The sequence below is a fragment of the Garra rufa genome, chromosome 1 (assembly GCF_049309525.1).
Source record: "Garra rufa chromosome 1, GarRuf1.0, whole genome shotgun sequence".
Lineage (NCBI taxonomy): Eukaryota > Metazoa > Chordata > Actinopteri > Cypriniformes > Cyprinidae > Garra > Garra rufa.
Window position 1 is genome coordinate 23,568,349 of NC_133361.1, and position 138,467 is coordinate 23,706,815.

General features: G+C 35.8%; 7 protein-coding genes across 14 annotated transcripts; 6 read left to right on the plus strand and 1 right to left on the minus strand.

The window, feature by feature from the left end:
- The first annotated feature begins 604 nt into the window (after positions 1 to 604).
- Positions 605 to 12,088, plus strand: btr02 (bloodthirsty-related gene family, member 2). The gene is made up of 7 exons (XM_073837668.1): positions 605 to 639; positions 7,246 to 7,541; positions 7,706 to 7,789; positions 7,894 to 8,118; positions 10,473 to 10,614; positions 11,171 to 11,197; positions 11,544 to 12,088. Exons 2-7 carry the CDS (start codon positions 7,248 to 7,250, stop codon positions 12,086 to 12,088), a joined length of 1,317 nt encoding a protein of 438 aa, XP_073693769.1. The 5' UTR covers positions 605 to 639; positions 7,246 to 7,247.
- Positions 12,089 to 16,502: 4,414 nt separating this feature from the next.
- Positions 16,503 to 17,390, plus strand: cldnk (claudin k). The gene has a single exon (XM_073837671.1). It carries the CDS (start codon positions 16,504 to 16,506, stop codon positions 17,152 to 17,154), a length of 651 nt encoding a protein of 216 aa, XP_073693772.1. The 5' UTR covers position 16,503; the 3' UTR covers positions 17,155 to 17,390.
- Positions 17,391 to 19,828: 2,438 nt separating this feature from the next.
- Positions 19,829 to 42,504, plus strand: hgs (hepatocyte growth factor-regulated tyrosine kinase substrate). 8 transcript variants are annotated; one of them, XM_073837581.1, is made up of 21 exons: positions 19,829 to 19,962; positions 23,459 to 23,543; positions 23,660 to 23,735; positions 26,566 to 26,658; positions 28,023 to 28,146; positions 28,336 to 28,388; positions 28,468 to 28,536; positions 28,646 to 28,770; positions 31,881 to 32,010; positions 33,368 to 33,466; positions 33,553 to 33,648; positions 33,733 to 33,771; positions 35,408 to 35,569; positions 35,663 to 35,876; positions 36,715 to 36,887; positions 36,965 to 37,105; positions 37,197 to 37,383; positions 37,506 to 37,639; positions 38,363 to 38,458; positions 38,582 to 38,668; positions 38,797 to 42,504. In XM_073837581.1, the coding sequence occupies exons 1-21, from the start codon at positions 19,926 to 19,928 to the stop codon at positions 38,890 to 38,892; spliced, it is 2,316 nt and encodes a 771-aa protein (XP_073693682.1). In that variant the 5' UTR covers positions 19,829 to 19,925; the 3' UTR covers positions 38,893 to 42,504. The 8 variants fall into 8 exon arrangements, with proteins under 8 accessions (XP_073693682.1, XP_073693693.1, XP_073693700.1 ...); XM_073837592.1 differs by having other exon boundaries at positions 35,666 to 35,876; XM_073837599.1 differs by having other exon boundaries at positions 31,881 to 31,992.
- A 4-nt stretch (positions 42,505 to 42,508) lies between these two features.
- Positions 42,509 to 50,297, minus strand: LOC141332605 (methyltransferase-like 26 B). The gene is made up of 6 exons (XM_073837672.1): positions 49,979 to 50,297; positions 49,714 to 49,876; positions 49,296 to 49,355; positions 47,977 to 48,044; positions 47,753 to 47,831; positions 42,509 to 42,645 (listed from the first exon to the last, which is right to left on the minus strand). The coding sequence occupies exons 1-6, from the start codon at positions 50,176 to 50,178 to the stop codon at positions 42,598 to 42,600; spliced, it is 618 nt and encodes a 205-aa protein (XP_073693773.1). The 5' UTR covers positions 50,179 to 50,297; the 3' UTR covers positions 42,509 to 42,597.
- Positions 50,298 to 53,180: 2,883 nt separating this feature from the next.
- mrpl12 (mitochondrial ribosomal protein L12) lies at positions 53,181 to 62,342 on the plus strand. Its single transcript, XM_073837674.1, has 5 exons — positions 53,181 to 53,385; positions 55,215 to 55,407; positions 58,506 to 58,583; positions 61,048 to 61,185; positions 61,867 to 62,342. Exons 1-5 carry the CDS (start codon positions 53,327 to 53,329, stop codon positions 61,981 to 61,983), a joined length of 585 nt encoding a protein of 194 aa, XP_073693775.1. The 5' UTR covers positions 53,181 to 53,326; the 3' UTR covers positions 61,984 to 62,342.
- A 3,534-nt stretch (positions 62,343 to 65,876) lies between these two features.
- On the plus strand, positions 65,877 to 69,620 carry LOC141332520 (tripartite motif-containing protein 16-like). Its single transcript, XM_073837652.1, has 6 exons — positions 65,877 to 66,509; positions 66,902 to 66,997; positions 67,083 to 67,316; positions 67,711 to 67,870; positions 68,007 to 68,054; positions 68,294 to 69,620. Exons 1-6 carry the CDS (start codon positions 65,937 to 65,939, stop codon positions 68,812 to 68,814), a joined length of 1,632 nt encoding a protein of 543 aa, XP_073693753.1. The 5' UTR covers positions 65,877 to 65,936; the 3' UTR covers positions 68,815 to 69,620.
- Positions 69,621 to 71,166: 1,546 nt separating this feature from the next.
- slc25a10a (solute carrier family 25 member 10a) lies at positions 71,167 to 81,022 on the plus strand. Its single transcript, XM_073849174.1, has 11 exons — positions 71,167 to 71,545; positions 72,830 to 72,949; positions 73,068 to 73,182; positions 73,947 to 73,995; positions 77,651 to 77,692; positions 77,770 to 77,813; positions 78,160 to 78,230; positions 78,369 to 78,461; positions 78,697 to 78,774; positions 79,910 to 79,966; positions 80,056 to 81,022. Exons 1-11 carry the CDS (start codon positions 71,456 to 71,458, stop codon positions 80,161 to 80,163), a joined length of 867 nt encoding a protein of 288 aa, XP_073705275.1. The 5' UTR covers positions 71,167 to 71,455; the 3' UTR covers positions 80,164 to 81,022.
- Positions 81,023 to 138,467: the final 57,445 nt, after the last annotated feature.

The window sequence follows — 138,467 nt, forward strand, 5'->3', positions numbered from 1 at the left end:
ACTCAACTGTTTTAAATATTGATAATAATAATAACAATAATAAATGTCTCTTTAAGAGCAAATCAGCATATTACAATGATTTCTGAAGGATCATGTGACATGAAAGACTGGAGTTATGATGCTGAAAATTTAGCTTTGATCACAAGAATAAATTACATTTTTAAAAATATTAAAATAGAAAGCAGACATTTTAAATAGAGACTTCTTTAAAAAAAAAAAAACATTACAAATCTTACTACCCAAAAACTTCTGACTGGTAGTGTATAAATCATAGACCTATAAATCATGTTATGTAATCACCAATCAATCTGTAAAGCTATACGCATGTTCAAAAGATTATATATGAGATGCTGATTATTTGTGAAAAATATAAACTATTCAGTTTTATGAAATTTGTTGTATAAAGTTGTACATCTTATATTTTGTCTGAATTATAATAATAAAATCTTCTGCAACACTTTAAAGCTATTTAAGTCTGGTCTGGTAAGGTGTGTGTCACTCAGTGTAAAGTACAAAACAGGCATTGTCTAGCTCCTCCCCTTGCTGAAAACACACCTGTGTACTTTATGGTCTAGTTCACTTTCTGAAACTCACTGTAGTACGAGACGCGAACAACTATCTACATCTGCTGAAGTACAGGTAAGATCCAATAAGATTACCATTAACTATTGTCCTTTAACTTTGAATGTTAGCTCACAATGTAAAGGGCAACATGTACAATCCAGCTTTTTAAAAATATTATACAAACAGTTGGTTAATATCTTAATGATGTAACTTGTATAATACAACATTTCGAAATACACAGTTTATTTTGAAGCTTGACCAATTACTAAATGTTTACAGCTGCCGTTTCAAAAACATGTTTGAAACTCTGTCCCGAAAGCTGCTAAATAAATATTTAGACTTGTCGTGATGACAACATGAGTTCTGGTTTAACTTGTTCTTCTCCATACCACACGCTTAACAGAGGCCTCCAAAGATCCCCATTACACTCAATGGAATGCTACACAAACGCATTTGGAAATATTTACATAGACACAATAGCTTGTGCTTTCCTCTATAAATAACAGTTGTTGTAGAAAGTTAAGATAGCCTATAAAGAGCACAGCATAATGTGGGTTTTTTTTAACCCTGGAATGTTGTGTTAAATTACTGATAAGCAGGGCCGGAGTGGGACTCCTTTTCAGCCCTGGAGTTTCAAGCCTTAGACCGGCCCACTTTAGTTCACGACTGACTATATTAAAATGACGTCATTTCCAATTCAGTGGAAATACAGTAGCCTAAGTGTTGCTTCACAGTGAAGATTTATTTGAACAGTTAACACAATGTAATGTTTAACAGTATCAGTATCTTTTTTCTGTTAGAATTAGTGCTCATAAATATCCAAACCTTGAAATTAAAAAATATCAAATAAATACAAATATATATTAAGCTATATGTATAAAATAAAGATTAAAATAAAATGTATTAAACTTTCTAATTACACTATCATGTCTTTTTTTTAAGTAAACAGCTGCTTTATAAGTTCAAATATTTTTCATAAATGAGAACATTAAAGGGTAAATCTCCAACACTATTCTTTTAAACATCACAATGTCCTTTTCTGCAATATCTGAATATATATTCTGTGCAAAATTGTTCACAGATATCCAGCCCTTAAACACAAATAAAGAATAGAGCAAGTATTTGCAGACATCGTTGTTTTGCACTGCTCCTAACTAGCTTGACGTTAACCAGGGGCGGACTGGGACAAAATTTCAGGCCGGGAAATCTCACACTTATCCAGGCCATCCTACACCAAAATTGAAATGAAACCCTGGACAACAATATTTTTCATCATCACATAAAGAAAAGTTGAAATCAACTGGGTAAAATAATTAAATGCTATCTCTTGAACTTCCAATTTGCCTTTTAATCTCTTTTAATCTCTCTGTCTCTCATGTGTGTTTACTTTTTTAACTAATTTTCTTGTATCTGTCACTTTTTTCATAAACACATCTCCACCTTTACAACCAGCTATACAGTACAGATCTAAGGTTGGTCTTTTTTAAAGAAGACAATCAGCAGATTATTGCAGAAATACTGAGACCTTTTTAAAGACATGTTTTTGTCAAGATTGTAAAAAGTTGTGATTTTGTAAAATGACACTTGACATTGCTGCTAAGGGGGAGGAGACAGCTACCAGGATGGTTCTTGAGCTTCTAAGCTTTCAAAATTATATATAATTTATGATTAGTACTAAAACATTTGATTGAGAAAAGGGCAACAGAAAAAAGAGGGCCACTACATTAGGACCATGTGTTATTGTCGTAATGTTAAAATTAAAACAACAACAATTAGCTACATCTTGAATATATCTTTATTAAAAAATCTTAAAACTAAACATGTTTTGCATTATAATGGGTCATGTTTGGCCCTAAGGAAAATTTACCATGATATTATTGAGCCTATGGTAAACATAGTAACCATGTTTTTTTTTTGTTTTTTTTTTAGGATTGATTCCCATTAGTATAATCAGAATTTTATACCATGGTGAAACTATAGTGTAGCAAAACCATTGTATATTCTATAATTATTGTATAACTATAGTAAACATGTTTTGTAAAATCACAGTTAATTTTGTATAAGGGTAGCTCCCTAAACCTGTTTTAAAACGATATTTTTATAGATTAACATTTGTTAGCTGTTCAATACTTAAGTAAACAAAGACAAAACTACAATAGTCTGTTTACAGATGTAACTGACCTGCACTTTAGGTCCTAAACAGGACAGATTTGTCTCTCTGCTCCACCTGGGCACTTCTACTTCAGTCTCGCGTCGTTTTGGCGGACGGCGGACGCGCGGATGCGCGGAGCGCGCGCGAGACAAAACGCGTGCCAGTCAAGACTAACCGATTTATAATTTATTAGAGTTTTATTATTGAATGGCTAATTCCGAAATAACCACTTTAGTACATTAGGCCGGCAACAAAAACAATAACAACAACAATATTAAACTAGATAAAAAAGTTCGTCGAGACAAACTTTAAGTTGGCTTGAGAAAGCTTTGCCTTAAAGTTTAAAGAAGTTTTGAAAGCTTTAAGCAGTTTGATTAGTTTTTAAAGTTTAAAGATAGAAAAAGTTTGAAAAGATTTAAGTTTGAAGGTTTTCAGTCTGAAGTAGTTTTAAGTTTAAAGTAGTTTTAAAGCTTAAACGGATAGACAGATTTATAGATGGATAGATTTATAGACAGATAGATTTATAGACAGATTAATAGACAGATTTATAGATAGACAGATTTATAGATAGATTTATAGATAGATAGATTTATAGACAGATAGATTTATAGACAGATTAATAGACAGATTTATAGATAGATTAATAGATATATAGATTTATAGACAGATAGATTTATAGACAGATTTATAGATAGATAGATTAATAGATATAGATTTATAGATAGACAGATTTATAGATAGATAGATTAATAGATATAGATTTATAGATAGACAGATTAATAGATAGATATATTAATAGATATAGATTTATAGATAGACAGATTAAAAGATAGACAGATTTATAGATAGATAGATTAATAGATAGATTTATAGATAGACAGATTAATAGATGGATAGATTTATAGATAGACAAGCATGACTAACAAGTTACTAGCATGATCCTAGCACGACTAGCAAGTCACTAGCATGATTTTAGCATGACTAGCAAGTCGCTAGCATGATTTTAACATGATTAGCAAGTCGGTAGCATGATTTTAGCATGACAAGCAAATCGCTAGCATGATTTTAACATGATTAGCAAGTCGGTAGCATGATTTTAGCATGACAAGCAAGTCGCTAGCATGATTTTAACATGATTAGCAAGTCGCTAGCATGATTTTAGCATGACTAGCAAGTCACTAGCATGATTTTAACAAATCGCTAGCATGATTTTAGCATGACAAGCAAGTCGCTAGCATGATTTTAGCATGATTAGCAAGTCACTAGCATGATTTTAGCATTACTAGAAAGTCGCTAGCATGATTTTAGCATGTCGCTATCATGATTTTAGCATGAAAAGCAAGTCGCTAGCATGATTTTAGTATGATTAGCAAAGTCACTAGCATGATTTTAGCATGACTAGCAAGTCCCTAGCATGATTTTAGCCTGACTAGCAAAGTCGCTAGCATGATTTTATCATTACTAGCAAGTCACTAGCATGATTTTAGCATTACTAGCAAGTCGCTAACATGATTTTAGCAAGACTAGCAAGTCGCTAGCATGATTTTAACATGATTAGCAAGTCACTACCATGATTTTAGCATGACTAGCAAGTCACTAGCATGATTTTAGCATGACTAGCAAGACGCTAGCACGAATTAAGCATGATTAGCAAGTTGCTAGCATGATTTTAGCATGACTAGCAAGTCGCTAGCAAGGTTTTAGCAAGTCGCTAGCATGATTTTAGCATGACTAGCAAGTCGCTAACATGAATTTAGCATGACTAGCAAGTCGCTAACATGAATTTAGCATGACTAGCAAGTCACTAGCATGATTTTAGCATGATTAGCATATTGTTAGCATGATTAAGATGGAGAGATAGAAAGATAGATAGATTAATAGATGGATAGATTTATAGATAGACAGATTTATAGATAGATAGATTTATAGATAGATTTATAGATAGATTAATAGATAGATTTATAGATAGACAGATTTATAGATGGATAGATTTATAGATAGATAGATTAATAGATAGATTTATAGATAGATAGATTAATGGATAGACAGATTAATAGACAGATTTATAGATAGACAGATTTATAGATGGATAGATTTATAGATAGATAGATTTATAGATAGACAGATTGATAGACAGATTAATAGATAGATAGATTTATAGGTAGATTAATAGATAGATAGATAGATAGATAGATAGATAGATAGATAGATAGATAGATAGATAGATAGATAGATAGATAGATAGATAGATAGATAGATGAGTTTAAATGAGTTTGATCGGATTAGAAATAGTAGATAGAAGGGAAGCCTGATTTGAGTCTCAAAGGATTCTGGCAGTTTAAATTTGAATTTTGACAGTTGGAGTTTGAACATTCCGTCAATGTAAGTCAATGAGATTTTATTCCCAGTTTTAATCGGGATTTTTAGGAAAACCGTAAGTCCGATCAGTTAGAAAAGATATAGCAACTCGAGTTAGACCAGTATGAAGATCTGGGCTGAGTTTGGAGTTTGTAGAGTTAAAGCTCTAGGAGGAGTAGCAGTCAGAAAATTTTGGTCTCAGAAGAAGAAGAAGAGGAAGAAAAATAATAAGTTTAAATAGAATATCAGTAAGTTGGCTTTCTCAAGCCAACTTAATAATAATAATAAAAATTGGAGGGTAGCGGGCCAAAAAATTCTCCCGATGGACAGTCCGCCCATGGCGACTGCTGTGAGTGCAGGCAGCTAGGGACACCGGCCCTCGCGGCCAAAAAAACGGACCGGCCCACCGGGAATTCTCCCGGTCCTCCCGATTAGCCAATCCGGGCCTGCTGATAAGAGATTTCCGATCTCTTATCTTAGTTAATGTGCTTCCAATCTACACCAGACCATCCTTAGTCACTTATTCATGGTCAAATAACTATATAAATAACCACATTTGTGCACCGCACATTTATTCAATTACGTAAATTGTGAACTTTAACAGGGTTTATGCAGGTCTTAAAAAGGTCTTTGCCCTTCCACAGATTAAAGGAGTAGTTCACTTTCAGAACAAAAATGTACAGATAATGTACTCACCCCCTTGTCATCCAAGATGTTCATGTCTTTCTTTCTTCAGTCGTAAAGAAATTATGTTTTTTGAGGAAAACATTTCAGGATTTCTCTCCATCTAATGGAGTTCTATGGTTCCCCCTGAGTTTGAACTTTCAAAATGCAGTTTAAATGCAGCTTCAAAGGCCTCTAAATGATCCCAGCCGAAGAAGAAAGGGTCTTATAGGGAAACGATCGGTTATTTTCTGAAAACATTTACAATTTATATACTTTTTAATCTCTACACAGATTACACACAGAGCTAGACAAGATGAGTATTTGAGGTAAAAAAGTATATAAATTGTAATTTTTTTTTTAGAAAATAACCGATTGTTTTGCTAGATAAGACCCTTCTTTCCTCGGCTGCGTTCGTTTAGAGCCCTTTGAAGCTGCATTTTGGAAGTTGGAACTCGGGGGCACCATAGAAGTCTATTATATGGAGAGAAATCCTGAAATGTTTTCCTCAAAAACATAATTTCCTTATGACTGAAGAAAGCAAGACATGAACATCTTGGATAACAAAGGGGTGAGTACATTATCTGTAAATTTTTGTTCTGAAAGTGAACTACTCCTTTAAATCTGAGTCGTAAATTCATGTCGTGCCATTAAATATTCCATGCACTGTTAAAAATGAATGCCTTCCTCAGTGTTTTTGACTTGTTTTCTAGTATAAATATTTAAATGTCCTTAAATTAAGATGTTTACTTCAAAAGGAAATAATATAACGTCTTGTGTTCTCCGAAATTTAAGAAAATGAAGTGAGTTTATACTTAAAACGTCTTTCTCTCTGAATTTAGTTGGTTAATCTTAATTTACCAATCTTCAGACAGGTCCCACAAATTTTTGGGTTATTCAGCATTTTTCTGTATTAGAACCCTTTCCAACAATGACTGTATGATTTTGAGATCCATCTTTTCACACTGAGGATAACTGAGGGACTCAAATGCAACTATTACAGAAGGTTCAAACGCTCACTGATGCTTCAGAAGGAAATACGATGCATTAAGAGCAGAGGGGGCAAAAACTTTTGAACAGAATGAAGATGTGTACATTTTCTTATTTTGCCTATATATCATATTTTTAGTATTAAGAATTGAGTGTGTGTAAACTTTTGAACGGGGTAATTGTTATTAATTCAACTATTATTTTCTCTTGTGGACTATATGTAAACGTATTTTATGTGAAATATCTTATTCAGGTCAGTACTGAATAAAAAAAATAACATGCATTTTGTATGATCCCTCTTATTTTGGTAAAATAATTAACATTTTGTGTCTGCAAGGTGTATGTTTTCAAAGTGAAACTGTTGCTATTTAAAAGTATTTGACAAGAAAAATAGGTGGTTAAAGATTTCTGTTGCATCACAGTGTTTTAAAAAATATATTGTGATTAATTGTGATTTGCAACACAGAATAGTACTTTCATGTTTATTCGGACTGTTTCATGACATTGCGATCTGTCAGGGATGGAATCTACCATCAGTCTCCTGTCCGAGAAGCACTTCTTGTGCTCTCTGTGTGAGGAGATGTTCAGCAACCCAGTGACAACACCCTGCGGACATAGCTTTTGTAAAGCATGTCTCCGTGTTTACTGGAGCCGCAGCGGGTCAGACGAGTGTCCGCTCTGTAGGAGGGACTTTGGCTCCAGACCCCATATCAGCGTGAACCGCATACTGGCGGACGTCACTGAAAACTACAGGAAGACACGTTTGGCTGCTAAATCCAAATTCTTCAGTATGGATGAACTTCAAGATGAACCTGTGAGTACCTTCAATTAAAAATCGATCCTAAACTTTTGAACAGTAGTGTAGATTTCAATAACTGACTGTATGAATCAGTCAAACTCAACTACACAATATGAATTAAATAGTTGAACAATTGAACAGTTGTGTTGTTTTGTTCTTCACTCATGTGCTACAAACAGACAAATGCAGGAGAGGTGGAGCAAATGATTCAGGAAAGAATTCAGAAGATTGAGAAACTTCAGACTTCCTTAAAGCTCTTAAAGGTATGGGACTAATGCAGCACAGTGAATGAAACCATGATTGCAATTATTATTATTTTGAGGGGAATTATTTCTTTTAACTTGCTGGCCAATCTTATTTTTCACAGAGCACGTGTCTCCGAGAGGTTCAGGAAAGTCAAAGGGTGTTTTCGTCTTTGTTGAGCACCTTGGAGAAGAGTCATAAACTGGTAGTGGCTGCAGTTGAGCAGAAACAAAAAGAGGCAGAGAAAAGAGTTGAAAGACTCGTAAAAGACCTGGGGAAAGAAATACTTGAACTGGAAAATGGACACACCAACCCTGAGACCTTGAATGACAAAGAGCGTCTTAAAAAGGTAATCACATTTCATTTTTCCGGTGATAACATGGTGAAACACATTTGTATAAGTTTAGCTTTCTCTTTTTATGAAGTTTGACATGCTGAATATGAAAATCACTTTACTTTTTGTGTATCATTAACATTAACAGTGTTAAAAATTATGTTGACAACAAGCTAATTTATTATTACGCATGCATAAAAAAATGACATACATGCATAATACTGAGCTTACAACAGTTTAGCATAAACAGTTACCAAAAGAGAGTCATCCAAAACTTCAGAAGTTACATGGGATAATTATTGTGTTTTATGACTAATTCAGAACTAATAAGTGAAATGTTCCAGAAATCATTAGAATATAGAATATTCCAAAATGTTACAGAAACTTCTAGAATGTCCCCATCCTTGCAAAAGCAAAATATAAAAAAGTACAAAAACTTATCTGTACTAAAGCAATATTTCATAATTAATGCTAGGAGTTCTAAAAATGTACATTTTGTGGCTCATTAATATGTAGTGACAGATTGCTGTAAGTGGCACGTGAACAGATCATGTTTTCCTCTTTACTAATTATAACACAAAATAAACATGAATAAACATCAGAAGGTATCTTGTTTCAAATGCATGTAATATGTCAATACATACCATTTTTTAAGTTCAAGTCCACCAACATTATTCTACCCTCCAGTGTGATTTGTTTGTTGGACTAAAATGGCAGATTTGGCATTATGATCTATATATGCCTATCGCATTTGTATTCTGTTAGACTACACTCTAGTAGTAGTCTAACAGAAAGGTTCTATGAAGAACCTTGAACATCCATGGAACCTTTCAAATGCAGAAAAGTTCCTTTACAGTCGAAAAAGCTTCTTTAGATTTTTAAAATGTTCTTCAAAAATGTTCTTTTAGGAACTGTTCAATGAAAGGTTCTTTAGGGAACCAAAAATGGTTCTTCTATGGCATCAATGCAAAAACACCCTTTTGGAACCTTGATTTTTAAGAGTGTAAGAGGCCTCGGAATTTAATTTCAATTAATTTCAATCCATCTGAATGAGCAGTGACAGATTGCTGTAGCGCAAGTGGCATGTGAAACCGATGATCTCTTCTTCTTTACTAGTTATAGCACAAAATAAACATGAATAAACATCAGAAGATATCTTGTTTCAATTGCAGTAATTTGTCAATACATACCATTTTTTAAGTTCAAGTCCACCGACATTAATCTACCCTCCAGTGTGATTTGTTTGTTGGAAAAAAATCACAAAGATTTGGCATTATGATTGGTCAGATCGCCTGTCTCATTTGTACTCTGTCAGACTACACACTTAAAAGTAAAGGTTCTTTATTGGCATCAATGGTTCTATGAAGAACCTTGAACATCCATGAAACCTTTCAAATGCAGGAAAGTTCCTTTACAGTCAAAAAAGGTTCTTTAGATGTTCATCAAAATGGTTCTTTAAGGAACTGTTCACTAAAGGGTTCTTTGCGGAACCATAAATGGTTCTACTATGGCATCACAGCAAAACAACCCTTTTGGAACCTTGATTTTTAAGAGTGCAAGAGGTCTCAGAATTTAATTTCAATTAATTTCAATCCATTTGAATGAGCAGTGACAGATTTCTGTAGCGCAAGTGGCACGTGAACCAATCATCTCTTCCTCTTTACTAGTTATAGCACAAAATAAACATGAATGAACATCAGAAGGCATCTTATTTCAACTGCAAAGATGTCAATACATACCATTTTTTAAGTTCACCAACATTAATCTACGCACTGCTGTGATGTTTGTTGGACAAAAATGGCAGATTTGGCATTATGATTGATCAGATTGCCTGTCGCATTTGTATTCTCTCAGACTACACTCTTAAAAGTAAAGGTTCTTTATTGGCATCAATGGTTCTATGAAGAACCTTGAACATACATGGAACCTTTAGATTTTTAAAATGTTCTTCAAAATGGTTATTTTAGGAACTGTTCACTGAAAGGTTCTTTGGGGAACCAAAAATGGTTCTTCTATGACACCCTTTTGGAACCTTGATTTTAAGAGTGTAAGAGGTCTCGGAATTTACTTTCATTTCAACAATTCAAGTCAACACAATGCCTGAAGAATGTATCAAAATATTAGACTGATCTTCATTCAAACCTCTCACATGGCGTCAGAAGACTTTGAATATGTACATAAGTTAAACGGAGATATTTTTGTTGTTCTTCTTCTTGTTGGAGCTCAGTATTTTAGAGAAAAGAGCACTGCATTTTCCTTTGTGTTGCTTAGGAAAAAAACAGCACACAGATTAGGAATGACAGGGCAAGCGAAGTTTTCTATTTAGCAAGTATTGCATGGTAGAATAATTGATGTATTTTCTCTCACAGAGCTTCAGTGATATACCACAAGCGATGAGAGACTGGTCTAAAGTCACACTTGAGACTGATCCGTGTGTTGGGTTCACCAGGCAGGCTGTGGCGGACTTCATGGATACTGTCACGATTGAAGCTAAAAGACTTTCTAAAGCTGGTATGACTGCACGATTAAAATAACACTACAATGCTTCAGTATGCTCCAAGTTTGTCCTGTTTTAGCATTTAAACATGAACACTTTATCATATCCAGTGACCTTTACTAAATATTAATATTAGAAGCCTAGACAAAAATACTTTTGTTATGTTTCATGTTTATTCATGCTTGATCATGTAATGTAGGCATTCCAAAGGTTTTGACAGTTTTATGATTTCACTAATTATTAGCTTGGTACACAATGATCACATAATCACATTAATCTATGTGATAAACACGTCAGGTCAACAGTAATCAAAAAGTAGTCAAACTACATTGCCCAATATGTGTAATCCAGATTCAATATTTACTACAATTTCCGTCATGTAAATCAGTACAGACTACAATTTGTAATTTACCTACCCTGCCAATGGAGAAAAATGTGGTGTAGTAGTAAGTGATTAGGCTAATCAACTAAATCATGATCCTTTGAGAGCATCTTAAACAGCAAAGCGTAATTTAGCATAATTTTGTATGGCATTTATGTTTCATATGCAATTTGTTCTCTTTTTTTTAGAACTGAAGAGGCTGCAGAAGTACTCAGGTGTGTTTTCATTGTACTTTTGTAGATGATTTGTGACCACAAAACCTCAAAATTGAGATTTATACATCACATGAAAGCTGAATAAATAAGATTTCAATTGATGGACAATATTTGGCCGAGAAACAACTGTTTGAAAATCTGGAATCTGAGGGTGCAAAAAATCTAAATAATAAGAAAATTGCCTTTAAAGTTGTCCAGATGAAGTTCTTAGCAATGCATGTTATCAATCAAAAATTAAGTTTTGAGTTCAAAAACTTAACTTGAGTTGGGTTTTGTGGTCAAGGGTCACATTTTATAGAATTTGTTTTGCCATCTCTGCAAAGCTAATCGTCATCTTCCTTTTCAGTTGACGTAAATCTGAATCCTCGGACAGCTCACGCTTTCCTATATGTCTCTGAGGACAGGAAGGAAGTTAGACATGCAAACAAGCGACAAGAAGTTCCAGAAAACCCTAAAAGATTTGACCGGGTGGCTAACGTAATGTCCAAGGAAGCCTTTAGCTATGGAAGACACCTTTGGGAAGTGGAGGTCGGAGACAAGACTGACTGGGATCTGGGAGTAGCCAAACAATCTGTCAACAGAAAGGGGAAATTCACAATATGTCCAGCCAATGGATTCTGGATGCTTAGCTTAAGGAATGGCACTCAATATATTGCTAACACATTCCCTCCGACTTTCTTCAGCCTCATTCACAAACCTAAAAGAGTGTCTGTTTACCTGGACTTTGAGGAAGGACGTGTTTCTTTCTATTGTTTGGATACCGGGACTCATATTTACACTTTCAACGATGCTTTCACAGATAAACTCCACCCCATCTTCAGCCCGGGACGACCCCATGGGGAAAAGAACACTGCTCCCCTTATTATCAGCAGCAGCTGCTGCAGCATCTGAAACAATATGCTAGCTCTTACAGCTCTTTCGCTTTCTTGACCATTGCCATTATAGTGTGCAGTTAACTGAATTTTTATTATTATAAGAATGACTTATTATTTATCGCTTGTGCTTGCTAAACACTGCAAACTTGAATGATACCTCAAACTGTCCAATTATTTTTCAGGAGAGGTGGACTATTTTGTTTAAGTGATCAGACTTACAATCAAGCTTATAGGCAATAAAAATAATCCTTGAAAAGAAGTACACTTCAAATCTTAAAAGTATAAAACTAATATACATATTATAAAAGTATATATTTTTTACATATATTTTAAATGTAGTATATTGCAGCTTTGTCATTACAAATGTGCAATTCTAAATATATTTAAATACATGACTTTCAATAGAAATGACATTAGTTTACCTTAATTGATTGTCATTATGCTCGGCAATAATTTCAAAGAAGATAATTATGAAATTATATACAGTATAAAAATTTCCTACTTAAGTGAGTCAACTAAATGCATTTAATATAAATTCAAACTATAGTTAGCATTCTTTAATTGTAAGTTACAAAAATATAATTGTTTCTGAAAACAATGCACTTAAGTATATTCTTTTACGGTATATTACTTTCATAATAAGTGCTCTTTTTAAAAGTATGCTAAAGTGTACTTCTTTTTTTACAAGGGACCACATAGCAACATTCTAAGAAACACTCAGATCACTTTAGCAACCCACAGCATCAAGCTGGTAAAATTTTGTTATTATTACCCCGATTGCATCATCGAGACATCTATTTGATGTTTGCAAGAGGTATTTTTTAGTGTTTGTTCATCTGCGATACGTCTATAGGACATTTCCTATTAGATGTCAAATAGACGTCTATTAGATGTCTTTAAGACATTTATGATTTACAATGTATGTAAAACTGACATCTGAAAGATGTCTGTCAGACGTTTGTGCAGCAGATGCTTTCCAGATGAAGAGATCTTTAACAGACATCTTGCAGACGTACATGTGCTATCTGGGACAGTTTATAGCACATATCCAAAATGCTTCAATTTACCTTTTTTATTTATTTATTTATTTATTCCTTAAATGTTACTTGTAACTTTACACATATGCCATTGTCATGAGACATGAAAGTAAGACATAAAGTAAGACGAAAGTAAAATGCTCTGTGAACTTTTATGAAAGCAAAATGAAGAAAGGTAGTAAGAAACAACTGAGCTCACTTCAAGGAACAAGAAGGCGAAGGATGAAAAAGAGGACTAGATGGATGGGGTTGGGTTGGGGATGGAGGAGCGCGAGGGCGAGAGAACAGCGAGTCATTGTGCTGGTCCACCAGGCACTGGGAGACACACTCAAGACACATTAACGCATTCACACACTGACACGAACGCGCACATAAGCGCGTGCTTCTGCCCACCGCTACACAGACCCGAGCTGGCATCCCAGAGGGCAGCACATCACTCCTGTCCCTGCCACTGAAACTTACAACCCAAGTGACATTCACCCTAGCTGAGCCTAAAAGGTGCAGGTTTCACCTCCATCACAGGTTTATGGCATTTCGGGTCAAGCTCTGTATCCAGAACGAACGTACTCAACGCAAGAAGGAGGAGGATTAGCAGATGAGTGACTGTGGAAGGAGTTAAACTTCAGAGACTTTGTTGTCATCCATCAGGTAACAACAATTTCAATCATTTATCTTGGTAAATAACTATATGTTACTAAAAGAACTAACCATTTTGTCTATAGGCTGTGTGTTTTTGAGTTTCACGATTGAGACTAAATGCTTCTGCAGCACAGCATTCAGAATTGACATAAACAGACTCAAGTCTGCTTGGCCCACTCTGAATGTTTCAAAGAAAGCTTCTTGTGTCCAGAGGCTCCTCATGTTTTTCTGAGATAATCCACTCACCCCACCAGGCGTAGCTCTACACCCACCACAGTGTGAAAAGAACCCATTCTCTTGGATGTATAGTGAATCCAGTAATGTCCACTGTACATAACAGTGCCCAAATATTTATGTATAAAGCCACATGAATATTTAAAGGAATGTTCTGGATTAAGTTAAACTGCATAAACAGGATTACCCACAGAAATTTACTAAAAACACCATAGTATGATATAATAGAAGCACATAGTTTAGACAGTAGGTTTACACTACAAGATATAAGTTAATGGAGATTGGTTGCAAAAGCCAGAAATCGAAAGCAAATAGGTGCCTGTTCTCGTGACAATCTGAAAAATTTACATTGCAGATGGCTGAGAGATATTAAGCAGGTTTAGTATCTAGACCTGTCTCTGACTCCAAATGCTCACAAGTGAAATGTGTTTTTACTGGAAAAGACCTTGGTGATGACAGACAGCTGTGTCGTGTGAAAACAACTTAAGTCCAATGACTTTGAAAGTTGTATAGTTTTAGACACTTGCTAGCATGTGACTAGTGTGATAAATCACTTACTGGCCTTATCTTTTGAGCTTTCTCTAATCTAATCTTTTATCTTCAACGTCATTACCACGTAATGCTACTAAACCAGACAAACGACACACGCATTAATACCAGAAAGTGGCTTTTTACCTGGACTTAAAAGATATTCTAATCACAGGAATGATCTCCAGAATGGATAACCAGAAGTTCATCCGCCAAAAAAAGTAGTTACATCTCAAGGTCGACTGTAAGGCTTACATAATAAAAACGTTTACTGAGTAACACATAAGTATAAAAACAAGAGTTTCACATTTCTGACTTAAATCCTCTTGAAAAGTTTGTTGTAACCACAAGTTTTGCCCATTTTAAAACAAATCGAACTTATCTCAGAAAAAAAGGGGTACAATAGCTTGTCACTGGGATAGTCCTCTGAAAGGGACCTCTTTGTGCCTTATATATCTCTATACCAAAGTTTTACCCTGCAAAGTCTTAATTCAACCACACCTGAACAAGCTAATCAAGGTCTGAAGGATTACTAGGAAGCAGAGGACCAGAGTTCGCCACCCATGGCCTAAACAGTTCATAGTAGTACTTTACAGGTACTCTAAGGTACTTGAATGTACCTTTTAGAAGTAGATAAGGTACAAAGAGGGTACATCTGAGGGTGCTAGCCCAGTACTACCCTAGAAACAAGCAATTTATGCACATTTTCTTGTAGCATATGCCACAAATGCTGTTGACAGTGCTTACCTGTGAGTGCTCCAGTAGGCCAGCTTTCGACAAACCCTACTTCTAACTCTAATTAAAAACACCTTTACTAGCTAATCAAGATCTTATATTAAAAGAAACTTCTAGGTTGGTGTGTTTTGGTAGGTTGGAACTGAATTCTATAGGACTTGGCCCTCCAGGAACAGGTTTGGAAACACCTGGCTTAACTTGAGAACAGAACTTTTCTTTAAGACAGGTGTGTCCAAACCTGCTCCTGGAGGGCCATGTTCCTATAGAGTTTGGCTCCAGCACACCTACTTGGACGTTTACAATGAACCTGAAGACCTTGATTAGCAGGTTCAGGTGTGTTTATTAAGGGATAGAGCTAAACTGAACAGTGGACTTCCAGGATCAGGATTCTACCCCTGTTGAAAAAAACAGCATATCCCTATTTAGCTGGTCTCCCAGTCTGGCTAGGCTGGTTTTAGCTGGTTGTTCACACTGGTCTCCCAGCCTGACCAGCTAAGGAAGTGGCCAAAACCCCTCTAAAACAAGCCTGCTGACCAGCTAAGACCAGTCTGGATGACCAGCTAAAACCAGCCAGTGTTTTTTTTATTCAGCAGGGATGCTGGTTAGGTATGTTTTGAAGCATGGCTGCTGGTTTAAGATGGTTATAAGCTAGTTATTAGCTGGACCCGCACCTGACCAGCTTTAATTAGCTTATAACCAGCTCAGGGTCAGTTTAAACCAGCTCATGACCCACTAAGGACCAGCTAAAACCAGCTACCAGTCTCAGCTATCCTGAGCTGGTTATAAGCTAGTTAAAGCTGGTCAGGTGCTGGTCCAAGCAACTAGCTCCTGCTCAGGACCAGCTCATAACTAGCTTATAACCAGCTTAAACCAGCTCATGACCAACTAAACCAGTTCAAACCAGCAACCATGCTTCAAAACATACCTAACCAGCATATGCTTTTTTTCATGACTGACTGGTTTAAGGCCATTAATATTTTAGAAACATTTCGAAGAGTCAAGAATTTAAGTCCTGTTAGTATGTGTTCTCGGAGTTTGTATGCTTTAACAACATATGGTATTTTTTTTTTTTTTTTTTTTATGTACTCGAACTTTCTCTAACGCATTCATTTGTTCCAATCTTTAGGTCCATTTGTCAGTCTACACTCTTCCTATATTGGAACTCACTTTGAAAGGACTTCAATTTCGCAATTCTTACTGACGTTACTGTGGCATCCATCAGACTCTTCCAAGTGATCAATCTTGGAAAAGATTCATCATGGCAACTACCGGCATGCAGCTTCTCGGCCTGGTCCTGTCCATCATAGGCTGGGTGGGCGGGTTCCTGGTGTGCACCCTGCCCATGTGGAGGGTCACCGCCTTCATTGGAAACAACATTGTAACGGCGCAGATCACATGGGAGGGCCTGTGGATGAATTGCATCTGGCAGAGCACAGGGGAGATTCAGTGCAAGGTCTATGACAGCCTACTGGCTCTTCCTAGTGACATGAAGGCTGCCCGGGGTTTGACGGTTCTTGCTTTGCTCATCTGCACCCTGTCGCTCACGCTAGGTATTCTGGGTATCAAGTGCACCGAGTGCGTGGGCCTCCCAAGCCTCAAGGCGCGCTTGGCCCGTGTGTCCGGTGTGCTCTTTGTCATCGCGGGGTTCCTCATCCTTGTTCCTGTCTGCTGGACGGCCCATTCCATCATCAGGGATTTCTATGACCCCTATGTAGCAGCCCCTCACAAACGTGAGCTCGGCCCAGCGCTCTACCTGGGCTGGGGTGGTTCTGCTTTGCTATTGATTGGTGGATCGCTTCTCTACGCAGGGTCCAATCCACCTGGGATTCCTTCTTCTCCTACATTTAGCAGCGGTGAGAGCAGCCCACGTCGAGCGGGTGGACCAGCCCAGGTCAAGGGTTATGTTTAATGACCAGCAGCGACACGCCAGTCCCCGAAAGCCTTCTTTGCTAGAGTTTCCCATTGTGATAGATTCAAGTTAATTTTAATCTATTTTTTATCATTCAGAATATTTCTGTAGTCTGACGGAGGTAGTGAATAGAAATGTGAAATCAAGTTTCCTTGCCACCTCTAATGTCCACTTATAAGTCTGTCTTTCTCTGTATTTGTCTATTATGTTATTCAATAATAAAACCTTAAATCCTTTATAGTGTTACTGTTATCTCTGGATTATTTGAAGGTCTGTCTGTTTATGAAGATGACTGATTATGTCACTCCCCTGATAACACATGTACATCACGGAGACGTCTATTTGACGTCTGCATTTACATCTGTAAGAAGAATTTTTTTAGTGTTTGCTTATCTGCAATACATCTATTGGATGTTTCCTATCAGATGTCAAATAGATGTTTATGATTTAGAATGTATGAAAAACTGACATTTTATAGACCTCTGTCAGATGTTTGTACACAGTGTAACGGTCAGATGCTTTCCAGATCTAGAGATCTTTAACAGACATCTTGCAGATGTATGTGTGCTATCTGGGTCATGATTCTAGGGATAGTTTGCCAAAAAAATGAAAATTCTGTTCAAATTTTTCTCATCCTCATGTTGGTCTAAACCTGTTAATTTTGGATACGCAAATGAAGATATTTTAAACGAAACCTGAGACATTTCTATCTCTCCCTTGATAGCACGCGTACATTACGGAGACATCTATTTGACATTTGCAAGATGTATTTTTTGAGTGTTTGCTCATCTGCAATACATCTATAGGACATTACCTATCAGACGTCAAATAGACGCTTATATCTGTAAGATGTTTATGATAACATCTTAAAGATGTCTGTCAGATGGTTGTACACAGCAGATGCCTTTCAGATCAAGTGATCTTCAACAGACATCTTGCAGACATATGTTATCTGGGCCACTGAAGGGCACTGCACAAAAGCTTCAGTGTATTTGCATGACACAAGAACAAACTTAATTGGTTCTGGTGCAACAAAGAAGTATGGTGTACTGTTTTTGATGCTCTCTATATGTGCATTGATCAATGTTTATATCTGAATAAAAGACTAAAGTAAACCTGTTCACTGAGTGACCATGTTTCATCAGAAGTGTCAAAGTTTTGGTGGCAAGGACAGAAATCTCTCAGGTTTCATTTAAAATATCTTAATTTGTGTTTATAAGATACATGATAGACTTACAGCTTTGGAACTATGTGAGGTAGAGTAATTGGTAACATAATTTTATTTTTTAGTTGAACTATCCCTTTAAGATGCTAGCATTATTTAATGGAATGCGGAAAATAAATTGTTTATACTTTCTAAAAGGTATAACTTAAAACAAAAACTCATTCTACATCTGTACGTCTCACTTTCTTCACAAAAGAAATATTGTGAAAATTGGCCTCCACAAATTTTCTTTGCATGGACAAAAAACACTGACCTTTTTTTAAATATCTGCTTTTGTGTGCATACATATTCATATAGGTTTGCAACACCATAAATGTAAGTATACAACATTAAATGTGACCCTGGACCACAAAATCATAAGGGTCAAATTTTTGGAATAAATAAGCTTTCCATTGATGTATGGTTTGTTAGATACAACTATTTGAAAATCTGGAATATGAGGGTTTCAAAAAAAATCTAAATACTAAGAAAATCACCTTTAAAGTTGTTCAAATGAAGTTCTTAGCAATGCATATTACTAATCAAATATTAAGTTATTATGATATATTTGCGGTAGGAAATTTACATCTTCATTTACTTAATATCCTAATGATTTTTGGCATAAAAGGAAAACGAAAAAAGTAGCTAAAATATACAGTGCTACTTAAGACTGGTTTTGTGGTGCAGGGTCACAAAAAATAATGCAGTAAATAAATCATAGGTCATTAAGTTAAAGGTCATTCACAAAGTTTGGATTTACACCTGTTACACAAACAATTCCAGAAAAACCTCTACAATCCATCTCATGTAAACAGTTCAGTTCAGAAGAAGCCATTCTTGGCTCACATTTTCTTGACTCTCAGAGCATCTCTGGCTGTGGTTATTGAGGCCGCTTCTATAGACAACAGTACAATACCACTGTATGCTGCACCACCAGCACAGCATTTACAATAGCTGTATTGTTTACTGCGCCAGGTAGTGACTCATATATGACCTAATGCTACGAGTAAAATCCGGGGTTGAAAAATATAGAAAAGTGCTTATTGTTGTCTTGACTGCTGGAGAATAAAGGATAAAGGAACCTTAGGAGAGTGTGGTTGGCACCAGGGTCTTATTTTTCGATATGGGACAAGTGTTACATTAAGGTAGCTCATTCACAGTACTTACAAATGTACAGGCAGTTGAAGATACTGCATTGTTTGCAAGAAATAAATAATGCAATGACTGGTACAGTCGAACTGTCTGCTTATTCTTAATTCTTACCTCTATGATCAATACAGCATCCATTTTGTGAGTGTTGTTGTGATTGCACCATAGTGGCCAATAATGCAGATAATAATAAAATAAGCTACATATAAGCTTTCTACATTATATATATATATATATATATGAAAACAAATGAAAACGTGTCAAAAGATAAATAACGTTACTGTCACTCAGACTTTTATCTGACATTTGCGTCACGTCGTACGCGCATGCGCGTGTCACCCGGCAGTGAAACTCGCTTTTTCACACAGTTGAACAACAGCATAACAGACACAGAGCGTCCTGATATCAAAGACCAGAAATGGGCAAAGGCGGCGGAACGTTTGAGAGATTGTTGGGTATGTGTTATAGTTAACGTTTTCGGTGTTTATTTCGACTGACAGACTGATGTATCGCTGACACATTGATGAAGTGTCCGCTAAAGCTAACGTTAGCACAGCTTGAACATTCACGGTAACGTTAGCATTTAACGTCTATTGTCTGTATTATCCCCACCGGAGCTTTAACACACCAGTGAGGTGAACTTAAACATGACATTGCCTTCATCTTTTTCAGTTTAATCGTATGGTGTTGTAAGTGTAACGTTAGTTGACAAATCGATTATTTTGCGCTAGCTAAGTTAGTTAGTAGCACATATAAGCTAAAGCTATTTTCAGGCCTCTCTTTTCAAGCTAACGTTAGAAATGGCATAAACAGGGTTTAAAATAACACAATCATATATGGGGGTTTCATTTGATGTACTTTGTTTTGTTTGTCTGAAGTCGTTGACAGTACATTATGTTTGTCTTTACCAAATCACGCCGTTAAGTAACGCCAACGTTAGCCATTTAAACCGCACCTTTAATTAGACACAGGTTTTATAAACGGGACTTCATATGAATATTTATGTTTATTTACAGTCGCTAACACCTTATGGAAAAGTGTAATTGAGGATTTTGAAGGTATTCCCTTTAGTCACGGTTGGTTCTTCCTGTTTGCTCGTCTAATCGAGTGCTGCTGTTTAAAGAGAGAGAGGGAGAATGTTTTGGGCCATTTGCTTTAAGGTTCACCACATAGCAGTAACTTCCTGTTAAGCATACCAGCTCCAAGACGTCACAAGGTGGATGAAGCCATGTTTATACATGTAATATACTTATATGGGACATTCTACAGAAATCAGAGTTGGAAAGTCTTGAAATGTATGCAAATATATGTATGCAGATTGTATAAAATTCAAGGTACACATTTCTAGTAATTGTGTAGTTAAATCTCCTGTTGTATTTTCAGAAAGTTTTTGAATATATGTCCTCTCCCCAAAATTGTCACTACTGAAACAGTAATTATAATTTAATTAGAGGGGTTACATTCACCTACCGAGATTTAGCTTACATCTACATTCTATTTTTATTAAAATGTTTTCAGAGGCAAGTCAATAAATACATTTTTAACAATATTTAAAGTGTAATTTGTGAATTTTGTTGTATTTTGAATCCAGTTTTTCTTTGTAAAGGTCAAAAAGTTGATCATACCGATTTCAAACTTTCAGAACAAAACAGATAATGTACTCACCCTCTTGTCATCCAAGATGTTCATGTCTTGCTATCTTCAGTCATAAAGAAATTGTTTTTTGAGGAAAAAAACATTTCAGGATTTCTCTCCATCCAATGGACTTCTATGGTGCCCCTGAGTTTGAACTTCCAAAATGCAGCTCAAATGCAGCTTCAAAAGGCTCTAAATGATCCCAGCCGAGGAAAAATGGTCTTATCTAGCTAAACGATTGGTTATTTTCTAAAAACATTTGCAATTTATATACTTTTTAATCTTTACACAGATTACACACAGAGCTAGACAAGACGAGCATCTGAGGTTAAAAACTATATAAACTGTAATTTTTGTTTTATTATTATTATTTTTTTTAGAAAATAACTGATCGTTTTGCTAGATAAGACCCTTCTTTCCTTTGCTGTTATTATTTAGAGTCATTTGAAGCTGTATTTTGGGAGTTCAAACTTGGGGGCACCATAGAAGTCCATTATATGGAGAGAAATCCTGAAATGTTTTCCTCAAAAACATAATTTCTTTACGACTAAACAAAGAAAGACATGAACATCTTGGATGACAAGGGGGTGAGTAGTAGTACATTATCTGTAAATTATTGTTCTGAAAGTGAACTACTTCTTTAAGGATTCATTAGTTTGTATATACATTTGAACCAAAAACTATCACAACATCTTAATTGATCATTCGGTATACTTTAATTTTGACAAAATATCCCATGTTTTGGTAGTGATTGCACATTTTCAGTAGTGACAGTAATTTCCAGCTTGCATACATTTAGAACAATAAAACACTAATATCTGCATAGCTGTACTCAAATTTTGTTTATTTCCCTCAAATAAGGGATTATGTGTTCCCTTTTGTCACTACCCAAACAATGGTGACGTTTCAGTTGTGGGATAACACTCAAAAAAAAAAAACAGATGTCACTACCAAAACGTCACAAAATGTTTTGGTAGTGACATTTTTAGATGATTTTGAATCTAGGTCAAAGATGAAAATCGGTACATGATTACCTAGCACAGTTCTGAACAGTGGTACACACATATAAAAACTAAATAACTCCCCAAAAAAGTGTTTAATTGGAGAAAAACTGAAGTTTGATAGTGTCGTTCCTTGAAGTTGGAGACAGATTTTTCAGACTTTTGAACACATTTGCCTCAGAATGATGGGGCCTATCTACTCACACCTTGTAGCTTTGAGAGAGAGGGACACATGGATACTTCCTGATCATAATGTAGGGGTGTAGTTAAAATCAGTCTCAGCCAATGGATTAAAGCATACACTGTTTTAGTTGTGAAATTAAAAATGTGGGACACTTTTTTTTTTTTTTTTTTTTTTTTTTTTTAACAAAGTTTCATATTTTACAAAGAAAATATAAAATAAATATGTATTTTTTTTTAACTTCTCTTTTTAAAAAGCAAAAAGATATACAAATAATTATTTAATACTGTTTCATAAATTGAATTTTAGGAATTAGGGTTCGGGACAGCCACCTCCCAATTGAAAGTGTTCAATAAATAAGGATTTTATGAATATTAAGCTTACTGATATTTTAAATATGATTGTGGGTTTCAAGAGATAATAGAAGGATCTTAGTAAACATCTAAGGTTTGAATACTTGGATTGTGTGGTTTACTGGACGAAATGTAAAATATTCAGTATATGCAGTACATATTTAAGGTTATGTTAAATGATGTAATACTGAGCATATTGCAATTAATTTTAACGAGATATTTGACTATTTTAAAGAAAATTAATAAATAAATTGAAATTAATTAATAATTAGCTTTTCCACTTGTTTTGTTATTTTTTATGAATAAATACATTTATAAAATATGTATAAGTATTGCAATATAGATTGTTACGTGTTGTTTATTGATTTGTAATATGTTAATGCCTTGTATTTATAATTAAATATGATATTCATTTAGTGGAAAACATTGATTATTTTGTTTGATTGATTGATTTTTTTACACCATTTTGCTTTTTGAAGTAAAACATAAACATTAATACATGAGTTGCACAATATGAATGCGCCATGTATTTTGCTTTATTTCCTTAATTTTTAATCTAATCGAAATCAGATGTTACTAAATACTTAAATAATATGGACTACATTAGATAGTTTTGCATTTTGTTATCATGTATGCTTGTACCAGTGAAAAGATATATAGATCTAAGATATATTTTACTATGCTCCGTAACATAGTTTCTCATGTTTTCAGTAAACAGACCTTCAGCAAATTGATTCTGATAACACTCTGATAAAACGTGTGCTTCTTCAATCCTGCACAGATAAGGCTACCAGTCAGCTGCTGCTGGAGACAGACTGGGAGTCCATTTTGCAGATATGTGATCTCATTCGGCAGGGCGATACACAGTAAGATAACACATTTTCTAATGTGATTGCATGTCAGTGGAAGAGCAGAAATCGTGTGTTGTGCTGAATATGGCCTTGACTTCCTTATATACCGTTTTGTTATTTCCCACCACCAGGGCAAAATATGCGATTGGTTGCATCAAGAAAAAACTCAATGACAAAAATCCACATGTTGCACTCTATGCTCTTGAGGTAAGTGTAGTTCATTTACATATATAGAGCTCTGTAGACCAGGGTTTTTCCAAGAAGCAACAACAAAAAATAAAAATAAATAATAAAAAATACGATTAAGAAATGGCCAGAAAGGTAGTAAGGACATCAATAACAATTCAGCCGTAATGTTATGAAGCTTTTTGTGCTCAGTGAAAACAAAACAACAGCCTTATACAACAGTAATGTTAATGAGAGTGCCACACCTATGTCTTGTTAATGTTGAGTAATGTTAAGTTTATACATAGTTAATACAAAATTTTATAAAATATGTATAAAAAAAAGTAGGGGTGTAATGATATCAAATTCTCACGATACAATAATATCTAGATATGAAATCCATGCTACAATGTTTGTTGTGGTATTTTTAAAAAAGTCAAGGGAAGAAAAAATTTAAATTTAGTACATTTTGGAGTTGTTTTATTAAATTATTTTAATGCACTTTGAGAGTTCATGATTAAGAGCTCCAACCCATGTTCTTAACTAAGAAAACTTAAGTCAGTGAATTGATTTGTACCTGAACTAGGGCTGGGCAATATGGTTTAAAAATAAAATCCCTGATTTTTTTCACCAAAAATCCGATTTACGATTTAAATTGGTTTTTTTCCTCCCTACTACTTTTAGCATGTAAAGAAACCCCAGCATTTCCACAATATATATGGTCACATTGCAACTGCATCAGTGATCGCTTTCCACCAGGCCCCATTCTTATCATACCGGACACAGTAAATGTTTGTAAGACAAATAAATATGTGATGGGAGGAAAATATATATTTCCATGCTTTTCTCTTGCACTTATATCGTATACAAAAATATACAATTTTGAACACAGAAATATTAAATTATTTAAATAACTGAAACGATCTGCCAGCAGGTGGTGGTAAGACACTGATTTAATTACTGAATCATATTCATTTGATTCGTTTGAATGGATGGTTCATTCAGGAATAAAGCAAGTGACTCTTAATGAATGGGAAATTGAATCTTTTCACTAGATTAGTTTAAAAACGCACGTTCATTCATAAACGCAACACCGCTGTGTTTGAGTGGAGATGCGCAGCGGCTCAGTTGTGACTTGTTTCAGATTACTTTTTACAACGAAATAGAGCAAAATCAGGCAATAGTGTTATAGTCAGACAATGTAAGTCACTTAACAATAACTTCTTGTTTTTTTAGCTGTTATAATAAATCAATATCTCGTTTACAAACTTAAAAAATGATTAAAAGCTGTCACTCATCTTAGTTTGCAATATCACAAAGCTCTATTATAATAAACGAAGCTACTGCCCACTCTCTCTACACTTGAGATACATTAGTCAATGTGCAAAACACATGGAAACCTTTGAAGCTCCACTCAGCGCAAATACTAGTATGCTGGTCAGGTCAATCGCACATGGTGTTCCTAAATATTTTTTCATAGTCGTACGCAGTATTTTTTATTTTTTTTTTGCCCTTGAACTGCTGGTCGCACCGGTGCGACCTAAGATTCTTTTTAGTCGCACCATTGAGAAATTAGGTCGCACTCTAGAGCCCTGATATGCAAATAATTCGCCATTGTCTTCAATCATCTCTCTACTCTGTTTATGTGGTAAGTGAAATTGTATGTACTGTAATGTAACAGGCTAACTTGCTAGCAAGCAGCTAATCATGTCCCCTTAGTGACTCGCGTTATTTGTTTTCTGTTCTGAATACAGCGGTTAATTAGGCGCGCCATCATGTGGTCAGACAATATTGCCTCTTAATTATTCTGCCATTGGTGCAATTACAATGTATCTAATAATTTTATTAAAAAATCACTATACCTCGATTTTATAAAGAATTAAATCATCTTAAAACGTAAATTCAAATTAATCGAAAGAATCGCCCAGCCCTAACCTGAACTTTAAATGGGAAACAACCCTCTTTTTATTTGTGGTATACTGTCTCACACTGGTGTTTTAGGAAGCCAAACAAATTAGTAAATAAGAATAACAATTTTATGTTATTATTATTCCAATGACAGTAATAGCCATATATTATAAAACATTTGCACTGTGAAATAAATGAAAATGAGCATTTCATATGTATATTATTTTTGCTTTAAAGTATGGAAATTACAATACTACTTTACCTAATTTCTACACTTGAAAGAGATATTTTGAAATTGTTGACTGCAGTATCATTACCCATGTAAACCACTAGCTGTCAGCAATTAATACTGCACTTTTAAGCTTTTATTTTGACAGAAACAGCAGTAGAGCTTTTATTTTGATTGAAAACTCCAGCTTCATTTAAAACAGACTTATAAAAAAAAGTGTCTCGCTGCAAATCTAGTGAAATGCTGTAATCATCTGCCTCAAAAAAAAAAAAAAAAAAAAAAGCATAACTGGTGGCCGCTGCATTCCCAAACATGCGCTAAACTCACAGCACATGCAATAAATGAGTTCACTGTGAACTGAGCCTTTCTGAGGCACGGAAAACACCGAAGCATGAGCTGATCACCTGAATGAAGTGAGTGCTTCGCTTTGTAACGTGCAGTGAAAACTTGATGAAGAGATTAAGCCATATTGTGCTTTCTATTTAGTTCGTTTGAAAGATACAGTGCCAAAGCATAATGTCCCAGAACACAACTTTAAAGACCTTTTTATGTTAGAATAAACTTTAAAAATAAAAAACTTCTTGCCTGGAAGACCTATCAGTTCATAATCTCATATGACCAGAATGATATCGACCACGATATTGATAATACCGTTACATCCGTAACAAATAGTTTTAGCATTATGCCTCATCCAGTCAAGGTCATGTGTATAAGTTAGCATTTGCTTGTCAACAGGTCCTGGAGTCAGTGGTGAAGAACTGTGGCCAGACAATTCATGATGAAGTGGCCAGCAAGCAGACAATGGAGGAGCTAAAGGAGCTGTTCAAGGTGTTTCCTGCTAAAATCAGCCTATATACTGTGACTGTGCTTTAAAGGGATAGTTCACCCAAAAATGATAATTTGATGTTTATCTGCTTACCCCCAGGGCATCCAAGATGTAGGTGACTTTGTTTCCTCAGTAGAACACAAACGAAGATTTTTAACGAAAACCAGTACAGTCTATCAGCCAAATCATGGAACTAGATGGGCACCAGACCTTTAAAAGTAAACAAAAACATGCACAGACAAATCCAAATTACACCCTGCGGCTCGTGACGATACATTGATGTCCTAATACACGAAACGATTGGCTTTTGCGAAAAGCTGAACAGCATTTATATAAATTTTTACCTTTGATACACAGCCACGTCCATCTGTCATGACCACGAGTTTAGCTTTCGGCTCGTTACATGTGTACGCGCTCTGGCTTAGAATACACAAATGCCGGAAGCGATCTGTCGCATGTATACGACACTCATTGTTTACACAGTGCACAGAGATGGTGGGTATAGCGGCTATTCAAAATGGTAATTACTTGCGCTTATCCTGATTGTTCAAACTGATTTAAAGCTAAAAGATTACGTTTGCGCAAACTCATCTGGGACTATTCACCGATTTCCCCTTACGGCATTTGTGTATACTACGCCAGAGCGCGTACATGTGTAATGAGCCGGATGACAAGCTTGTGCTTATGACAGTTGGACAAGGCCGTGTATCAAAGGTAAAAAATTATATAAATACTGTTCAGTTTCTTGCAAAAACGGATCGTTTCGTGTCTTAGGACATCAATGTATCGTCACGAGCTGCAGGGTGTAATTTGGATTTGTCTGCATGTTTTTGTTTACTTTTAAAGGTCTGGTGTCCATCCACTCCGATTATTTGGCTGGCAGACTGCACCGGTTTTCGTTAAAAATGTTCTTTTGTTTTCTGCTGAGGAAACAAAGTCACCTACATCTTGGATGCCCTGGGGGTAAGCAGATAAACATCAAAATTTCATTTTTGGGTGAACTATCCCTTTAAGGTGTTGTCATTGGCCCTGCCTTTATGATCTTTCCAAGTGGGTCAGACCCAGTGACTCATGCTGCTCTGTACTTCCTGATTGTGTCATGCGTCACATGTTGATTTGACCGAGGGAAGTTCCAGCAGAAATCAGAAACAACACGCTGTTCTTGGAGTTCTTTTGCTTTCAGATCCATAAGAACTTAAAAGATTTTGAGTTACATAGAGGCCTGATATTTTTCTGTTCCTTTTTTTTTTTTTTTATAAACCAACCGGTTAGGTGACTTCAGAGTTCTGACTTCACAGCTTGGATTGTTTTTTTGTTTTTTGGTTTTTAAGCCACCACTGACTAAATGTAACTCTCTTGTGTTTAGAAGCAACCCGAACCGAACGTAAAGAACAAGATTCTTTATCTGATCCAGGCCTGGGCCCACGCCTTCCGCAACGAGCCCAAGTACAAAGTCGTCCAGGATACCTATCAAATCATGAAGGTGGAAGGTAAGGCTTTACATAGATTCATAAACATTATACATTTCTAAAGGTCGTTCGCAGATACAGTGACTTGCAGAACCGGAATGATATGACATATTATGCACTGCTGCAATTTGTATACAAATACTTTACAATGTACAATTTTCAAATATGTAAAACTTTTTAAAAGAAAAACAATCGGTTCTACTTGTTCAGGTCATGTCTTCCCAGAGTTCAAGGAGAGCGATGCCATGTTTGCCGCGGAAAGGGTGAGAATAACTGCTGAATCAAATATGTTTTGCGCACACCTAGATTTTTGGTTTGTCATGGGTTTGGTTTCTCTTCCAGGCCCCTGATTGGGTGGATGCTGAGGAGTGTCACAGATGTAGGGTTCAGTTTGGTGTTATGACCCGAAAGGTAAATACTGCTCTTTTGATAATCTATCGTCCTTAGTTATATAACATTTATGAAGTACCATATATAAGTTAGTTTTCTGATGCATAACTGCTGGTGGCTCTTCATTCAGCACCACTGCAGGGCATGTGGGCAGATTTTCTGTGGGAAGTGCTCTTCTAAGTACTCTACCATCCCCAAGTTTGGCATTGAGAAGGAGGTGCGTGTGTGTGAGCCCTGCTTCGAGCATCTCAACAAGTGAGTATATGAGAAAAAGACATATAGTTAATCATTTTTGTTTCTATTTTTGTTCTTTGATAAAGGGTATGGACCTTTTTTGTTTTTGTTTTAAGAATCTCCATACAGCTAGAACAGTAATAAATGACATTTATGTACAATACAAAAAAAAAAAAAGTTATTTTACATTGTAACAACATTTCACAATTTTACAGTTTTGCTCTATTTTTTAAAATAATTTATGTAATATATAAATAAAAATTTAATGTGTAAATATAACATATTGTTCTTGAATGTATACACTACCAATCAAAGGTAATTTTCTTTCTTCTTTAAAAATTTAAAGAAGTCTCTTCCGCTCACCAAGCCTGCATTTATTTGATCCAAAATATAGCAAAAGCTGTAATATTGTGATTTATTATTATTATTTTTTTACTGTTTAAAATATCTGCTTTCTATTTGAATATATTTGAAAATGTAATTTGTCACATGATCATTCTGTTATGCTGGTTTGCTGTTCAAAACATTTTTTTATTATTTTCAATATTTAAAATGGTTGAGTAACTATTTTCAGGATTCTTTGATGAATATAAATCTCTGAAGATCAGCATTTATCTAAAATAAAGTTTTGTAATATTATACCATCCAAAAGGTTAGAGTCAGTATGCTTTTATTAAGCAAGGATGCTTTAAATTGATGATAAAGACATTTATAATGTTACAAAAGATTTCTATTTCAGTTAAATGCTGTTCTTCTGATTCTGTTAGAAAAAACCTGAAAAAAATCTAGTCAGCTGTTTTCAACAAAATAATAATAAATGTTTTTTTGAGCAACAAATCAGAATATTAGAATGATTTCTGAAGGAACCTGACTGGAGTAATGATGCTTAAAATGTAGCTTTGAAATCACATGAATAAATTTTAATATATTGTATTCAAATAGAAAACAGTTATTTTAAATAGTAAAAATAGAAGAGATTCCTTTAAAAACATTCATGTGTGTCTATTTATATATAAATAGTTGATTGGCGGAACTATCGGTTATCTGCAAAAACACATGCCGATAGTTTTTCCGGATTGCCTTGCTGAAGCGGCTCATGCTCCGCTCCGCTGTCATAGAGCATGAGAGGTTAAGTCAGACACCAATGTTTAATGTCAGGATTGTTACCATATATTTGCGTTGGTTTATATCATATCTGGTCATATTCTTAGCCAGCAAAGTTAGAAAGCAAACCGTGTTCATTCAGCCGACAGAATCCTGCCACGCCGCCCCATTCATAGTTTTACATTATATATATGTCCCAAATTGTTGTTAATGTTTATAAAGGCTGGAAGATTGAGTATTGTGCATTTAAGTGATACGTTTGTATTTCTGTAGCTCTAATAAAGTCTGTATGGTTCATATAGAGCTATAATTTATGTTTTAACCTTTTCTTCAGGCCGCGGAAGCATGTTGTGTTTGCATGTTGTAACGCACTTTGTTTCACAATGCCATTTCCTCGTTCTTATTTGATTTTAATAACTGATCAACAAAAATATGTATTAAAAATTAAGATAAAAATTATACAAAAGGAAATAAGAAGGGATTTTCCACAAATAAAAACGTACGAAGTGGTCAAAAATTGTGTCTGACCTTCTCCAGTTCTCCCGGCGTATTGCTGTCTAATTCATACCACGTCCTTTATGACATTTACAAATTACACAAACTTCTTTCGTAATTAACAGATTAAACTGAAACAAAACACAAACAAATAATATTTAAATATAAATGTAAAACAGAAAATAAATTACAATATAGATTGCACTTTCTCTTTCCGTTTGATCTGCTGTTTAAACTAATCTTTGCCGCTTTTTTGATCATTATTGAAGTAAATATTTACCCGTTTGGTGATTAAATAAACTGTTTTAGATTTCTGCTTGAACTACGCGACGAGTCCTGTGTGTGTGTTTGTGTGTGTGATACCTGCGAGTTGTCCGAGCAGCGCAGGCTGCACTTTTGGCCGGTTTCGTTAAGGGTGGGTGAAAAATGGATTCTGCAATGTATCGCAATCCTCTCTTCAAGGAGCTTGTGTTTTTCCCCGCATATGGCACGCGTGCGCGCCGGAAACGCGGCTGGCTTCATTGCACAGAATTTGCGCTGTGAGATACATGCATTGTTGTGTGCTTCCATCCGCAGTTTTTTACTTTACATGTGCCTTCATTTCTGCCGTTTGTAATACAATACTATTAGATGCACTGACAGATTTTCACTTGCTCTTTGTGTTTGTTCGTCTTAAAAAGCTCGATTGCGGATGCGGTTAAATGCACTTGCGTTTTCTAATACTTTTATACGAAACTGATGTACACACAGTCAAGTATGTTTTCAGAGCAGGACATCTGATATATGGAAATAGATTTGTGCATTCGTTTGAATGCAGCCTGTTAAAGCAACCACTGTCTATCATCTCATCAGTAATAATCAAACGTAAAAGAAAAAAACAATACCTATTGTCTGTTAACATTCCGATACTTAAAGGAACACTCCACTTTTTTTGGAAATAGGCTCATTCTCCAACTCCCCCCGAGTTAATAAGTTGATTTTTTCCGTTTTGAAATCCATTCAGCCGTTCTCCTGTTCTGGCGATATCACTTTTAGCATAGCTTAGCATAGATCATTGAATCATATTAGACCAATAGCATCGTGTTCAAAAATGACCAACGAGTTTCCATATTTGTCCTATTTAAAACTTGACTCTTCTGTAGTTATATCTTGTACTAAGACCGGTGGAAATGCAAAGCTGCGAGTTTCTAGGCTGATAAGATTAGGAACTACACTTCCATTCTGGCGTAATAGTCAAGGAAGTTTGCTGGCGCAATATGGCCGAAGCAGGCGGAGTATTATCAGAAAAGAGTTCCCAGCTAGTATAGCATTTGCACATGTGCTTCGTGGTATTACTGCTCCTGCTTCGGCCATATTACTGCAGCAAACTTACTTGACATTTTTTTTCTTTCTCCACCTTTTATCAAAACAATTCTTTATATTTGTGTGTAATCTTTTTGGAGTTATCCCTTGGGTTTCTCATGTTCATCAGCTTGTTGACCCCCAAAAATTTACCAGGATGTGTGTCTCCCCTAACCCTTCCTCCTCACCAGCCACCCCTCCCTCTCTCCCCCACCTAGGAAAGCCGAAGGGAAGGCCGCCAGCACTGGGCAGTCCGAGCTTCCCCCTGAGTACCTGACCAGCCCTCTGTCCCAGCAGTCTCAGGTAGTGCCAACCGAATCAGTAAGTAGTTACATTTCATAGAGGGCTCACTCTCATGGGCGTCACAATTATGAAGCATACCACCAAATTTATTGAAACAGACAATAAACCCAATAGTTTATCGTTCATGCCCAAGTTTATTTGGACCTTGAATGCAAAGCAATTTTGAGGCTCATGAGTGAGAGCACATTATTACTGTCTAGTTTGTGTGCTTACTGTCAATCCCAATCCAATTGGTAATAAATGCAGTATTTAAAGGTGAAGTGTATCATTTCTGTGCCACTAGTATGACCAAATATAATTGCTGAAACACTGAAACAACACCTGCCTATTTTAGGACTAGTTAATTTTGTTATAATATGTGACCCTGTATGTTATTTGTAGCAATAGCCAGCAATATATCGTAGGTCAAAATTATAGTTTTATCTTATGCCAAAAATCATTAGGATATTAGGTAAAGATCATGTTCCATGAGGATATTTGTAAATTTCCTACCGTAAATATATCAAAACTTAATTTTTGATTAGCAATATGCATTGCTAATAACTTCATTTGGACAACTTTAAATGCGAATATTTGGATTTTTTTTGCACCCTCAGTTTACATCTCAGCTAAATATTGTCTTATTCTAAAAACCATACATCAATAGAAATCTTATTTATTCAGCCTTCAATAAAAAAATGACCCTTATGACTTATGTCTTGTTCATCAAGGCATCATTTAGTTGAAAATACCAAAAAAGTAATGTTTTTACAATTTGAAATAACTGTTTTCTATTGTAATTTTATTTAAATATAATTTATTGATGTGAAGCTGAATTTTTAGCATCATTAATCCAGAGTCATGTGATCCTTCATAAATAATTTTTATATGCTGATTTGCTGCTCAATGTTAAGAAAGTTAATGTTTGTCAGGATTTTTTATGACTAAAAATGTCAAAAGAGTATTTATTTGAAACGGTAATCTATTGTAATAATGTTTGATCAAATTAAAACATCATTGCTAAATACATTTCCTTTCCAAAAAAAAGTCAGATTCACATCAGTTTTATTTGTTAACAGTGTAGAAATTACACTCTTCACCTTTAATATAGATGCAAAATATATCAGTGATCATATCAGTCTCAGTGTTGGTGTTTTTATTTACTTAAGCCAGTGATTTAACCCTTTATTAATTACTAATTATTCCTAATTAATCTGTAAAATCCAGTATTGTTTTTAAATAAACATGGCTTTAAAATAATTGTCGGCTAAAATGTCTATAATTGTGCACTGGTAATATTTAAATTTAAGCAAAATCTAATCAAAATGTGTAAAGCTCCTTCTCCTCACCTTCATGTTGTTTTTTGTTGACCACCTCTTGCTGCTCTGCTCCTCAGATGCCTCCTAAGAGAGATGAGGCCGCGCTTCAGGAGGAAGAGGAGCTGCAGCTGGCCATCGCACTGTCTCAGAGTGAGGCAGAGGAGAAGGAGAGAATGGTACGATGTCTGCATGTGCACTAACATCTATAAGCCAACCATTCTGTCAGCATAAAGCGTAACATGATGATTGTGTTGGTTTACAGAGACACAAGAACACTTACTCTGCGTACCCCAAAGCCGATCCCACCCCTGTGACTTCCTCTGCCCCTCCTGTCAGCACTCTCTACTCCTCACCTGTGGTAAGAAATGGTCATTGAAGTAATTATTTAAACACCTTGTCTAAATTTTATTTTTAATGGATTAATTCTCTTGTTACTTTTCAGAACTCATCAGCTCCATCAGCTGAAGATGTGGATCCAGAGGTGAATTTTTTTTTTTTTAAAGAATAGTTTTTCCAAAAATGATTTAATTTTAAATGGCTGTTAGTAAAGTAAATATGTCAATGCTCTAATAGAATTAAGTTATATACATTACAGTTCAAAAATTTTTTTTTCTTAAAGTTTTTGAAAAATGTTCACCAAAGCTGCATTCATTTGATCAAAAATACTTTAAAAACAGTAGTGATATGAAATATTATTACAATTTAAAATAACTTTCTATATTTGAATATGTAATTTATTCATGTGATGCAAAGCTGAATTTTTAGCAACATTACTCTAGTCTTCAGTGTCACATGATCGTTCAGAAATCATTCTAATATGCTGAATTACTGTTCAAGAAACATTTGTTATCAATGTAGAACATTTTCTCTAAGGATTTTTTTCCCAGGATTCTTTGTATTTGAAATTTCAAATTCAAATCTCTTTACTGTCATTTTTGAATAATTTAATGCATCCTTGCTAAGTATCAAGTATTTAAGTATTATTATTATTGATTATTTTATTAAAGAGAACTAATTTTATCAGGACAAACATTTTATGGCTTATTTTTAAAAATAAAATGGACTTTTAAAGTTTTAAAATATTTTTTTTTATAGATTACCTACAAAATCTTTTTTTTTTTTTGTCTAAATTGAATTTTATAAAAAAAAAAGAAATGAAGATTATATTATTGTATATTGTTTAATTTTTAATATCTACCATGCAATAGCAATAGCATGCAATTTAAATACAACCAACATTAATTTAAAACATGTTGGATGTAGTAGAGCTGTTACTAATGATTTTGATAATGGAGAAATTTTTCAATTCTCACGATCAATCAAGTAATCTGGGGATTATTCTGGTGATTAATTGAGTAATTGGATAATTATAATTATTTTCTGTAGTAATAAAACTAGATATAAGTGAACAAATGCCTTTAAAATGAGTTAAATACATGTATAATAGCAATGAGGCAATAATTTGTTTTTAAATAAAGTATCAAAAGCAAGTATTCAAATGGCTTTATTAAACAACTGTTAAAATACATAATGTATTAACAATGTACATTATGCATTGACAAATTGACTGCAGAGGGCAGCAACGGCCTGATTGTTTTTATACTTTATTGTGCAATCTAACATGTTTAATATAGACTAAACAACATTACGTCAAATGTACACTTAATCTTTAATATTTGGCCATTGCTTTACGACTAAAAAAGCTACAGCCGCTGTAATTTCTTGAATATGTGGACATCAAAACATGTAAACTCAGAGTGAGGGTTTGAGCTTTTATTTTAAAATCGCAATGAGCAGTTAGCATATTAAGAAAGATATTGAGTTATTCTTGTGTTTGTGTAGTTTAGCTCATATTTAACCTGCATCGCATATTTATTTAATTGTATCAGAGCGTTTGTGAATTCTTAATAGCATTATGCTTTTATGATTTTGAAATGGGTTTAATATGTGGAATGCGCCACTTTGGGTACTTATTACTAGACACAAGCAAAATGCTGTAGAGGTTTTTTTTTTTTCAATCAAGTACTCGAGTAGAATTGACAAATCGTTGCAGTCCTAGATGGTAGTATATGAAAAACCCAATCAGTGTATTTAAATAATATTTTCATTATTTTCAGCTGGCCCGTTACCTAAACAGAACTTACTGGGAGAAGAAACAGGAAGAGGTTCGCAAGAGTCCCACCCCCTCTGCTCCTGCTCCAGTCTCACTGGCTGAGCCCGTGCCAATCAGCCAACCAGTGGAAACCCACGCTCCGGTCCAACCCATTAACATAGTGGAGGTATTTGGAGTACAAAAAAAAAAAAAAAGGTTTATCATAAAAAATTGTAATCATGTTCCACACTGAATGAATGTCTTGCATCTGTCTCTTCAGCAGCAATATCAGAATGGAGAATCTGAGGAGAATCATGAGCAGTTCCTGAAGGCTTTGCAGAACGCCGTCACCACCTTCCTTAACCGCATGAAGAGCAACCACATGCGCGGCCGCAGCATCACCAACGACAGCGCTGTGCTCTCCCTCTTCCAGTCCATTAACAACATGCACCCACAGCTGCTGGAAGTACTCAACCAGCTGGATGAAAAGAGACGTGAGTCACGTGTGCATGTTTGTTTCTCAAGCCTATTTCCACCTGGTATCAACATCCAGGCACAGAGCTAAATATAGGTGTAAATGGGGTACAAAGCATGTTGTGATTTGATCTGAGGCTGCAACACGTATTCAGTGAAACCATTAATTATTGCAAATGAAAATAATCCAATCATAATTTCATTATCAGTTACTGAGGTCTTTCCTGTGTGCATAGAAAACCTTGTTTAGTAATTTATTAATGCCAAGTATTCAATTTACATTTTGCAAAGCAAAAATAATTGTTGTTCAGTTGTTAGTTCATGATGCATAATACAATAACTAATGTTAAAGGGATAGTTTACGCAAAAATGAAAATTTGATGTTTATCTGCTTACCCCCATTGCATCCAAGATGTAGGTGACTTTGTTTCTTCAGTAGAACACAAACGAACATTTTTAACTCAAACCGTTGCAGTCTGTCAGTCATATAATGGCAGTCAATGGGATCCATGGCTTTTGAGAGTCAAAAAAACATACACAGACCAAACCAAATTAAATGTTTGCATTGAGGTCTTAAGACACATAACGATCAGTCTGTGCAAGAAACTGAACAGTATTTATATATAATTTTTTTTTTTTTTTACCTCTGATCCACCGCAATGTTCAGCAACAGCCGGTGTGTGACGTGTCAGCGTGATCTGGCAGTTATGTAGATAACTGCTCTTTCCAAAGGACACAAAATTTACAAAAATATTAGCTTGGTGGGTTGCAGTTAAAAAAAAAAAAAAAGTATCATCCCTAACACTACACAGTTATTAGGTGCCTTGTGATGTGAATGTTGTCTTCTCTCTCACTCAGTGTACTATGAGGGACTTCAGGACAAACTGGCGCAAGTGCGTGATGCAAGGGCGGCACTGAACGCTCTGAGAGAGGAGCACAGGGAGAAATTGAGACGGGCTGCCGAGGAGGCAGAGAGACAGAGACAAATCCAACTCGCCCAGAAACTAGAGATCATGAGGCAGAAGAAACAGGCAAGTTGCTTTTCTTTTAAGCCTTTTCTTTGTGAGTCATGTGATGAGGTAAAGCTAACTGTGATTGGTTACTGCAGGAGTACCTAGAGATGCAAAGGCAGCTTGCAATCCAGCGCCTGCAGGAGCAGGAGAAAGAGAGACAGATGCGTCTGGAGCAGCAGAAACACACTGTTCAGATGAGAGCACAGATGCCTGCATTTTCTCTGCCTTACGCACAGGTATGCATTGCTACATCCACACATTTGACACACTGAATTGTTTAGTTGTTGGAGCCTCTTTTTTTTTTAATGTGCTGATTGGTGCTTGTAGATGCAGTCACTGCCTCCTAATGTGGCAGGAGGGGTGGTGTATCCCCCTGCTGGCCCTCCCAGCTATCCTGGGACGTTCAGTCCTTCTGGTTCAGTGGAGGGGTCGCCCATGCATGGAGTCTACATGAACCAGCAAGGACAGACTGCTGGTGGTGGTCCATACCAGGCCATGCCTGTATCAGCTACAGGTCAACCAAACATCCTTTCTCGATCTAAAACTAAAAAAAAAAAAAAAATTAATGAATAAAGCAGTTCAGCAATAAATGTGGCGCTTCTTAATTTAACAAATTCTCTGCTCCCACTCTTTTAGATCCCAACATGGTGAATGCTTACATGTATCAGACTGCAGGCAACAGTGGGCAGCCAGCTGCCCCTGGACAAGCCCCTCCCACAACCACCCCTGCCTACACTAACTACCAGCCCACACCCACACAGGGCTACCAGGTCAGGAGATGTGTTTCAGAATCAATTTATATCTTTACATTTAACTGTAAAGTTCATATTATTTTACTGCTTTTCAAGCGTGGTTATTTATGGAACATTTGGTTATATTTTCCACTACTGAATAAAGTATAAAAAGGTTGCAACCATTTCTCTCACAACTTTCTTCATCAGAAATTTTGACTTTATAAATTCAGAATTGCATGAAATTAACTCCAAAATGCAAGGGGAAAAGACTCTTACTATCTTACAATTTGGAGGACAAAAAGTCACAATTCTACTGAATAAAACAGGTAATTGTGACTTTATTTCAATTGACTTTTTTTCTCAAGATTGCGAGTTACATCTTGCAGTTTGGATTTTTTTTTTTTTCTCAGATTTGCAGAATTAAGGCAGATTTTCTGAGGAGAAAAAAAAAAAGTCTGAAGTGTGAGATTTTTTTTTTTTTTTTTTTTTTTTTTTTGTGGTGGAAATTGGCTCAGAATTTCTCAAATTTATGAGTTTACGTCTTGCAATTCTGAATTTTTAGGGGGGAAAATATGAAGAGAAACGTCACTGAGAAATAAATTTGCAATTCTTAACTTTTTCTTAGAATTGCAAGATGTAAACTTGCAATTTTGAGGGGCAAAAAAAGTCAAAATTGTGAGAAGTCGCAATTACTTTTTTAAAATTTTCATACGGTCAATTTGAAGGTTCGGCATGAATATTTACATGTTCTTTCTGTAGAACGTGGTCTCTCAAGCTCAGAGTTTGCCCCCTATGTCCCAGGCTGCCCCCACCAACGGTATTGCCTACATGGGCTATCAGCCATATAACATGCAGGTACGTTTTACTGTATCAGATCACATGTTGTGTCCTTGTCTGTCTCAGAGCCCTACTTACAAAAATCATATTGGATTGGAAATTTCAAAGACTGCCACTGATTGCTGTTAACTTCTGTTGCAGAATATGATGACCGCTCTTCCAGGACAAGACCCCAACATGCCTCCCCAACAGCCCTACATGCCTGGACAGCAGCCTATGTACCAGCAGGTAAGCAGGTTTTTTTTTGATGATGATGAAAGGAAAAGTACTTTTGGAACCAGTGTGTGCTGGAAAAAGTGCGCTGGCACTATTGCACTATATATCTAATGGTGTTGTCTCTTGATGTTTTTGAACAGATGGCTCCCCCCGGCGGTCCGCAACAGCAATCACAACAGCAGCCGGTGCAGGCTCCTCCGGGCAGCGCAGAGGCTCAGCTCATTTCATTTGACTAATCATAGCTCATCATATGCCTTTACCCACCAGGTCCAGCACACTACATTCAGCCTTCCCTTACCCTGCCATCTCTGGGTTTATTACCCCATGCCTGCTCTCGCTTCACTATGTTCCACAAATGTTGAAGGTGTACAAATATTGTAAAAGCATCTGGCTGTCTGAGTCCACCCTCCTCTCCCTGTCTCTTTAAATGAAGGAGGAGAGGCTACAGATGGAGCTGGTGGGGAATCCTTTGTCTCTTAACTTGATGAATCTCACAAATCTGTCTAGCTCATATTTTACCATAAAAACCTCATAAAAAGCTTTTTTCTTATTTTTTGCTTAAAGAAAAATAACCTGTTTTAGACCATTCATTTTTTTGTATTGTAACATTAGTGATGGTAATTAAATGTGTTTCCTTGCTTCATTCTCATTATTGTAATGGAAAAAATGGTATATCTTTTAAACTGTAAAGTAGCTACATGGTAATCTTTGTTGTACTGCCTTTATCATAATATTGAGATTTTAAAAAAGACTGAATATTAGTTGAGATTCACCACTGGCAATTATGAGTATAACAAACAAACAAAAACAATCTAATTGAGCTTCTGGTGAAAATATGCTTTGAGAATAATGCAAAAAAAAACTTAATTGTTTTAGAAATTTTCATTTTTGTATGTATGTACATGTATAAAACACATTTCCATATAAGATAGTCATACTTTGGTAAATCATAATTAAAAAATATAATGCTAAGTCATTATTGACATAGTCATTATATAGTATTTAGTATTTTATTTTATTTAGTAATAGTATTTTTCCAGTCATTGAGATCAAAATTATGAGAAAAAAATTTGTTATAATTATGACTTTGTCATAATTGTTTTGTCAATTTCAGTTATGACTTAGTATCTCAGAATCTGTCAGTTATGAATGTCAAAATTATGAGAAAAAGTTTTGTCATAATTATGACTTTCTATCTTAAAATTAAGACTGGGTATCTCATACAAAGTCAAATTTATGAGATAGTTAATTTTTCAACATTGTCATTGAGAGAGTCAAAACTGAAAAAGTTTTATCATAATTATGACTTTTTAGCTCAGAATTATGACTTGAGTATCATACCAAGTCAAAATTATCTCAAAATCTTTTTTTATTGAGATTGCATTCTAAGTCAGTTATGAGTGTCAATTTTGAGTCATTTATCATGCTTATGGCTTTTTATCACAGAATTATAACTATCTCATACAAAGTCAAAATTATGAGATGCTACATTTTTCAACATTGTCACTGAGTCAAAATTATGAGATAAAAACATTTGTCATTATTGACTTTTTATCTCATAATTATGACTATGAGATAGTTTTTATCCCAGACTTATGACTATCTCATAGTTTTGACTCTTAATGACAATGTAAAAAAAAATGTATCTCATAATTGTGGCTTTGTATGAGATACTCGTTCATAATTTGGAGATAAAAAGTCATAATCATGACAAATCTTTTATCTCATAATTTTGACACTCATAACTGATTTACAATGCAATTTCAACTTTAAAATAATAAAAACCTAGATTTTGAGGTACTAAGTCATAATTGAGATTGAAAAAACAATTATGACAAAGTACACATTTTGCATCATAATTTTGAATTGTAATATTGACTTTGTATGAGATTCTCAGTCATTATTCTGAAATAAAAAGTCATAATTATGACATTTTTATCTCATAATTTTGACACTCATAACTGACTTAGAATGCAATTTCAACTTCAATAATAATAAAACCTAGATTTTGAGATACTAAGTCATAATTGAGATTGAAAAAACAATTATGACAAAGTACACATTTTGTATCATAATTTTGAATTGCAATTTCGACTTTGTATGAAAGAGTTTTTATCTCAGACCTATGACTCTCTCATACAAAGTCAAATTGCAATTCAAAATTATGAGATGCAAAACAAAATTTCTGTCATAATTTTGTCAATCTGAATTATGATTTAGTATCTCAAAATCTATTTTAAGAATTAATTTCTATTTTTATGACTTTATCCCATTCACTATCCCATACAAAGTCAAAATTATGAGATACATAATTTCTACTTTGTCATAATTATTTAGTCAATCCCAAATCAATTATGATTTAGTATTTCATAATTTAGTTTTTTTTGTTGAAATTACACTGCAATCAGTTATGAGTGTCAAAATTACGAGATAAAAGATGTAAAAAGATACTAAATTTTTCAACATTGTCATTATGAGAGTCAAATTTATTACATAAAAAGATTTTTTCATAATAATCACTTTTTATCTCAGAATTATGACTGAGTATCTCATACAAAGTCAAAAGTACTATTCAAAATTATGAGAGACTAAATTTCTACTTTATCAAACTCTCAAATATGAGTTAGTATTTCATAATTTAGGTTATTATTTTAAAGTTGAAATTACACTGTAAGTCATAGTTATGAGAGTGAGAATTATGAGATACTAAGTCATAATTGAGATAAAAGTAAAAATTAGGACAAACGACAAACTTTCTCATAATTTTGACTTAGTGTCTCATAATTTTGGCTTCTTATCAATAAAGTTTCACCAAAGCACAAGTGGCAGAACTGAGATCCTGTTAAAAAAATATGACCTGGACATGTTATGAGATTCGTCCTGCTGCTAACTTTCATCTTTCTAGATTTTTGCAAATGTAGTTTTTCCTTATAAAACTAAGCTGATGCGAAGTTAGTCATTCGTACCATAGAGAAACGAACACAATATGATTCGAAAAGACACGACATAACCATCTCTTTGTCTCATATTTTTCTAAGACGTGTTTGCATGAGTGAATATGTAACAGCCTTTTTTTTGTTTGTTTGTTTTTTCTTTGGTTAAGAGACTCGCTGGCTTTAGCAGAGGTCGCTGAGGCGTCATAGCAGTTTTTCAGCTCCGATTTGCTCTGAAATGCTCTAAGATCACGACATTCCAGTGCTGGTTTCCTTGTATGCGATTCTAGAAATACTTGAGAAGCTCTGCGTTTAGGATCAGTGTTGTGGAATCCTTGCTAATGATTAATGCGGTAGATGGTGCAAACATTGGCTTCTGTCGTATAATTAACAGCCAATGAGATGTCAACTTAACTGCCATTTATTTCAAATAAACAGGCTGGTGTTTCCAGATACTGCATGTAGGTTTGCCAGACGTCACATCCGTTTGTCTTTGCTCCATGTGGAGTGGCATAGCCAGGGGTTCAGACCTGACTGCGCAGAACTAGACCAATCGATCTCAAAGCCGCGGTTTCATCACCAATTAATTACAGTGCAAAATTTAGGATCAATGGCAGACAAAGGAAGTATATTTTTAGACAGTGGTTGTAAAACTCTGGACAGCCTGTGGATGGTTTTGATGGGTGACGTGAACGCTGCATGTTTGTAACACACATACACACACATACACAACCGGTGACGTCTGTAACCCCTTTATTATCATCTTCATTCCATACTGATCCGCCTCATGTTAAAAAGAAGTAATTTTAAGGTCATATTTAATAAATATCTTGTTCTTTTGTTGGTCACACATTAGTGGAAATGTTTCTTTTCTTGTCTCTGAAAGTATGTGCACAATAAAACTGTGTAAATCTCTTTATTTGTCTGTTTGAAGACTAAAAGAAAGGGAAACGGCGTAAATATTTTTCTCTGGAAACTGGATCCATGTTCACGGATTGGAAAGATTTCCTACAGTTTTCTGAAGACAAGGCATTTGTTGCTCTCAGGCATCTCAATCTGTTGAATAACAGACACCAAACAGAGGTTATCAGAGCTGAAACTTGTTATAAATGTTGTCACATTTCATCTCTCAATCATTAGATAGACATAGCGAAATGTATTTTGCTTAAAGAAAAAGCCTGTATTTAGGACTAGTAAGATTTAGTGGTACAGTTGAGGTCAAAAGTTTACATCCCCTTTTCAGAATCAATGAAAAATTATATTTTTATGTACCAAAGTAAGAGGATCGTACAAAATGGATGTTGTTGTTTATTTAGTGCTGACCTGAATAAGATATTTCACATTAAAGATGTTTACATATAGCCCATAAGAGAAAAAATAGTTGAATTTTTTTTAAAATGACCCCCGTTCAAAAGTTTACATCCCCTTGATTCTTAATACTGTGTTGTTACCTGAATGATCCACAGCTGTGTTTTTTTGTTTAGTGATAGTTGTTCACAAGTCCCTTGTTTGAATAGTTAAACTGTCCACAAATTCTTTAGTTTTTTTTTAGCATTTTTAAGAATTTGAACCCTTTCCAACAATGACTGTATGATTTTGAGAGCCATTTTTCACACTGAGGACAACTTAGGGACTCATACGCAACTATTACAGAAGGTTCAAACGCTCACTGATGCTCCAGAAGGAAAAACAATGTATTAAGAGCCAGGGGGTGAAAACTTTTTGAATTTAAAGATCAGGGTAAATTTAAATTATTTGTCTTTTGGGAATCATGAAGTGTCTTCTGTAGCCTCTGAATCAGAATCAGAATCAGAATCAGAATGAGCTTTATTGCCAGGTATGTTTGCACATACTAGGAATTTGTTTTTGTGACAGAGCTCCACAGTGCTACAGAATGACAGTGACAAGACGATACATATTATAAAAAGAACAATATAGAGGTATACAAGACAGACAATGTGCAAAAATAGCAAAGACATTTGAATGGAAGTAAGTATGTGCTTTAAATAAATAACGGAAAAATGAATAAAGAATGTATAGTGTTGTATGTTCCACGATCAAGTGTTCATGAGATGGATTGCCTGAGGAAAGAAACTGTTTCGGTGTCTGGTCGTTCTAGTGCTCAGTGCTCTGTAGCGCCGACCGGATGGTAACAGTTCAAAAAGTGAGTGTGCTGGATGTGAGGGGTCCAGAGTAATTTTGGCAGCCCTTTTCCGTACTCTGGATAAGTAGAGATCTTGAAGGGTAGGGAGGGTTGTACCAATGATTCGCTCAGCAGTCCGGACTATCCGACGTAGTCTTCTGAGATCAGAATTTGTAGCTGAGCTGAACCAGATGGTAATTGAAGTGCAGAGGACGGATTCAATGATGGCAGAGTAAAACTGTTTCAGCAGTTCCTGTGGCAGGTTGAGTTTCCTCAGCTGGCGGAGGAAGTACAGCCTCTGCTGGGCCTTTTTCACAATGGAGTCTATGTGAATGTCCCACTTCAGGTCCTGAGAGATGGTATTTCCAAGGAACCTGAATGACTCCACTGTGTTTACAGTGCTGTTCATGATGGTGAGTGGGGGGAGAGCAGGGGGGGTTTTCCTGAAGTCTATGATCATCTCCACAGTTTTGAGCGTGTTGAGCTCCAGGTTGTTATGAATGCACCAGACAGCCAGCTCTTTTACCTCCTGTCTGTAAGCAGACTCGTCACCGTCCTGAATGAGGCCGATAAGTGTGGTGTCGTCTGCAAACTTCAGGAGCTTGACAGAGGGGTCTTTGGAGGTACAGTCATTTGTATACAGGGAGAAGAGCAGTGGGGAGAGGACACAACCCTGAGGGGCGCCAGTGCTGATAGTACGGGTGCTGGATGAGAATTTTCCCAGCCTCACTAGCTGCTGCCTGTCTGTCAGGAAGCTGTTGATCCACTGACAGACTGATGTGGGCACAGAGAGCTGAGTTAGTTTGGGCAGGAGGAGGTTTGGGATGATAGTGTTGAAGGCTGAACTGAAGTCCACAAACAGGATCCTCACATAAGTCCCTGATTTGTCCAGATGCTGCAGTATGAAATGTAGACTCATGTTCACTGCATCATCTACAGACCTGTTTGCACGATAAGCAAACTGCAGGGGGTCCAGTGAGGGTCTGGTGATGTCCTTCAGATAAGCCAGAACCAGTTTCTCAAACGACTTCATGACGACAGATGTTAGCGCCACAGGTCTGTAGTCGTTAAGTCCTGTTATTTTGGGTTTCTTTGGAATGGGGATGATTTCAGAACGTTTGAGAGAGGCGGGGACTTCACACAACTCCAAAGACCTATTGAAGATCTGTGAGAAAATGGGTGCCAGCTGATCTGCACAGGTTTTCAGACAGGCTGGTGTGACACCGTCAGGGCCTGGTGCCTTTCTTCTTTTGTTCTTTTTGAAGACCTTGCGTACCTCATCTTCACTGATTTGAATGGGAGTTGCAGGAGTGGGGGAGAGGGGTGATGTTGGAGGTGTAAATGGTGTCTTTTCAAACCGACAATAGAACTCGTTCAGATCGTCTGCCAGTTGCTGATTCTGCAAAGTGCTGGGGGATGATGTCTTGTAATTGGTGATGTGTTTTAGACCTTTCCACACTGATGAAGAGTCACTGGAATGAAATTGGTTCCTTATCTTTTCGGAATAATTTCTCTTTGCCACTTTGATCTCCTTTTCCAGTGTGTATTTGGCCTCTTTATACAAGACTTTGTCCCCTTTCCTGTAAGCATCATCTTTGACATGACGAAGCTGTCTGAGTTTTGCAGTGAACCATGGTTTGTCGTTGTTGTAAGTTAAGCGAGTCCTGGTAGGAATGCATAAATCCTCACAGAAACTGATATATGAAGTAACAGTCTCTGTAAGCTCGTCCAGATCAGTAGCAGCAGCTTCAAAAACACTCCAATCAGTACATTCGAAACAGGCTTGTAAAGCCCGCTCTGTTTCGTTGGTCCATCTCTTTACAGACTTTGCTACAGGTTTAGCAGATTTAAGTTGTTGCCTGTAGGTTGGTATAAGATGAACCAGGCAGTGATCAGAAAGTCCCAAAGCTGCCCGTGAGACAGAGTGATATGCATTCCTTATTGTGGTGTAACAGTGGTCCAATATATTTCTATCTCTGGTCGGACATGTGATGTGCTGTCTGTATTTTGGAAGTTCACGGGAGAGATTTGCTCTATTAAAATCCCCAAGAATGATTAAAACAGAGTCCGGGTGTTGTTGTTCTGTCTCTGTGATGTGATCAGCGAGTTTCTGTAACGCCAGGCTCACGTGCGCTTGCGGTGGAATGTACACACTCACGAGAATGAACGAGCAAAACTCTCGCGGCGAATAGAACGGCTTACAGTTTATGAAAAGCGCTTCAACATCAGAACAGCATATTTTCTTTAACACTGTTACATCTGTACACCACCTCTCATTGATGTAAAAGCACGTCCCGCCGCCGCGCGATTTCCCCGTCGATTCTGCGTCGCGGTCTCCTCTGAACAGCTGATATCCCGGGAGATGAATCGCGCTGTCCGGTATAGCCGCGTTCAGCCAGGTTTCCGTGAAACACAGAGCAGCAGAGTGTGAGAAGTCCTTATTTGTCCGGGAGAGCAGAAGGAGTTCGTCCGTTTTGTTTGGTAGAGACCGGAGATTTGCCAAATGTATGCCTGGCAGTGTCATCCTGAATCCACGCTGACGAAGCTTCACGAGCGCGCCGGCGCGCTTCCCCCGCGTCCTGCGCGTCCTGAAGCCTTTGGTAAGCGCCGCCGCTCCGCCAACTATGATGTTGAGCAAAACGTCCGAATAATCAAAAACCGGTAGGAGATTTTGTGGTATGTTCTGCCTAATGTTTAGCAGTTCATCCCTTGTAAAACTGATCGTGTTTGCAAAACAAAAAACAGGAAAAACGAACAAAAACACTAAAACAACTGGAGAGCTAAGCACAGAGGCTGCCATTCGCGGCGCCATCTTGTTCATAGAAAACAGTACAGAAGGGCAGTACAAAATAAAAAATATTGATATTTAGGCAATATATTAAAAGAAAAATCATTGTTTGAACCATTAACCATTTTGCAGATTCTGAAAGGGGATGTAAACATTTGACCTCAACTGTAATTTGGCAATTAAAGGAGACCTATTTTTGTATAAAACCAAACAGATTGTTTTCTTTATCATTTAAGTTTATTATTTTAAATACGCCTGTTTTGAGTGGAAGCAGAAACACGCTGTTTTTATGCGTGTTGCTCCCCGCCCCCTTTTCCAGATCAAGGCTGTGCCTTTACAGCTCATACCTCAGATACTCTGCTACAAAACACGTTTGGTCTTGATTAGCGTGTCTAATCACGCTGAAATCATGCGTTTTAAACCATGTTAGTGTTAAACTTCTGATATAGGGTTATCTGAACGCACACATCTGCAGTATGCGCACAGAAAATGTACTAAACTTAATACATCTCTTTTGTGTCTTATTGTGCTTAAACGGTCAAATACACAGGTTTATGTTAAAAACACAGGAGTTACAAAAACAGTTATGTCTGTGATGGTAAACAGCTGGGAAAGAAATCGCATGTTTATATTAGATCTGTGTGGCAGCAGCAGCGTAATATACAAATAAATCAATAAATCCACTGCTCTCTCATTTTTTCTGAGGCTGGGACTCTAAATAGTGTTCTGTGCTCATCTGTGCAGCCAAAGACAGAACAGTTAGCATGCTTTGCTTGAACTTTGGCCATTGGCGTTAGAACTGGTACACCGTTGTCGCTTGCGAAAACAAAATGGCGGTGCTGAAAGTGGAAACGGTCAGACTAAGGGGCGGTAATAAAGGCACTGGGGACCCGATTGTAGCACTTAAACATTGAAAAAGTCAGATTTTCATGATATGCCGCCTTTAAAACCTCCCAAGTCCTCATTACTATTACACAAAAACTTGGACTGCAGTGTGAATTGAGTAAATGAATACAGTGTGAATTAAGTTGTTCTAAATTTGCATGTTTTGACTGTAGTTTATTCAAATTTAAATACAAAAGAAAAATGAAAGCATGAGAATTACAAAAAAAAAGTAATAATACAGTAAAACATTATGGTAAGGAGATTTTTGGGGAGAAATATAAGCTTAATTGTTGCAAGTATAATGCCATGATGCTCATAAGTAATTTAAGTAATTAATTGCGCCTCACCATTCGTTCCATTCTCATTCCGCTACTGAACGCCAGCTGTCTGAGCACATCGATGTCTGGAAGACCCCAATCCGGATTCCTGATTGACAGTTAGTGTAAAACAGGGCAAGACACAAAGTAGGTTTGTAAGATGAAAAATACGTCTACATATTCATTCTTATGTGTTAACAAGTACCAAAAATTATTGAATCTTGAAATAAAAAGATGTATATTTGAAAACCCACATCTGGCGTAACGTCTGGTCTAGTTGTTCGTTGCAGATTGGAGTGATGGTTCCATTGATAGCATACGGCTGAGACACATTTCATTCCATGAGGTTATGACTATGTTGTTTATCAAAAACACATAACAGTTGAGGTCAAAAGTTTACATACACCTGGCAGAATCTGCAAAATGTAAATAATTTTACCAAAATAAGGGGGATCAAACTAAATGCATGTTTTTTGTTTGTTCAGTACTAACCTGAATAAGATATTTCACATAAAAGATGTTTACATATAGCCCACAAGACAAAATATAGTTGAATTTATAAAAATGACCCCGTTCAAAAGTTTACATACACTTCATTCTTAATACTGTGTTGTTACCTGAATGATCCACAGCTGTTTTTTTTTTTGTTTAGTGATAGTTGTTCATCAGTCCCTCGTTTGTCCTGAACAGTTAAACTGCCTGCTCTTCTTCAGAAAAGTCCCTCAGGTCCCACAAATTCTTTGGTTTTTCAACATTTAGTGTATTTGAACCCTTTCCAACAATGACTGTATGATTTTGAGATCCATCTTTTCACACTGAGGACAACTGAGGGGCTCATATGCAACTATTACAGAAGGTTCAAACGCTCACTGATGCTCCAGAAGAAAACACAATGCATTAAGAGCCAGGGCTGAAAACTTTTGAACAGAATGAAGATGTACATTTTTCATTTTTCGTTTTCAATTAGTACTGCCTTTCAGAAGCTACAAAAGATACTTACATGTTTCCCAGAAGACAAAATAAATTGAATTTACTCTGATATTCAAATTCTAAAAGTTTTCACCCTCCACTTCTTAATGCAATGTTTTTTCTTCTGGAGCATCAGTGAGTGTTTGAATCTTCTGTAATAGTTGCATATGAGTCCCTCAGTTGCCCTCAGTGTGAAAAGATGGATCTCAAAATCATACAGTTATCATTAAAAATCTGTGGGACCTGAAGGATTTTTCTGAACCTTATAGAAGGTTCAAACTGTTCAGGACTAACAAGGGACTCATGAACAACAATCACTAAACAAAACAAAAATCATTCAGGTAACAACACAGTATTAAGAAACTTTTGAAGAGAGTCATTTTTATTAATTCAACTACTATTTTCTCTTGTGGACTATATGTGAACACCTTTTATGTGAAATATCTTATTCAGGTCAGTACTAAATAAAAAACAACATGCATTTTGTACGATCCCTCTCATTATAGTAAAACAATTAACATTTTGCAGATTCTGCAAGGTGTATGTAAACTTTTGACCTCAACTGTAAACCATCATATGAAAATGATACAATACTCAAACTCACTCCGTAAGTCATTAAAAGGCCATTCTGTTTCAGTATCTGCCCAGATCCTTTAAACACACCCTGTGGATACAAGACTACAATAATGCATTTTGTAACTGCTTATAAATGCATACAATAAAGTTTAAAAGATTTTGAAAGAAATGAACACTGACTTGATCAAAAAGAACAGTAAATCTTTTTTTTTTAATTTCACATAAATGCTTTCTATTCATCAAAGAATTGTTTCACAAAAATATGAAGCAACACAACAGTTTTGAAAACTGATAATAAGAGATGTTCAACAGCAAATCAGGATATTAGAATGATTTCTGAAGGATCATGTGACACTGAAGACTGGAGTAATGATGCTGAAAATTCAGCTTTGGATCACAGGATTTAATAACTCAAAAAGTCATTATTATGTATATAGCCATCATACCTCTGCGGTGCTGAAGGGGCTGTACTGGAGCAGATTTATTGCTATAATAATGTCACAGGAGCTTTGTGGAAGTCCTGCCCATTTCTCCCAGGGTTCACTGGCATCCAGAAACACCGGCTCAAGCACTGTTTTTACCTTAGTGGCTCCAATGTAAGCTCTGATACTGCAGCAGAGATGCCACATTACACACCCGGCTAATTACGTGATATATGCCTCATAATGGCATTTGTAATTACACCATAACAAAGAAAAGAACGTACCGTACCTGTTTCGTGCTTCCTCCTTGATGTCTGATGGCTGCCATGTGACGAAGGGCATTTCTTGAGCGAAGTGCACCACATGTTGCCCTGTGCCTGATCCCAACTCCAGACCAAACAGCTCACGGTGAGACTGATCCTCCAGGAGCTCCCAGAGCACCGACAGCAAACCTTCCTGACTGCGCTCAGCCGCTGGAGAGAGCAGCATGATCTGCGGAAGAAAGCAATATATAATACTTTTTATACTATTTATTTTTAAATGTCAGGACTGTATATGTTACATATGTTGCTGATACATATGCTGCACTGTTGTTCGGAGGAAGTGGAAGTGCTCAGTGATGGCTGAAGAACCGGCAGATGGGTCAGGAGATTACCTGGATAAGAGGCTACTGTCTGCTCCTCCCCTTCAAGTTCTGCATAGACGAAGAACTAATGTTTTTGGCTCACGATAACTTTATTAACATAGAAACAAAGAGATAGTTGGAAAAAAAAAAATAGGATTATTATTTCTTATCATACAGCATTCTGAAATTATTGCTTCTGAATGTTTTTATTTGGCCATAAATCTCATCAGTATAACAAACCAATACATTTTGAGCTGTATCCACACAAGGTAACTAACTTTTATTTTTTGTTTATTTTGTATTTGTTTTAATTTTTTTCAAATTGTATTTTATTTTAGCAACATCACTACTTTTTTCCTTCCTCATTTTCAATTTGATTATTTACATTTTATTATTTTATTTTATTATTTTGTATTTGTTTTAATTTTTTTCTTTTTTTTTATTTCAGCAAAAACATCACTACTTTTTTCCTTCCTCATTTTCAGTTTATTTATTTAATTATTTTGTACTTTTTTATTTTATTTTATTATTTTTTATTTTATTATTTTGTATTTGTTTTAGTTTTTCTCATTTTATATTATTTTAGCAACATCACTACTTTTTTCCTTCCTCATTTTCAGTTTGATTATTTACATTTTATTTATTTTATTATTTTTTATTTTTTATTTTATTATTTTATTTTAGCAACATTACTTCTCTTTTCCTTGTCATTTTTGATTATGTACATTTTGAGCTATATCCAACTAACTAACCTTTATTTTATTTATTTATTTTTTATTATTATTATTTTATTTAATTTTGTATTTTTTTATTTGATTTTATTTTTAAGGGACATTATTATTTTTTCCTTTCTCATTTTCAGTTTGATTTTGAGCTATATCCACACAAATGAACTAACTTATTTGTTTTCATTATTATTTAATTTTATTTTAGCAACATTACTACTCTTTTCCTCCCTCATTTTCAGTTTGATTATTTACATTTTATTTTATTATTTTGTATTTTCTTTATTATTTTGTATTTGTTTTAATTTTTACAATTTTATTTTATTTTAGCAACATCACTACTTTTTTCCTTCCTCATTTTGAGTTTGATTATTTACATTTTATTTATTTTATTATTTTGTATTTTTTATATTTTATTTTAATTATTTTTTATTTTATTATTTTTTATTTGTTTTAATTTTTTCTAATTTTATTTTATTTCAGCAACATCACTACTTTTTTCCTTCCTCATTTTCAGTTTGATTATTTACATTTTATTTTATTATTTTGTATTTTTTTATTGTATTTTATTATTTTGTATTTGTTTTAATTTTTTTAATTTAATTTTATTTTATTTTAGCAACATCACTACTTTTTTCCTTTCTCATTTTCAGTTTGATTATTTACATTTTATTTATTTTATTATTTTGTATTTTTTATTTTATTATTTTATTTTTTATTTTATTTTATTTTATTTTATTTTAGCAACATTACAACTCTTTTCCTTGTCATTTTTGATTATGTACATTTCGAGCTAACTAACCTTTATTTTATTTATTTATATTTTATTATTATTATTTTATTTTATTTAGTATTTTTTATTTTATTTTATTTTTAAGGGACATTATTATTTTTTCCTTTCTCATTTTCAGTTTGATTTTGAGTTATATCCACACAAATGAACTAACTTATTTGTTTTTATAATTATTTAATTTTATTTTAGCAACATTACTACTCTTTTCCTCCCTCATTTTCAGTTTGATTATCTACATTTTTATATTCTGCTATATCCACACAAGTGAACTAACTTTTATTTTATTTTTGTTTATTTTTATTTTATTTTATTATTTTGTGTTTATTTTTTATTTATTTTAGCAACATTACTACCTTTTCCTCTCATTTCAGTTTGTCTACATTTTGAGCTATATCCACACAAGTGAACTAACTTTAATTTAATTTTTGTTTATTTTTATTTTATTATTTTGTTTTTTATATATTTTTATATATATATTATTTCATTTTACTTTATTGTAACAACATTACTTGTTTTCTCCTATCTCTTTTTTAGTTTATCTACATTTTGAGCTATATCTACACAAGTGAACTAACTTTAATTTAATTTTTGTTTATTATTATTTTATTTCATTATTTTTTTTTTATTTTTTATTAACATTACTACTTTTTTCTCTCATTTTCAGTTTATATACATTTTGAGCTATATCCACACAAGTGAACTAACTTTTATTTATATATTTTATTTTTTATTTTATTTTATCAACATTACTACTTTTTTCTCTCATTTTCAGTTTATATACATTTTGAGCTATATCCACACAAGTGAACTAACTTTTATTTTATTTATTTATTTATTTATTTATTTATTTATCTTTTTTTAGGAATAAAAAAGTCCGTCTGATGCCATTGCAACACCTCCTCTTGATGGGATGCCCAAGCAGTACTCTCCCAAAATCCAACAGCTGGTCAATGACATCTCCAGCCTCACACTCATAGAAGTGTCCGACCTCAATGAGTTACTAAAGGTGCAGCACACTGTCAGAACGTCAGCCGAATAACAATGTTTCATGCAAGACATAAAAGACTGTAGAAATAGTTACAATTATATCTTTTTTTATGTAATGTGTCTCAGTTTAGAGACTTTTAAACCCCGTTTTTAAGTGCGTAAGTTTTTGTTGTTGTTGTTGTTGTTGTAGTTGTAAGCTTTATTTATGTACGTTTTATTTAATATTGTCCCCCATTGTTTTCTGAGGCCACTTATCTTCAAATTAAGATATCTATTTATTTAAGAAAAGGGTTTTGTAAAGACCGTGTCAGGAAGATTTTAAATAAAGTTTTGTCCCTCCATCGCAGTGCATTGTGGGTAGGTCAGGAAGAGCCAGTGGAGGACGCCATGTGCTTCTGCTAGCGGAGGGTCTGACAGTCAGTCACACACTGAGAGAGTTGTGTTGCGGGAACTAGCCGGTCATTTTGTCGCGTTCACTAAATCGGTTAGTCGTACACTCGGGTCACGATGTACTGCAGCAGATACTGCGTCCGGATCGCGCTGCGGGCCGCGGCCAACACACACCGGTAAGAGCCTCATATATAACTACTCCCTGCGTCTCAAGGACGGAGGATTTATCAAGAATATTTCACATACTAAAAGTGTCAGCAGCATCGCTGTTAGTAATACATACAAACAGATATTATAAAAATCTAAAGTGCACACATTTTAATTGTGATGTGCTCAGATAAGCCTCTGACATGAGATGAGAAGCATCTTTATTCTGCAGGAGATGACAATCTCTGAACGTCGAAAGTGAGGGAACATGTATGTCATAGTATAGCTCATACACCGTTTTAATGTTTACTTGATATTAAACTTTTAGTTGTAATTAAACGTGAATGACCGTATACCGGTATAGAAGGTCACGTGACCTCTGTTAATAAGTCATACATTTATAATTTCCTCAATATATTTCTAATGTTGTTCAAACGAAAGTCAAAGAGCAGTGCTGTTCCACAAACAGGCTGAGACCATATTGAATTAAAAATGCTAAGATATTTTTAAATGGTTTAAATTTGAAAGTTGTGATGTAGAATTCATAAGCATTTCGTTTTATGCATTATTGAGTCACTAATTAAATGTAAATACATTTGTGACATTGACCATGTGAACTCCTTTGTACTAAAGGTCAGCAGTGGGTATGCTAACCTCCTCAAGTTAAGAAACCCCTAATATTGCTAGTTGTAACCTTACAGTTATAACAAAGGATTTTGTTGCAAGATGCCACAGATGTTCTTTGTTAAATCGAAGCTCAAGATGCTTTTTGGATCTTGGGTCTTCTCAAACCATGCTGGAGAACATGATCATGAGGTTTATGTGAGGAGTTCATGCTCAAATTGTTACGGTGACAGTGTATTGTCTAACAAAAATGCTAAATGAATGCATTTTCACTATATCTCAGACTGTATTCATAATGCAATTTAATGGAAACAAATTAGTAGTATACAAAGTTGTTGATTTTCAATAGACACTTGTTTAATATGGTTATTACTAAATCATAAAAGAGAAAAAAAAATGTGCATACAATCAAAACATGTGACCCTGGACCACAAAACAAGTCATTAATGGTTAATTTTGACATTTATACATCATCTGAAAGCTGAATAAATTAGCTTTCCGTTGATGTATGCTTTGTTAGGTTACAACTATTTGAAAATCTAGAATCTGAGGGTGGAAATATATCAACATATTGAGTAAATCACCTTTAAAGTTGTCCAAATTAAGTCCTTAGCAATGCATATTACTAATCAAAAATATTTATTTAATATATTTACAGTAGGAAATTTACAAAATACCTTCATGGAACACTATCTTTACTTGATATCCTAATGATTTTTAGCATAAAAGAAAAAATTGACCCATACAATGTATTGTTGGCTGTATGTATTATCAATGTGATGTATTGATGCTGAATTTTCAGCCTCATTACTCCAGTCTTTAGTGTCACATGATCCTTCAGAAATCTTTCTGATAGGCTGATTTGCTGCGGTTTTGCTAACAGTGATCGAGAATATATTTATTATATGTGACCCTGGAACACAAAACAAGTCATAAGGGTCAATTTTGAAGAGATTGCGATTTATACATCATCTGAAAGCTGATTGATGCATGGTCAAATTAAAATTTAAGATAACAGTTTTCATATTTAGATATATTGCAAAATATAATTTGTTCCTTTAATACAATGCTGACTTTTCAGCATCATTACTCTAGTCTTCAACGTCACATGATCTTTCAGGAATCATTTGGAAAGGCTGATTTGCTCCTGTTTTGTTAATAGAAAATACACTGTATTATGTTTGTTGCTGTTTTATGTGCTCATTGTGGTTGTCTGAATTGACTCATTTCACAGACAAAATGTACAGACGGCAGCACTGTGTGCCCTGCGAACACTCAAGACCAGCCCTGTCAGTCCGTCTGATGCCATTGCAACACCTCCTCTTGATGGGATGCCCAAGCAGTACTCTCCCAAAATCCAACAGCTGGTCAATGACATCTCCAGCCTCACACTCATAGAAGTGTCCGACCTCAATGAGTTACTAAAGGTGCAGCACACTGTCAGAACGCCAGCCGAATAACAATGTTTCATGCAAGACATAAAAGACTGTAGAAATAGTTACAAATAATCAATATGGGATAGTTCTCACTAAATGAACACAAAGAAGAATGACATTTAATCGTATGTTAATTCATAAACACCAGTGTCACAATTAGGACAACGATACAAAGTTGTGATAACACAAGTACTGAATGTTCACTTGTAGTGTGCTTCAAATCTTAAAGTATATTTTTGAAAAGATTATATAATATTAATGAAATAAAAAGCCACTTAAGTGTAAATCTTCTGTACACATAATGGTCAAATACACTTCTTCACTATATACAGTCAAACCAAAAATTATACACCATTTGATTTTTTTTTACTAGTTTGTGCAGGACATAGTGATGGGTCGTTCTTGAACGATTCGTTCATTTTGAACGAATCTTTAATGTGACTCGGGAAGAACGAGTCGTCTCGGGAGTGATTCGTTCAGTCGCGCATGCGCAATTGCGCAACTATGAACGAACGACTCAAACCCGAAAGACTCGAGAGATGAACGAATCCATTCTCTTTCCGGCTCAGGCAGCATAGGTTAAGCGTATGGGGCTGTCACGTGATGAACGAACGACTCAAACCTGAAAGACTCGAGAGATGAACGAATCCATTCTGTTTCCGGCTCCAGCAGCATAGGTTAAGCGTATGGGGCTGTCACTTGATGAACGAACGACTCAAACCCGAAAGACTCGAGAGATGAACGAATCCATTCTCTTTCCGGCTCAGGCAGCATAGGTTAAGCGTATGGGGCTGTCACGTGATGAACGAACGACTCAAACCCGAAAGACTCGAGAGATGAACGAATCCATTCTCTTTCCGGCTCAGGCAGCATAGGTTAAGCGTATGGGGCTGTCACGTGATGAACGAACGACTCAAACCCGAAAGACTCGAGAGATGAACGAATCCATTCTCTTTCCGGCTCAGGCAGCATAGGTTAAGCGTATGGGGCTGTCACGTGATGAACGAACGACTCAAACCCGAAAGACTCGAGAGATGAACGAATCCATTCTCTTTCCGGCTCAGGCAGCATAGGTTAAGCGTATGGGGCTGTCACGTGATGAACGAACGACTCAAACCTGAAAGACTCGAGAGATGAACGAATCCATTCTGTTTCCGGCTCCAGCAGCATAGGTTAAGCGTATGGGGCTGTCACTTGATGAACGAACGACTCAAACCCGAAAGACTCGAGAGATGAACGAATCCATTCTCTTTCCGGCTCAGGCAGCATAGGTTAAGCGTATGGGGCTGTCACGTGATGAACGAACGACTCAAACCCGAAAGACTCGAGAGATGAACGAATCCATTCTCTTTCCGGCTCAGGCAGCATAGGTTAAGCGTATGGGGCTGTCACGTGATGAACGAACGACTCAAACCCGAAAGACTCGAGAGATGAACGAATCCATTCTCTTTCCGGCTCAGGCAGCATAGGTTAAGCGTATGGGGCTGTCACGTGATGAACGAACGACTCAAACCCGAAAGACTCGAGAGATGAACGAATCCATTCTCTTTCCGGCTCAGGCAGCATAGGTTAAGCGTATGGGGCTGTCACGTGATGAACGAACGACTCAAACCCGAAAGACTCGAGAGATGAACGAATCCATTCTCTTTCCGGCTCAGGCAGCATAGGTTAAGCGTATGGGGCTGTCACGTGATGAACGAACGACTCAAACCCGAAAGACTCGAGAGATGAACGAATCCATTCTCTTTCCGGCTCAGGCAGCATAGGTTAAGCGTATGGGGCTGTCACGTGATGAACGAACGACTCAAACCCGAAAGACTCGAGAGATGAACGAATCCATTCTGTTTCCGGCTCCAGCAGCATAGGTTAAGCGTATGGGGCTGTCACTTGATGAACGAACGACTCAAACCCGAAAGACTCGAGGGATGAACTAATCAATTCTATTTCCGGCTCAGATCGCGTTAGTTAAGTTAATATGGGGCTGTCACGTGATGAACGAACGACTCAAACCCGGACAGATAGAGGTGAGGGAGTTAATCATAGACTGAAGACCCAGGTAAAAAATGAATTAGTCTCTTATGTTTCTAATAGCATTATAGTTTTGTCTTGTTTGTAGTGTGATCAACGTTTGTATAAGCAGTACATGTGTTATGGAAGTAACACGTAGCTTTTTTATTATATTTTGGTAAAATGAACGGAATGAACGAAATGACTCGAAAAAAGATTCGTTCATTTTGGTGAACGAGACTCAAAGATCCGAGTCTGTAAAATGATCCGAACTTCCCATCACTAGCAGGACACTATACTGCCCTCCAAAGGCAAAGCGCAGTAACTACACATTTGGTCAAAATTGAGTTAAGGCTTAAAATGGACTTTGTGACAACTGTTTTGTCTCGTGGCAAAGTCTCCTGGTTTAATTTTGGTCTCGTTTCAGAGAAACGAGAGAGTCAACATGTTTGACTAGCTGTTGTAAAAACTTTAAAGGCATTTTTCTCAGTTTCAGTGTTCACGTAGTTACTGCACTTTGCCTTTGGAGGGCAGTATAGTTCATTTATGTAAGTGAGGATAGCAAAATAAAGTGAACTGACATATTATACCCAAATAATTCTTCATACAGTGGTACAAATTGATACAAATTTGGGACCATAAAGACACTTCAGACCTTTTGACCTGACCTTATACACCACAGACTGAACAAAATTAAGCATTGCTTGATAATTGGTCAACAAAGAGTTGATAGTTGTGTAAATATTGTCATACTAACAGTTACCTGAATAAGTTTTGGTTGATTGTAATCCATTACCTACCTTTCTATCAAAGTTATCTGACATTATCAAGATGAATTTGTTCTGACACAGTTTAACTCTGAGTTCTTGTCATGTTTTATTACCATTTCTAAGCTATAACGAATAAACTGTGATAATGCGAGAAATGTTTAAGTGTCTGGATAAATTTTGGTTTGACTGTATGATGTTGCTGAATTTGAAATCAGCTGCCGAATAATTGTGAATATCCACTATATTGCCCAGCTCCAATAGTATGTAACCTTTACTCGAAACACTGATTTAAATGTGTTTTGTCCCCTTCAGAAAACTCTGAACATTCAGGATGTTGGCATGATGTCCATGGGCTCAATGGCGGGAATAGCAGCTGCTCCTGCTGCTGAGGTATATCTAATATTTTATATTTTCACTTCCAGAATGAACATGTCCTGATAATTTACTCACTCCTATGTCATCCAAGATGTTCACATCTTATTTTCTTCGTAAAGAAATTACGTTTTTGGAGGAAAACATTGCAGGATTTTTCTCCATATAGTGGACTTCAATTGGGATTAACAGGTTGAAGGTCCAAATTGCAGTTTCAGTAGAGCTTCAAAGGACTCTACACAATCTCAGCAGAGAAATAAGGGTCTTATTTAATGAAGTGATCTGCCTTTTTCATAAAAATTAAAATTTATATACTTTTTAAGGCGAGACACTACAGGTGAATAGGGTAAAAATTTTAACTAGCAGATATCACCATGAAACTTTCCCAGTTGATTACCTACATTAAGATGAGAAAAAAATGTATTACAAAGTTTTTGTAATTTTATGTTTAAATATGCATATTAGGCATTATCTAAGTAAATATGCGCTAATTTGCCTATATTTTAAAAAACGAAATCTCAGAATTGGATAAAGCCAGGTTCAAAATTCTTTTTTCATTGTGTTCACATATTAGATGGGAAAAAATTTACAGAGGGATTTATGGATATCCACTTTTGTTATCCTGTAAATTAGAACATACTGTCAATAGCCTTAAAAAATGTATTTTCGCCATGTTTTTTGGAATAAAATGTTATATAAATCAGGCTAGGAATAATATATTTACAAATCCCTCTGTAATAGTCTTCATAATATAACTAGGTACAAGACTGGAAAGTTTGGTGTATATAGGTGCTACTGAAGTGGAGATTTCGGACTTGGAGTATGAGAGAAAAGTCATTTTGAGAAAATGGGCTTTAAAAATTTATATTGTAAAAATTCCACACATTTTTATATGAAAACATTGCTAACAAGCAAAACAACTGGCCAAGTAATTATTTATAACAATGTAAACTGAATAAAACAACATTGCCAAATAAGACCTTCAACTAACCACAGAGAACCACAAATACATGAACAAGCAGCCACTGTTGTGTAGAGTGCACTTTATTTATAGATTGGCTTATATCTAAACCACCCTGGGTTCCCATCGACAGCTTACGTTCAGATGCGCTTCCCGAGGGCATTTCACCATGTAATCCATTACTAATTTTCATTTTCCCCCTTGCAAGTGACAACTGCTGTACTCTTTTCGATGATTGATGCGAAGTTATTTTCATTCATTCACTCAAAAGATACAGCGGAAAGCTAAACCAAACAAGGAAGCGTCAAAGCATACCATGTGACGATTCTGAACGAATCACGTTGTCAGAAATTATCTTCAGCCAATGAGATTGCGCATTTAGAGTTAAATCCCCTCTTTTACTTTCACGATTGGTTGCTGATAAAAAGGAAATAACCATATTTGGATCCGACAGCATTGAACAGAAGAGAGAGAGCTTTCCAGCAGTGTACGTGATGACTGGGTACAGACAGAGATCATGGAGCAGCATGTTGATTTAGAACGCCAACTTTTGTTGAATTTATGAGAAATCTACAGACGCAAACAGACAAAGTGCAGTAAAATAAAGACCTAAATGTGTATTTCGGACTTTTTTTTCACCACAAGTCTAAAAGAAGACATGTTATTGAAGACAAATATCCAAAAATCTCAAAATTGACCAATAAAAAAAAAACGATGTTTTTGCCTGCCGTGTCTCGCCTTAACCACAAATGCTCATCTTGCACTAGCTCGCCAATGCACACTTTATCTCATTTTCTCCTCCAATGTCTAAATCGTCCGCCATCGTTGTTTACCTTTTATTTATATACAGGTGTTTGACTTTCTTTGCATGTTGACTTTGTAAACACTGGGTTGGTACTTCCGTCTAAATCATGCATGTGTGAATACGTAATGCATGAGGTTGAGCTTGTGCAAGACAAGCTTTTGTGGTTAAAAAGTATATAAATAATTTTTTTCTTAGAAAATGGCCGATGGCTTTGCTAGATAAGACTCTTATTCCTTGTCTGGGATCGTGCAGAGCCCTTTGAAGCTGCATTGAAACTGCGATTTGGACCTTCAACCCATTTGGCCGCCATTGAAGTCCACTATATGGAGAAAAATCCTAGATTGTTTTCCTTCAAAAATGTAATTTCTTTGCGACTGAAGAAAGCCATGAACATCTTGGATGACATATGGATGAGTAAATTCTCAAGATTTGTTTTATTCTGGAGGTTAACTAATCCTTTAACAAAAACTATTAAGATAAGACATGGCATACAGCATATACCGACTTATAAATTACAGAAAGTTTAGCAAACACTGTGAAATCAAATAAATAAAAAACCTCAGGTATACAGCAGACAACAGGCTTTTCAAAGCATGGTGTATGGAGTTCCTACTGAACTAAATGGTTTTTGTTTCTATAAAAAGGCAAAATAACAGTGAAAATGGTACCACGGTGGGCAAGTTGTCTACTTTACTAATGCTTAACTGAATTTGCAGGTGGTAGACGAGGACGCGGCACCTGCAAAGAAAGAGAAAACCCATTTTACAATCAAACTGACAGAATTCAAGGCGGCTGATAAGGTGAAACTAATTAAAGAAGTGAAGAATTGCATGGAGGGTCTGAATCTTGTACAGGTAAGGTGTTTTTAAGTAATATACAAATTTCTTTTTATAGGCCACAGTGACATAAAGGCTAATTTTCTTTCAGTCTATTTCTGGCACGCTTCAATTAGTTGTCTATGTAGTTTATTCCCAATCTGTCAAATGTATCCCTGAACCACAAAACCAGTCAAAAGGGTCTTTTTTTTTTTTTTTAAATTGAAAATTATACATCAACTGAAAGCTGAATAAATCTGACTAAATAAGCTTTCCATTGATGTATGGTTTGATGTTAGGACAATATTTGGCCGAGATACAACTATTTAAAAATCTGAGGGTGCAAAAAAATCTAAATATTGAGAAAGAGAAAATCACCTTTAAACTTGTCCACATGAAGTTCTTAGCAATGCATATTACTAATCAAAAATTAAGTTTTGATATATTTACGGTAGGAAATGTACAAAATATCTTTATGGAACATGATCTTAATTTCCTAATGATTTTTGGCGTAAAAGAAAAATCAATAATTTTGACCCATACAATGTATTTTTGGCTATTGCTACAAATATACCCGTGCTACTTAAGACTGGTTTTGTGGTCCAGGGTCACAAATATCAGTAGACGACAATGCAGCTTACAGCTTTGTGTGACTTTTACTTATTTTCTTGTCTAAAAGTGTTGTGATGTCTTCATTAATGGTTTCCCTCCCAATTACAGGCTAAGAAGCTTGTAGAGTCTCTACCTCAGGAGATCCGGGCGAATGTGTTTAAAGACGAAGCAGAAAAACTGAAAGCAGCACTTGAAGCGGCAGGAGGCACTGTGGTGCTGGAGTGAATATCTGCGCTGGCCCTTGATCACTTGTTACCTGTCAGTCATCGTTTTGTTGTGTTATGTTCTTTTTTTTTACAAAAAAGATGAAAGGGATTTGAAGAAATCAAATAATGCCTTTAAAATGACCACTTGGTCCACAAGAGATGGTCTGGGTGTTGAACTCACAGACGGAACTCTAACAGGCTCGGAGCCTGCAAACACATCACCCTTCACTGACTCCTCCAACTGTCCTTTAGCTTCACATGTGCTGTTCTGGGTAGGATGGACGGAGCTGGTCTGTCCCTCGCAAACTGGGGCTGCCCTGACAAAGGGATGTGATGCTATTGCTTGTGGTTAACAATAAATAAACATGTTATACTGTACTGTGTATCATAATGCATCACCATGACTTATAGAGCAATAATCAGTGCATCCAACAACAACAACAAAAAAATTATTATTTTTTTCCCCAGAAGTAAATAATTGGTGATCATTGCATATATTATCTCACATGTCTTTAAAGAGACACTTTACCTTCTTTTTATTCCCATCTCACTGCTCACATTTTTCAATGCAAAAACCCTGTGGGAACGTACACTAAACATTCTGCTGAACATCTCTTGTGTTCAACATGATTACAGTATTACTTTACAGTGAGCTACAGAAAGAAATCATTTCATGAAGACAATAATATCCTCCTAGCTTTAAATACAGAGGTCAACATTTAAAGTCGATCTAAAAAGTTAAAGTTGTCCTAAGACAAGAACTGGTTTTGTTTTGATCCACTTCAAATGTTGACTACTGTAGTACACTCTTAAAAAAATAAAGGTGCTTCACGATGCCATAGAAGAACCTTTTTTGTTTAAATGCTTCCATAAAGAACCTTTAACATCTGATGAACCTTTCTGTTTCACAAAAGGTTCTTTGTGGCGAAAGAAGGTTCTTCATGTTCTATAAAGGTAAGAAAGAGATGGTTCTTTAAAGAACCTTTAACTGAATGGTTCTTTATGGAACCAAAAATGGTTCTTCTGTGGCCCCGCTGTGGAGAACTTATTAAAGCCCCGTTATTTTAGGATTGTACCAAGGTTAGACACTTTAATAGCAAAATTTAGACGTCTGCACAACTTTTCTGCCTTCAAGTGCACCTTAAAACTCATACATCAAAGTCTATTGGACATTTGATATTTACTGCTTGTCTCACATTTAGGTCCCCAACAATGGGGAAGAAGGATAAAAAAAAGTAATATTACTGCGGTAAAGTTAGTTTCATATTCACGTATTTGGAGTTCTGCTCTCAGTAACTTTCTTATGGTATATTCAAAACGGTTTGAATATGGTCAACAAACAATGCTGAAAATAAAGAAACAGTACTATCTCTTAATTATATACACGGTATATCACAACTAAATGCGAAGCAAATCGTAAAAGCTGAGTAGTTTCATTCTCGTAAGCCACACTAAGAGATAGATGCCATTGGACGACTGGACGACCTTTTAAGAAATGGTTACATGATTCATTGCTTATATTGTGTGATTTATGAATTGATGTGTTTATAAAGTAACCTTCAGGTTCAGTGTAGAGCAGTGGTGCCCAAACTCTGTCCTGGAAGGCTGTGTCCTGTAGAGTTTGGATCCAACTTCAGCCTCACAGCCTCAACACACCGGCCGGGAAGTTTCTAGTATGCCTATTAAGAGCTTTATTAGCTGCTTCAGGTGTGTCTAATTGGTGTTAGAGCTAAACTCTGCAGGACATTGCCCTCCAGGACAGAGTTTGGACACCCCTGGTATAGACACACTAACTTGCATTGTTATTATATAGTGCAGTGTGCATTTTCTGAAAACAACACTCTCTTAAAGTGCTCTTTATCTCAGCTAAAGACACCTGTCCACAGAAGCAATCAATCAGTCAGATTCCAAACTCTCCACCAAGACCAAAGAGTTGTCCAAAGATGTCAAGGACAAGATTGTAGACTTAGAGGAGAACTGTGAAAGTGTTGTGGTCAGATGAGACCAAAATCGAGCTCTTTGGCATCAACTCAACTCACCGTGTTTGGAGGAGGAGGAATGCTGCCTATGACACCAAGAACACCTTTCCCACCATCAAACATGGCGGTGGAAACATCATGCTTTCTGCTAAGGGGGCAGGACAACTGCACCGCATCAAAGGGACGATGGACAGGGCCATTTACTGTCAAATCTTGGGTGAGAACCTCCTTTCCTCACTGAAAATGGGTCACGGATGGGTATTCCAGCATGACAATGACCCAAAACACATTGTCAAGGCAACAAAAAAGTGGCTCAAAAAGAAGCACTTTAAAGAAAATCTGTGGAAGGAGCTGAAGGTTTGAGTTGCCAAACATCAGCCTCAAAACCTTAATGACTTGGAGAGGATCTGCAAAGAAGAGCCGGACAAAATCCCTCTTGAGATGTGTGCAAATCTGGTAGCCAACTACAAGAAACGTCTGACCTCTGTGATTGCCTGCAAGGGTTTTGCCACCAAATGTTTTCACTCATTAAAATGCAGATCAATTTATAACTTTTTTATTCATTGTGCCGTTCGGCAGGTTCACAGAGCAGGGAGAAGAGTTACTGAAACTAATGCAAAAGGTTTTTGGTAAAGACGTGCTGATGCATGTTATTATCCTCTTTACATACGGGGATGAATGTGACAAAGAGAACATGGAGTCAGAGATTGATGACAATGTAGTTGTCAAACGAGTTATTCAGAGCTGTCAGGGCAATCATGTCCTCAATAACAAAGATCTAAATGAAAGACAGCAGGTGACAGAACATATGTAGAAGATTGACACAATGACAAAGTGGAATGGGGTCTACACTAATGAGATGTATGAATGGAAAAAATTAAAGGAAATTTTATTTGCTGTCATTGACTTCCTCTGTGGAAAAGCAAAATCTCTTATAATGTCCTTTAGTTACTTTCCCGTAAAAGCGGACGTGGCCATTCGTAAATTTAATGTGACTGGCTTCCGTTGTCATCCACTTTCAGCTGTTTTTAGCTGTACAAAACAGTTTGTTTGCTGCTTGATATTGCAAACTGGTGTGTCTTACCATATTATTTTTATGTATAATCTTGCATGTTGTTTTCTTTTTTTTTTCCGTTACTTTCCTACAGTGGCTAATGAACCGGAAATCTGGCACATTCACAGAAAGCGGCTTACTTCCACATTAAAAAAATAAGGTGGATACAACACAAACAATCCACTCTGAATATTAATATTAAACTCAAAAGTACTGACATCTGTTCTTGATTTATTTCATAAGAGGAAAACGGTGTGTATAAAAACAATATGTTAAATTGATGTAAACAATTATATTGTCTATTATATTTGTTTGGTTTGTAACTTGTGATTCATTTAGCTACACAAGGAAAAATAAGCTGAAACTCCAGCTAAAATCGTCAATACAGTACATTATACAGTTTTAAAGGTGTAAGGTTCAAAATATTTTGGCTTAGTGCCTATTTGTAAAAAGTAACACTGAATAAATAAGTGCTGATTCATAAATACAGTGTGTTTTCTGCAATCTCATGTTTTTATCCAGTCAGAGAAATATCTGAAAGAAATACTAGTCCTTGGTTTAAACATGCAGAAGCCATTCTTGCGGTAGCTGTAGTTCTTCAGAGTTTGCTTGCAGATACAGTCAGGTGTTTGCACCTGAGAAACTTGTACTTATAACAGCCTGTCAGACGATCGTTAACAGTATGTCACGCATTCTGGACGCAAACAAAACATAAGTAATATCAATAAACGTTTTTAGAAAATAAAACGATCTCTTATATACACGGTAAAAAGGAAACAAAGATTAATGATTAACTCTCTTCTCACTGATTTTGACACGCCTTTTTTATACGCGTGGCTCAAACACGGAAGCAGGAAACTAACTTCTGAGAAAGCGAAACTGATGTATTGTTGAGTTGTGCTGTTGTGTTTTCGAGTTTCTCTATATTCATACAGTAAAATGGCAGAAGCTAGATTTTCTCAGAATGAGTTCATGTGTCCAGTGTGTCTGGATCTCCTGAAGGATCCAGTGACCATCCACTGTGGACACAGTTACTGTAAGAGCTGTATTACAGACTGCTGGGATCAGGAGGATGAGAAGAGAGTCTACAGCTGCCCTCAGTGCAGACAGACCTTCAGTCCAAGACCTGCCTTAGGTAAAAACACCATACTGGCTGAAGTTGTGGAGAAACTGAAGAAGACTACACTTTATTCTGACTGTTATGCTGGAGATGGAGATGTGCAGTGTGACGTCTGTACTGGAAGAAAATACAAAGCTGTCAAGTCCTGTGTGGTGTGTCAGGAATCTTACTGTCAAGCTCACTTTGACCGTCATGAGGAGTATCACTCTCGTAAACCTCATAAAGTGATTGATGCCACTGGACGACTGCAGGACATGATCTGCCATAAACATGATAAACAGCTGGAAATGTACTGTATCACTGACCAACAATGCGTTTGTGTGCTGTGTAAGGAGTATGAACATAAAAACCATGAAATTGTATCAACTGCAGCTCAGAGGACAGAAACACAGGTATGAAAATACACAGGGGTTGTTAACCCCAAAAAAGTTTCAAGCTCCAAAAAATGAAGCATTAAAATAATCTAAACAGCTCCAGTGGTTTAGGCCTAATTCACGAAATACTAATGAGGCTGATTGATGTGACACTGTATCTGAGCTTTGTATGCTTCAAAATATTATTCAGCAATGGACATAAAGTCGAGAAGGTTTGGAATGACAGTGAATTACAGTGAATAAAATACTGTATACTGTGATGTATTACTGACACTTCAGCTTCATAGTTATTGAATTTATGATCTTACCATGCTGGATCTTTATCTACTCCACCAATACTGGATTCATGTAACTTAATGGTTATGTGTGTAGTTTTATGTGACATCTACTGTTGTTGGTTTGTCCTCCAGAAAAAGTTAAAGGAGACGCAGTTAAAGTTCCAGCAGAGAATCCAGCAGAGACAGAAAGATCTTCAGCAGCTGAGAGAGTCTGTGGCGTCTCATAAGGTGAGTCTGGAGAAGAAGAGCAGTTTGGGAAGTGTCAGTGTACACTCTTCTTCAGCTCACTCTGTGATTGTGTTGTGTGTAACAGCGCTCTGCACAGACAGCAGTGGAGGACAGTGAGAGGACCTTTACTGAGCTCATCCGCTCCATTGAGAAAAGCCGCTCTGAGGTCACACAGATGATCAGAGATCAGGAAAAGGTTGTAGCGAGTCAAGCTGAAGAACTTATAGAGAAACTGGAGCAGGAGATTGATGATCTGAGGAGGAGAGATGCTGAGCTGCAGAAGCTTTCACACACAAGTGATCACATCTATTTCCTGCAGGTAACAGAAATCTAGAAGAACAGGATAGTGAACTTGAGATCCTGCAATGACAGGAGACTCACAGAGAAACGTTTCATGAGAGCCGAATGAGCAGTTAACTGGATTTCTGTCAGAGTCAGGCTTTTATAATACTTTTATATTGTTATATTAAATACTTTTAATATAATTAAAATTTATTTTAAATTATGTTATTTCTGTGATAAGTACTCTTTTTAAAAGTATGTTAAGGTGTTGGTAAAAAATTTTAGCTTTAATGCCATATTTTATATAGAATTAGTATTAAAAGTATAGTATTAGAAGAATGTAGCTGATTCTGTGAAAGTCAACAAGAGCCACACAAATCTGATAGTAGTGCAGTTGTGGAGGTGATGAGTTTGATTTCTGTTTCCTGTAGAGTTTCCAGTCTCTTTCAGCAGCTCCTGAATCTACAGACGTTTCCAACGTTCCCTTCAGTACTCGCTTCTCTCTTGATAACATAAAAGAATCTGTCCATCAGCTCAGAGTCAAACTGGAGGATTTCTGCAAAGAGGAGATCAAGAAGATCTGTGACAGAGGTAAAGTCCTGGAGCTTCATCTGCTCTTAGAAACCAGTCCATCATTTTGCTCAACAGCATATTAGAAATGTCTTGTTCTCTTCACATGACAATTACACTGTTTATGTCTGTTGATTTTTTATTTACTTTTTTACAGTCACATGCACCAACATTGTTCCCAAGACCAGGAATGACTTCCTACAATGTAAGTCACTAAGAAAACAAGCAGAGAATCTCAGTTTGTTCATGTATTTTCAATAGAAGGTGAAAGAAAATCATAATATAATAGTTTTATAGTTGATCATGTAAACAGTGATTTGCACAGGATACGTGGTCAGCTGTACTGAGGCACTGATGATACACTGAACAGATGAAGTGTTCAGATACATTAAAATATCAACCAGATTCATAATTGCTGATTCTGATGTGTTTTCTCTCCATCAGATTCACTCCAGTTCACTCTGGATGCAAACACAGTGCATCGATCCCTCCAGTTGTCTGAGAGGAACAGAGTGGTTACTAACACTGGCACAGAGCAGCTGTATTCTGATCATCCAGACAGATTTGATTTGTACGCTTATCAGGTGTTGTGTAGAGAGAGTGTTAGTGGACGCTGTTACTGGGAGATTAAGTGGAGTGGGAGTGTGTATATATCAGTGTCATATAAGAGCATCAGCAGGAAGGGAGCAGATAATGAGTGTTACTTTGGACATAATGATCAGTCCTGGAGTTTGGTTTGTTCACTCTCCAGTTACTCATTCATTCACAATAACAAATGGACTGATCTCCCTGTAGCGTCAATTATTTCTAGAATAGGAGTGTATGTGGATCACAGTGCAGGAACTCTGTCCTTCTACAGCATCTCTGATACAATGAGCCTCATCCACACGGTCCAGACCACATTCACTCAGCCGCTCTATCCTGGGTTTTGGGTTCCAAAAGGATCATCAGTGAAACTGTGTTGATGAATCAGAATATATTCTAGAGAGATAATTCTTTGATCTTCATGATGAATCAGTTACGGTGAATACAAATTCTTGTATTTTGTCTTCATCACAATAATGCTTAAGATGAACTTCTGTCACTGAAATAGCACGTCAGAATGAATATGTGTAATAAATCCTTATATAGACAGTAAGACCAGTGTGTGTGAGAATCATGGTGAGTGGAGACGTGAAACCATTTCATTTTTTCAGCTTTAATTAGTGACGGATCTTTTCATTGTTACAATTAAAAGTACATTTCAATTGAAATGATCACACATAGGGTTCTTTAAAAAGATTTGTCCAACATATCTGTGCAATCTATACTTCAGATGAGTTACATTTTATTAGAAATAAAAAAAAGTTTTTAGAAATTAAAAATTCACTCTGATTGACTGCATACTTGCCTTCACATTTAAATCCTAAATTATTTTTGTTTATAATCGTGAATTTTGATTTTGTTTTTCAAAACTGTAAAGACTGAGCTAGTGTGAGCTCTGTTTCTGACCTCATCTGACCCATTAAAGATGACCAAAAATAAAGAGCTGCTTTATGAAAGGACTTTTTCTTTGAAGATAACAGACAAATACTTAATATGAAAGAGATTTTATGTGTTTACAGGTAAATAGGTGCTACTTAAACAGGGTCTATGTGATGATTATTGTGTTTAATTGGTCGTTTCATTGGTCCCTCACGGTGGTCTCTGGCGTCCTCTGCTGGTCTGATTTACTGCACTGCACTCTGTTTCCTTGCTTATCAAACCTGTTCATTAAACATTTGGATCTTCATTTTTGCAGGACATTCCACCTGATTGTGGTTTATATTTATTCAGTTTATTATGAATAGTTTTGTAAGCCATAGGTGCCCTTCACCGCTCAACAGCTTTGTTTATTATAATAAAAAAAGAATAACTGTCAAACCAGTCATTTGTTCAACGCTGAAATATGATTATTAGTAAAATATTTATTTAATATATAATTAATCTGTGGTAAATATGTGCTATCTCTACAGTTTATCTGGGTCCATAAACATGATTTCCTGTAAAGCTGCGAAAAGCTAAACTGACTGTACTGTACACTTGAAGACTTTACAAAAGTATACTGTTTACAGCCTACACTCTTAAAAATAAAGGTGCTTTAAAAGGTTATTAGAAGATAGAAGAACCATTTTTGGTTCCACAAAGAACCATTCAGTCAAAGGTTTTATAATCTGAAGAACCCTCTTTTGCCATAAAGAACCTTTTATGGAACCATTTAGACAATAAAGCAGGGGAGTTGCTAGACCTAAAGCTCTACTGGGACCCAGGCCCCCATTACTCGTTAATTCAGTTGTTGCATGTAGTTTTATGTCTTTATTTTGGGATTATCAACGTGAATTATAACTCAAATTTGAGATTTTACTGGGGCACAGCATATTTTTACTGGGGCACGTGTCCCAGTTAAAAAGGGTCTACATTTACATTTTACATTTACATTTATTCATTTAGCAGACGCTTTTATCCAAAGCGACTTACAATTGGGAATACAACAAGTGATTCATCCTAAGGAGGCAGATCGACATAGGAAGTGCTCAAAAATACCATATATCAGGCGTTGTTAGATGAGTACAGGCTAGAAAGGGAAGATCAAGAAAGAGGAGAACATTTTTTTTTATAGAGTCACATAGTGTTGAAAAAGATGGGTTTTCAGCAGTCGCTTGGAAGCTGTTAAGAGTCTGCATTCGGAACGAGAACGAGGGTCTAGCAACGCCCCTGCAATAAAGGTTCTTCTATGGCATCGTGAAGCACCTTCATTTTTAAGAGTGTAGCCTACATGGCAGTGGTCACAATTATGACCAGAGGTTTGAACAGCAAACTGTAAGTCTTTTAAAAAAATAACAGAAGTCTAGCAGTAACTGCAAGGTGAACTTTATTTGACGCACTACGGAGGTCAAACATTTCTTGATTCTATTTATACGTGTCACGTAGACACTTCTCACTGAAAGCAGCTGAAAGCACGCTTGAGGAGATCCTTGGGAAACTTCCTCAGTGCAAAAGCGAAACGATATTTCATTGGTCACAAGAACTGACATGCAGAACAACATAGGCTAGGGCTCAATAAAGCTTCGATTCATTCAAAAGCCATCAGTAGCATATTGTGAAAAATAAAAATGCAAACACAAATTAATTTCTGAATGAACACTAACCGTGCTGTGTGATTGATACCAACTGCATGTCCCCTTAAAGCAACAATGTTGCCTTGGCAGTTGGCACTTGATACTACTTCTGACAGATGCTCGGTCTTGTAATGTCACCTGAGTGTGCTAGTTGGCAACGTGACGCTGTAACATAGCGTGCGACGCACTAGCCTTAACCCACGCGTTTCCCCGATATGTCAGTGTACTTTATTATTATGCTTACAAATGAGCGACGTTATGTACTATCTGCGCGTTTGTAATCCCATGTACAGCGGGTGAACAACGACTATTTGACAGTGCAGGTCTTCCGGCAGCACTAAGTCAATCAACCGCAGTGTAGAGGATTATCACTGGGACTTTATCACAAACCGAGCGGTGTCGCGTGTGGATCGCGTTATTCCATTTTATTCCTTTATCGTGTCGCCACGGAATAAACCGAGACTCAATCATGACAGAGACGCGCATTTCGCGCTGGTACTTCGGAGGAATTGCCTCGTGTGCGGCCGCCTGTTGCACTCACCCACTGGACTTAATAAAGGTAACGAGGGAGGGAGATTTATAGCCTACATGAGTGCTTCTGAAGTCTACCGGCTATATTTTAGTTTATGAGACTTTAAGTATAACAGTTATAAATGCGCTATAGTATACACTATAGTGTAGTGGTTGTTTTTGTACTCCCAAGGCCCTCCACAAATTTTACCCCCCAAATTTTTTATTGTACCCGTATATATACAGCTGGGTAGATTACTTACAAATTGTGATCCGTTACTGATTCCAGATTATATTACAAAAATTGTAGTCAGTAACGTAATATGTTACTTTACACATTTTAGGTAATCAGATTACTTTTGGATTACTTTTGACTTAACTTGTTTATCACATTGATTTGTCACATTCAATAATGATGTAAAAAAAAATGCAAAGAGTAAGAAAATATCTTCCATTCATTGTAATGTACAACATGAAGTGCATTAAACATTATATTACATAAAGGTTTCCCTAAAGCTGGCTTGGTGAGCAGAAGAGACTTTTAGAGAAAAATCCAAAAACTTTTGACTGTTTTTTTTAGAGAAGTCTCTTCTGCTCACCAAGCCTGTTTTGTTTTTGTCTAAAATAAAAACAGTTATATTGTGAAATATTTTTACTATTTAAAATGACTGCTTTCTATCTAAATATATTTATAAATATAATTTATTCCTTCTTATCAAAGCTAAATTATCAGCATTATTACTCCAGTCTTCAGTGTCTTCAGTAATATGCTTATTTGCTGTTTAAGAAACATTTTGTATTATTATCATAAATATTTAAAACAGTTGAATACATTTTTCTGTTCTTTGATGAATAGAAAGATCAAAAATCAGCATTTATCTGAAAAAGCTTTTGTAACATGTATACACTATATCATTCAAAAACAAAAAGTCAGTGTATTTTTTTTCTTTTCTAAATACTTTTGTTTAGCAAGGATGCTTTAAATTGATCAAACATGATGTTAAAGACATTTATAATGTTACAAAAGATTTCTATTTCAGATAAATGCTGTTCTTCTGAACTTTCTATTTATCAACGAAACCTAAAAAATACTACTCGGCTGTTTTCAACATACTACTACTAATAATAATAATAAGAAGAAATGTTTTTTGAGCAGCAAATCAAAATAATAGAATGATTCAGGATTCATCTTTGGAATCACTGGAATATACTACATTTTACATTTTAAAAATATTTCAAAATTTACTGCTTTTGCTGTTCTTTGGATCAAATAAATGCAGGCTTTGTGAGTAGGAGAGACTTCAGTTGCCTTATTTCTTTCCTCCACCTTCAGGTTCATCTGCAAACCCAGCAGGAGGTGAAGATGAGGATGACTGGCATGGCAATGCAGGTGGTGCGCAGTGATGGTGTGCTAGCACTCTACAATGGGCTCAGTGCTTCACTCTGCAGGCAGGTTAGTGTATCTGTTTTAGCTTATTTATGCTTTTGTGCTCATTTTCTATGTCTTAAAACAAGGCAGTATAAATGGTAAAGATTCTTTTGACAATGTGGTACCATACTCACTGTTTTAGATCACATACTCATTGACCCGCTTTGCCATTTATGAAACTGTGAGAGACAAGATATCTACTCGAAACCAGGGTCCCATGCCCTTCTACCAGAAGATCTTGCTGGCTGCTTTTGGAGGTAAAAATTGTATTCTCGTTATCCATAAATTAAAATAGTCAAATAAAATGAGCATAATATTTTTCAGGGATCTCACACTTTAACCAATGAATATACATGACCTTTACAGTAATTTGTCATTTACTGCATAAGTTAAAAAAAAAATATACTTTTACCCCCGACAAAGCTTTCACAGACAAGGCTTAAACCTAGTCCTAGATCAAAATGTAAACTGTTTCAACTGAAAGAAACTTGCTCTGACTGATCTAAAAAATATATCAGTGCCTTTGTTTTATCTCAAGATGCACATATGTGTTTTTTTCTAAACATGTTTATAAAAATTACTTACATATCCTTATTGAACTATCTGCTAATCCTGGCTTAGTTTAAGCCCTGTCTGTGAAACCGGGCCTCCATTGTGATTTCTGAGTATTTGGTTTAATATTATAGAGCTTCAGATAACTAGAATAAGTGTATAATCTTTTTAAAAGTAGTTTTAAACAATTTACATAGTTTTAAGTCATCATAGGCCTTTTGGAAATTTGCTGAATGCCCTTTGGAAGTTTGCTGAAGTCCACTAGTTGAGAACCACTGTTTTAAAGGGACCGTTCACCCTAGAATGACAAACTCAAAACACATAATTTTTTTCTTATCATGTGTAATAATTTCTTTCCATGAAATACAACATGAGATGGCAAAATGTCTATGTGGTTCTGTTTTCATACAACAAATCATGCTTCTCGGAACAAAAAAAAAAACTGTTTCTTTAATTTCTTAATCTGTAGGTCTTACTGGTGGGTTTATTGGGACACCAGCGGACATGGTTAATGTCAGGTGAGTGACATTGGTTTACACATAGGAGTCTCATAAAACAACAGCAGAGTTGTGAGTGTTTTTATAGTAAAGCAATTGTAGATCCATTTGGGTACTCTTTGTTATGTAAATAAAGACATGTGTCATGTCTTGTTTCATGTTTGAGTTCAGTTTCATCCCCCTGCACCTAGCAGCAGTACGAATCGTCCTCATCAACCAGGAGATTCCTTGAGAATCTTTGAGTTTTTTGTTTTTTTGGATCTGGCTCATGTGGTATATTATCAAGACAACTCCCTCTCTATAGTTTTCCATGTCAGCCTAAATACACAGACAGAATCTTGTTTTACAAGAAATTGTCCTCAAGAGGCATTTTGGAAGGCCAGTGTCCTGCAGAGTTTAGATCCTTGCCACAACACACCTGCCGGGAAATTTCTAGTATGCCTAGTAAGAGCTTGATTATCTAGTACAGGTTTGTGTACTTGAGGTTGTGTATGACAGTGGCCCTCCAGGACCCTGCTCTAGGGGCTTTCGCACGAGGAAGGTTTTTATAGTTGCTATAACTATTGTAAGTTCCTGCTTTTTTGTTGTGTTCACACTGCTGGAACTAGGATTGTATTTAGTTCTAGGAACTCCGTTTGGGGTAACTAAATTAGCTCCTACTTCAGAGTGTGGTGTCTGAAACAGTTCTTTAGAAACTACCAGTGATGTAATTGTATGCTGATTAACCAAACGTATACGATGCACCAGCTACCAGGCATTTTTAAAAAGCAGTGTAAAAATATTTACGCCACGAAAATGGAAAACAGCGATAACGACAATTACCTTTTGTCTGCTGTGTTGTGTTTTTTTTCTCAGCCTCGATATGTAACACTGCAAGTTGTCATAGGAGATTTATGGCGCGTTCCAGGCAACCTGTTACCCGTGTTTTCCAACCTTCTACCCGTGAAAGTGCACTGGAGTGGTAGTCAAACTCATTACTTCCCACCCGTGAACTCGTACTAGATCAATGTACTCCCAGTTCCGAGCTCTGATGCAACATAGCCCGCAAAACAACAATGTCAGCCCCTTATGCAAGTGGTACACACAAAACAGACTTTAGGACAATATAAAGTTGCAATCAAATTAATAATAATATAATAATAATAAATCAGGGCTCGAAATTAACTTTTTACTTGGTAGCACTGGTGCTCCCAACTTCAAAAAGTTAGGAGCACCAAAAAAATTTTAGGAGCACCTAATTTCGTTTTAGTAATGCGCCGATCTTGATTCTTCGTGGTCAGTTCTTAATGCATATGTTTTACAAGCAAATGGGCTGATTCTGAAAGCCTTTTTTATATATATTTATTTTACGCCTTAAGCAAGGGACAAGAATGAATGAAAATATGAGTACATGAACAAGGTTTATTTTCTCTATTATAGTTACAGCCATTTAAAGAGGTTAAAGATAAAGAGTTAAAGCCATTTAGAGGCAACCACTGCATTTTTAAACAATCTACAGTATAAACAACAAAAAATAAACAACACTTCTTTCTTAGTCGTGTAGACAATAAATGCAGGCATGATCAAAGTAGGCTACTCTTTCAATATTCAAAGTGCAAATGACCGATTTTTTTCTGATACAGAGCATAGACACAATACAGCTTATTATAGCCCACATACTAATAACAGCCTAGATATGTTATGTAGCCTAATTTGCGCACATTGGGCAGTCGCTCTTTAAACGTGGGGTATTAAAATTGCTTTTGAATGCGTGTGCGAGTTTTACTTTTGGTTTCGTTTTAACGATACCGTGTGCATTCTACAATACAAGAGATTACTTTAACAAAACCATTTGAAAGTGGGAGGACACCAACGGGATTTTGAAAAGTGTCCTGAATGGAAATTACGCCCCTGCGTGAGTAGAACTCTGCCGCTGAGTTATCATCTGATGTGAATTTATGCGGCGATGTACAGTATATTGAGACGGAGGCGACAGAATTGTATCTGACAGAATGTACGCTGTAGCACAAAATATATTTCTTCAAAAGCAGATTGTGGAGACCTTCTAATTGTCCACAATCAAAGGAGAGAATGATGAACCTGTCACTGCATCAGCTCACAACAGTCTGTGCAATAGTTAGGCTAGCCAAAGTTTTTGAAGAAATGAAAGTAAGTTGCACCACAACAATTACTCGCACTCGCACAAATGCTCCCAAATATAATTTGAGGTCGCGCAAATTAAATTTTGGGAGCATATGCGACCAAAATGGTCGCAATTTCGAGCCCTGTAAATGTGCTCAGGCAGTTTGGCGTGACTTGCCTGGAACAATACAAAGTCGTGAGTTGTGGTTTCAAGTCGTTATTTACAGGCTCAAAAACCTGCCTGGAACGCAGCATTAGTCAGATTTTCATACTCTTTCAGTCACGTAAATTGTGCGTTTACATTTTATCTCTGTTATCATCCGATCATGCCATTCTCCTTTTACTGGTTGTTGACGTTTGTAAATGGCTCGAATAAAGAGGTCGCTGTCTGCTGCTTCAGAGTTCCTGCTGCCGGAGCAAATGCAAGCAGGAAAATGCCCAAGGAGGAAATTGGTTCTCTAGGAACCACCAGTGTAGTTCTAAGAAAAACATGGGGCGAAAGCCCTTTCTGAAAACATGAAGTGGGTGCTCCAGCAAAATGGACCCCTCTTCACAGTGGGTGAGGTGGAGGAGAATCTCGACTTCTTTGTGTCCGCACCAGCCTTTGATCTTCTTCCTGAGTCCTCCCAGCCCCTCATCACACCCGCTACGGGGTCCCGAGCCAATGCACATGCCCAACGTTGGTTCCCAAGCCACGGCCACCCTGGACCCAGCGCCAGCTGCCCAGTTTGTCCTAAAGCTAACTCTTATCGACTAGAACGAAGTAATGTCCACCCTTAAGCCCACCCCTCAAAACTTGAGGATAAGTTTTGAGGGTGGGCTTAAGGGTGGACATTACTTCATAGGGTGTTGAACTCTCTGTTTTCACCTTGGCCCTCTGAGCTCCTGAACCCATGATTTCTTCCCTCAGTCTTCGTCTTGGTCTGTCACCTGCCCTTGCTCCGCTAGGGTTCATCCCTCTGGCTCCACCTTGGTCCTCCAAGCCTGTGATGTTACCCTGGTCCACCGTTCACTGGCTCACCTAGATTGCCCCCACCTCTGGTTCCTCCATGGGTCTCCATTCCTATGGCTCTGCCATAGTCATCTCCTCCACCAGTTCCACTATTGTCTCTTCATCTTCCACTTCCTCCAAGGGTGTCTCCAGCCCCGCTGTGGCGTAGTCATTTCCTTTGTTGGCTCATACAGGGTTTGCTTTGCTACTGTGTTTATCCTGTGCTCCTGAGTTGCAGAGTGTTTTGTTTTTGTTTTCATGGAATACATTTATTTTGCAATTAGATCCATGCTTTAAAGGGGTCATAAACTGCCTTTGTTTTTTATTTTGTACTGTTCTCTGAAACTGTCATTTTGGCAGACTGCCTTCAGTATAAACTGTTTTTAGACTAAAGACCAAGTTTTGAGTTCTGAAACTTGCAGGATGTTTTTATGGTACAATGACCTCAATCAAGGGAATTTTGATTTCTCAGTTCATGACCCCTTTAACTCACTTCTTGCCTACACAACACCCTGACACTTTAAGTAATTATGTGCCTTTTTTCTACCTTGTGTTTTATAACAGAATGCAGAATGATGTGAAGTTGCCACCTGAGTTAAGAAGAAAGTGAGTCTCACAAATTATGAAGTACACACCAAACTAAAACAGAATAATCTGTCATGACAACATATGGTGTTTTGCAGCTATGCACATGCTCTTGATGGATTGTTACGTGTCTGGAAAGAAGGTGAGAATAAGCAAATCCCATTTACAAAAAATGAGACACATTTTTGGCTTGGGACTACTAGAAATAAGATGAACTGTCTGAAAGGATACTATCATAAAATATAGTAAAGAATAAATTGCAGCAATGTTTTGTTGCTGAAGAGGTATGCATGCCAAAGTCTGCACTTAAAATCACAAATTAAAACCTTCCTACAGCAATCTGGAAATGTGTAATGACAGAATGTGGGCCTGTGCTACTTACTCATCCATCAGGAAAGAGAGAACAGACAAGGGGTTGGGGTCATTTGAATTATTCATAGAGCTCTGTTAAGATCACCTGCCTTATGACTGGCTATCTTTTTTCACAGAGGGAATAAGGAAGCTGTTCTCTGGAGCCTCAATGGCAGCAAGTAGAGGGGCCATGGTCACTGTAGGGCAGGTAGTGGAAAAACTGTTCAGCTTTTATAGCCACACTTGCAAACAGTCATTGAATGGACTGGGAGTAGTGTGTCATTTTCCCATAATTAAATGACCAGGATAGTCTCAGTTCCTCACCAGTCTTTTGTGGTTCTTCTAGCTGTCCTGTTATGACCAGGCCAAGCAGCTGGTTCTGGGAACTGGTTTGATGACTGATAACATTTTCACTCACTTTGTTGCTAGCTTCATTGCGGTGAGTTGCCCTCCTTCTCAGAAATGCATTATAAGCTAACCTTTACGTCTTTAAAGGTTACATTCAAAGGTTACAAGGTCCACTTATAATGTTGGTCAAGTGGTAATGTAGTAGTTGTTTTAATTTGCATGACCATTTACACTCTCTCTGACTTTTAAAATAAAACAGGCTGTTTTTGCTATTGACTTATGACGCTTAGCTCACTTAGTATAATTTTTTAATGTTTTCTTTACAGGGAGGTTGTGCGACTGTTCTCTGTCAGCCTATGGATGTGGTGAAAACCAGACTGATGAATTCAAAGGGGGAATACAGGGTAAGATTCAGCTTGAATTCCTCCTTTAAAAAAACAAAAACAAAAAAACAACAACAATACCAGTCAAAAGTTTTATTTTTAATATTTTTTTAAGGTTTTTTGAAAGAAGTCTCTTCTGCTCACCAAGCCTGCAATTATGTTATTCAAAGTACAGCAAAAACAGTAAAATGTATTTTCTGTTTACAATTTAAAATATTTTTTTTATTTGAATATATTTTAAACTGTAAATTATTCCTGTGATTTCAAAGCTGAATTTTTAGCATCATTACTCCAGTCACACGATCCTTCAGAAAACATTCTAATATTCTGATTTGCGGCTCCAAAAACATTCATTATTATTTTTATGTTGAATTTTTCAGGATTCTTAGAAAGTTCGGAAGAATAGCATTAATCTGAAATAGAAACCTTTTGTAACATTATAAAGGTTTTATCATCACTTTTGATACATTTAAAGCATCCTAATAAAAGTATTAATTTCTATAATTTTTTCCCAACAAAAAATAAATAAATAAATAAAACAAAATAAATTATACTGACTCCAAGCTTTTGAATACTATAGTGTACATTGTTACAAAATCTATTTGTTTGCAGATAATCAAAGAATATTATAATCAAAGAAGATATTCATCAAAGAATCTGAAAAGAAATGTACTCAACTGTTAAATATTGATAATAATAATAATAAATGTTTCTTAAACAGCAAATCAACATATTAGAATGATTTCTTAATGATCATGTGACACTGAAGACTGAAGTAATGATGCTGAAAATGTAGCTTTGATCACAAGAATAAATTACGTTTTAAAACATATTCAAATAGAAAACAGTAATTTTAAATAGCTAAAATATTTCAAAATTTTACTGTTTTTGCTGTACTTTGGATCTTCTTTAAAAACATACAAAAATCTTACCGTTCAAAAACTTTTGACTGGTAGTGAACATTGCATCTTGAATTTCCTTCATTTGACAAATCATATTGCTCTACTGTTAAAAAGTCTGGGGCCTTTTTTCAGCTTCTTTTTTAATACAGAATACATTTATCAAAAATAAATCTTACCAACGCCAAACTTTTGAAAGGTCTATATATTTGAATGATGTTAGTTCTTCAGTTGTGACACTATCATTTCTGTGGTAGGGGGTGATTCATTGTCTATCTGATACTGGAAGACTTGGACCTAAAGCTTTCTACAAGGTAAAAAAAAAAAAAAAAAAACCTTTAAGGGTATTATAGATTCTGAGTGTGTGTTACTCTGGTTTTCACCATGTGATTTGTCTCCGCAGGGCCTTGTCCCAGCTGGAATCCGTCTGATTCCTCACACTGTACTAACTTTCATCTTTCTAGAACAGCTTCGGTTGTACTTTGGCATTAGAGTCGTCACCTCTACATGAACTCTGACCCAAAGGCTCCTGGTATTAACATCAGTTTCAGGTGATCCATTCACAAGTTGACAGCAATAAAATAAGGTGTAAATGGGGTCCAAAACATTTTGTAATCAAACCACTGAAATGGTTCATAGGGTGGGCAGAAAAATTGTGTCCACATTGCTTTTGTACTGTAAACTCCAATTCAAACAACCACAAAGTAACACTGACTCACCTGTCAGTCATTATTTGAGCTAAAGCAATGGTTATTTCAACTTTTTCAGTTATTGAAGCCTTTAAAAGAAAATAACCTATTGTTGTTATTTAGCATGATGAACACTTGTGACTAAATCAACCAAGATGAATGTTAATGCTAGGAGTAAATGGACCGCTACATTGTCTCCAGGCAATACTCTATGCACTAAGATGTAAATGGGCCAGTTCCAGGGAAGCACTGGTCAAGGAACCTGATTCAGGAGGAGAAAAGGCACAAAGTGCTGTTGACAACAGTATTACATTTTTTGAGTAATATTCATTTTGCGGTGCCATTAATATTAACATTCAAGTTGTCTGCATGTGATAATGTTTGCCATATATTATATACTTAATTTGTCATTTGAGTTCTGTTGATTGTGTGATCTAGACCTTGACATTTTTTCTTCTGGGATGATTAAAAAAAACATCGTTTTCACTTACCTGAAATGATCTCAAACTGAAATTGATGCAAAACAACGTTCACAATATCTAAATGTACAACTGTTTTGTGTGTTCTATTAATTAAGGTTTTATTAAGAACTCATCTTAAATCCTACTGGTGTCATTACATTAAATAATGTAAATCATATAATGTCCTACAGGTGGCAGTGCTGCATTGTCACTAACTCAGTTTGTGAGCATAAACACACACTTGCATGTGTGTCAGCATATAAAATATCCATGCCAATGAGATATGAGGACAAAATTATCTTAATCAGCATTCTTATCTGTATTCACTTATTACATATAATATGAGGTTAAGTATGTTCTTGTTTATAGAAGATGTTTATAAAAGTTGGTAATTAGACAGGTCAATGAGTCTAACTGTACCCTGAAAAAATGTATCCTTTGGATGCAAGGAAATAATAATTGGTATTATTATAAAATTAACATTTCCTCTATTTTTTTCCACCAAGCCACCATCCAACCCATTCAGATCCAGGTCACAGCAGCACACTTTTATTATGGTGGTGTATTTTTTTAGGCTGAAACTTAGAAATGACTTTTTGCAACACTTTTGGTTACCTCCAATGTCCTGAAGCCAGTGATTTTTGGGAATGGGTTTTTGGATAAATGCCTGAAATAAGGTCTGTGTGCTTAACACAAGCTTAAGATATTTTATTTAGAGAGAGACCTCTATATTTTATTTAGACCTTGCTGAATCTGCAAAATGTTAATTCTTTCACCAAAATACGAGGTATCATAGAAAGTGCATGTTATTTTTTTATTTAGTACTGACCTGAATAAGATGTTTCACATAAAAGACGTTTACATAATAGTCCACATGAGAAAATAAAGTGCATGTAAACATTTTTGTGTATTTGAACCCTTTCCAACAATGACTGTATGATTTTGAGATCCATCTTTTCACACTGAGGACAACTGAGGGACTCATATGCAACTATTACAGAAGGTTCAAACACTCACTGATGCTTCAGGAGGAAAAACGATGCATGAAGAGCCAGGGGTGTAAACTTTTGAACGGAATGAGGATGTGTACTTTTTCTTATTTTGCCTAAATATCTTTTTTTTTATTTAGTACTGACTTTCAGAAGCTACAGAATATGGTTACATGTTCCCTAGAAGACAAAATAAGTTAAATTTACCCTGATCTTCAAATTCCAAAAGTTTTCACCCCCTGACTTAATGCATCGTTTTTCCTTCTTAAGCATTAGTGAGCATTTCAACCTTCTGTAATAGTTGCGTATGAGTCTCTCAGTTGTCCTCAGTGTGAAAAGATGGATCTTATGATCATACAGTCATTGTTGGAAAGGGTTCAAATGCGAACTGTGTGGCAGTTAAACTGTTCAGGACAAACAAGGGACTCATGAACAACTATCAATAAACAAAAAAAAACAACAACATAGTATTAAGAATCAAGTGTATGTTAATTTGAACAGGGTCATTTTTAGAAATTAAACTATTATTTTTTCTTGTGGACTATATGTAAATGTCTTTTATGTGAAATATCTTATTCAGGTCAGTAGCAACTGTATATGACCTTAAAGTCATATGTATTTTATGGGGTCTTTAAAACATTTGAATCAAGGGCCTGACATTATGAATACAATTGTATTTTTTTTTTCTTTTACACTGAAATACCAAATGTTACAGCTGTTGGCAGTTTGCTTCCTTTGAGGTTTGGTGAGCTTGCATTGCAGTGTTTTTTTCCCTAGAGAGACAGTTCAGTACTTCAAAATGAAAGAAGTATTCTGTAAAGACCAGGCAATCAGTGCTTTACAGAATACTATATCACTGAAAAGACCAAGAGAGAAATATTTAAAGCTATAAGGGCCATAAGAATACATGCTGTTTCACTGACTGTAAAACATGTGCTTATACCATGTGGTGACATGACCCCAAGAGCCCTGTTAATGTGTTTTGTTTGCATTTTCCATTCCCATATCTTTGCCAAAGTATGGGAATTCTGTTGCTTCCCTGTTGGTCTGTGGGATCTTTCTACATTTCGACATTCAAGTCAGTTGTGTGGAACTCTGAGATGTACAATGAGAGATGTGCTGTGAGAGATACATAAGATACTGTGAAAGATCTCCATTCCAATCTATCTGGCTTTTTTCCATGCATTTTTCCCCCTGCAAAAACCTTATATAACTTGGCTGAAAAACAACATACATCTATGTAATCTATCTCAGTGTAAATTGTCAGTTTCTTACTAGGAGCACAAAGCGTTCAAAGTCTACAGACACCATCTCTCTCACAAATGGGTCTCATTTCTGTTAAACTGATTATATTTATTTGCTACTTACAGTACCACTTAACCAAACCCTTACAGAACTAATTTTAGGCTACTTGATATTTAAATATTTCATTTGTTTGCTCACACGATGCTCCAAACTTTTTATCTTCAGTGGAACATTGAAGAATGAACTGCTCCCAGATTTCTGTGATTTCAAAACTAGTTCTGTCCTTGTTTTGTGATATTTTAATTTGAATATTTTAATTTGAATAATTTGTTCAAAGCGGGAAGTCCATATATGGGAAACCGGAAGCTAGCGCGGTAGATGAACTTGGAGCTGTTTTTACGGGTTTTGTGAGGGAAATGTGTCGATTTCTGTGTGTTTCTATTATGTCAACAATGGCTTATGCAGCGAACGTCTTAAAAGGAATACAAAGACAAAAGTAAGTAAAGAGACCATAAGCAAAGGAAACAAAAACAAAGCCAAAATGAACATCGATAAACGATTTCATCGCTGGAGGAAGCACGTGCATCAAAACAGGTAGTTCTAAATGACAGGTAACCTTGAATATTGCTTTTATAAAACTTATATTTTAACTTATATATTTAATTATAGGCCTATTACTTATTATATGCTAATATAATATTTTTGTGTAGCGAAGTTTACAGCGTTTAAGCAATATTTGCCTCTAAAGCTAAACTAATTATGAAATGTTTACATCCTGAGAGGTTGATTTTAAAGAATTTAACACATAGCCTACATATTACTAATGTGACTTGTAGTATGGATTTAATCTGTTATCACTACGTGTTTTAGTTTAATTAATATCTGCTTTTTGTTTCATTATAGTAATACTAATGTTTTGTTTCTAATTGTAATCATTTAATAATTACGTTTTTGATAATAATTACAATAATAATTTATTTACTCTGTTATGTGACAATTAGCTGACAGAGAACTCTTGAGTGTGCGAATGTGTCATTAAATGATTGATTTAATAACCTTCTTTTTAATTTCATTTTCTTTTGAATTAATCAGTTGCACAAATAATGTTGAATGGTTAATTTACGAATCCTACTTGTACTGTTTTCGAGATAACTCACTCAAAAATCTTGTTTCTTAGTCTTGACTTCATTCTTTTTGATTCTTGAAAGCTCCAGTTAATTGTAACTGCATTGCAAAAAGAATGAGGACATGAATCAAAATGTCTCCTTGTGTGTTCGATGGAACAAGAGATTTTTTTTTTTTTTTTTTTTTTTTTAGTAATTTGTGGGCTGAACTGTTTCTTCAAACTGGTGTCCTTGAGTAAACTGTTGGCTGCTACCCTCACTGTTGGGGATTTCAGGTTTTATCCTTGTTGGGACATTTGGTCACCAGAAAGATAGCACAAGCTGACATACACACACACACACACACACACACACACACACACACACACACACACACTACACAAACACACACTACACAAACAAACAGACATCCATCTAGGACTAATCGTTTTCTTTATCACTCTATTTATAATTATGAAAAAACATAATTAACTCCCATATTTAGAAATCTCTGTTACTCTCAAGACTTCCTTCAGTAAACAGCATTTATCTTATCTGTCTCCGTCCTGCCTGGAGCTGCAAAAAATCATGTAAAACGACAAAAAACAAACCCTGTACTAAGAGATCTGGGGCCTGTTTCAATAAGGAGGTTCAACCAACTCTGAGTTAAAACTTGAACTCTGAGTTGACTTACCCTGAGATGGGAAACTCTGAGTTTTCGGTTACAGAACAGCTGAAATGAGTTAGTTAAATCCACTCTGAGTAGGTTGACTCTGAGTTTAGTGCTTGCAGCTTGACTATGAAAAGCCCTGATCAATGGAGCTCCGAAATTATGATTCACCATGGCAACCGCTCCCGCCAAAAAGACCTCTGCATATTTCGAGCCAATGCTTAACTTTAATTCTTAATAATTATTAAGAATATAATTATTTAATTATTAATAATTAGAATATCAAAGGTAAAAACTGGCAGAACGGTAAGTTACTGAACTATTAATTTTCATGGTATCAAACAGGCAAAAAAATAAAATAAAATAAAATAAAAAATAATAATTAGAAGAAGAAAACAGCTAAACATGGAAGTAAACATAATTCAACCAGGTAAAGCTTTAAGCATAAAGGGTTCATGAGTGTAGGCTACATGATTTTACAAATATTTGACATTAAAATGTGTCATATAAAAAAACAATTATGTGTCTAATTTCACTTTGCAGCAGCTTTTTCCACATAGTCTAATGCTCTTTCACAAAATGAAATGTTCTCTAATCCAAACGGTTGCATTTCTTAATTAGAGTAATGAAATGAAGCCAACAGCATGAAGGCTCGCAAAATGATGAAGAACAGATGAAGAGGAGATGGAAGTATTGGAAGAATATTAAAATCCAACATGAAAAAAAAGAATAAAAGTTGCATTTGTGCATTTATAGGAAAAAAAGATGACCTAGTAAATTTAACAGCTGTGGTGGTGGTTATATATATATATATATATATATATATATATATATATTATACATTTTCATCTGCCATTCTTCCATACAGCAATCAGCTTCATATTTGATGGCTTTATGCTCAGTAGGCAATGACACTAAAATTCTCAGAAAGAGCATTAGAGCAAGGCACACTTTCTTTACCGCTCTGCATACAGTGTCTGTACTAATGTGCTCTGACTACCATTTAAAAATGACACAGGTCAAATAAATACACATGTCTAATCAAAATAATCCTATACTATATGATAAATAATAATCTTATTTATGAAAGGACATGCCATTTTTGTCACTTTGACAGTGTCTGCATGATGAAAATATGTGCAATAAATTAATGCACCTAAAAATGCTTTTCTTACTTAGTATTGTCTTGTTGTTTCCAATTAAAAAAAAAAAAAATCTAAAGATTCTTAAATCAAAATGTCTTTCTTTTATCTGTCAAAAAGGTTTTTGAAAAAAACATTCCAGGATTTTTCTCCAATTTTCGATGGGAGCCAACAGGTTGAAGGTCCAAATTTCAGTTTCACTGCACCTTCAGAGGGCTCTACATGATCCCAGCCAAGGAATAAGGGTCACTGGAAACTTCAACTTCAACCCATTGTAGTCCACTATATGCAAAAATCCTGGAATATTTTCCTCAAAAACTTTACTTTTTTTTTTTATTTGAAGAAAGAAAGACATGAACATCTTGGATTACATGGGGGTGAGGAAATTATCAGGACATATTTTCTCTGCAAGTGAAGTTGTCTTAAGTTGAATATATATTTAATTAAACATTCTGATGAAACTGTTCCATGTTCTTCATCAGCACAGTATTTTAAATGTAATTGTGCTGTATTTCTTTAAAAAAAAAAGCTAAAAATTTAAAATGTACATTTTATATGGCATTTGTAAAGACTTTGTATTTTGTCTTTTAAATAAAACTGTCCATTTTCCACCTTGAGCATGCTTTGAAACTTTATTGAAGGTTTTTTTTATTGTAATGATTTGTAAAATAACAGTGTTTCTCTGTAGAACATTTAGTGCTTTTATTGTAGTAATCTAGGTAAAATCTGTCAAATAAGGGTTTTACACTGTAAAAAAACAGTCAAACCACTGGCAGATACAGCTGCCAAAAAAACCCCACAAAGTTAAGTAAAATATTGTAACTGAAACAAGGGAAATTTTGTAAAATAAAGGTTTTATACTGTAAAAAAGGTCCCGTAAAAAAACGGTCAAATGACTGGAAGCTGTGTCTGCCAAACAAAAAATTTAAAATTAAAGTTAAATATCATAATTGAAACAACGAAAAATCTGTAAAATAACTTTTTTCTGTAAAAACTTCTCTCTGTAAAATTATTGTTTTTGCACTTTATTTCATTTTTTATATTTTTTTACAGTGTACAGTGTAAGGTGTTTATTTAATCTTTTAAGTGTATTTTTCTTATTTTGCATATTATCTGTCAATTGGGTAAGAAAAATAATCTTGTTTCCAGTTGCATTAAGATTATTTTTCATGTTTTAAGTAAAATGCACTAAATTTACATTCCAAAACACTCATTAAGAAAAGCATTTTTGAAGCATAAATGAATGAATGATGTATTTAAACATCACTTGCGCTTTAAAAAGGGGGAGGAGACCGAAAGAAACTCTGGGTTTACCGAAGAAAACCTGCTCCCGACCAGGTTAGGTTCACAGAGTAAGTTGCCATGGTAACTGACTCTGAGTATAAGTTACCTCTCTTTCAGAAACGGGCTTGACTTACTCTACTTTCTCAGGTTTAACATACCTCCCATTCTGAAACCGAAAACCCAGAGTTTCCCTCATTTCAGGGTTAACATACTCAGAGTTTTCACTTAACCTCCTTTCTGAAACGGGCCCCTGGTCACCCGCATATGATGTTTTTTAGATGCTGGTGTCTTTGTAAGGATTCTTAACCATTTTAATCAACAAAATGTCCTGAACTAGCTTTATTTTGCTTTCCAAGAGAGTCAAGAGACTTAATTTGAGCATGAACTTTGGATTTTTCCTCCTAAAATTGTTGACATATATACAGTTGAGGTCAGAAGTTTACATTCACCTTGCAGAATCTGCAAAATGTTAATTATTTTACTAAAATAGGAGGGATCATACAAAATGCACGTTTTTTTTATTTAGGACTTACCTAAATCAGATTTCACATTACAGACATTTACATGTAGTAATTTTTTTTTTATGAATTTATAAAAATGACCCTGTTCAAAAGTTTACATACGCTTAGTTTACATACAGCTGTTTTGTTGTTGCTGTTGTTTGTTTTTTGTTCAGTGATAGTTGTTTGTGAATTCCTTGTTTGTCCTGAACAGTTAAACTGTCCGCTGTTCTTCAGGAAAATCCTTTAGGTCCCACAAATTCTTTATTTCTAGTAAATAAAATAAAAGAAAAAAAAGAAAATGTACACATCTTCATTCTGTTTAAAAGTTTACACCCCTGGCTCTTAATGCATTTTTTCCCTTCTGTAATAGTTGCGTATGAGTCCCTCAGTTGTTCTCAGTGTGAAAAGATGGATCTTAGAATCATACAGTCATTGTTGGGAAGGGTTCAAATACACAAAAATGCTGAAAAACCAAAAATCGTGGGACCTAAAGCATTTTTCTGATTAATAGGGTCTCATGAACCCTCACTAAAAAAATAAATAAATAAAAAAACAGCTGTGGATCATTCAGGTAACGACACAGTATTAAAAATCAAGCTTATGTAAACTTTTGAAAAGGGTAATTTTTATTAATTCAACTATTATTTTTTCTTATGGACAATGTAAACACATTTTATGTAAATTATCTAATTCAGGTCGGTACTAAATACAAAATAACTTGCATTTTGTATGATCCCTCTGTTTTTGGTAAAATAATTAACATTTTGCCGATTCTGCGAGGCGTATGTAAACTTTTGACTTCATCTGTAGTAGGTGTGCAGATCTGTAAAGTGAATATGGAAAGTATAACGCTCCGGCAAAATAACACCCGTGGCATCTCGTGTCTCTGGCTCTTGTGTCTGACTGTGTTCCAGAGGAACTCTGGCAACACTTCACAGCTCTGCTGAAAGATGACTCTACAGCAGACATGGAAAACTGTTCGAGTCATAGGAGCAAACAGAGGCCTGGATGTTGCTCTGCACGCATTTCTGCTTTGTCTCTGTCTGTCACTGACCCATTTCAGCTGCCCAAATGACCCATACAGCCCATCTGGTAAAGCTGCCAGAGGAAACATGAAAAGCTGTTAGCTGTTAGGTCACTTACGATAAGCACTTCTGTGAATTACCTCTGACTGGCTCATTTAATCTGAGGGAGAGTGTACTGTAGGGTCCAAAAGGCAAAAACCACTTTGGAAAACCTGGGTTTAACCAAGTTTTAAATGGAAATATTTAAGATTGACCTTGATTTCTAGTTCACAAGTCAAATTTGTGATATTGACCATTTATTTGTTGAATATTGGATCTTCTCAAATAGTTCTGAAGGATGTGATTTGTGACCCTGGACCACAAAACCAGTCTTAAGTAGCATATGTATATTTGAAGCAATGGACAAATGCATTGTATGGCTCAAAATTATTGATTTTTCTTTTACGCCAAAAAAAACATTAGGATATTAAGTAAAGATCATGTTCCATGAAGATATTTTGTAAATTTCCTACCGTGAACTAAGAACTTCATTTGGTGATTTTTCTCAGCTTTTATTTATTTATTTATTTTTATATATTATTTTTGCACCCTCAGATTCCAGATTTTTTTTAAATAGTTGTATCTCTGGCAAATATTGCCCTATAACAAACCATACATCAATGGAAACTTGTTTATTCAGCTTTAATAAATCTCAAAAATTGACCCTTATGACTGGTTTTGTGGTCCAGGCTCACATTTGTGAAGATATCATCTGAAGATCATCATGTTCTGAAGAACATGATTTTGTGGAGTTTATTCATGCTGCTCAAATGTTGCTATCGTTAAGGCGAAAGAGAGACCAAACGAATACTAAAGCATTCAGAAATATTTTTTTTTACTTCAATTTTTTTTTTCTTTTTCGCCAAAAATCATTAGGATATTCAGTATCGTGTTCCATAAAGATCGTGTTCCATAAAGATATTTTGCAAATTTCCTACTGTGAACATACCAAAGCTTAATTTTTTTATAATATGCATTGATAAGAATATCATTTGGACAAATTTTAAGGCAGTTTTCTCAATATTTAGATTTTCCAGAAATTCCAGATTTTAAATAGTTGTGTATATATCCTAACAAACCATACATCAAAGGAAAGTTTATTTATTCAGCTATTCAGATGATGTATAAATCTCAGTTTCAAAAAATTTACCCTTATGTTTTGTGGTCCAGGGTCACATATCACAATGCAAACAATATAGATTGATCTCTCTCTCTCTCTCTCTCTCTCTCTCTCTCTCTCTCTCTCTCTCTCTCTCTCTCTCTCTCTCTCTCTCTCTCTCTCTCTCTCTCTCTCTCTCTCTCTCTCTCTCTCTCTCTCTCTCTCTCACACACACACACACACAGTCTGCAGTGTTAGTGTGTTTTGATGTAGATTCATCTTCTTAGAATTCCAAACAAAGCATTTCTTATCACCTTGTTTGATAAAAAAAAAATGCTTACCATTCTTTGAAAAATGGATGGAAACTTTTTGGATGAACAAGCAGCAAAACACTGCACATCAGCTGAATTCAGTGACTTGCACGCCTCCAAAGAAATATGGATTTGAATGCTGCTACATCAGTCTTTGTAAGGCTTATCCTCAAGTGTCAATGGAAATCAGTTAGTACAGAAATAGTGGTGCTATCAGCATGTGCTCCAGCTTGCATGAAGTCCAAGTGGCACGCTATAGCGTTGTTGTGGTGGAGTTTGCGTGGGAAAGCTCGCTCACATTTATTTGTGAAAATGTAAAAATCTTGTTTTGTCTCCCTTTCGGCCTATGTATTTTTAAAATGGAGAAGTAATCATTGACTGAGGTGGTCACTTTGGCCAAGTAGAGATGGAACAGGATGCGTTTTTGTTATAGGTCCAAGTTATGTAAGAGGAACATAAGCAGAATGCCAAGAAGCAGTAACAATCTAGTCAAACATTCTCTGATTCATCACAAAGTTTCTCACATAAATTTCCATAATCCCTGTTAAATATTTAAGATCATTTGTATGGTTAGCAGTGCAACCCTATCCTATTAATTTTTTGACAAGGTCTGTTGATTCAGCTGGGAATCACAGGAGTGCATGTGTGTGCATTGGAAGCAAAATAAGTGTAGCTCTTGCAATTGTAAAACTACACATCACGAATACTGAATACAGAAGAACAGCATTTATGTGAAATAAAATCTTTTGTAACATTATAAGCTAAAAGCACAATTTAGCAACACCCTGCCAAGTGGTGACTGTTCACATCTGTTCACAAAACGTAAAAATCTAGTTATATAAACTCCAGTCCTGTTTGATGAAAAGAAACAATGGGAAATTAAAAGTGTGCCACTTATTAAAATAATGAAAGTTCTAATTTTCCTTTAGTAGCTTATTTTTTTAAATGCTATGGCAAGAGCTAATCACAATTTGACATTTTAAATATTCATTACATTACTCTTGACCTATCATCGTCCAACATCCAGACTGACATTTGCATTAAAGGAAAGGAAAGGAGGTGACGTGAGGCCAAGTATGGTGACCCATACTAGGAATTTGTGCTCTGCATTTAACCCATCCAAGTGCACACACACAGTAGTGAACACACACACACACACACACCGTGAACACACACCCGGAGCAGTGGGCAGCCATTGCTGCGGCGCCCGGGGAGCAGTTGGGGGATCGGTGCCTTGCTCAAGGGACTCACCTCAGTCGTGGTATTGAGGGTGGAGAGAGCGCTGGTATTTCACTCCCCCCACCTACAATCCCTGCTGGACCTGAGACTCGAACCCGCAACCTTTGGGTTACAAGTCCGACTCTCTAACCCCAAACAGATGGGACTCGAACCCACAATCCCTGGCTTAGGAGGCCAGTGCCTTATCCATTAATTGGATTAATTTAACACTAATTTGATTCTGCCTGTGATGAAGGTGTGAGAAATAGATAAACTGATCACTGGATCTCAGTTAGAATAAGTGACCCACACAATTTCAAACACTTTACATATAGCACTTAAATACTTAAAAATTACCTCAGAAGACTTGGCAACCCATTAAAATGTCTGAATAAGTAATCCAGTGAAGCAAGTAGATGAGTCAGTGGCACTCCATATACCACGTATGACCCCTCAACATAGATGAGCCATGAATATTATAAATCTGTTCAGGCTGCAGCAGACGCACAATTTTGGAGGGTGAAAGGCCAGAAATTGAGGAAATCCAGATTCTGCATAATAACCTTTAGAGTCAACCCGCCTACTAATCTGAGTAACAAATATTAACATGACACCCATAAAGAGAATGCAGAAAGACTGGGAAAATGATCCTGAGCCAGGTCCTTAAATATGTACAGCAATTTGTCAATGTGATATGCATTTCACAGCCTCATACAGTATCTATATAAAATTTGATTGCATTTGCCTTTTTATTTGTCTTACTGACAGTTAAAAGACAAACTGGAAAATGAGATTTTACAGGCAAACTTTTAAACACAGACAGCTTTGAAAGATGTTTTGAAAAGGTCTCATGCAGTGTGTTCACACGGCAGTGTTCGTTTTCTTATGACTGTGTGAACAGCACAAACCACATGGAATCTGATCTTTTCTGAGTTGTGCCATTTTTATATGTGGTACTAAATCCGATACAGGTCAGATGTTTTGTAATGCGACTGTAGTGTGAACAGTCAAATCGGAATTCATGCGATTTTAACATCACTCTAGATCAAAATTCGTCATTCGATTCTGTGTTCATGGAGTCACTTCAAAGATTTTACAAACAAAAAGTGATCAAGACAGTTGCGAAAGGTAGTCAGTGGAATTTTGTGATGTTTTAGAACCTTTAAGTATTTCAGTGACAAAAACAGGGTTCGTATAACAAGTTTCAAAACTCTGGTCTCTTCTGTTACATCCTTGTCTTTATTTTTCATATTGCCTGAATCGGGCACTGTTGGCACGGGTTGTTTTTCAACTTTGTGGGCTGAAGCGACCCCACTAACACGAGGCTAGTTGGGCTAGTTTTGAGAAGTATTTGGGTGGAACTATGGAGCATTGCGCAGGTGTTGCCATGTCCACAGTTTTTCCGCAGAATTGGGAACGGTTGGCATGGCTTGTTTTTCAACTCTGTGGGTTAAAGCAACTCCACTAACACGAGACTAGTTGGGCTAGTTTTGAGAAGCATTTGGGTGGAACTATGGAGCATTGCGCAGGTGTTGGCATTTCCACGGTTTTTACGGAGAACTGGGAACTGTTGGCCCAGGTTGTTTTTCAACTCTGGGTTGAAGTGACCCCACTAACACAAGACTAGTTAGGCCAATTTTGGACTAGTTTTGAGAAGCAATTGGGTGGTATGATGGAGCATTGTGCAAGTATCGCCATGTCCACAGTTTTTCCGCAGAATTGGGAACTGTTGGCACGGCTTGTTTTTCAACTCTGGGTTGAAGCGACCCCACTAACACAAGACTAGTTGGGCTAGTTTTGAGAAGCAATTGGGTGGAATTATGTAGCATTGTGCAAGTATTGCCATGTCCACAGTTTTTCTGCAGAATTGGGAACTGTTGGCATGGCTTGTTTTTCAACTTTCTGGGTTGAAGCAACCCCACTAACACGAGACTAGTTTGGCTAGTTCTGAGAAGCATTTGGGTGGAACGATGGAGCATTGCGCAGGGGTTGCCAAATCAAGAGTTTTTACGCAGAACTGTTGGCCCGGGTTGTTTTTCAACTCTATGGGTTGAAGTGACCCCACTAACATGAGGCTAGTTGGGCTAGTTTTGACTAGTTTTGAGAAGCAATTGGGTGGAATGATGGAGCATTGTGCAAGTGTTGCTAAGTCCCAAGTTTTCCAGTGGAAATTGGGCACTGTTGTCACGGGTTGTTCTTTTTAACTCTATGGGTTGAAGCAACCCCACTAACACAAGACTAGTTGGGCCAGTTTTGAGAAGCAATTGGGTGGAATTATGTAGCATTGTGCAAGTATTGCCGTGTCCACAGTTTTTCCGCAGAATTGAGAACTGTTGGCATGGCTTGTTTTTCAACTCTGTGGGTTGAAGAAACCCCACTAACACGAGAATAGTTGGGCTAGTTTTGAGAAGCATTTGGGTGGAAAGATGAAGCATTGTGCAGGTGTTGGAATTTTTACAGTTTTTACACAGAATTGGGCACTGTTGTCACAGGTTGTTTTTCAACCCTTTTGGGTTGAAGCGACCCCACTAACACAAGACTAGTTGGGCTAGTTTTGAGAAGCATTTGGGTGGAAAGATGGAGCATTGCGCAGGTGTTGCACAGTCCAGAGTTTTTCCACAGAACTGGGAACTGCTGGCCCGGTTGTTTTTCAATTCTGTGGGTTGAAGTGACCCCACTAACATGAGGTTAGTTGGGCTAGTTTTGACTAGTTTTGAGAAACAATTGGGTGGAATTATGGAGCATTGTGCAGGTGTTTCCAAGTTCAAAGTTTTCCAGTGGAAATTGGGCACTTTTGTCACAGGTTGTTTTTCAACCCTTTTGGGTTGAAGCGACCCCACTAACACAAGACTAGTTGGGCTAGTTTTGAGAAGCATTTGGGTGGAAAGATGGAGCATTGCGCAGGTGTTGCACAGTCCAGAGTTTTTCCACAGAACTGGGAACTGCTGGCCCGGTTGTTTTTCAATTCTGTGGGTTGAAGTGACCCCACTAACATGAGGTTAGTTGGGCTAGTTTTGACTAGTTTTGAGAAACAATTGGGTGGAATTATGGAGCATTGTGCAGGTGTTTCCAAGTTCAAAGTTTTCCAGTGGAAATTGGGCACTTTTGTCACAGGTTGTTTTTCAACCCTTTTGGGTTGAAGCGACCCCACTAACACAAGACTAGTTGGGCTAGTTTTGAGAAGCATTTGGGTGGAAAGATGGAGCATTGCGCAGGTGTTGCACAGTCCAGAGTTTTTCCACAGAACTGGGAACTGCTGGCCCGGTTGTTTTTCAACTCTGTGGGTTGAAGTGACCCCACTAACACAAGACTAGTTGGGCTAGTTTTGAGAAGCATTTGGGTGGAAAGATGGAGCATTGCGCAGGTGTTGCACAGTCCAGAGTTTTTCCACAGAACTGGGAACTGCTGGCCCGGTTGTTTTTCAACTCTGTGGGTTGAAGCGACCCCACTAACACGAGATTAGTTGGGATAGCGTTGAACTAGTTTTGAGAAGCAAATGGGTGGATTTTGTTGTAAACCATGATGTCTTCACACTGGAAGTCTGATATTGGCCACATTTAAAACAAAAATGTGAACAGTTTTTACAAAAAATCTGAGGGAAAAAAAACACAGACCGCTTTAAAAGACAGACATAAGATGTTTTTTTTTTAAAATGTCTTATGTTCACACTGCAGGCAAATGTGGCCCTTTATTTTATTTTTTTTTGCTCACATCTTTTCCGACTTGTGGTACTAAATCCGATACAGGTCAGAAGTTTTGTAATGCGACCATAGTGTGAACAGTCATATCGCAATTTATTCAACTTTTATGTCACTCTAGATTTGTCAAGATTCTGTGCTCATGGAGTCACTTACAGGGACAGCTCTATACAAGCAAAACATGAAGGCTTGTATCATAAAAGTTTCAAAACTTTGGTCTCTTCTGTCACATGTTTTTTTTCATAATGCCTGCACATAATTTCACTTCTACAGCAGAGGACACTATGAATAAACATTTAATCGCTTACTTTATGTCCTCTGTGTTTATTTCCATATGACAGAGTGCTGCACAAGTGTTGCCAAGGTCACAGTTTTCCCGCAGAATTGGGCCACTTTTTCACTGTTGCTGCGGGAGGTTTTTCAACTCTGTGGGTTAAAGCAACCCCACTAACTGCCCGGAAAATGATTGGGAAATGATTTGAGAAGCTATTTGGCTGGATTTTGTTGTGAAAACATGGCAGCCCTGTTTGTATTGTTTTTTTTTTGTTTTGTTTTGTTTTTTTGTTCTTTTTGTTTTTTTGTTTTTGCGCATACGGGTCAGTTCAGAATCATGATCTGTTCACACTAGAAAACTGATATTGGCCACATTTAAAAAAAAACAATAATGTAAACAGCTATGAAAAACAGATCTGAGCAGGGCTAGCAGTGTGAATGTAATGCTCACCAAGGCTGCATTTATTTGATCAAAAATACAGAAATTTAAACTAAATAGAAAATATTTCAATATGGATATTTTAATTGTGATTAAAATAGCATCATTGAATTTTTAGCATCATTACTACTGTATTCAGTGTCACATGATCCTTCAGAGATCATGCTGATTTGAAATATTTCTTATTATTATCAATGCTGAAAATGTTGTTATGCTTACAGTAATTTTTCCCCCTTAACTATTTTTTTGAGATTCTTTGAATTGAAGGGATAAGAGGTCTTCAGAAAATATTTTGTAAAAAAAAAAAATAATAATTTACTGACCCCAAACTTTTGAATGGTAGGACATGAAGCTATTTTTTATGAAATATTATAAACACTATTTTCCTCTTTGGAAAAACAACAATTAGTTGTGCACAATAAGAAAGGAAAGGGCATGAAGAAAGTAACTTGGGTTGAGTTTGATTTAATTTTGAGGATAAACCAAAGTCTCTAACTGTTGTATTAGCTTAAATGTCTTGAGTCATTTCTTTTCAAATATATTGCTCCCCTGGGTGTTTCTCATTGAATTTTATACTCTACAACACACCTCCAACTTTATAAATCCATAGGGCTTTACTCTCACAGGGCTTCACTCTATTTTGTAACTCATCCAGGCCCTAAACTACAATCTGTTGTACAATTTTAGGCTATGCCTAATTTGGTAAATGCATGTTGTTTTTTCTTATATTGCTGTCCATCCATTTTTCATCTCCCTAAAGATTAATTCTGATGCGCTACCAGTTTTAGAGTTAATGCTTTCATGTTTCTGCTTCTACTTTTTTAGAGCTAAAACAATCAAAAATTAAATCTTAGGAGGCTTATATATAGTACACAAACTCCTTCGGTGTGGATTTTAAAAGTACATTATTTCATTTGTTATTACTTATGCCGTTGCATATATATTTAATGTTAGACCACTCAAGGTTTAAATTATATTTATGTAAGTATCTTCTCAAGGCAGGGTGATTTTTATCAAGTCCTTTTTAACCTTGTATCATTTTTTTCACTGACTGATTCAAGTAAGTACTTCAGCAATGGTGAATGTGGAGTGTTTATATTTACAGGGTTTTACTTCATTTAAAATAAATAGGCAACAGATGCTGGGAAATTGCACTTCTTATTGGTCTTTGCCTCCAATGCCACTTTCTATAAATGCTCTCATGGAGCAGGTGGCCAGTTTTTTTGTTGCATGCGCTTGTGTGTAGAGAGAGAATGCTCTTCGGAAATGTGTTTTCCAGTCTTCTGGCTCAGCATCCCGTGGGTCGAGGCAGGACAGTTTTCTCAAAGCAATGAAAAATATCTAGCATGCCTGGGGGAGTATATGGTCTGTCTTATTACATAATGCTGTAAAAGCCTTTGGGGAACAAGCAGTCCACCCTTTAGCTGGTGGTAACAGGCCTTATTAAACCCTTTCCCCACAGGATAAGCACAATACACACCAGCTATTGCTTATGAAGTGACTTTTGATAATAAACTTGTTAAAGATCACCATTTCCTGCTGAGCTAGCATGCTAGTCTCTCCCACCATGAGGAGAGCAGTCTAAAGGCATCAACACAAACCGCTGTTTGAGACAGTGAGAGACAGAATAAAAACAAATATAGTCCAGAAAAACACATTTCAAAAAAGTTATAAATTGATTTGCATTTTAATGAGTGACTCGTTAAATGCAAAACATGACTTGCACACATCCCAGGAGGGATTTTGTCCCACTCCTCTTTGCAGATCCTCTCAAAGTCATCAAGGTTTCGAGGCTGACATTTGACAACTCGAATTTTCAGCTCCCTCCACAGATTTTCTATGGGATTAAAGTCTGGAGACTGGCTAGGCCACTCCAAGACCTTAATGTGCTTTTTCTTAAGCCACTCCATCGTTGCCTTGCCCATGTGTTTTGGGTCATACCCATCTACGACCCATTTTCAGTGCCCTGGCTGGCTTCAATGACCTGGCTCTGACGGTATGTGGCCTCGTCCATCGTCCCATTGATGCAGTGCAGTTGTCCTGTCCCCTTAGCAGAAAGCATGATGTTTCCACCTCCATGTTTGAAGGTGGGGATGGTGTTCTTGGGGTCATAGGCAGCATTCCTTCTCCTCCAAACACGGCAAGTTGAGTTGATGCCAAAGAGCTTGATTTTGGTCTCATCTGACCACAACACTTTCACCCAGTTCTCCTCTGAATCATTCATTGTTCATTGGCAAGCTTTAGATGGGCCTGTACATGTGCTTTCTTGAGCAGGGGGACCTTGCGGGTGCTGCAGGATTTCAGTCCTTCACGGCGTAGTTTGCTACCAATTGTTTTCTTGGCGACTATGGTCCCAGCTGCCTTGATCATTGACAAGATTCTCCTGTGTAGTTCTGGGCTGGTTCCTCACTGTTCCCATGATCATTGAAACTCCACGAGGTGAGATCTTGCTTGGAGCCCCAGACTAAGGGAGATTGACAGTTATTTTGTGTTTCTTTCACTTGCAAATAATCGCACCAACTGTTGTCACCTTCTCACGAAGCTGCTTGGTGATGGTCTTGTTGCCCATTCCAGCCTTGTGTAGGTCTACAATTTTGTCCCTGACATCCTTGGACAGCTCTTTGGTCTTGGCCATGGTGGAGAGTTTGGAATATGATTGATTGATTGTTTCTGTGGACAGGTGCCTTTTATACAGGTAACAAACTGAGATTAGGAGCACTCCCTTTAAGAGAGTGCTCCTAATCACAGCTTTTGACCTGTATAAAAGACACCTGGGAGCCAGAAATCTTGCTGATTGATAGGGAATCAAATACTTATTTCACTCATTATCATTTGTCAGTGGGCAAATATATTTTTGTATATTCTTTCTTTTTTATGATAAACTGTTTTAGTACCATGTTGGCCACTTGTAATATCATGAAGCAGTGACAATTAATGACCATGTTAACCATCATTGCTCTGAAAGGGTCAAGTAGCCATAAATTTTTTTTCAAACATTTCATTGCTATCTTAAACATGATGTCCTTACCGCTGTTACAGCAAGCTGTGGCGTACCCATCTGTTGCTCTGTTGTCTCTCCCCAGCCCTCGGCTCCAGAGCTCTGAGGTACGTGCCTGCAGAGTGACCTGCGTCTATTAATACATTCAACGACTGTGTGATGTTTGTATTCAGGCACATTAGGGGGTCGTTTCTTTCATATAGTTGGTTTCCTTCTTGTGTTTAGGGGCCAATTCCTGGTGCCACCTGGGAGGGAGAAATTAATATGTTGTATGGGCAGGAAAACATCGCATTCATATATATGAATACATAGGTTGTTGCTTGTAATAACTGTGGGGACCAAACCATCCCCAATAAAGTCTGTTGTGCCAAAACAGCTGTATTTGATTAGGTGGGGACAGAACAGCTCTGACGTCTGAAACCCTGTCATTATTTTCACAATATGTTCTCCCACGTTAGATGGCAGAAGGCGGTTGTTATGCCGAAATTGTTTTCCATGTACTATGGCCTCCACAAATATGGGCAATCATGGTTGCAGTTAGCATTAGTCATTGCCGAATAGCAGCATAGGGACTGCTTGCCTCCTCATTACTATAAGAACAGGTCAAGAGGTCATTTCCCTCTCTGAAACCAAAACCGAGATGCACACATAATTCCTTCCTATTTCAATCAAGCACTTAATTCATTCACTCCACTCGGGAAAAGCAACAAGTTAATCGGCACTATCAAACACAATTAGAGGCATGCATCCTGGTTAGGCTTTAAATGTTTTCTTCATTGACTCAAATGACTCTTATACACTGCCTGACCAAAAAAAAGTGTCTGTCTGGATTTAAATAAGCAAATACTTGAGATTTTAGGACTGAATCATTACTGCAGTGATTATTATGCCTGTTATACGTTTGGCATAAGCCATTCCATATTCCACGATGACAATGCCAATATTCATCAGGCTCAATTTGTGAAAGACTGGCCACCACAGATTCCTGACTTTAACCCCACTAAAAGTCTAGGATGTGCTAGAGTTGACTTTACACTGCCTGGTCAAAAAAAGTTGCACACTGTAATATTTTGTTGGACTATAAAAGCCTGTTTCCACCACTGAATTTAAAAAAAGACTTTTTATCTAACAGTTCTAAATTTTAAACTCCTGATTCTGACTTTTTTCTCACAGTTGCATGATATAAACTCACAATTATAAAGTCTTTAGTTATAAAGTCTGAATAGGCGAGTATAAAATCACAGTTGCAAGAATTTCAGTCAGAATTGCAAGATAAACTCGACTGTTTTTACTGTATAATGTGTATAGAAATAATTGCTATAAACTTGCAATAAAGTTCAATTCTGGAAAGGAAAAAGACATGATATGTTCTCAAAATTGCAAGTTTATATCTCAGAATTCTTATTTAACCTGCAATTACATACATATAAAGTCAGAATTTCAAGATATAAACTCTCAATTCTGATTTAATTTTTTGGGGTCAAGTTACAAAATGCAATTCTGAGAGGAAAAAAGACAGATGTTTTCAGAATTGCGAGTTTATAGCTCAAAAAAAGTAAAATAACTTTTTTCCTCACAATTGCACAATTATATCTGGTAGTTCTTTCTTTTTTTCAGAATTGTGATATAAACTCGCAGTTGCAAGGAAAAAAACTCAGAATTGTGACTTTTTCTCAATTGCAAGATTAGCCTGTATGTCTCAATTTTGAGGAAAAAAAGTAAGAATTGCGAGATGTAAACTTGTAATTGCGAGGAAAAAAGTCAGAATTGAGTTTATATCTCACAATTCTGACTTTATAAATGGGTCAATGACGTGGCATGTCAATTCTGGTGTCCAAAGCATATTCATAATATTAAAAATGTATACATTTTTAAATGCATTTCATTAAATGACTCAACTTTCCCCTCTTTAATTACTCTTGTGAGAATTCATTATAAATAATTAATCTTTAAGGAACTATTGAGCTCAAAAGTCCCAAAACGTCATTCCGGGTAACTGTCCCGGCTTAAAATCTGAGTACAAAAATACAATAAAAATGTAAATAATAAAAATAAAAATATTTAAAATCTACTTGGGCATAATTGTATTGATGTTTTAAACGATACCTGCAAATATGGTTATAATACTAAGTTTAATTAAATTTTAATGACAAAGACTTTTGTCCCCAAATTGTGATTTCTGTAATGTCATTCCTGGATAACAGACACCAATGACCATTTTAGACCATAATGCATTGTGGTATGTCATGTGACATAATATTGTATCAAAAAGAAGACCCTGAAGGAGCACCAGAACAAGTGCAAAGGTGAGTAAGCGTCTCTTAAAATGTTGATATTTTGACCTTTTCGGTCACTGATGCACTTTGTAGCAATATCATGTGTCTCTTTGGATAACACTGACAAACTATTTATAATGTTTTTATATGAAAAAACTATCTATTTGATCTAAAAGATTACCTTAAAGCGATGATGGCTAAGTTGTAGTTTTCCATAGGTTGTTAAATTTGTGCCTGATTATAAAGAAAAATATTTGTTTTGTCATTCCTGGATAACAACATGTCATTCTTGGATAACAAAAAAACTCTGTTAGCCAGGACATGTCATCCGTTATCCAGAATGACATAGGCATAACAATCTAGTTTTTAATTAACATTTGTAAACTTTTAGGTATAGTTATTATAGTTATATTGTTAACATTAACATTATTTACATAATTGTATGTTTTTTGCCGTATTTTTGCTGTCATTCATCTTGATTTCATATGATTCACATTTAATTATCATTGAATTGAACTTTTGTAATGTTAATGGTCAAATCATGAATAATGTAATCATTATTATTAATATATCCACATTTGGTAATACTTTATAATAACTACACGTTATTAATCATTATTTAAGCATCATTAAACAGTTAATTCATTAATAAATTTACGATTTAAAATGCAGCTATAAATTCTTAATGCTTGATTTATAAGCCTACCTACAAGTATGAAATTAAAGTATGGAAATACAATTATTAAACACATTATAGATATGCTTTTAAATCAAGAATAAAGCATTTATAGCTGTATTTATAAACTGCTTATTAATGTCTTTTAATGCTTTATAAATGATGAATTAACTGTTTACTAATGTTTAACTAATGATTAATAGCGTGCCGTTATTATAAAGTGTTACCCATTTTAAAACTTTTGTATAGCTTCTGGTGTTTTAAGGTCAATTCTGTTCTTCCAGATGCCTCTGTCTAATAAAGAGAGGCAGAGACGGTTCAGAGCCAGAATAAACACAGATGCAGAAGCTAGGGCTGAGTATCTTGGAAAAAAGAGAGCAAGGTATTATGGTGATGATTCAGTGGAACAATAATGTGTCAGTAACAAGCAAACTTGAAATATTAAAGGAACACTCCACTTTTTTTGGAAATAGGCTCATTCTCCACCTCCCCCCGAGTTAATAAGTTGAGTTTTACCGTTTTGAAATCCATTCAGCCGTTCTCCTGTTCTGGCGATATCACTTTTAGCATAGCTTAGCATAGATCATTGAATCCTATTAGACCAATAGCATCACATTCAAAAATGACCAACGAGTTTCGATATTTGTCCTATTTAAAACTTGACTCTTCTGTAGTTATATCGTGTACTAATACCGGTGGAAATGCAAAGCTTCAATTTTCTAGGCTGATAAGATTAGGAACTACACTCCCATTCCGGCGTAATAGTCAAGGAAGTTTGCTGCCGTAATAAGGCTGAAGCAGGAGCAGTAATACCACGCAGCACATGTGCAAATGCTAAACTAGCTGGGAACTCATTTCTGATAATACTCCGCCTGCTTCGTCCATATTACGGCAGCAAACTTCCTTGACTATTACGCCGGAATGGAAGTGTAGTTCCTAATCTTATCAGCCTAGAAACTCGCAGCTTTGCATTTCCACCTGTCTTAGTACACGATATAACTACAGAAGAGTCAAGTATTAAATACAACAAATATGGAAACTCGTTGGTCATTTTTTAACACGATGCTATTGGTCTAATAGGATTCAATGATCTATGCTAAGCTATGCTAAAAGTGATATCGCCAGAACAGGAGAACGGCTGAATGGATTTCAAAACGGTAAAAATCAACTTATTAACTCGGGGGGAGTTGGAGAATGAGCCTATTTCCAAAAAAAGTGGAATGTTCCTTTAATCGAAATAGGTTCACACTCATTTGCAATAAGCCTAAATGTTTTAGCGGTGTAATGTGTTATTACACATTATATACCCCTGGCCATTGTTTATGAAGCATTATAATTTTACAGATTTACTGTAATATTTAGAAAATACGATTGTAATGAAATTGGTGTGATTACAACCTGCATCTAATACTCATTATTATTATTATTGTGTGTAGCTACTACAAATCAAGACCAGTTCCCAAAAAGCCTGTTGTACTTTTTTTAAATCATTAAAAACTGTGAGTTTTGCAACTGTCAAGTGTATCTTACTTTGTTTCAAGTTTGAGTGTTGGAAAGAAAAATTATACTGATGATGGTTTTTATGGTAATCCTGAAAAATATTGCAGAACGCCTCGGGCTCCACCGGCTCCACCTCCGTCGGTCGGCCCCATGCAGGAGCCAACCATTCCCCCACCATGGCTTCTCCCTCCGTCGGCTCCGCCTCAGTTCGTGGTTCCAGTACCCCTACATGGACCTGGCCCTCCATCCCTCCCCCTGTTCCGCCTCCGCTCCACCACCCTCCAGGTTGTATTATGTGGTTAGAGCGTCTGGAAGCCGCTCCTTGGGGAGGGGCTCTGTCACGTATCTGGTCTATCTCATCATGAACTCTTGCACACACATTCTGGACTTCAATCCCCATAAGCCACTGCACCAATCACTGCACACAGCTGCTCCTCGTTTCCCACTGAACTGATTGCTGCATACACCTGTTTATCATTTACCCACATGCATTTAAGCCACTCACACACACAGCCACCTTGCGAAGTCTTGTTGTTCCTATGGTCATAATTCTAAGCGTTTGTCTCTGTGTTGGATTCTCTGTGTATGACTCTGGACTGTGTACCCCGTTGACGATTCCTGCTACCTGCCATTGCGACCATTGCCTGTCTATTGAACTGTTTCCCGGATTACCTACGTTGTTCCTGTTTTCTGGTGATTATTCTGGCCTGTTGACGATTCTAATAAATGCTGCAAATGGATCCGCACGTCTCAGTCTGACTCTCCTTGTGACACATTATACAGAAAATCTTGCGAAATGTGACATAGGCTAACCTCGAAATTCTGAGAAAGTCACTATTACAGCTATATTGCAATTGAATATGCAATTGCAAGGAAAAAAGTCAAAATTGTGAGATTAAAAATTCACAATTACCTTTTTCAATTTTTTTTTATTCAGTGGTGGAAACGGGACTGCATGGACTGCATGATGATTGGACTGCTTTAGCTTTGATAACATTGTGCTTTCATTGTGGCATTGTTTCAACAATTTTGTGCAGCATCACAACAATAATTTCTGTCAAGAGTTGGATTAATTTTTGGCCAAGATCTTTTGACAATTGGAGAGTTAAACCACACTGTAAAGTTGACTCCAGCACATCCTCAAGACTTTCAATAGGGTTAAAGTCAGGACTCTGTGGCGGCCAATTCATACATGAAAATGATTCCTCATGTTCACTGAACCACTATTTCATAATTTAGGTCCAATGAATTTTGACATTCTAATCCTGGAATATGGATAAGGGTTCTTTTTGTTGAGTGAAACACAGAACAGCCAGTGTAGCCGTATTCATGAACAAATGGAGTGTTTCTCTGTTTGTTCATGAATTGGAAAATTACTACTTCTCGGCTAACTCAGAGGTCCTCTGAGAAACCTCATTCAGCTAGATGAATTGGATCACTGTGTTATTTTCCACAACACTTCTCTTTGTTTATTTTGACTTTTGTTGAGTACAGTAACTAATTTCCTTGTGGCACGTGGGTTTCCCAACTGCCTGCTCCACTTTCCAACAATATTTAGATTATCCTAATCACAGAAACTAACAAATTCATACAAATCACCACCTCTTAAAATAGCTACGTTTTCCCCAGAGATTGTGTTGGATCGGATTGGATTTCGTAACATCCACACACAGAAATATTTGAAAGTTATCCAGAAAGAGTTTGGAATCTGGAATTTTAGTTTGGAATTTTATACAGGTAACAAACTGAGATTAGGAGCACTCCCTTTAATCTCAGCTCGTTACCTGTATAAAAGACACCTGGGAGCTAGAAGTCTTGCTGATTGATAGGAGATCAAATACTTATTTCACTCATTAAAATGCAAATCAATTTATCACTTTTTTGAAATGTGTTTTTCTGGCTTTTTTGTTGTTATTCTGCCTCTCACTGTTCAAATAAACCTACCATTAAAATTATAGACTGATCATTTCTTTGTCAGTGGACAAACATACAAGGTGTCACTGTTCTCTAGTGGTTTTTTTTTTTTTTTTTTTTTTTGTTAAGAGGACTCATAGACCGTGTGAAATAGACCTGAAAATGAAGCAAGATGGCATCCATGTGTACTTTTCAAGCAGGCTGTGCACGTTTGTGAAAACTGAGTTGTGACTGAGTTGTAGTGGAAAACATGAATATATAAGCACAAAGGCACTATAAAATGACATTGACATAATTTAAAATTGCTGGCTAGTATCCCAATTACATGTGGACCAATTACGCATATTCAAAAAAGAACTGTATAATTTAGATTTGATTATAAATGTACTATTTAATACTATAGATTGTTATATTTTAAAATTAGAATCACATATTATTCGCATTCATTCATTCATTCATGATATATTGATTCACCTTAAATCTTCTTTTTTATTTTTAATCTTTCTTTATAAAACCACATGTATACTTACTAGAAAGTGTTTTGCTACAGTATTGGCTTTTCATCAACTCATGTAGTAATAACATAGTAATAACATTTGAACTGTGTTTTCTTTTTGTTTATTCACTTATTACAGCAACACCATAGGTTAAAGTTTCAGTCCGGTGTATAATGCCTCTTTGCCTTCCTTTTTTTCATTGTGCCATTGAGATCCTGAAGCATCATGTAAATGTGAAGGAAGTCAAAACAAAATGCTTATTAACTTGGAAACTATTAAAGGACATGATGTGATAGAAGGAGTGCAGTTTTTAGAAGGGACTAATATATTCCCAAATTACATTTCTAAAGATTCTCTTGATTCAACTAATATTTTAATAATATTAATGGCAAAACACTACTTGCATTTTGAAGCATGCACCAGTACTTACTATATAAGAGCTGTAATTTAATGCTATGTCTATCGGACAGTAATTACTCTAATGGAGAAGCTTCGGGTCAGTGAGTGCTGAAGCACAATGGGAATCAAGGTACGTTAGGACTTTTCAAGTTCAACAGAAGTTGACACTGCTGAAGCAGTACTTTTTCTGTCACAATGCAGTGCAGATCCTCCAGTCCAACTTTTGTAAAAAGCATATTTTCCTCCTCGCTTAAAGTAAGAACAGCTGCTCTGATGTGGAACAGCGGTGTGGGTTTCCACTCAGTGGAACTTCATCATTCACTATCATGGACGGGCAGAAAGCAGCGCGCCCACATACATACCAAACCCACGTATATCACCACAGATATTCAGACAGTGGAGTCAAAAGCTTTTATCCAGTGACACGAAATTACTTGTCCCATGTTGCTAGAGCTTGATGGATATGTTCTCAATATCTGCTTAGTTTCTTCAACATAGATTTTGAAATATACAGTTGAGGTCAAAAGTTTACACACACCTTGAAGAATCTGCAAAATGTTAATTATTTTACCAAAATAAGAGGGATCATACATAATGCATGTTACTTTTTATTTAAGATATTCCATATAAAAGACGTTTACATATAGTCCACAAGAGAAAATAATTGCTGAATTTTTAAAAATGACCCTGTTCAAAAGTTTACATACGCATGATTCTTAATACTGTGTTGTTACTTGAATGATCCACAGCTGTTTTTTGTTGTTGTTGTTCAGTGATAGTTTATCATAAGTCCTTTGTTTGTCCTGAACAGTTAAACTGTCCGCTGTTCTTCAGTAAAATCCTTCAGGTCCCACAAATGATTTGGTTTTTCAGCATTTTTGTGTTTGAACTTTTCCAACAATGACTGTATGATTTTAAGATCCATCTTTTGGCATGAGGACAACTGAGGGACTCATATGCAACTAGTACAGAAGGTTCAAATGCTCACTGATGCTCCAGAAAGAAAAAAACAATGCATTAAGAGCCAGGGAAAATTGAATTTGAATATCAGGGTAAATGTAACTTGATTTTGCCTTCTGCAAAATATATCTTCTGTAGGCTCTGAAAGCCAGTACTAAATAAAATTAAAAAAAAGATATTTATGCAAAATAAGAAAAATTTAGACATCTCCATTCTCTTCGAAAAGGTTTACACCCCTGGCTCTTAATGAATAGGTTTTTTTTTTTTTATGGAGCATCAGTGAGCATTTGCACCTTCTGTAATAGTTGCATATGAGCCCCTCAGTTGTCCTCATGCCAAAAGATGGATCTCAAAATTATGCAGTCATTGTTGGAAAGGGTTCAAATAAACCAAAAATGCTGAAAAACTTTTTTTTCAAGAATAATTTGGACATCTTCATCCTGTTCAAAAGTTTTCACCCCCTGGCTCATTGTGTTTCCTTCTGGAGCATCAGTGAATGTTTGAACCTTTTTTAATAGTTGTTTAATAGAGTCCCTCAGTTGTCATTAGTGTGAAAAGATGGATCTCAAAATCATACAGTCACTGCTGGAAAAGGGTTCAAATATGCAAAAGATGCTGGAAAACTGAAGAATCTGCAGGATTTTTGTAAAGAACAGTTGAACTGTTCAGGACAAACAAGGGACTCATGAACAATGTAAGCTTTTGAAACATTTTTAGAAATTTAACTATTTTCTCTCTCTTATTTTGGTAAAATAATTAACATTTTGCAGATTCTGCAAGTATGTTAACTTTTGACCCTGAATAAAAATAAAGGTTCTTTATTAGAACCTATGATTCCATATAGAACCTTTAACATCCATTGAACCTTTACATTGGACAAAACAGGTTTTTTACATTATTAAAGGGATAGTTCACCCAAAAATGAAATGTGCCGTCATTTATGCTCTCACGTTGATCCAAACCTGAGTTGCTTTCTTATGTTGAACATAAAAGAAGATATTTTGAAGAATGCTGGTCAACAGTTGATGGTCCTCATTGACTTCCATAGTATTTCTTTCCCTGCTATGGAAGTCAATGGGGACTAACTTTTTGGTTCTTCAAAATTCTTCACATATGGATGAACTCTTCCTTTGAAACATTCTTTACACTAGGAATTTTTTAAGAACTGTTCACTAAAGGGTTCTTCGCGGTGAAACCTCTGCTTTTGAACCCTCAAAGAAATCACAAAAAGTTGTCACTGAATAGTTTGTGTATTTGGTAACACTTTACAATAAGGTTCATTAGTTAACATTAGTTAACCACATTAGTTAACATGAACTAATAATGAACTGCACTTATACAGCATTTATTAATCTGTGTTAATGTTAATTTCAACATTTACTAATACATTATTAAAATTTTGTTAACATTAGTTAATGCAGTGTCAACTAACATGAACAAACAATGAACAACTGTATTTCCGTTAACTAATGTTAATAAAGATTAGTAAATACAGTAACAAATGTATTGCTCATGGTTAGTTCATGTTAGTTAATACATTAACTAATGTTTAACTAATGAACCTTATTGTAAAGTGTTACCGTGTATTTTATGTACTATTGATGAACTGATGAAAAAGCTTGCCAGAACAAGAATATAGGCTTGTGTGATTGCATTTTCCATCATTCTTTGTGGCAGAACAAGAATGATAGGATGCATTGATTTATTTGCATGCATAATTTGCACTTCAGTTTATGGCAATAGTGCTGGAAAGCTTCCTTTTTGCCATCTAGTGAAAATAGAGGGTTTCATTTGGACTTTGGACACTTGAATGCACATCACGTCGTAACTGCAACTGCGTGATTAGCTTTCCAGGAGGACTAATCATGAATCTGAAATATCAAAATCCTGTGGTTTGTCTTCGCATTTTGTGTATCCTCGAACATCCCTTTCATGATACACAGCATTACTCAACAGACATTAACATATGAATACAAATAAGCTTGTTGGGGGAAATATTTTCTTATAGGTTCTGAATAATATCTCAAATTAATCATCCCTGTGTAGTTCAATTTTACTTTTTTTCTGGTACTGGGTAATTGCTTTCATTTCCCTGTAGTCCTGTATCTCACGGCTGCGGTTTAATTGTGATGCAGAGTGAATATGTGCATTATGCAGATCATGCTAATACGACCTATAGCATAATGAAATTTAACAAGTTCAGGGTCTGAGAGGGAGACCACATAAAGGCACAAATTACGCTTTACTGTGATATTACCATAGTGAAATCAGTAGCTACAAAGTGGTTCTCAGAAGAGACTGGAAGGCAGTTATGACCTTATATATTCAGGGTTGACAATGAAGTACTAGAGTATAATGTTTTCTGTTTTTTCATATTCTCCCTATGTCCTAAAGCTACTTTTAGCTGAATCTATAACATCAGGCAAAATGGGTGAGAGCAGAAAGTATGTGCTTTTGCTTCTGGCTGAATTGACTTCTACATTTATTTGTTTGTGGATTTAGATGGCGAAGCAGTTCAGTCAGCAAAAGAAGAAAAAAATTATTTAACTGCTTACAAGTTTCATAATATATTTTTTGCAATTACGAATGGAGCAGTTAATCCTGGAATGCATTGCCTGGTTTAATAATTACTCTGTAAACATCATCTGTATTCTTCTAAATATTATTATGGAATGGATTGCAAAACCCCTGCTACGCGTTGCTGCATGTTTACAATATGTTTATTGTTTTTACTGTTTGGCATTCATTATTACACTTGTGTGGTTTCATCAAGATCCTCCAACTGGAAGAAATTTAGACAACTTAATTAAATCTGATAGAGTAAAGGGGGTGTAGCGAGTTAAAGTAATGCTCATTATTTTATATTATTGTATGTATGTATTTATTTATTTATTTTGCTGTTTGAAGTGAATTTTCTTGCATTTTGTCAAAATAAAATTGCCATAATGTAAAATACAATAAATACAAATGAAATATTATATTTAATATTGATGATATTTAATTAAGCAATAAGGTACGAGAGGCCGTGCTGTATCGTGAATAAATCACGGCTGAAGGGCGTTGTTAGGCACGACGTGAAGCGGAGTGCCTGCAACCCCTTCAGCCGTGATTTATTCACGATACAGCACAGCCTCAAGTACCTTATTGCTTTTATAAAACGGTTACCACACAATAAAAATATTAAAATCAAAAATATATATTAATTTATATATATTAAGTTGTATGTTTTCATAAAGTAAAATCATTAACTGCCTTCCGCTGTAAAAAGTAGTCCCTAACTGCTGCAGCTGTGTTTACGTTGCTAAGGGTGGTTGCTAAGGGGGTTCAATGATACACAAAACCGTTGAGTGAAGCGGTCATAGCCATAGATATATATACATAGATACCCCATTGGACCGCTCCAAGCACGTAGATGCGTCCGCCATTTTGGAACGGTCCACTTGACGTCATTCACCATACTGTAGGTTCGCAGACCAACGGCTGTTCAGGACTGTGGCATTTCAAATATTCAGTGATTACTATGGTGATTTACATAGATCTATGGGTGAATGACGTCAAGTGGACCGCTGCAAAATGGCGGACGGCTTACATATAAAGGCCCATAGAAACAGTCACTAATGAGGCATCTATGTATATATATCTATGGTCATAGCAGTGCCGTATCATGAATACGACACAGCTGCTGACCAATCAGAATTGAGGAATGGAACTAACCGTTTTATAATAATAAATAATATAGGATTTCTTTACATTTTACATTTCTTTACATACATAATGGCTTGTTTTGTCAATGAAAATACATTTTAATAATAATTTAGAATGGTTTGTGGGTGTGTGTACCTATATACCCAGAAATTTCTAGATTAGGGGTATTAATTAACTTTCTTTAAACGATTAGTTTACTTACAGAATGAAAAATTCCTGATAAATTATGAGATGTTCATGTCTTTCTTTCAGTCGAATAGAAAGTAAGGTTTTTGGGGAAAACATTCCCAGATTTTTCTCCATATAATGGACTTTATTGGGGATCGACAGGTTGAAGGTCCAAATTGTAGTTTTAATGCAGCTTTAAAAAGCTCTACACAATCCCAGACAAGGAATGGGGGTCTTATCTAGTTAAACCATCTGTTATTTTCAAAAAAATAATAATAATAATTTATATACTTTTTAATAACAAATGCTTGTCCTGCACTAGCTCGAACGCATGCATTACGTAATCATGCGTGTGTGACATAGTCAAAAGTATCAACCCAAAGCAAACGTGCAAAAAAAGTCAAAACAAAAACCAAACCAAAAAAAACGAAAAACCAAACCAAAAAAAAGAAAAAAAGAAAAAACAACCATGTTGGATGATTTTGAGAACCAGAGTACACAGACGAAGAACTAACTATGCGTGAACTTTCCATTTGCATTTGTGGTTAAAAAGTATATAAACTAATTTGTTTTAGAAAATGACTGATTGTTTGGTTACATAAAGCTCTACATTATTTCCTGGCTGGGATCATGTTTGAAGCCTTTGAAGCTGCATTGAAACTGCTTTTTGAACTTCAACCTGTAAACTATATGCAGAAAAAACCTGGAATTTCTTTTTGTCTGAAGATAGAAAGACATGAACATCTTGATGATATAGGGGTGAGTAATTTATCAGGAAATTTTTATTCTGGAAGCGAAAAAAATCTTTTAATATAAAAATATTTAAATTTAAATCCAAAATGTTGAATGATCAAAGACATCTTAATGAAACAATTCCAGGAATATCAGATGGAAACATTGCACCTTGTGGACAAAAAAAAAAAAAAAGAACATGGATAAACTTACATGCAGTGTAACTTGTAAATCTGAACATAACCATGTATAAAAAATACCTATTACAGTTTTTTTCAATCGCTAACAAGCGCTTACCCATACTTCAGATACTTTTTCTAAACTCTTAACACAGAATGGCACCTACAAAATACAATTGGCCAAATGGATAATTTTCTTCTCAAAAATACATTTTGTTAAATATATACTAACTCTTCATTTCAAAACAGAACACATCTTTCTCTGATCACACTAACTTTACCAAAACACTGGAAATCTCACTCAAAATGAAATTATTCTGTCAAAGAATAACACTTGTTTTCACTTCACAAGGTACATGCAGTCAGTCAAAGTACACCAGGTTTCAAAATACTGGCTATTGTTGACATTACAAAAACTGCATAGACTTTTTATGTTTCAGTTTTACAGGTATTTGCATGCAAAACATGCAATCCACTGTTTTGACACTAAATTTCTTGGTTGGGAACTGTCTTTCCACATGTACAGTAATGTTCACATTCAAAAGCATTCCAGTAAAAAGCAAATAAGTTTGTTTTCAAAAAAAAAAAAAAAAAAAAAAAAAAAAAACAGCAAAAAGCCCAGAAAAAAAAGGGGGGGGGGGGGGGTCTAAAAAAGCACAAAATTACTGTGTCTAATCTCTGCGATCTTGAAATTAATTGAATTGAGAATGAATGGTAAATTCCAATTCACTTCCTGGAATGGAATTGGATTTGGAATTGGAATGTCAGGAAACAGAATTGAAATAAAATTCCAAAAAATTCCATTTGAGTTGCTAGTTTATAACACATTAAATATTGTAAATCACATAAACAACAAACATATAAAAGAAATACAAAGTACTGTATGTTTAGTTGGTTAAGTATGATCATTTCACATGCCAAATTTCAAGAAATTACTATAATTTGATGCAATAAAAAGTGAATGAAATACATGAATGAACATGACTCATTTTTTGTGAGTTGAGACATATATTATGTGGTAATCATATATTGAATGTATAGTGCATAGAGAAACTTATCACCACTGTCATTCATTTTATTTACTTGCATTTGATCAACTCTATTTCATACATTACTTGGTATTTGTAAAGCATTATAAATAAAGTTCAAATGTATGTCTCTAAGTGCAATCACACATAGATGCTCAGAAACAGCAATAAATGGAATTCATTGGAATTTCTCTGAATTTAATTCCACTTCCTATAATTCCTATTCAATTCCAACTCTGTTTCCTTGTAATTGTTGTTGAATTCCAATTCCAATTCCATTCCAATTACATTTCCTTCTTTGAATTGGAATTGTTGAGTTCATTCCTGAATTGACCCCAACCCTGTTTCCAAAACATCACTCCTCAAAGTCCTCATTTTACTGTATAAGTGTAAATGTAATAAAAAAAATAACCACTGCCTCTGAGTCTAAACCAGACATAAACATAAATCAGCTGTGTGTCAATTATTTAATTGTTTGTTTATTATCAGCTGAGATATATTTTTGATATTGATATTGTTTTTGAACTGATTTCATTGCAGAAGCAGAGGTTTTTATACTGTATCTAAGGTTTGGAATATTGTTTTTGCTATTGTGTGATGTTGTGTGCTAACATTCGTAAATACTACAAAAACAATCCATAATTTTGTTGGGAGGTATAGCTTGTCTGTTAAGAAAATGTAAGCATTGTGGAAATGTGTTCACTGACTGCATATTGGGTGAAAACGACATGAAATGTGTGAATGGTATGGCCACAAAAGACAGATGCTGTGCTAATTGTGTTTAGAGTTTTGAAAATGTGACAACTGTTTGGACAAACGCTTGTTAGCGACTGAAAAAAACTGTAAGTAAGGATGTTGTTCAAGCAAATTATCAAATAAACCATGGCATGCTTAATAATCAAATTACTTGTGTTCACTGAGAAAAGCTTTCAAATAAAGAACTTATAACTTAAGATTACATTATTGTGGCAGAAAAGTAACAAATAGATGAAATGTGTCTTTAAGTCAGTATATTGTCGGTTGTATATCATCCTACAGTTCACAGTGATTCATTTTAGAAATCAAGTTTGCATTGGATCAGAGGTAATACTACAATACCTCTTCAGCACAGTCGTGAGTGCTGTTTTTAAGACGCCGTGTCTAAATTAAAGTCTTGGGACATATAAGACAGATTCTCATTGAGCTGCACTCCATCTAACTGTTATTGAATGCAAGAGCATGTCCAGTGTGAATGACTCACTCATTCAGTGCTGTCTGCTCTTGATGCCTGTGGTTTGGTGAGGCATTGATGCCTGCAGAAGCAGCTGAACTGCGCTGATTGCGCACTTAAAGAAACATGAAGGTGCACCGTGGTACTTCAAGCTTGAATTACTCGGAGGCAGGAAAATCCTCATAGAGATTACCTACTGGCCAGAGAGCATGATTGTTTGAGAAACGCTGCCCTGGCAGCTAGCTTAAATAAAATAATTTTAAAGGGGTCATCGGATGCCCATTTTTCCACAAGTTCATATGATTCTTTAGGGTCTTAATGAAAAGTCTGTAATATACTTTGGCTAAAAATTCTCAATAGTAGTGTAAAAAAACACCCTTTTACCTTGTCAAAATCAGCGCTGCAAAATATCAGCTCATTTTATTGCATGGGCCCTTTAACTGCAAACGAGCTCTGTTCACCCTGCCCCTAGCTGTAATGTTTACTTTAGCCGCGTTTAGCTGCGTTTATCGGCAAAACTTGCAAACAAGCACATTATTAAAGGTGCAATGTGTAATATTTAAGATGATCTCTAGACAGAGGTGCATTATAATATACATAACTATGTTTTCAGGGAAAGACCTTACTTAATTAACCATTATGTTTTTATTTCCGTAGAATTAGCAGTTTATATCTACATACTCCGCGGGTCCCCTCACATGGAAGTCGCCGCTATGTTTCTACAGTAGCCCTAAACGGACAAACTGCTCTACAGATCGCGTTTCATCACTGATGTTCTAGTGAAAAAACACTGACACAATGATGAACCAGTAACAGTAATATTCACAATAACATCGTTTTATTGAACTATTAAGTAAATATAATTCCTTAATTTACATTTTAAAAGAAACCTAATTATTCTTTGCTGTCTAAAACGACGGCATCTTAATCCTGTATCGGCTACCGTAGCTTCTGTAAAGGGAGGGGTGAGCAGTGGACAGAGTCATTGGTTGCAATTCACAACCTCACTGCTTGATGCCACAAAAATCTACACACTGCACCTTTAAGAAAGGCCATTTGCAAAGATGCATAAAAAAAACCTTATACTCACTTCTCTTGTGGGTGAAGCTGCAATGAATGATTCACATGAACAGAGGCATAATATGTAGATCAGAATCTGCGCTTTCCTTCAAAAAACGAAAGTAACATTGTCCTCTGCATCTTCAGCAGCTCAGATGTCGGGAGTAAATGACGACTGCTATGTTCATTATTACATCCAACAACAGAAAACCTCAGTCGCTCAATTAGAGTCTTCCCCTGCACCTGAGTCACACAATGGTGATCGTATTCTGACTGTTTCAGCTCGGTGAGGGCGGGTCTAAGGTAAAGCGCTCATGTCACACAAACAACGACAAGACTAATTTTAAAAAGTGGATATTAATTTAAAGATTAAAAAAATACAACTGGGTGGATTTTTATCATTGTAGGGTGGTTGTGTACACAAACTGCCAACACACATTAATGTTCAAACATGTAACAGTTAGTTTTGCATCCGATGACCTCTTTAAGTTGTTTTATATTTTATATTTCATTTAACATTTATTTTATTTCATAATGTTAATGACTTTATTTAAATGCCAATAAATCTACCTGATCTCATGAAGAAAACGGCACAAAATACATACCGATACGTACGTAACTATAAGTAAATATCACTGCAGTTTCCAACAGAAATAAACACTAGAGGCGGTTAAACAGCGAGCACTTGTGATTGTTTTCATACACTGTTATGATTACAGCTCCATATGTTTCGCTTTCTGGACCTAACAAGCTTGCTCAGTAAGGAAACACGATACATTTAGAGCCGGGGGTAGATAGGAGAAATTTAACTTATTTTGTCTTCTGGCAAACGTTAGTATCTTTTGTAGATTCTAAAGGGCAGTACTAAATGAAAAAAAAAAAAAAAAAGATATTTAGGCAAAATAAGAAAAATGTACACATCTTTATTCCATTCAAAAGTTTTTACCCCCCAGCTCTTAATGCATTGTTTTTCCTTCTGAAGCATCAGTGAGCATTTGAACCTTCTGTAATAGTTGCATACGAGCCCTTCAGTTGTCCTCAGTGTGAAAAGATGGATTTCAAAATCATACAGCCATTGTTAAAATGGGTTCAAATGCACAAAAATGCTGAAAACCCAAAGATTTGTGGACAGCAGGCAGTTGAACTGATTAGGACACACAAGGGACTCATGAACAACTATTACTAAAAAAAAAAAAAAAAAAAAAAAAAAACGGCTGTTATTCGGGTAACAATACAGTATTAAGAATCAAATGTATGTAAACTTTTGAACGGGGTCATTTTTATAATTTTAAAAGTCTTTTATGTGAAATGTCTTATTCAGGTCAGTACTAAATAAAATAAAAATAACATGCATTTTGTATGATCCCTCTTATTTTAATAAAATAATAACATTTTGCAGATTCTGCAAGGTGCATGCAAACTTTTGACCTTAACTGTATTTTTGTTATTTTTCAAAACACATAGGCAAGACCTACATAGCATGCATTTATTTTTACAGGGATGAAGAGTATTACCATAGAGCTGTAAAAACAAGTGAAGTACGACGGCTAGGAATAAGTAGTGTGATAATGGAAGAGGCAGGGAATGTGGGCATAGGAGTACGTGTGAGAGAGGGCTCTTGTCAGTCTAGCGTGTTGTGACAGATGACGGGAGACGTGCACTGGTGCAGTGGGTTATTTTTACTTCCAGGCATGTGGGCCGGGGCCAAGACCTCAACCACTGGCCAAGATGGGATAGCATTGTCTCTCAGCTGTCTCTTAACATAAACACCTGCCCAGGCTCTCAAAATGATTATACACTACGCAGTTTGAGAGCTTCCTGTCAGAGAGAACACATTCTTTTCCTCTGTTACCAGCTGCAGATTTCAAACTGAAGCTGGCCCTTTATCTGTACAGCAATCTTAAACATTAATAACGCAGTGTTGTTGGACAAACACTTCAACATGCCTGTGACCTTCAGCTCGTGGAGGGTTTTGTTTGTGCACGTTTATTTTAACTCTAACATCACCATTGGCTACATTCACTAGGATAATGCAGGCTTCTTTTGAAAAATGTCTGGCTCATTCACAAACTCGAATTTCTAATGTTAATTAGTTTGGACTTTTCTATTGGGGTATTTCAACTAAGGAGGCAAGGGAGGAGATAAAACAATGCCAATATTACAAATATAGCATTAAATGTGTATAAATCACTTGTTTTGTGTGAGCGCTTTTTGGTATGTATTAATATATATTTAATTTAAAAGTGATAATGAGAAGGAAGAAGAAAGTCTGAAGAAACAGAGATAAAGTGGGTCAGAGGACACATTTCCACATCTCCTTGTGTCTTGCTAAGTGTGACGAAAGACTGAAATAAATGGTGGTGTGAGTGACACTCTATATTGTACTCTATTGCTTTTTGATGCCTTGGAGCATGAGTTGGATTTGTCTAGTTTGGTAAAACAATGGTAGCTGTCTAGACTGAGTTCATGTGCACTGAAGTGTGGATAACATGAGCATTGAATCATTCATAGGAACTCTGTTGGTTTCATGCCATTACACAAGTTCTGAAGGGCATGAAACTCATCAGCGGTGCACACTTTTATAAATGGAGTACAGAATGGTGCCTGAAACTTTAAATTTAGATTAATATTTTTCAACAAAGGGTCAGGGCTTGCAGTTGCACCTTAGGAGAAATTAAATATCAAATGAGTTTGTGTATTTTATATAAGATTTGAATGAAATATTGGCTGTGTCCAAATTCAGGGTCTACATCCTTCGGAGGACTCATTTGAAGGATGTTACGTCACAGCGCCGCGACGAAGGCTGTCCAAATTCATAGGATCCTTCAAATGCAGCCCACAAATACGTCCTCCTTTTCCCCGAATTTGAAGGATGGGTCTGGTGGATCCTTTCCCGTCCTACCTATCCCACAATTCCTTTCGGCAGAGGCTTCCAGAATTTTCAAATAATGGCGGACGAAGCAAGCGGTAGTAATGATGGAAGTTTTAAAAAAACTGGCGTTTCAAAAAATATTTTTTTTACAGCAGTTGTCTAGTTAGGCCTTTGGTTTTAGCGTTAAGCTTTTTTTTTTACATTTGTATGTATATATGTTAAAAAACATCACTTTCGTAAACTAGCTTCTTTCTTACTGCCTGTGTGAATATCCCCTTACACACAGCTAATTTCTTGTTAGTGATTGAAGATGTTTTTAACGCTTTTAGGGATGAAAGAGTAGTTATTTTGTTTTGTGCAGTACAGATAACCTTATTTCTTGCTTAGCGCTGTCACGGTTGCTAGGCGACAGGATATGAGCAACGGGGAAGGGAGGGAACTGAAAGAAGTGTAGGCTGTCCAAATTCACAGACACCTACTTCCAGGTTTTGCGGTCTTTGGAGGACCCCTCCTCCTTCAACCTGGTAGGAAGGATCCTAAGGAGGATGCAGACCCTGAATTTGGACACAGCCATTATGCCAGCATGGGCAACAAGGTTGCAAGTAACAGTGTTGCAGACCTTGAAGAAACTACAAAAAAAGGATCATACAAAATACATGTTGTTGTTTTTTTGTTGTTGTTTTTTTACAGAAGGTTACAGAAGGTTCAAATGCTCACTGATGCTTCAGAAGGAAACAACGCAATAAGAGTTGGGAGTGAAAACTTTTGGAATTTGAAGATCAGGCTAAATTCTCATTTTGTCTTCTGGTAAACATGCAAGTATCATCTGTAGCTTCTGAAGGGCAGTACTAAATGGGAAAAAAAAAAGATATTTAGGCAAAATACGGAAAATGAACACATCTTCATTCTGTTCAAAAGTTTTCACCCCCGGCTCTTAATGCATCGTTTTTCCTTCTGAAGCATCAGTGAGCGTTTGAACCTTCTGTAATAGTTGCGTATGAGTCCTTCAGTGTGAAAGGATGGACCTTTGGAGAAATTGCATATCAAATGAGTTTTCATTTTTCGATGTATTTTATACAAGATTTGAATGAAATATTATGCCAGCATGGGCAACAAGGTTGCAAGTAACAGTGTTGTAGACCTTGAAGAAACTACAAAAATTTTACTATTTTACCAAAATAGGAGGGATCAAAAAAAAAAGCATGTTTTGTTTTTGTTTTTTTTTTGTTTTTTTTGTTTTTTACAGAAGGTTACAGAAGATTCAAATGCTCACTGATGCTTCAAAAAGAAACGGTAAGAGTTGGGTTGAAAACTTTTTGAATTTGAAGCTCAGGCTAAATTTAACTGATTTTGTCTTCTGGGAATGCGTATGTATTCTTCAGCTTCTGAAGGGCATTACTAAATGAGAAAAAAAGAAAAATAGGAGGGATCATACAAAATTAATGTTGTTAGTTTTTTTTTTTTTTTTTTTTTACAGAAGTTTACAGAAGGTTTAAACACTCATTGATGCTTCAGAAGGAAACACGAGCTGGGGTGAAAACCTTTTGAATTTGAAGATAGGAGTAAATTGAACTTATTTTGTCTTCTGGAAAACGTTAGTATCTTCTGTAGATGCTAAAGGGCAGTACTAAATAAAATAAAAAGATGTTTAGGCAAAATAAGAAAAATGTACACACCTTCATTCCATTCAAAAGTTTTCACCGCTAGCTCCTAATGCATCGTTTTTCCCTCTGTAAGGAGTGAAATTATCTCCTCATGGAATTAAAACACAGGAACTCAAAACAGCTGCCATGCAATAAAGCAATAAAACTACTGGAATCAGGAGAATCGATCTTCAAAGAGAAAGCAAACAACCCCACCCTGACCTACCCCCCTCTCTTCTCCCACTCTCTCACCTTTCTTCCCAAAAGCTTTTGCTGGAAATCAGTAAGATCATCCACATGTTATATCTTGTGAATATATTGTTTTTCTCCTTCATGTTTGATATAATTTTAATGGTCTCTGTGTGTTTGGTAAAATGGTCTCAATTTCATAGCAGTCACATATACTGTAAGAAAGATTGAAAACTTCCATAGAATTGGGTTTGTTGCCATTGGGTGTGTTCTCCCTTTAGGGGCAAATGTGAACCCCCAACCAGGTGCGAGCCTGGGGTTGCGAGAACTCCTGAAAGACCAAAAGGTCTTTGTATTTTTACAACTGATTAGAAGATTTGTTTGTGTTGGTCTGGTATATAAGGCAAGTGGTGAAACAGTACGGGGGGATTTTGTAGCCAAATGACCCCCACTGTATGCCAGAGTCGCTGGAGCTAAATCTCCAAGTCTCTCATGCTGCAGTGTGTCTCTCTGATAATCAGGTATGCATTTCCCACTCTTAGATACTTCTTTGGGTTATTGAGGTTATGTATTTATCTAAATTGAAATTGAATTGGATTCTCATTGTTTAATTGTGTAATTGGCATGATACATTTGTACCTGACAAATAAAATGTTATATTTGGCTATTCTGATACGTCCTGAAATCATTATGACCAGTAAATTGTGAGGACGCTTTTGTGCGCATAAATATACGGCCAGGATAAGACAAACTGGAGGCTAGGAATGAACAGGAGCAGTAGGCACGTTCTCTGAAGACCTCCTGATTTCTGCTTATCACTGGAGTTAACAAGTTGTGTATGGGAAAGGCTAAATAACCGATACTTTTTGTAAAAGCAAGCAGTAGGCAGCTGACAAGAAGATATTAGTCCCCAGCAACCTCTGAGTAATTATCAGGCTGGCGATTTTGTGTTACGAGATTGGCGCTCCGGCCGACGCCAGACTCAGACGACATTAGGTTCCCAATGAACGAATAATTGAAAGTATAGCACGTCCAAAATAATCGGGTATCTAAATTACGACACAATTAACTTTATGATCAGCATTCAAATTTGCTATTATAATTTAAATTTAATAAACGTATAAAATTGGAGTCAGATTAATACGGAGCCAGATCAAAATTGAAACTAAATCTTGAAGCGCTGTGAAAAGACTGAACATGCAATAAACCTTAAACCACATCGCTGGACTTTGCTTTCGGGCCAGTGAGTCGGTCCTTTCACCTCTGAAGCATCAGTGAGTGTTTAAACCCTCTGTAATGGTTGCATATGAGTCCTTCAGTTGTCCTCAGTGTGAAAATATAGACCTTGCACCTTAAGAGAAATTTAATATCAAATGAGTTTTCATTTTTCTATGTATTTTATATGAGATTTGACTAAATATGCCAGCATGGGCAACAAGGTTGCAAGTAACAGTGTTGCAGACTGGGTCCAAATTAGGTTGTCACTCACTGCTTCAAATACTGATTTGTAGACTTATAAAAATCTATATTTCTCATGAATTATAGAAAGATTAGCTGTTATTTTTCATCTTGGGTGACATGAGTAAATGGGTTAGCTTGACAAATGTACATGTTTGCTATGGAGCTGTTTATTGCATTGATTGTGTTATTAATTGAACAAACATTCACACAAACAAAACACATGAGGACCAAAGATGCACATTGTCAATACATCTTCAGTTTTATTTGATCTAATATGCATATTTATTTACTGCTAAAACAGTAATTGACCTGCATACACTGATGTGACACCAAAGGGTGAATTATGATGCACTTAAATGTTTTAATGGTAAGAGGATTCAGTGCAATTGATTATTGCTCAATAGCACGTAACATTGATGGCACTCTGAAGAATCAGTCTTATATTGATCCTTGAAAAGTAGGGTTTTTTTTTCTTTCAAAAGTGCACTTAACACTGGCAGTGATTTAGAGTGACAAATCAACACTGCATTGTTCTATTTCAGTGAGAGTTGGTAAATCACTGACTTGCGTTTTGGGTCGTTGAGCAAATCAAGCAATAAGCATTAAAAATACACAGCATGCACAAATAGGGGGAAATAGTGTGGGTAGATTGTTTTGGCCCACATCCTATGGAAGCACGTTTACAGTAAAGCATTAAAAATACACAGCATATATGTGACCCTGGACCACAAAACCAGTCGTAAGGTTAAATTTTACAAAACTGAGTTGTATACATCATATGAAAGCTCAATAGATAAGCTTTCTGTTGATGTATGGTTTGTTAGGATAGGACAATATTTGGCCGAGATACGTCTGTTTGAATATCTGGAATCTGAGGGTGCAAAAAAATCAAAATACTGAGAAAATCACCTTTAAAGTTCTCCAAATTAAGTTCTTAACAATGCATGTTACTAATCAAAAATTACATTTTGATATATTTATAGTATGAATTTTACAAAAAATCTTCATGGAACATAATCTTTACTTAATTTCCTAATGATTTTTGGCATAAAAGAAAAATCAATAATTTTGACCCATACAATGTATTTTTGGCTATTGCTACAAATATACCCCAGCGACTTAAGACTGGTTTTGTGGTCCAGGGTCACATATATCATACCTAGTCATATTTATATATATATATATATATATATATGACTTTTTCATTTTCCAATTCTAAAAATTGCAAGATTTAAACTTGCAATTCTGACTATTTCCTCTTAACTGTGTGATATAAACTCACAACTACGAGTTATAAAGTCAGAATTGGGATTAAATTCACAGTTGTGAGTTATAAATTCCCAGAAGTGCATGATATAAACTTGCAATTGAATTATACTGTCAGAATTGTGTGATATAAACTCACAATTGTAAGAATTAAAGTCAGAATTGTGAGATTTAAACTTGTAGTTCTGACTGTTTTCTCTGAATTGCATGATATAAGCTCACAATTGCAAGAAATAGTCAGAATTGTGAGCTATAACCTAACAATTCTGACTTTTTTTCTCAGAACTGCATGATATAAACTCACAATTGTAAGAAATAAAGTCAGAATTGTGAGATTTAAACTTGCAGTTCTGACTATTTTCTCTGAATTGCATGATATAAACTCACAGTTGCGAGAAATAGTCAGAATTGGGAGATATAAACTAACAATTCTGACTTTTTTTTCTCAGAACTGTGATATAAGCTCACAATTACGAATTATAAAGTAAGAACTGTGATAAGAACTTGCAAATGTCACGCAATTCTGAGAAAAAAGTTAGAATTGTTAGTTTATATTTTGCAATTCTGACTTTTTTTCTCAGAATTGTGTGATATAAACTCACAATTGCGAGAAATAGGGTCAGAATTGTGACAAACTCACAATTCTTGCTTCTATATTCTTGTAAATGCGAGAAATTCTCCCATTTGCCATTTTATATCTCACAAGAATTGGGAGATATAAACCGCAATTGCAAGTTATAAAGTCCAGTTTTGAGGGGGAAAAGAGGATTCATAAGTTCTCAGAATTGTCTATATCTCTCAATTCTGACTTTATAACTTGCATTTGTGAGTTTATAACTCTCAGTTCTGAGAAATTAAGTCAGAATTGTATGACAAACTCGCAATTGTGAGTTAAGTAAAGAAAAACTTGCAAATCTGACTTTATTTCTCAGATTTTTATGAGTTTATTTCTGACTTTATAACTTGCAATTGTAAGTTTATGTCACATACAGTATATGTAGTCTTACTTTGTAACTCGTAATGTGAGCTTATATCACGCAATTCAGAGAAAATAGTCAGAACTGCAAGTTTATATCACGCAATTCTGAGAAAAAGAGTCAGAATTGTTAGTTTATATCTTTCGATTATGGCTTTATAACTTGCAATTGCGAGTTTATATCTTACATTTGTGATGACAAAGGCAGAATTGAGATGAAAAGTTTTTTTTTTCAGTGGTGGAAAGGGGCTTCAATACACATCTCAAAATGCAAAAGTGTTTTTCTCATTCTCATATTTCATAGAGGCAACAAATGGAAATTTTCTCTGTGTCTTCATAAACAACTAGCTATTTTGGTTTCCCTCCCCACCTCGTTCTCCCAAAAGATATGTGCCAAAAACCCACTGATCTAATGAATGAAACCATCCATCTAAAAACAGCTCTTTAAGCTTCCTTGTACTGACTAATGTTACAGACTGCAAGGGGGTCCACATAATGAATATCAACACAATGAAACTAGTTTAACTAATTGTTCCCTTCAGATTGTGTGACAGGTTGCGTCGAGGCTCACAGAGCACGCCGAAACTGAAAGGCAGAGAAATCACTAGATTTGCAGTGCTGTGAAAACATAATAATTAGAGCAAAAAGCCCTGATGCCCCTCTGCTAACCAAGCCATCCAGAAAACCCAATGTTTATCCTTCATATTTAGGAATCACACTCATTTGAACCAGCCGAGGCCATTCACGAATGCACATTATTCTGACATGACCTTAGTTCAGAATTCTTTTGGCATGAAGAAAAAAACATTACAGCGTTTAAGTTTGTTTATTTAGTAGCTGTGATTAGTTTTTTTAATTGCATAATGCAATTATGTTATTAGAGAAGTACAGGTAATGTTAATTAGAATACAAAAACATAAATAAGTATAAAACCATCAAATATTCATAGATGCGTTTACTGTGCAAGGCTTTGGATTTTTTTAATGTTAATTCCATAATCAAAATACTTGTTTTCATCAGACCTTTGCACTTTAAAGGGTTGCAGCCATTATTTGCTTGAATTACTGTTTTAATTAATAACATGTCTAGCCTAAAAGCCTAAAGCTAAGCTTTGTATTTGAAAAAAAAGGGTCCTCTTACTTTTCAGTGCGTAAGTTGAGCTCCAATGTTGGGCTGCTCATCTGCCAACGTTTTAAATGAAAGACACATTTTTTGGCCAGGCTACAGAGTGGAGAATAATTATTTCCAGAGAACGTGCCACAAGACAAATGTATTTGTAAATTATGTGCTACAATTTGCTAAAGTTGTTTAGTAAATGTATAATTTCAAATACAAATTCATCTTAATTCAGTTCTATTCTGCCAGGTTTCTTTTTTATAAACTTTCAGCTGGCATTGATAAAACTATTCAGGCTTCCTTAAGGTATTAAAAACTGATGTCTGGCCAACACTTGGCTTTTGTGCTTTTCTCTTTTTTTGGCAATCTCAAGGCAGCAAGACAAGAAGATGAATGCCTGTAGAGAACCAGTGCTGCCTTCCAGCAATATTTTTGCTGTCTCAGAGGTGCTTTAAATGAATATTTTCCTAATGTAATCCCCACTACCAGATATATATTGTTGAAATGTGTGTCCTAAGAATTCAAACCTGGATAGTTTGGTTGATTATTTCATCGCAGTGAAGGACGTTGAAGAGAGCATGTTAGTAAAATGCCTAAAATCATTTACAGCTTGCCTTCATTTTGTAACTCTCTGGCCCAATGAATTCTCAAAAAATTGCATCACTTCTTAACAAAATATTTGTGTTTTAGTGATCTGTTTGGATGTTATTGCATTGGCTCTGTACAGTAGCTCCCCCTGGTAGCACCTCTCAGAATTTCAGTTATAATGAAGGCCATTTTATCCTGTTATCTTTCTCACCACAGGAGGTGAATTTCTCAGGGGAGCTCAGTATATGCTCTAATGCTGCTTTATAAAATTGCTCCTGCAATCTCTTAACTGTATATATTATCTGCTTGGACAATCCGAGCCACTTACACTTCCATTACAATGCCAAAACTTAAAAGATCCTTGTGACCATTCAGTCTTTCCAATTGAAATTTCCATACAAGTTTGAGATTCTGAAGGCTCTGTTGATTTGAGATTTCCAATGAACTCTACATGACACAACGTGGTATAATTTATGATATTGGGATGTTCTTGATGGTCACAGGTGTTTTTTATTTTTTTTATTTCTTTGCCGTGGAGGCAAATGAGGACAATGTTCAGTGGAGTTTAGAAACTATATTTTCATGTGCAGAAAGTCAGAAAGATAGCAAATGACAGAAATCAAAGGGTAAATGCATGTACGACAAATTCTATTTGCTTCATGCTGTGCTGATTTGAACCTGCATTTAGACAGATTGGAATAAGCTTATCTTACACACCTCGATACTCTAATGCATTTTAAAATTCAGACACTATTCATGCATTCAACAGGATAACACTTTTTTGACATGCAAACATTATGGTATATGAAGGCAAAATGGAAGAGTTTACTTCCACCCCATCTGATTTGAAAAATGAAGGTTCTTTAGTGGAATTGTTGGAACCTTTTTCATCTATGGAATCTTTCCATTTCACAAAAGGTTCTTTAGATGATTAAAATGTTCTTCACACTATGAAAGAATGGTTCATTGTAGATTAATGTGCTTATTCCGGCAGCAATTTGATACATCTAAGTCTGGGAGACTTTGGAAGAAGCATTTATCCAATTCAAAAAGCTCTTCCTTCAGAGCTGAACGTAATATCCTTAATGGCTCAGGCCTGATGATGGATTTTGAGCGAAAACTGATGCAGTTCTGGACATTTAGCTCAGACTCTGGAACTACTCTGCAGCATTTATGAGGAAGCTTGTACTTTAACACCCACTGTCAGTTCAAAGTACTCTGTAATCCTTTAAAAAACTGAAGACATTCATTTACTGATGCCTCGATCTGAGAGTGGCTTGCCAGTTGTAGTTGGTCAATGTCACGTTCAGTTTTATGGCCCCAGTAGCTTTTTATCAGGCCTGGAGTAGTCACATTTTTTCACAGTCCACTGCTGGCTTTGGTGTGCATGGGAGTCTGGACAGCTGGACCTGCCAGAAAATACACCTCAGGGAATAGTCAGTTCCCACTCAACTACTGTTCACGTTGGCTGAAGTTCAGAGTTTATCCAAAATATTGGACGAGAGAGGAATATTATTGACTTTTCCTAGTGAGTAATAGATTCATTTGCCAGTAATTGTTTGCCTGCGTACTTGATTATCACAAGTGCCTTGTTAAAAATGATCCTGTTACATTTACTGTAAAAATCAGCAGCTGTGACAGCCAGAAGTCCACACTGGTGCTTGTATATTTTACAAATTTGAAACATATTTCAGTAATGTTAATATTCCAATCGACTTAAACTTCGAAAATCTGCTTTTTGAATGCAACTTCCAATGTGACCAATGTTACCTAGCTGGGAAATAATTTCAGGCGCTGCGTGATATTACTGCGCCTGCTTCGGCTATATTACAGCAGCAAACTTCCTTGACTATTACGCCGGAATGGGAGTGTAGTTCCGAAACTTATCGGCCTAGAAAATCGCAGCTTTACATTTTCCGCCGGTCTTAGTACACGATATAACTACAGAAGAGTCAAGTTTTAAATAGGACAAATATCGAAACTCATTGGTCATTTTTGAACGCGATGCTATTGGTCTAATAGGATTCAATGATCTATGCTAAGCTATGCTAAAAGTGATATCGCCAGAACAGGAGAACGGCTGAATGGATTTCAAAACGGTAAAACTCAATTTATTAACTCGGGGGGAGTTGGAGAATGAGCCTATTTCCCAAAAAAAAAAAAAAAAAAAGTGGAGTGTTCTTTTAAAGGGGACATCGGATGCCAATTTTCGAAGTTGGAATGATTCTTTAGGGTATTCATGAAATGTCTGCAAGATACTTTCATTAAAATTCATCAATCTTGTGTAAAACATTTCCCTTTTTAACTTGTCAAAACAGCTGTTTTAGTGCATGTCTCTTTAAATGATAATGAGCTACTGTTCACTCCCCTCTCTTGTTTTTTTGTGGATTCGGTATTGTGTTACCATCAAAAACTGCTCTAATCCACTCGTTCTGATGTCAAAAATGAAGAGACTTATGTTCACTATTATATCCAACTACAAAACACCTGCATTACGAGACATTAGGTGCATTTCCATTACAGATTTGCGCAAAACTGGCGATATTCTATAAATGTTGATTAAAAAGTATTGCGAAATGACGCTGTTTCCATTAACCAGTTTTATGCGACTAAAACTTTTTTCCTTGTGCGATAAGTCATGGCAACAGATTTTTGTGGAATATTTATTTGAATGTGACCTGTATATGTGAAAAAAAATTCCATTGCTGTTTTGCGAAATATTCCTTTTTCGAATTGCCTGAAATACCACCTCATGCAAGCGTAAAAATGTTTTTGCGATATATGGAAGTTTTTGCGCAGTTGACGCGTTTCCATTATAGGAGTATATTCAATTCGCAATTTCAATTTGCGCAATTTAAAGGGTAATGGAAACGCAGCTATTGTTGTTGCTACAGCGGTTCAAGAAAATGGTGGACAACGTACGACTGGCTGAGGGTGTAAATATGCTAATACAGGACAGTCTGTCAGCGGTTGTGGGCGGGGCTTGATCAGCATGACATTATACAGCACAAAAAAATCTAAACGGCTTGATAATTGAGACTTTTCAGGTGTTTTAGGAGTGAATGGTTGTGTCCACTTGTGTTAAGACACAATTGTATGCACACCATATAAAAGTAAATATTTTCATCCGATGTCTCCTTTAAAATCTAATGATAACAAATGGTTCAAACACAAAAGACATGATATCTTTCACAGCTGCCAGTAGGGTGGTACCCTTTAAAAAGACTATGAATCATAGTTATCTTTAAGGTACTAATATGTGCCCTTTCGGTACAAAGGTGTACCTAAAGAGTGCCCTATGTACATCAGGTAACGCCTTTATTTAGCCTACACTGTTGATAATAGAAATAAGAAGAAACAATATAATCATATGTGATGTGTCAAAAGGAATTTTGTGACACTGTTTTTCACTGTAAATTAAATGGCTATTCATAGTCTTTACTTGCTAAAACCATACAGATGACAGTGTTTTACAGTGCAATTACATGTAATGCAATGTTGGCAGCACTTTTTATAGTATGTGCTTATTATAGTAATTCAGTAACTGGGTAATAAGTACAGTAGCTACTAATCCTGAATCTAACTTTAACCCATGCAGATATCTTATTATCATATCATCCACTTTATTACAGTGTAGATAAGTACACTGTAAATACACAAGTTGCACGTACTGTAAAAAAAAAAAAAAAGTGCAAGCACAATGTTAAACCATTTACAGTTTTCACTATATCTGGTATAAGGTTACTTTATAGAGTTAAAGAGCAGGTAATTTTGGTTTCCGAAAAATATATTATTTTTCAGTTTATAACATAGCTATCCTTCAGTGTAATCAGTCTGCGTAGTTGTTCATCAAAAAGTGCATGATAAATAAAGATATTGTCTCTCAAAAAAGAATATACCTAAGTGCAGCTTTAGGTTTCCAGGTAAACCATAATATTGTCATCTTACTGAAATAGTTCTAATAATTCACTGTGAACCCACTATTTCCTAAGAATGTGTCGATTAATGTAGACTGTTGTTCTAAGTAGGCTACTTTGTTAAATAATAAAGTACATAGACATATTTTGGTTTACAAACTGTATTGTTTCATTCGGTTAATGTGCAGTATCCACTAATATTGTTTTGCGATGTGTTTACAGTTTAGCAGCTAAACTTTAGCTGTGTGCATGATTCACTTGGATTGTATCTGGAAAGGCCAATCACAACAGACTTGGCTGACCAATCAGAGCAGAGTAGGCTTATGGAAGAGAGGGGTTAACAGACCTTAAAGGAGAAGTTGACTTCCAGAACAGTCTTTCTAATAAACAGTGTTGTGCAAGTTACTTCCAAAACGTAATACATTATATATTACTAGTTACTGTCTTTTAATAGTAATTAGTTACATTACAATATTACTGTTTCTAAATTGTAATGCGTTACACTACTTTTAAGTTACTGTTGAGTTACTTTCATCAAAATATCCACAGATTATAAAATGCCAAAAAGAAAAGTTTATAGCTGCTCATTATACATTAAGTTTAGGATAGCTAGCATAAAATTATAAAAACATATTTAGGTAGGCCTACCGGTATGTCTATTAATGTTACGTTGTAGTTTAGGTTAAACATGGATAAGCACAAAACTCATTAATACTTTCAGAAATAACACCGGTAAATAAAGCGAAGTGTTATAATGTACAATCATTAAACACAACGAATAGCCTATAGGCTATTTTAAATGGTTTTCAGAAATAAACAAGAATGAAGAATACAAGTTGCTAAACAAGCCAAAACGAATGAGGGTAAAAGCGAAACTAAAAACAAACGGCGTTGTTCTCGTGCAGCCTACCTCTCTCATTCTGCATCAATCCAATTGAATGTGTCCATATTCGTGATGTATTTGAATGCTAAACTATTATGTAAACCAGGATTTGTACTTAACGGGCTTATAAAACATCCTCCTCACATGAGCAAATATGTGTTTGGCTCGAGCTCAGGCTGACGGCACGGATACTATGCAGTAGCCTACGCACTATTTCATTTGACCAGTGACTGTATTTTATTCTTATAATTAACAGACTGCAACTTTTGCAACGCTGTGTGTGCGTGAGGCGCCGGGGCAATCGAATAGCGGAATAACTCCGTCATTTTTGGTCATACAGATCATTTATAACTGCAGTGTGTTTACTTTTATTTCTGTCATCTTGGTTTCCTTTCCGTGAACTTTCGTAGAGCGCCACTCCACACAAAAGTGAACCAAACTCAGCAGCAAATGTCACTCAGTCTTTTCGTTTCGAAAATCAGATATATTTCGCGTATTCATCCATTTTATATGCGTACTATGATTTAATAAAAACAGATTTAGTCATTTTTAGCTTAATTTTTGTTGCTTATGCGCTCGTCCGTCATTTTTTCTCTTCTCCGACTCCGCAGCTCTCATAATTAGTTTAGTGTTACTGGCACCAGTCTACTGTAGATGTTAATAGGAGTTACTCGTGCTGTTTCTCCATAACTCCATCTCATAAATGTAGAATCCGTCTCTGCAGTCATCTCAACCATCGAATTCCAGCAACAGGAAGACAAAATATTTTACTTGTGGACTTTTTTTAATTCACAAATTAATGTTGAGTTAAAATATGTTGATGTAACTTGCGTTACTGAGATTGTAACGAGTAATATTATTACCCAAAATGTATTAGTAATGCGTTATATTACCGCGTTACAGCAAAAAGTAATAAACTACTGTAACATATTACTTTTGTAATGCGTTACTCCCAACACTGCTAATAAATAGTTTCGATAAATAGTTTCTTAAGGAAAACAAAAACAGGAATTGTCTCCATATAGTGGACTTCAATGGTGCCCCCAAGTTTGAATTTCCAAAATGCCGTTTAAATGCAGCTTCAAATGGCTCTAACTGATCCCAGCTGAGGAAGAAGGGTCTTATTTAGCAAAACGTCATTTTTGAAACAAATTGACAATTTATAGAAGTTTTTAACCTCAAACGCTAGTCTTATCTTGTCTAAGTCTGCGTTAACTTTTTTCCGGTTTAATACGATCAACACAGTTAGGGTATGTTGAAAAACTCATTTTCTTCCCCAACTTCAAAATCATCCAACATCGCTGTAGAAGTGCCAACCCAGTGTTTACAAAGTTACATTAAGTGGCCTTTACAAAAAAAAAAAAAAAAAGGTAAAACAGCGATGTTGGAAGATTTTGACGGTGAAGAAGAAAACGAGATGGGAGTTTTTCAACATATTGACCCCGGATTACGCAAACTATGCAAGATGAGTATTTGAGGTTAAAAAGTATAGAAATTGTGAATTTGTTTCGAAAATGCCTGATCATTTCGCTAAATTAAGAACATTCTTCCTCGACTGGGATCGTTTAGAGACTTTGAAGCTGCATTTTGGAAGTTCAAACTTGGGGGTACCAATAAAGTTCACTAAATGGAGAGAAATCCTGAAATGTTTTCCTCAAGAAACATAATTTCTTACCAACTGAGGAAAAACATCTTGGAGTAAATTATCTGTAAATTTTTGTTCTGGAAGTGAATTTCTACTTTAAGCCCAGAACCACTTTAAGAACTCATTTTATAATCATTTCAAAATTATTCTAATATAAAAAATTTTTCTGAGAAAATTAGTTTTCTGACCTTAGATGCATTTAAACCTGTTGTAGAGGACTCCAATATATTAGGGCACTTTAAAATACCATTTGACCTCTTTAAGCAATTTACAGGCATTTACTTATATTGTTTTCTGTAAAAATAAAATTACAGTGCCAGTGTAATTCTTTTGTTAGTGTTTTATCTGTAGACTACTAGCCAATTTGCAGTTAAATGATGTTATACAAGGGTGATTGGCACTAGCTGTCACTCTGTTTCTTGGGGTGTGTATATTTTTGAAAACTTGACTGCACCTGACTATAAAAAGCTATAGAACATTTCATTAAACACACTTTGACCATTTGTGACAACATACCCCAATAATGGGCATGAAACCAAATCCAACAAAACAAAACAAACATTTCTGTTACTGGACTTTTGACTCTGAACGTTTAGCTGCTGATTTGTTGACAGCTTCTTAATATACTAAAGACTGTTAAAAGAAAATAAATTACAAATGAACAATTGACATGTTTGGGTGGGCTAACCATTCTTGCTGTTTAAAGTTTGATCAAAAGTGTAAGGTAAAACACTGAATGAATAAACATTCAGTGATATGTGTTTGTTCACAGAGTTGTAGTTTGCCTCACTAATGCTTATCTTCAAAGCAGGGCAATGAACTTTGTATTGGGACAGAGTTCACAGTGAACAGGAGCAAAAAAAAGAAAATATATGCCTTTTGAAGTTTTGCCGATCTTGTTTTTTTTTTACCATTCGGTGCATTCAAGTCACTGTGTTTAAGAAGTGTAGCCAGCCAATGTAAAAGCAATGCGAAAGCATTCGCTCATGAATATTAATTAGGTTAGGCTATGTACCATCCTGGTAACTTCCCACTGTGAGGCAATATCAGAAACTCCATGCTCAAATATGACAACTTTTGATAAGCAGTCATGTGATGTTTTTGTTTTGTTATTAGTCTGAAGGTCAAGCTTCAGCAGTGCATGAATGTCAATGAACAAACTGAAGCAAAATAATTGTGGCACTAATTTCAGTGACATCCAGAATTGCTGTTTTTCAGCATAATAATATGTTTAAACAAAATGTTGGCTTCTGTAATTAGTTTTGATCAATTTAAGAGTGCATGTTTTTTTATTTGATAACATCATACTTACATCTGTCTTAATATTTTGTGGTCAGTGGATAAATGCTTGGATCAAATGAGTGACAGAAAAAAATCGCTGCTTTCTAAAATCTGCTGCTGATGACAACTGCAGAAAAGCAATAAGAAATAGAAAAAAAAGCAATACATCGTCCATTATAGTACATATCCAAAAAAAGAAGACTCTGTATTAAATACTGCATTCTCCCCCTCTTAAACAGAAAAAGCCTTCATAAGGTGTACCACCATGCTTGAACATAATCTCTGATAGATGAAAAAACAATATAAGTACTTCAATCTCTAAGGCTGCAGTCCTCCCCAAAACCAAGATCTTTAATCACAATGAATCCAAGTGTAAATCCATTGTTTGAATTTAATCACTTGAACTGAGAACACAGCCTTTCCTCTCAAATTAACATGCTTGCTTGCTAATTATTAATTCTTCCCTAGTAGGCTAGTCACTCATCATGGGGTCAATAACCCATGACAGCGGTATTTATTTATGCTTGGCATTTCAGTGGCACTCGCTAACAGATGCATCGGTGGGCCTGATGACTCCCACACAGAGACAATTATCACGGTGTCACTGTAAGCAGAGGATCACGATTCTACATGTGAGTGGAGTGAAGCTGAAGGATGGTGTTGAGGTTGAGTGGAGTCTGGGGAGCGTTATGAAGAGGCTGTTAGTTAGGGCAAGGGGGGTTAAAGGAAGAACTGTCGGAGGGAAGTGTCCAGTGGGGTTCTTTCTGTATTATCATTCATCATTTAAAGCGATACAGTGCCTTGCCAAAGTATTCATACCCCTTCATTTTTTTTTGTTGCAGCATTATGTTAAACTGCTTTAAATTAGTTTTCCCCACATCAGTTTACACTCCATACACCATAATAATGACAAAGCAAAAACCAGATTTGCAAATTTTACAAATTTATTAAAAAATAAAACACTGAAATAAGTACATTGCATAAGTATTCATACCCTTAACTCAGTACATAGTTGAAGCACCTTCTGCATTTGGCAATTATCTGCCATTCTTTGCCTCACCTTTTCACCTCAGCTTGGATGGGGGCTGGCAGACATTTTCTAGAGTCCTAGTTGTTCCAATCGTCTTCCATTATGGATAATGGAGGCTACATGCTTCTGTGAACCTTCAATGCAGCAGATTTTTTTCTGAACTCTTCCCTAGATCATTGCCTTAACGCAAGTCTGTCACTGAGTTTTTGCTCAGATATGCATTTTCAGCTGTTAGACCTTTTCGGAGAGGTGTGTGCCTTTCTAAATCATACTCATTCAAATGAATTTGCCACAGTTTAACTCCACTCGAAGTGTAGTAACATCTAGAAGCAATATGAATGCTCCTGAGCTCAATTTTAAGTGTCCCAGAAACGGGATCTTTTCAGTTTTTTATTTTTAATAAATTTGCACAAATGTTAAAAAACAATTTTTTGCTTTGCCATTATGGAGTAGGGAGTGTAGATTGATGTGGGGGAAAAAAGTAAAGTGGTTTAACATAAGGCAGCAACATAACAAAATGTGAAAAAAATGAAGGGGTGTGAATAATTTCGCAAGGCACTGAAAGTTCACCCAGAAATAAAACTTATGTCATTATTAACTTACCCTTCTGTCAAACCTGTGTGCTGTTAGTTTTCAATTAAAAGGAAAAGAAGAATTGTTAAAGAATATTAACAAAGCTCTTTTTCATGTTGTGTAGTTCATATTTGACAAGCACCGCCTCCTCAAACTTTCCCCATCTGCCATTGGTCAAACAAACAGATAGCCCCTCCCCTAACCCATGTCATTAGTTTAAAAAATGTGTGGTGTTTCAAACTGTAAAGATTTTTTTATTATCCTTTTTTCCTTTTGTTTCTATATAAATAAATAAAATTGAGAACATTTAAAATAATTGTTTTCTTTTTGCAAATATTTAAAAAAAAATATTTCAGCATCTTTACTCCAGTTTTTAGTGTCACATGGTATTTCTAATATGCTAAGTTGCTGCTTAAGAAACATTTCGTATTATTATCAAGGTTGAAAACAGTTGTGCTGCTTAATATTTTTGTGGAAACTGATTTTTTTTTCAGGATAAATAGAAAGCAGTGTTATTTTAGTATCTTTTTTATAGTTTGAATTTGTTTTTATTTGTATATTTTCTGCTTTCTTTTGTAATTTTAGTTCATTTTTATGTTTTGTCTTTATGTCTACATAGTTTTTTTTTCTTTCCACTGCTGAAAATATAAACTATGTAGACATATTAAAGACAAAATGAACTAAAATTACAAAAGAAAGCAGAAAATATATAAAAAAAAAAAAATATATATATATATATATATATATCTAAAAAAAGATACTAAAATAACACTGCTTTATTTTTTTAGTAGGATACATCAGGTTAAAAAAAATGTTTCCAAAAGCTTTTAATTTAATATTTTAAGTTTTATAACATTTATTTGTTTGTTTATTTGTGAAAGTTGAAAGTTCAGATGAACAGCATTTTGATGTAGAAAACAGTTTATAAATGTCTTCACTGTTACTTTTGATCACATTTTTATCTGCTAAATAAACATATTATATATTTTTTTTAATTAATATACCTCAAACTACTGTGTGTGTATGCTTTGGACTGACATACACTACCAGTCAAAAGTTTTTAAACAGTAAGATTTTTAATGTTTTTTAAAGAAGTTTCTTCACTTCACCAAGCCTGAGTTGATTGAATCCAAAGTACAGCAAAAACAGTAAAATTTTATTAAAACCATATTAGAATGATTTGAATTTGAATGAAGATTGGCATAATGATGCTGCAAGTATATCTTTGATCGAAGGAATAAATTAAATTTCAAAATATATTCAAATAGAAAGCAGTTATTTTAAATAGTAAAAATATTTCACAATATTACTGCTTTTGCTGTTTTTCGGATCAAATAAATGCAGCCTTGTTGAGCAGAAGAGACTTCACTAAAAATCTTACTGTTCAGAAACTTTTGACTGGTAGTGTACAGGTGTGTTAATATGATATTTGTTTTATTTTTGCACGAACTATTCCTTTAGGCTGCTGTTGTTTTATTTTGTGCAGCAGAAAAACCACACAATTGTATTTAGCGTTTGAAGAAACAATACTGCTAATGGTCTTTCAACATTTCATTGTGACTAAGCGTATACGTTGCAATTTCTCTGTGTAAGGCTGGAGTGTAATGATGGACCTCCCAACAATTTTTCACACACAAAAATAAATCACACAGCAGAGGGGAGCAGATTTCCACAGAAGTAGAACAGCAGGGGATCTCATTTACGGCGTGTTTGTCACATGATGACTTTGTGATTGTGTGTGTTTCTATATCCTAAACTTTAGGTTGAAGAATGTAATGTTTACATGCAGAAGACATTATAGAGTTATGCATGTGCTGTCACACTGTATATATTACAGCACTGCCTATTTCCTTCATGCCCCTAAATGGAGAGTTGCTTTGTATGTATCAGTCATACACACTATCATATTTTAAAACAGAGACCAATCAGATTAAAGCTTTAGAAGTGTAACTATATCTCAGTAGTAATAATGTTTGAGACAGTTTTCTCAAGCTGTGGTCCTAAAATTTTTGTTTTAAATTATTTTTCAAAAAAAAAAAAAAAAAGAAATGTCACTTTTGTGAACATCTATCCATACACCTTTAACATTTTTCACATTATCACAGTTTATTTGCTATAGTTTGGAAAATGGTAATAAAATATGACGAGAACTCGAGTTAAAGGAACACTCCACTTTTTTTGGAAATAGGCTCATTCTCCAACTCCCCCTGAATTAATAAGTTGAGTTTTACCATTTTGAAATCCATTCAGCCGTTCTCCTGTTCTGGCGATATCACTTTTAGCATAGCTTAGCATAGATCATTGAATCCTATTAGACCAATAGCATCGCGTTCAAAAATGACCAACGAGTTTCAATATTTGTCCTATTTAAAACTTGACTCTTCTGTAGTTATATCGTGTACTAAGACCGGTGGAAAATGTAAAGCTACGATTTTCTAGGCTGATAAGATTAGGAACTACACTCCCATTCCGGCGTAATAGTCAAGGAAGTTTGCTGCCGTAATATGGACGCAGCAGGCTGAGTAATATCACGCAGCGCCTGAAATTAGTTCCCAGCTAGGTTAGCATTTGCACATGTGCTGCATGATATTACTGCGCCTGCTTCGGCCATGTTACGACAGCAAACTTCCTTGACTATTTCGCTGGAATGGGAGTGTAGTTTCTAATCTTATCAGCCTAGAAAATCGCAGCTTTACCTTTTCCGCCGGTCTTAGTACACGAAGAGTCAAGTTTTAAATAGGACAAATATCGAAACTCGTTGGTCATTTTTGAATGCGATGCTTTTGGTCTCATAGGATTCAATGATCTATGCTAAGCTATGCTAAAAGTGATATCGCCAGAACAGGAGAACGGCTGAATGGATTTCAAAACGGTAAAACTCAGCTTATTAACTTGGGCGGAGTTGGAGAATGAGCCAAAAAAAAGTGGAGTGTTCCTTTAAGCTGTGTCAGAACAAATTCATCTTTATAATATTCTCTATATAATTTGCTAGAAAGGTGTGTAAAAAAACGTGGTCAGGTCAAAGTGTCAAATGTGTATCAGTTTTACTGTTAGTCCACTGTGTGAAGAATTTTTTGGGTATGATATGTCATAGTTTACTTTTTTTTTTTTTTTGCTATTTTCACTTACATAAATGAACTATAGTGTCCAAAAATGATCTAGTGTCTGAATATCTTTTGGTTTGACTATATGTTTGATGTAGCAGTTGGACCCACACCGACATTTAGATAAGTCAACTATATCATTTACAAACACTTCTCAGGACAAGGGTATTATTCATAAATGTCAGGTGGTTACATAAATGTTGTTTTAATTTCATACAGTGCAATATTTACAGTAACCATTTCTGTTGGCCAGAAAATGGTTTGATCTTTTTTTTTTACTGTATTGTTTCATAATGATTTTGCTGTTAAACAAATGGCAGGTTCCACCGTGACAACTTACCTTATAATTTGACAACATGCGCCATTATTGGGGCGCGTTGTCACAAAAGGTTAATGTGTGTTCAGCGAACCTCATTATTTTTCTTGGGGAATATTGCTGCAAATCTTAAATATCTTTGTTGTAGTCAATTTTTACTGTGTGTCTTATATGAATTAACTTTAAAATTACAAGTCTATCTTAAAGGGGTCATCGGATGCAAAACTAACTTTTACATGTTGTTTGAACATTAATGTGTTTTGGTAGTTTGTGTACACAACTACCCTACAATGATAAAAATCCGCCCAGTGGTATTTTTTTAATCTTTAAAAGTAATATCCCCTTTTTAAAATCAGGTCATTCTCAGCTTCTTGTCGGTGTGACGACACACAGACAGAGGCCACTCCAATGATAGTTGATTGACATGAGCGCCTTACCTTAGACCCGCCCTCAGCGAGCTGAAACT

Coding starts and splice junctions, on each gene's coding strand:
- btr02 (XM_073837668.1), top strand. CDS start 7,248: ATGGAATCTACCATCAGTCTCCTGTCCGAGAAGCACTTCTTGTGCTCT. Junction 8,119..10,472: donor ACAAAGAGCGTCTTAAAAAG/GTAATCACATTT, acceptor TTTCTCTCACAG/AGCTTCAGTGATATACCACA. Junction 10,615..11,170: donor TAAAAGACTTTCTAAAGCTG/GTATGACTGCAC, acceptor TCTTTTTTTTAG/AACTGAAGAGGCTGCAGAAG.
- cldnk (XM_073837671.1), top strand. CDS start 16,504: ATGGCAACTACCGGCATGCAGCTTCTCGGCCTGGTCCTGTCCATCATA.
- hgs (XM_073837581.1), top strand. CDS start 19,926: ATGGGCAAAGGCGGCGGAACGTTTGAGAGATTGTTGG. Junction 28,389..28,467: donor CCATGTTTGCCGCGGAAAGG/GTGAGAATAACT, acceptor TTTCTCTTCCAG/GCCCCTGATTGGGTGGATGC. Junction 35,877..36,714: donor CCAGCTGGATGAAAAGAGAC/GTGAGTCACGTG, acceptor TCTCTCACTCAG/TGTACTATGAGGGACTTCAG.
- LOC141332605 (XM_073837672.1), bottom strand. CDS start 50,178: ATGCTGCTCTCTCCAGCGGCTGAGCGCAGTCAGGAAGGTTTGCTGTCG. Junction 49,877..49,978: donor AAGGAGGAAGCACGAAACAG/GTACGGTACGTT, acceptor TCTCTGCTGCAG/TATCAGAGCTTACATTGGAG. Junction 49,356..49,713: donor GCCCCTTCAGCACCGCAGAG/GTATGATGGCTA, acceptor TTGTATCCACAG/GGTGTGTTTAAAGGATCTGG.
- mrpl12 (XM_073837674.1), top strand. CDS start 53,327: ATGTACTGCAGCAGATACTGCGTCCGGATCGCGCTGCGGGCCGCGGCC. Junction 53,386..55,214: donor GCCGCGGCCAACACACACCG/GTAAGAGCCTCA, acceptor CTCATTTCACAG/ACAAAATGTACAGACGGCAG. Junction 55,408..58,505: donor ACCTCAATGAGTTACTAAAG/GTGCAGCACACT, acceptor TGTCCCCTTCAG/AAAACTCTGAACATTCAGGA.
- LOC141332520 (XM_073837652.1), top strand. CDS start 65,937: ATGGCAGAAGCTAGATTTTCTCAGAATGAGTTCATGTGTCCAGTGTGT. Junction 66,998..67,082: donor AGTCTGTGGCGTCTCATAAG/GTGAGTCTGGAG, acceptor TGTGTGTAACAG/CGCTCTGCACAGACAGCAGT. Junction 67,317..67,710: donor ATCACATCTATTTCCTGCAG/GTAACAGAAATC, acceptor TGTTTCCTGTAG/AGTTTCCAGTCTCTTTCAGC.
- slc25a10a (XM_073849174.1), top strand. CDS start 71,456: ATGACAGAGACGCGCATTTCGCGCTGGTACTTCGGAGGAATTGCCTCG. Junction 72,950..73,067: donor GTGCTTCACTCTGCAGGCAG/GTTAGTGTATCT, acceptor TCACTGTTTTAG/ATCACATACTCATTGACCCG. Junction 78,462..78,696: donor TTGTTGCTAGCTTCATTGCG/GTGAGTTGCCCT, acceptor TTTTCTTTACAG/GGAGGTTGTGCGACTGTTCT.